The sequence below is a fragment of the Delphinus delphis genome, chromosome 16 (genome assembly GCF_949987515.2).
Source record: "Delphinus delphis chromosome 16, mDelDel1.2, whole genome shotgun sequence".
Taxonomy (NCBI): Eukaryota; Metazoa; Chordata; class Mammalia; order Artiodactyla; family Delphinidae; genus Delphinus; species Delphinus delphis.
This window is the reverse complement of record NC_082698.1, coordinates 27,424,856-27,566,630: the sequence shown is the minus strand read 5'-3', so window position 1 is coordinate 27,566,630 and position 141,775 is coordinate 27,424,856. Positions and strand designations below refer to the sequence as shown.

At 51.9% G+C, this 141,775-nt stretch overlaps 1 protein-coding gene across 5 annotated transcripts; it reads left to right on the top strand.

Annotated features, from left to right (window-relative positions):
* The first annotated feature begins 51,361 nt into the window (after positions 1–51,361).
* PAX2 (paired box 2) lies at positions 51,362–134,253 on the top strand. 5 transcript variants are annotated; one of them, XM_060033612.1, is made up of 11 exons: positions 51,362–51,377; positions 56,458–56,568; positions 60,073–60,241; positions 61,060–61,257; positions 88,228–88,313; positions 89,819–89,938; positions 114,495–114,670; positions 116,859–116,985; positions 131,172–131,273; positions 133,548–133,634; positions 134,113–134,189. In XM_060033612.1, exons 2-11 carry the CDS (start codon positions 56,526–56,528, stop codon positions 134,187–134,189), a joined length of 1,185 nt encoding a protein of 394 aa, XP_059889595.1. In that variant the 5' UTR covers positions 51,362–51,377; positions 56,458–56,525. The 5 variants fall into 5 exon arrangements, with proteins under 5 accessions (XP_059889595.1, XP_059889591.1, XP_059889592.1 ...); XM_060033608.1 differs by lacking the exon at positions 51,362–51,377 and adding an exon at positions 95,652–95,720 and having other exon boundaries at positions 56,452–56,568; positions 134,132–134,253; XM_060033609.1 differs by lacking the exon at positions 51,362–51,377 and adding an exon at positions 95,652–95,720 and having other exon boundaries at positions 56,452–56,568.
* Positions 134,254–141,775: the final 7,522 nt, after the last annotated feature.

The following is a 141,775-nucleotide window of genomic DNA, read 5'->3' as shown; positions in this document are numbered from 1 at the left end:
TGACGTCAAGTTTGGTTTTCATTAATTATACTGTACTTCTTCCTTTGATAACAAAGGTCATTCTTTATTGAATTCTTATTCTGTCCCAGATGCTGTGCTATATATACATAGTTTCTACATATCTTTATAGATAAGGAGACTGGGGCTTGGCAGGTACTCACGATGGTTTTATCATTATGGAGAGAAAGATTCCAGCTTCCAAATCAAATTTAGATCTATTTTGTCACCAGGTAAATTCTTCAGATCATGTACATCTTTAGTGGACCTGATCATTCCCATTGATTAGTTCATTTCAAATCAGCCTTCTTTTCTCACTGATCTGTAATTCCCTGTATCTCCCACCCCAGGGCATCACAGGAAGAGGAGCCCTCCTGTGACTACATACACAATCCCTTACTTCCACCCACTAGATGAAGTCATACTCAGGCACAAGTCTTACATACACTAATAAGGCAACTGTGGTTTAAGCAATTACCGAGAACATTAGGGAGTGGAGTGAAAATACCTGGGTTGCAGTTCCACCCCTTACTAATGGTAAGACCACAGGAAAATTACTTCCTCTACCTCAGTTTCTTGCACCTGCAGTACTGGAATAGCAATTCCTCACTCCCAGGATTGTTCTGAGTTTAAAGTGCTACAAGATATCATTATAGAAAATCTGGCATACAGTTGGCACTCAAAATTTGCCACACAGAGATCTCACACACAGAGATACAATACTAGCACTTATATCAACCCAAGCAGGGACGGTCACACAGACCTGCAGACAGGTCCATATAACACACCAAGCTGTAGACATGCTCAGATCTGCTGGTGGTGAGCTGTCAGAGTGGTTGAGAGAAGGGACTCTTAAGTAACCTTGGGCACGTCACTCAGCAGCTCTTTTTAAGAAAAAGTTTAAAAGTTAGCGAGTTTTTTTTCCTTTCTCCCCTCCCCAGAAGAGTTTTTAAAAAACCCAAAAAACTGCAATGTCATTATCATATCAAAGAAAATTGGCAATAATTCTCTAAATCATCAAATACCCAGTCCATATTCAAATATTTCATCTTTTTTTTACATTTGTTTTGTTTATATAAGGAACCAAACAAGGTCTACCCACAATGTATTTTATTGTTTTTTGTTTTGTTTTGTTGTTTTTTTCTTTATTGGAGTATAATTGCTTTACAATGGTGTGTTAGTTTCTGCTTTATAACAAAGTGAATCAGTTATACATATACATATGTTCCCATATCTCTTCCCTCTTGTGTCTCCCTCCCTCCTCTCTCTCCCTTCTCTTTGAAGAACCTCAGTCATTTGTCCAGAAGAACATCCCATGTTAAGAAAAAATTTTCAAGTTTTTAAAACTTATTTTTAATGCACAAGTATTACATGAACATATTCTTGGTTATGAAAAAAAGAAAATAGAAGAAATCAGACACGGCAGATAAAGCGAAATTCTCCCCTAACCATCCCCAATTCCAGCTCTTTAACCTGTGGAAATCTCGGTTTTCTCCTCGTTGAAATGGGAAAATCTCTCTTTTTAAGGTTGCTGTGAGTATTAAATTATACAGAGTTGGAAGCGCTTAGATCAGTGCCTGGCTCACGGTAATCGTTCAATAAAAGTCGCTCGTAATGATTTTTAGTCATTGTTATCATCCCGGCAAACGCAGAAGACCCACCCAGCCCTGCGCGCGATCAGCACCCTGGACAGAGGTGACGGCGGCCGGCGCCCTTCCAGCCCAGGCTCCGCTACCGCTTGCGAGAGGATCTGTAAATAAAGCCGCCTGGCTTCCGGCCGGCCCCGCGCAGCCGCTGAAGGGGAAAAGAAACCCGGGATTTTCCGAGCCGCCTGCTTCGGCAACGCGTCTGGCAGAGACAATTACCCGGCTACGCTCGGGCTGGCCTCCCCGAGGCCCCGGGTCATTTCAGACCTGGGCCCCTGTCCTTAAGCAGGAAGCAGGGCCGGGTGAGGGCTAGAACCGACGACTCCGTCTCCCGGGTTGCAGAATAGCCACAGGGGGAGGACCACGGAAATCGCCAGGGGAGGCCCCTAGGAGATCTCTGCGCCCCCCACGGCCCCCAGCAGGCGCCCACCCCAACCCCCGTCGTCCTCGGGAGTTCGGGGTGGGGGGGTTGTGCTGGGATGGGGACAGCGACCTCCGGAAGCCGGCCCAGGGCACAATTAGCAGGGAGCGGAGACGCCCGCGAAGGCTGATTTAATTAGGTGACATGGTGCCAGGCAGGAATGCGGAGGGGAGGGGAGAGCAGGGTCAAAACATTTTGTAAAAATCTGTTTCACAAACGCTGCTGCTCCCCTCGGGGCAGAGAGAGATTACAGAGTCTTTGGTGTCGATCAAGGCTGGGAAGAGGAGGCCAGGAGCGTGGGGCATTTCCTCCTCCTCAGACTCTCTCTTTTGTCCAGCCCCCAGAACAGTCCCAGGAGACAACAGCTCCGCCGGGTTGTGGGGTGACGGGGCGGGGGGCGGGGGATGACTTGAGAAGGAGGCCCCTATAAGGAGGAACGAAGTGCTGTCGGTCTAATGCAGCACCCCCCCCCACATTCACATGAGTAATATCAATAGTAGTTGCAGGAAGCAACTATCCTACTACTACCATCCTACCTACTACCCCTACTATCCAAATAAAGCTATCACTTGCTGAGCAGGTACTCTGCCTTTACTAGCTGTCTGATCTGTTACTTATACTCTGTGCCTCAGTTTACTCATCTCTAAAACAGTAAAACCCTTCTAGAATTGATGTGAGGAGTAAAGGATTAAATATGTAACAGTAGCCCTTAATAACTGATTGTTATTACTACAACTACTACTACCATTTTATTACTATTAGGTGCCAGGCTAGTTGCTTGGCACCCTTTGTCCTTAATCCTGGCCACAACTGTATGCCGTAGATATGATTATCCTCATTTTACAGATGTGGAAACTGAGCCTCAGTGTTTAAGTAACTTGCTATGTCACTGACCTGATCAGGGGCAGATCTAGGAACTGAAGAACTCAGGACTGTGGTATTAAAGCCTGTACTTTTTCACCATCTTGCTGCTGAGCTGCCTCAGTCTCCCACCTGTGACCTTTTGTCTCAGTTGATCTCATCGGACCCACCAACATAGCCGTGCATGCCTTGCCACACCCTGCCTGGCCCAACCAAGCCCACATCAGGTGTCCACACATTTGTGTGGTGATGAGTAAAAGGAAGCATACAGCACGCACACACACACTCACACACATGCACATGTCACCAGAGACAGTCATACATGATCACCCTCCCACAGAAAGATGCTCCCACACTCACATCACTCAGAATTAAAGCAACCCTCACACAGGTGCCTACCTGGCTTTGGTCACACACAGAGCACCCCATCGCAAGAGAAAAGGGATTATTGTCCAGAGAAATAGTTACACCCAGCATCACAGGAGAGATAAAGTAATGTACAAATATACCAATAAACAAAGTATGTAACACTTTCACATACAAGTAAACCAAGGTAGCAAGACATGAACAATTACACACATCATCACATACAGAGGAAGATAGTTTTTTGCAAGACACCATTTACACAAATACACACAGAGATACAGAGTTACAACACATCCACTACCACACACAGTCACACCGTCTATGGAGAGGTATAGCTATACACCCACTATAACATACACAGTACACTTGAGAGATGTAGCCAGACATAGTACAACACAGGAAGAAAATCAGTCAAAACCCAGTTCATATACACACACTCCTCAGACACACCTACACAGATCAGTGGTGACAGGGGACCATAATCTCACAGGCACACACACACACATGCTCACAAACACACACACAGAGTCTCTTCCCAAACCCTCTGGGAAGCTGGCTTCAACCCAAGAGTTTCGTGCCTCCTGAAGTCTTCAGGGCATGGGGGTTAACTGACTCCCTTTCTTTCCCTTCTCCCAGCTGAGAGCCCAGGGCAGCAGGGACAAAGTCCTCCAGTACACAAGGGGAGGGGGCCCCTGGACAGACAGTCTTGAAGACACCTTGTCCAGCACCATATCCATTCCAAGCTGGGGACAACCACTGGGACTTGGGGGCAGTTCTTCCATCTCCTAAATTCACTCCCACCCCCATCCCAGCCTCATGCCCCAGCACTAGCTTTTGGGAAAGAGCAAATGGATTCATCAGCGACTCCTTCCCTGGGGAAAAACGGCTCGCTCCTCAAACCTCTTCCCCACCTGTTGTCACCTACCTGTGCAGGTGCTCTGCCTCAGCAGCTCAGAGCTCCAGCCTGGGCAAGGACCTGAAGGCAAGTGGGTGGAGCCAGGTTCCATCCTCTGCAACCCCCAGTTCTAGTTCCCTCTGCAGCTGCCCCCTCCAGCTCCAGGCCCCCTGGGCAGCCCCCTCCTCCCTGCCGCCTGCTCGCCCAGTGCTGTGTCTCTCCTCTGAAAACCAGACTAGGGACTGGGGGGAGGGGGGAAAGATCCCAGGAGAGGAAGTGGCATCTGACGGCCCCAGCACCAAACCTGGGGGGCTGCACGGGGGAGGGAGGAGCAGGGAGGCTTCTCATTGTGTGAGGGAAATTTTATTTTTAACAGATGCTAAGGCAGATGGCGCAGAATTAACAGAAAATGGGAGAGGAAAGAGAGGAAGAACATTACTGACTCCGGAGAGAGTGGACATTAAAAAAATAAAGAATAAGGGAATGAAAACAAGTTTAAGTGCTCTCTCCGGGGGTGGGGGGGCGCGGGGAGCTGAGAGGCAGAGAGGGATGGAGCAGTGTGGTGATAACCAGAGGCGTGAAATTACAAAAGTAAAATTTGTGGGACTCGGGAGGGGTTGAGAAGGCCCCAGTTTCATTGCAAAACTCACTCAGAAATTACTGATGTGATGTTTGAGCTTTTATCATTAATAATAATCGAGAGGGGAGAAGAAGACAAAAGGACTCATGGGCTTGGGGTGGGGGGTGGTTTGAGGCGCCAGGAGAGAAGGTGCTTGAGCCATGGGGGAGGGGCGAGAGAAGAGTCATCTCTGTGACAGAAAAAGGAAGGGAAGAGAGAAAACCCCAGGGGGATACAGCAAAAACAGACAAATGGAGAGACAGAGGCAGAATAAAAGGAACGGAAGGAGAGGAAGCAAGGAGGAAAGGGAGAAAGAAGGGAAGCTGTAGAAGGGATCAAACAGGAGGGGCTGGGGCAGAAAACGGTTGACAGGAGATGCAGAGACACAGCGACTGAGACAAAGAGACAAAAAAGAACAGAGACAGAGATGGGAAGAGAGAGCCAGAGAAACAGCACCATAAACATGAACACACTAGTGGGCAAAGAAAGTAGCTCCAAAGATGAGGGAGTCACGGTCAAAGTGACCAAAAGCAGGGGACCAAAAGAAACAGGAGGGAGAGACAGAGACAAAAGAGCAGAGGTCCAGACAGATAGAGAAATGCAGGAAGAAAGAGAAAGAGGCAGGGAGAGTGAAAGTGAAGGAAGTAGGGAGAGAACAAAAACTAAGACAGACTTTGAAAGAGACACAGAAAGAGTTGGAGAGACAGAAACAGACCCACACAATCAGGATGAGAAAGAGGTGAGACAGAGAAAGGGAGAAAGAAAAACTGAACCAGAGGCAGAGAGAGACAGAGACACAGAGAGGCTGTCAGGGGAGACGACAGAGAGGGCAGGAAGGGAGGAAGGGATGGGAGACAAAGAGGAATGGCCGTTTATCTCTCCTCCCAAATTAATTGAGGCTACATCAGCCTGAGCCACTAAAACGGAGCGATTATGAATGGGTTAGTCACAGGTGGAGTTAAAGGCCTTCAGAGGGATATTAGCCAAAATTGAGTGGCTTTTAATTTCTTTCTAACGAGAGACTGTGGCTGGGGAACCAGGCACCGCGTCCACTCAGCTCCACTGCTAAACACAGCGTGGGGCTGGCCCAGGCCACTCGCCACCTGACCTGTGTGGCACAGGCAGCCAAGTGGAAATGGCCATGCCTGAAACATGCCCGAACATGCTTGCAACATGCCCGCAACATTCCTGTGACATGGGACACAATGGTGGGTAGCCCAGTGGAGGGCTGGTAGCGAGGGGGAGGAGGGGTCACAGTCCTTGCAAGTGGCCAGGCCAGGGAGAATGGGGCAGGGCTGAGCAGTCTAGGTTGCAGGGGAGGGCAGGAGGGGCAAGTAGATACTGCATTGAAAAGTCCTGCTGTTGCCACAGGGTTCTCCAGTGATCCCAGACCCCACTTTGAGGAAGACCGTGGTCCAGGACTGCTTTTCTCCATTGTGGAGAAACCAAGGCTCTGAGATTAAAAGAACTATTGCCATTTTACACCTGAGTGACAGCGATGACCTGAACCCTAGAAGAGGAATGGTGAGGTGGAGAGAACACTGAAACCTGAGTCCTGAGATCTGAATGTGAGTCTCAACTCCCTTCCTAATTCCTGGCAGAACCCTGAGCATCACCCCTCTGGCTGGGCCTTAGTTTCCTTATCAATAAAATGAGAGAGCTGAAGTCTCATATCCCTTCCAGCTCCAGTACGCTATGATGCTATGTAGGCAGACTTCCTGTCTGAGGTTTTACCTAGGGGGTCTCTGCTGCTGTGCTTGGGACACATGGGATAGGGTGTGTGACCCAGCGAGCATTTGTGACCATAAAGTATGTGAACTGAATTTAGGGTCCCTGGCCCAGCAGGGTCCAAATCAGCAAGTACAGTGAGTTTCAAGCAGTGGGCAAGCAGATTGATGCATGCCTGGATGGTGAGGGCTAAAGGAGGCCAGAGAAGAAGGCAGGTTGGTATGGCCTGGGGAGCCCTAGCAAGGGGGTGGCTTGAGGGGGGGTCATGAATGATGGATAGAACTGAAGGGTAAAGGACACTCCTAGTGGGGACACCAGAAACAAAGATGCAGAGGTGCCACCCTCACTCAGGTAGACCCTGCATGAGTATATGGCGGGCAAGAAGGAGGGTGACAGAGGGGAAATGGTGGGGTGCGCCATTGTCACTCAGGGCTCTGAGGCTTGAGTGGGAAGTTGGAACTCAATCCTGTAGGCACAGGGTGGAGGGCACATGGTGGGTTTCTGAGCAAGGGCAGGAGAGTGTTTTGGGATCTGGGGTATTTGGGGAAGGTCACTGTGGGACAGGATTGGGAGGAGAACATGGAGACGAGTGAGTAGGGAGGGGCTGATGTCATAGGGCAGGTGAACCCCAGTGAAGAAGAGAGAAAGAGACAGATAGGAAAGAGATGGCAGGACTTAGTAACTGACATGGTGAGGGAGCTGAGGATAGGACAGGAATAAACGATGGGGGTGTCAAGGCCAGCTCTTTGGAGAACATTGGTGCCAATAACAAGGTGGGCAACGTTGGGTAGAGGCTGAGACAGACACAAAGATGTTGGCTTCCGTCCGACAGAGCAGAAAGAGGTAGAGGCGAGGCAGTGTGGTTCAGTGGAAAGTGTGTTCATCTACGTATCTGTGATATCCAATATTTTGTTCTGTCTCGGGTACTAATTAACCATGAGACCTTGGACAAGACACTCCCCGTGTCTGGGCCTCAGTTCGTCCATCTCTAAGACGTGGGGGTTGGTCTGGGCCTCTTTAAGTTTCCCTCTGTGTCAGTGGTTCTGAGACTCAGACAAAGCCGGAACAAAGTCTGACATGGGAACAGAGACAGGGACTGGACGAGAGACTGGCCATAATCCTCACTGCCCTCGGGTCCCCAGAGCCAACAGCTGCTCCCCCTCCCCCTCGCAACTCCATTAACACTCAATTAGAGGGCCTGATGGGCTCAAGCCAGGGAGCCCCTCCCCGTCTCCTACGCATACAGTCCCGATTCCAGGGTTCCTCTGATGGGCCCGTGGGGAGAAGGCTTCACTCAAATTTATGACTAACTCCAGTGGCTGCCCTGCGGCCTCTCCTGCCTCCTCTCTGTTCCTCCCGGGGTGGAGCCCAGAGGGTTGGGTGAGGCTGGGTGAGGGGGGGGCAGAGCCCCCGACATGAAAGGGAGCAGGCCCTGGAGCAGAGGAAGTGGGAGGGGAGAAGTGAGGAAGAGCCGTGAGAGTGTGTGAGAGAGAAAAATGACAGGCCCTGAATATTGGGCGCCCTCACTTTAAATCAAGATAAAAGACTGAAGTGGAAAATGAGAGTCCAGAGAAACCCCGGACGGCTCGGGGCGCTAATGGAAACACATGGCTGCCGGCTGCGGGCTTGTCAGCTTCCCCCGGCGCTGCCATTCCCGTCTGATAATCCGGCCTGCCATAAAATTAGACTAGCAAATACCTCCTGACAAAGATGCATGTTTCTCTCTATTGTGCCGTCATAAAAAAAACTCCGCTGGTGACTTGGGGAGCCGCAAACTTCAATTTAAATTTACAGTGCTGCGGAAGGAAAGTGATATGCACTCAAAAATTTTAATAACCTATTAAGTTACGACTTCAATTTCATTTTATGAATATTTTCCTTGGGGAGCACGGCTATCACAGAGAAAGATAGAAATTTAAAAAAGATAAATAGTGCCATTAATCTCCAACATTTCTCTTCCATTATCCTTGAAAATTAGGAGTTATTTTTGTTCAGATCTTCATGTAATTAGCTCCCTCCACTTGATTCACTAGCCAGAAAATGACCATGTTCAGAAAATTAAAAATTTGTCATTAAGTGGAATTTAACATAATATCATTTATCTTTATCTATTCCCCAGCTGACAGCAGGAAGCCTTGGCTGCGGTACCGGCTGGTGTGTCAGAGCGGGGAGGGACTGCTCAGGGAGAGACACTGGGAGAGACAGAGATAGCGATGGAGGGCGGGAGAGAAGGCCATCCAGGAGATGGCCAGAGGGAGAGTGGGAGGGAAGGGAAGGCCTCGGGAGCTGAGGTGTCAACCATCGTGGGGAAGCAGAGGTGGCTGAGCAGAAAGCAGAGGCTGCTGGTGTCAGCGGGGACTTGGGCGTGGGCCCGAGAGCAGGGCACATGGGGGAGCTGGGGTCACGAGAGGAAAGCCAGAGGGGCACATCAGGGGCAGATTCTAAAAGAGGAAGGTGGCTGGTCAGTGGAGCTGGGGTAAAGAAGTGACTTGAGAGGACAGAAACCCAGCAGAATTAAAGGAACTTCTGGAAAAGGGGGGCTGGAGGTGGGATGGGAAAGGCTGGGGATCACTGCCCTCCTCACCCCAGAGGGAACTAGACACCATGATCCTAACCATAGTCTGGCTTCAAGAGAAGACAGAGAGACAGAGACAGTCAGAGAGGAAGTGAGAAAGTGATGAGAGCCCAGAGGCGGAGATGGAGTGAGGCCCAAGTCAGAGAGACCAAGATGGAGAAGAGAAGACGTGGCAGACAGACAGCAGGGCCAGGAAGGCTCCAGGTTAGAAGCCCCCAGACTGAGCCCTTGGATTTCTTCCCCTCAAGGGCTGTATGGATTCCTGTCCTCCCCGCTCCTCTAAACAGCCCCCACCCTAGTCCCCCCCAAGTCAGAAATCATCCAATAAACCATTCAGACCTAGTCCTGGGTGGAGAGAGCTGTGGCCAGCCTGAGCCTGAGAGACAGAATTGGATAAAGGGATTAAACAGCGGCACATTAGTGAGAGATTTAGAGTGTAATAAACCCATTTCATAATAATATGTGCGTTGGGGCCAGCGATCCATCATCACAGGAGCCTGTCTGTGGCGGGGGGAGCACTGACCTGTGGGGAGGGGACCTGGATGAATGGCTAAGGATTTTTCTCAGGATCTCAGGATATGGACAAGGGGTGCAGCCTGGCCCCTGGGACCAGGAGGGAGGCCCCAGGATTCTGAAGGCACCTTTGGCTCAAACAGCCATAGAGATCAACCTGGGAGTTTGGCAGGGGAGCACGGGAAGAGGCCTGGGGCCTGAGGGCCTTCCTTGTCCTCCCAGCCTAGACCCTTGGCAGTAGGGTAGAAGGATTGTCCTGTGGGGGTGGGGTGGGGGGACATCTCCAAACTGTAGCGTTCACAGCTCACAGACAGGACTCAACCAGAGGAAGGTTCCCAAATGAGCCACTCCTTCCATTCTGGTTTTGTCACTTATTGGCTATCTGATCTTGTCAAGTGACTTCACCTCTCTGAGCCTCAGTTTCCCATCTGTCAAATGTAGGTAATTAGGCCTATGTCACAGGAGTGTTATGAGAGTCACCTGAGACAATGGGTTTGCAATTGTTCTATAAAGTAGAAAATCCTGGGGAAACATTTTATTATTCCTATGATTCCCCCTCATTTGGCTCTCCACCCACATGCTGCCTTGGGATGTCTTTCAGCTGGCTTACTGTCAGGGAGTTTCATCTCCCAGATGGGACTCTGAGCTTATTCAAGGGCCAGTAAGAAATGATGTGCTGATTATATGACTGACTCTTTAATCTGACCTATTAATAGGACAGAGAAAAACAGTGTCCTGCTGTTTATCTCCATTGAGGAAACCAGCATCAGGGATCAGAAAACAAACTTTTCCCTGAAAAAGGGATTGAGCAATAGGAATGGACCAGTTAGGCCTCAGCTGTCAGCCTTAAATACTGCGGGGTGGGTGGGGAGTGGTAGTAGGAAGACCTGGAGATGCTGAGAGTGAACAAGGATGCCTTCCTAAGAGGAGAGGAGGCCTGGGAGGGTGCCTTCCACCACTTCTTCCTTCCCTGACCCCTCAGCTCCCACTCACCAGGACACTGTTGACCTCCTGATAAAAAAAAGTTCCAATGACTTATAGATTTGCAATCCAGCTCCATTATTTACTAGCTTGATAAATTACTTATTCAGTCTGAGCTTCAGTTTCATCATCTGTCAAATAGAAACGATAACAGTACAGCCCTGAGACAACTCAATGAGATAAAACAGGGAAAGAGTGTAGTACATGGTACACAGTAAGCATTTAATAAATAATGGCTGTGATTGTTTTTCCCTGCTTTTATTCTTCTTGATCACCAATCCTCAAAAATCCAATAAATAGTGGATTATGAGACATTAAATGATACACCATTGCTTACAAAACGACTCAAAGCTCCTTCGCCAGGTTCTTGAGACCCCCATTGCTCAGAATCCAGATGCTCCACCTACCCCTCCCTCATGTGCAAGGATGTCTGTCATCTGATGAAGAGGTTTCCAATCTGAGATCCAAGGAACCCTAAATGCCTTTGAGGTATTTAGAGGGTCCACAGAGTTTTGATTTGAGTTTTGTACAAAGATATACTCTTTGAAACCTCAGTAAAAGTTCACATGTTCACAGAAATGTTATGAACTGAATTTTAACACATTAGAGGTTACCTTCATGATAACGTGTGTGCTAATTGACGTGTTTTCCCCTGATGATTAAAAGGCTAAAATATGGGGCTTCCCTGGTGGCGCAGTGGTTAAGAAGCCGCCTGCCAATGCAGGGTTAAGAAGCCACCTGCCAATGCAGGGGGCATGGGTTCAAGCCCTGGTCTGGGAAGATCCCACGTGCCGCGGAGCAACTAAGCCCGTGAGCCACAACTACTGAGCTTGCGCTCTAGAGCCCGTGCTCCACAACAAGAGAAGCCACCGCAATGAGAAGCCCGCGCACCGCAATGAAGAGTAGCCCACGCTCACCGCAACTAGAGAAAGCCCACGTGCAGCAACAAAGACCCAACGCAGCCAAAAATAAATAAAAATAAAATAAATAAAAATTTTAAAAATAAAATAAAAAGCTAAAATGTGAGCCTTCTTATTATGTGCTAGTAAAATGCTGTCTTTCTCAGTTTTATCTATTGGGTTTGTTTGAAAAAGGGGAGGGGAAGTACTCTACTAAAAAGAAATGTTTCAAATCATTAATAAAGTGGAAAGAGTCACAAAGACCTAGGTCCCAGTCCCAAGTTTCTGAAGTACTTTGGGCCTCTGTTTCCTCATACATAAGTGTATATACATGGACCACACAGGGTTGACAATGGGCTTAAACTTTTTTAAAGATGAGAAAATGCCTGGCACTGTACTTGACAGAACTTTGGTAATATCAAAAATGAATGCTTATTGAGTACTAACTATACACTAGGCCCCGAGCTGAGAGTTTGCACTTACTACTGCATTTCATCCTTGCACCAGCCCTGTAAAGTAAGTTTTACCATTGACCTCATTTACAGATGAGGACCCTGAGGCTTGGGTCCTTTGGCTTAAATAATTTGCCAAAGGTCACAAAACCATAAGCCGTGGAATTGGGTTTTGAATCTAAGCAGCTGAACACTAGATTCTGCCCTTCTTTTTTTTTGACATACTGAGCACTCACTAGGTACCAGCCACTGTTTTAAGTCCTTTCACATGTTTTAATTCATAGAATCCTCACAATTACCATGGCAAATAGTGTATCTCACAAGACTTGTACAATGTGACTTTCACAAGAGGTGGAGTCTATTTCCTCTCCCTTTGAATCTGGGCTGGCCATGTGATTTATCTGACCAATAGACTTTGACAGAAGTGACACCTTGTGACCTCTGGGCTTAGGCCTTAAGAAGTCTTGCAGCTTCCATAATTACCTCTTTGGAAGTCGGCTACCGTGTAAAGAAGTCTGAACTATCCCGCTAGAGAGGCCAGTGAAGGGAGGGAGGCCCTGCAGGATGAGAGGCCGCCTGGAGGAGAACTAAGGCTTTCCAGCCAACCACCAGCATCAACCATCAGACATGTCAGCGAGGCCAACTTAGATGCTGTGATCCCAGCTGAGTTTCCAGATGAATGCAGCTGCAAGAGTGAACACAGCCAGCACCATGGAGAGAAGAAGAACCTCCCATCGTGGAAAAAAATATTTTTTAAAATCATTGTTGTTTATAGCCACTAAGATCTGGGGTGGTTTGTCATATAGCAATAGATAGCTGAAACAAATAAGGTGTGTACTTCTGTTTCCTTATTTTACGAATGAGAAAAATGAGGCAGAGAGGGGTTAAATAAATGACCTGGGATTAAGCCACTAATGAGTGACAAAGCCAAGGCTTGAGATGAGGCACTCTGGCTCCAGACCACACGAATGACCACTAGGATGTGATAAGCTGGAAAAGGGCCCCTCAAAGGAGTCCTCATCCTAATCCCTGGAACCTGTGAACATGTTACCTTACAGGGGAAAAGGGCCTTTACAGATGTGATTATGTTACTGGCTTTGCGATCAGGAGATTATCCTGGATTATCTGGGTGGGCCCAGTGTAATCACAGGACCCTCATAAGAGGCAGGCAACAGGGTCAAAGTCAGAGAGAAAGGGGAGGGGAGGCAAGTGCATGAGCCAAGGAATGAGGACAGCCTTTGGAAGCTGGAAAAGGCACGGAAGGAGACTCTCCCCTAGAGCATCCAGGAGGAACCAGCTCTGTCAACACCTTGACATTAGCCCAGGGAGACCCATTTTGGACTTCTGACCTCCAGAACTGTAAGATAATAAAATGTGTTGTTTTAAGCCACTAAGTAGCATAGGAAACTAGTACAGGGGGCCTCTCCTATTTTAAAGGAGCTGGATCCCTCCCATAGGCTCCAGCCAGACCAGTCTCCTTATGATCTCCTGTCATGTTTCATGCTTCTGTTCTTCTCGTTCTTGAATATCTCTTTTCTCCCCATCTATTTAATTCATTTTTACCCAGTTCTTCCAGGAAGTCTTCTCTGACCATCCTGGATCACACTGCTCTGTCCTAACTCTATAGCACTTGATGTTTTGCACCTTCTCACTCAGCACTAATATCAGTGCTAATGTGTTGGCGAGCAGCCCGGTGACATTTTTACGAGTGTGAGTCATTTAGTCTGAGGACATAAGGCTGGAGAGGCCTTTAGAGAGTCTATCCCTTCATTTTATGGATGATGAAACTGAGACCCGAGGAAGGGAAGAAAGTCACTTATCCGAAGTCACATAGCCAGGGCTTAAAGACAGTCTTCTGACTTCAAATTCATAAGCTCATTCATTCAGCAAGTACTTATCAAGCCCTCATTATGGGCCCAGCACTGAGCTAGGTTCTGGGGATCACTGACAGTCATAAGCAGATAAGGTCTCTGCTCTCACAGGGGCCTCCGATTTGTGAGAGAGATAAACATTTATGCAATAATCACACAGATATATAATCACTCACCACGATAAGTGCTAGGAAAGAAAGTTCCATGAAGTGAGCTGTGGAAGGGCAAAATACAGGGAACTATTTTAAACTGGAAAACCAGGGAAAGCTTCTCTGAAGAGGCAACCATCGAGCAGGGATGTGAATAATGGTGAGTAGAGTTAACTAAGGTCTTTCTAGGGGTAGAAGAAAGGAGAAAAGTGTTTTAGGCTGAAGAAATGGTGTGTGCAAAGGCCCTGGGGCAGGAGGGAGCCGAACAAGGGGGAAAAGAAGGCCAGGATGCCTGGAGAGTAAGAGTGGCAGGGAGAGAGAGCTGAGGCTAGAGGAGTCCATAAGGTCAGACCATAAGGGCCCAAGAGGCCACAGTGAGGTTTTGATCTTAATCCCAATGGCAATGGGAAGACATAGGAAGATTTTAAGCAGAGCAGTGACATGATCAAATTCACATGGTATTTGAATTTTATGCTGTTCTTCCCCTGCCAGGGCCTTCCCTTATCTCTATAGACATGTTAGAGATCATCATTACAGGGAGTTTTATGCCACTCTCTATTCCACTCCGTGCCTAGCCTTGTACGAAGCAGGTGCTCCATAAATATGTGTTGATTAACGTCTCAGCAGCAATGTGACACTGTGGATCATTCCCTCCCCGTTGAAGTGTTTGTTCTCAGGCTTCTGTACTGCTGCATGCTCCGGCTTCTCTCAATCCTCTGACCACTCCACCTTCCCACCATCCCATTTTCAGCATTTCTCACTGTTTCATCTTCATCCTCTTTCTTCTTTGTCCACACTCTCCCCCTTGGTCAGCCTGTGCCTCCCACAGTATCGATCTCTTCCTTCTGAGCAGAATTTAAGTTGCACGAGGGCTGGGACTTTGTCCTGTCACTGTTGCATCCCCAGGGCTTGGCACAGTGCCTGGCACCCAGAAGGCACCCAGAAAATTACTTGATGGGGGAATATACCGTACGATTCTCTTAATATGAAGCTCAAGAGCAGGCAGGATGAATCTATGGTGATTAATGTCAGAACAGTGGTTGCCTGTGGGGAGATAGTGACTGAGAAGGAACACAAGGGAACTCGTAGGGGCTAGAAATCTTGATCTGAGTGGTGGTAGCACATGCATCTGCATACATAAAAGCTCACTGAGCTGTAAGCTTAGGATTAATTTCTTTATTGTATGTGTGGTATAGCTCAATAAAAAGTGAAAACGTGTTAATACCACCACTCTCCTGAGAGGGAATTCCTAATTTCTAACTGCCTTGTGTGTCCACCTAGATGTCCACCTCATGATCTTCCCCAGCCTCCCAAATCAGCCCTCCTCCTCATTTCCATGCCTAGTGTTGTCAGCACTATGCTCCCAATTATTTAGTTTCCAAACCTCAGAGCCATCTCGTCCCCACCCCACCCCCTTCTTCTATTCTGCCTCACCCAGCTTTCCAAGACGCATAAACACAAGTGGTCCCATGGTTATACAGAATTTTAAGATGCCCCCATGACTTTCACCCACTGGTGTTACTCCTGTGTTTACATTATAGGGCAAAAGGGAGATTAAGTGTGTGGGGGATGCTAATCTAATCACAGAGCTCTTTAAACTCAGAGAACTTTCTCTGGCTACTGGCAGAAGAGGAAGTCAGAGCTATTCAAAGCACAAGAACGATGCACTATTGCTGCCTTTGAAGATGGAGGGGATACATGCAAGGACTGGTGAGTGTTTTAGGAGCTAAGAGTGAGTCCCAGCTAACAGCCAGTAAGAAAATAGGAACCTAAATCCTACAACCACAAGGAACTGAATTCTGCCAACATGAATGAGCATGGAAGCAGATTCTTTCCCAGAGCCTCCAGATAAGAACCCAGACTAGCTGACTAGCCTTGTCAGAGCCCAAAAAGGAAACCAATCCAGCCCACTCAGACTTTGACCAATAGAACTATGAGATCTTAAAATGGTTGTCTTTTTAAGCCACTAAGTTTGCCGTAAATTGTTACAGCAGCAATAGAGAACTAATACCTATCTTAAATCCCTTCTATTCACGGCAGCCTTTGTTGTCGTCCCTTCCTTCCCATTACTTTGGTCCCACTATGGCTCAGACTCTCTGACCTCACTGCTGCCCAACTGAAATATTAATCTCTGGGCCTCTCTCCCCAACCCATCCATCCAACTCACTGCCACCGGATTCCAAAGTCACAACCCTGATCACATCCTTCCTTTGCTCAAAAAGCTTCCACGACAGTGTAGCTTGTTGGTTACACTCTGAAAACCAGAATGCAGGGTATAAAGCCCAGCTCTGCCTCTAAGTAGCAGGTAACCCAGATCAAATTGCTTAACTTCATCCATAACTTGGGAGTGAGGGCACCATCCTCACAGGGTGAGGATTAAAGGATTAAATGAGATACGCATGCGAAAAATAGTTATGCATGGCCCAGCAAAGGTAGGCACTCCACTCTATGAATCAAAGACTATCAAAGACTCCAGGTGGCCAACCGATTAAACTTTTCATCTTGGCCTTACATTCACACCCCATAGGTTACACACACACACACAATCTCTCCAGCCTTTTCTCCCACTCCTCTTCTGTTAGTCCCATCCTTTCCCCCCATCTTCATCACCACTCCCCTCCATCACATTACCACCTTCTATTCTGAGTGGTCTCCTCATATTCACAGACCTCCATTCTCTGCAGTCAGCAGGGACTGCTGAAGACACAAGCCTGACCATTTCACTTGTAGGTTTAAATCCTTCCATCGCTCCTCATTGCTCTCAATATAAAGTCTAAAATTCTTCCCACAACTGGGAAGGCCCTGGACAGCCTGGCCCGCCAGCATCTCCAGGCTCCTCCCCTTGCTTTCTGTGCCGGTCCCTCATACTCATCAGGCTCCTGCTAACCCTGGGCCACCCACCTCTTGCTCTTCCCTCTTCCTGGAACACTCTTCCCTTCCCTCTTTGCCTAGTTGACACCTATTTGTCCTTCCAATCCACAATTCAGTGGGAATTTCCTCTACAAAGCCTTCCCTGACCTCTCTGGTGAGTCCAAACCTCTCTAGTAGAAGCTGCAAAGGTCTGCTCTTTTGCAGACCTTCTCATTAGAAAAAAAAAAAAAAAAAGGTAACATAGCTCTTCACTGTACTTATTTCCACGCCAGAAGGACTCGGGCTGTTTCTGTTTCTAATCACCATCATATCCAAAGAGCAGAGCAGAGTGCCCAGTCCAGAATCTGGCCTCGGTAAATGCATGTTAAAGGAATGAATGAAAGAAACGAGTACAATCTGCTCAACTGGATTGCTTTTCCCACAGATGCTTTCTCGTCTCCACGCCTCTGCTCACTCATGTCACTACACTTGACATGCTTTCTTGCCAACTCTGTTTCCTATAAATTCAACCCACCCCTGGCAGACTCTGCCAACTAATCTTGCCCAACATGTGAGCCTGCAGTGGCTTCCACCTCCATTCCTCCTCCTGCCCCACCACAAGCGTCTAAGTTTGTATGACTTCTTTCTGATTGTGAAAATAATGTGTGCACATTGCAGACCTTTTAGATAATGTAGATAATGCAGAAAATATAAAAGAAAAAACTAAAAACATTTCAAATACCACTCCCCATGATAATTGCTGCTTTTATTATAGAGTATGTCCATTCTTTTCCCATACATAATCATGGAAAATGTTTAAACCTCACACAAATCAATCTCATTTTTAAAAAAACGTTCAGACAAGTTCAAAAACCTGCTCAAGATCCCACAGAAATGGTAAAAACAGAACCAAGATGCGGAGACCAGCCTCCAGCCTCCCCGTGCTCTCACCATCCCTCCCAGCCCGTCTCCCTCTCCATCTCCTCTTACTCTTATATCAGAGCTTACTCCCTTGAAACCCAAAGCCAAACTCCCTCTGACACTGTCCCTTTAATCCAGCAATTCCACTTGAAGGATAGTCACTTTGTACAGTGGTAGAAGACCAGTAACAAACTAAATGAACATCAATACTGGTTTAACAAGTAACAGGACATCTTCACAATGGGACACTATGCTGTTGTTCTGAAGAACAGGGGAGATCTTCATGTATTACTCTGGAATAATCTCTAAAATAATTTGTTAAATTAAAAAACTAAGATGTGGGGCTTCCCTGGTGGCGCAGTGGTTGAGAGTCCGCCTGCCGATGCGGGGGACACGGGTTCGTGCCCCGGTCCGGGAAGATCCCGCGTGCCATGGAGCGGCTGGGCCCGTGGGCCGTGGCCTCTGGGCCTGCGCGTCCGGAGACTGTGCTCCGCATGGGAGAGGCCACAACAGTGAGAGGCCCACGTACCGCAAAAAAAAAAAAAAAAAAAAAAAACTAAGATGTGGAACAATGTGTATAGTTTGCTATCATTTGTGAATGTAGAAAATATTTCTACAATGTGTATGTACAATATTTCCACACACAAAAACGACACCAGTAGTTACTTCTGGAAAGGAGAATATAGGAATTGAAAGGTAAGAAGGGACATAATTTTCGCCTTATATCCACGTATAATGTTTATCTTTTTACCATACCCATGCCTTTAGTAAGTAAAAAAACAAAAACAAAATTTTCCAGACTTTTTCTGATCATCCTCCGAGCCCATCTTCACTCTATTATGTGAAGGTGCGTGTGTACCTCCTAGAGACACAGGTGTGCCCTGCTCCCCTCTTCTGATGGGGACCTCCCAAATGAGGCTCACGCATGGACCATTTTCAGAGATGGAAGACCTTGTCTCTTCCACCAGAAGAGCAGGAATCTGCAGTCACTTGAAGGTCAAGGACTTTCATTCTAGCCCTGGCTCCGCCATTCACTAGCTGTGTAACCTTGGACAAGTCACTGGACCTCTGCGAGGGTAAGTTCTGTCTCCTCTATCAGCCAGGTGAAGTGTTCTCCATCAGCCCCCTAACTTCCAGATTTTCAAACAGTCTGTCCCTTCTGCCTATAAAATACTGCTCCCTTCCCTGTCTTGGTAGCTCCTACCCATCCTTCAAGACTCAGCTTTCATATCACCCCTAGAGGAAAACCTCCCTAATCTCTTAGTCAAGGAGATTAAACATTGTCACCAGCCCCATCACACTTGGTCAGCATGACTTGTTCAGTGTTTCCCTTCTCAGTTAGAGTACAAGATCCCTGAGGACAGGAACCATGCTGTGCTTATCACACCTAGCACAGTGCCTGCCACATGGTTCGGGCTCAGTAAATATTTGCTCTGAGAGTAAATGGACATTGCCCTTGTCGAGACCCTCCCCCCCACCCCGCCGTGATCCTATGTCCTGATAAGACTTTAGCAGCCTTCCCGGCCACTCCAGGAAGAGGGGTGTCAATGGGGATCAGGCTACCCCATTGCCATCCTTCCCCTAAAGCCTCTCCACCCACCTAGGGCATCAGAGCCTGAGCTCTTCCCCACCAGCACATCCACAGCCTCTTGTAGGAACAAACTCCTGTAGGATCCAGCCTGTTTAGGCCTATCCTCCAGGGCAGGGCCCCAACTAGGCCAAGGCAAGGGCCCAGACCCATTCCCTGCCCCCAGCCCAGCCTGAGAACGCGGTGGCCCAGCCCAGCCGGGCGGGCCCGGCCCATCAATCGTGCTCCCAGGGGTACAAACCAATTTCTCTTGCTTTTCCGAGCCCGTCTCCCTGGCGGAGCCTGGAGGAGCCTTCAATCGCATTAATCCCAGCCTGGCTGCGGTGACGAAGACGGATTTCTCCACCAAACGATCCATTTGTATCTCTCGTGCACTCACTTGGTTTTTTTTCTGTGCGGATGTTCAAAATATCATGAAAAAGGCGTTAGTCGGCTAGCTGTGGCGTAGCGAAATAATAGAGTGATCCGGCAATGCGCTCCTGACCTTGCAGGACAGCTAATCCATCCGCACATCTATCTTAATTATTCCCGGTTACAAAAGAGAAACTCCACCATCCATTCATTCCAGGCTGGCAACTCCATTTTCCACCCCCACTCACGCCCCATCCTTTCTCCACCATTCCCCTAGCCATATAGGCCCATTCACCAGTGCTACAACAGACTCTCCCCATGGCAGCCTAGTCTAGCCAGGCCTGAGCCCAGCCGGTGGCAGCCCAGCCCCTAGCCGGCTGCTCCGTGAGATCAGAAGAGAGGCACTCTGGCTCCCTTCCCCAGAACTGTGACACCCCTCCGTTGGAGGAAGGCTAGCTACCAACCGGATTAAGGCACAGCCAGGACACACACACACACACACACACACACACACACTGATACCCTCACAAAGGCAGCCATAGACTCAATCTCATCCAGACTCTGACACTCAGGCCACTTCTCACACAGACACCAGCAGACAAGCCCACCCCCTCCCCACCCCACCCCAGGCCATTTTAGCTCTCCTGCTACCCTGGCGCAGACGCTGGGACAGATGCTAGGATGGGCATTTTGACTAAGGGCAAGCTCCATAGAGGATGTCTTGGTCTGTCTGTCTCTCACCCCCAAAGCCAAAGACCCCACCCACTGTATCATCTACTCATTACAATGCAATACAACCTGGGCAGCTGGAGGAGCAAGGTGTCGTATGAGAGAGGAAGAAAGCAAAAGGGGAGGAGTGAGGAGAAAGAGTTTGAGCAGAGATCCTGCAAGTGGGACAGAAAGGAAGAAGGGAAGGGAGCTCGGGGTGGTGTCATGAGAAGGTCATTGAAATGGTATGTGGTTTGTGTAACACAATTTGAGCTAATGGTACCAGATTCACTTTGGGGATGCCTGCGCCAGTCTCTAAAGCCCTTTCTAATTCTACTCCTTAATGTACAATTTTCAGATCCCTCATTCTAATGATTTTAATGCAATCAGCAAAACTAGGCATGTAATTGTCTTGGCTCTGTGTTTGGCTGCGGTAGCTCCTGGGAACCCTGGCTCCCAGTTCCCATGCCCTCCTCCGCCAGTCCTTCCCTCCCTTCCCTTTCACCCCTCCCTTCAGCCTCAGTCAACAAGTCCTACTCAGACTTCTCCAGCTCTCGGGGCTGTGAGAGAAACAGAAGAAGGAGTTTCAGTCCCCGGCCTCATGAAGCCCAGATCCAACTGAGGAAAGGCCACAGGGCATCTAGGCCAGAACTGGGCAATGGGGACTGTCTGCTGGCCCAGCCTGGCTAGATTGGTGGGGTTAGAGAAGGAGGAAGGCTTCCTGGAATAGCTCCGTGGGCTCTCCCTCCCCTTCCCAGAAGCAGCAGGCAGCCTGGGCTGGGCCTGGGGGGCGGTGTGCAGGGGAAGGACCATTTGTCCTGAGACAATGGCAGAGAAGGGGTCTCCAAGCGCTGTTGAGAGCCAATTTGTAGTGGTGACGGCCGAGGTTGCTCCAAAGGCTGGGAACAGCTGGAGCTCTGAGTGACTGATGGCTGGGCCCAGGAGAGGGGCCATTGGTCTGGCAGACACAAAGGGCCCGATGGTGCGCGGGTGGGGCCCGTCAAAATCATTAAGTGCTGAAGATGGGAGCCCCAGACTTCAGATGGGACCAGTGAGTGGGGGGAAAGAGGTCAGGAGCCTGCCCCTCCCTCCCTGCAGCCCCTCCTCCACCCTCCATCCCTGCTTTGGAAACTCAGCCACCCACACCCCCATTATCATCTTATTTGCATAGACACCCCACCCCCAGCCTTCCAGGTCCCTGGTCTTACTCCATTAAGAGTCCAGGTTCCAGTCCTATTTGAGCAGCTCTGGCTCTGGGGCCAACTTGGGCCTGGCTGAGCCTCCCCGATCCTCTTTGGGGGACTCGCCCACCCTCAGGCACTGCATTCACTAGCCAGTGGCCTCATCCACTTATCAGGGAACATGACATCCTTAATTCAACTCCAGGAAAGACCTCCCTCCATTCCAAAGGGAAGAAACCGAGGCCCTGGGTGGTGACTTCTCTCGCTTCTCCCTCCACGTGGGAAATGCTTCCCCCACTCGACCTTCCCCAAGGGGGAGGGAGGGGCAGTGACACTTGAGAAACCCATCCCCTCCCCATCCTCCAGCCCCGTCCCCGCTCTACGGCGCTCCCGGCAGGGGAGGGAAGCAGTGACCCGGCCAGGTGGTGATGATGCGGCCGGCCGCGCTGGTCACTCTTGGCCGCTCCCCGCGCGCAGCCCGACCCCCCTCGCATGGGTCACGGCGCCGGCAAAACTCCCTGACACAGAAACGCCTCGGGGCCTGCGCGTGTCGGGAACAATCCTCCGCCTGATGGGAAGCGACAGCCCGGCCCCGCCTCCCTCCGCTCCCTTCCCTCCCGCGGCTCCTCCCCTGAGCCTCGCTCACCCGCCCGCTGCGGGCCCAGCACTGTCCGGCGGGGAGCCCAGCAGGTGCCCCCGGGCCCATCACCCCAGCCAGACAAGTCGTCACCCAGCCCTCCCGTGCGTCCTGGGGTGGGGAAAAGGGAGGAGGAGCAGCGTCTCCCTCGATGCGGCCTCAGACCCGGCGTGAGGGGAATGGGGACCAGAGGGGACCGGGAGAAGCACATGGCAGGGGCCAAACAGGCAGCCGAACAGTTTGCATTGTACGACCCCACTTCTGCTTTCGCCATGTTCACATAAAGACTGGAAAGAAATATACCAACTTGTAGAGGGGGGTCTCCCTGGGTGTAAATTGACAGGTGGGTTTTCCTTTCATTTTCCTTATCTATATCTCCTGAGTTTCCTTTGTCTTTGTCTGTTTGCAATAAATATATCATGTGTGACACTCTCCCCCCAGGGGTATAACAGCCACACCAGGGCAGAGGGGTTGTTGGAGGGAAGCTCTGTCCCAGACCCCAGGCCCTGGCACTGATTCAGCCACAGGGAGGGAGGCTAGTGCACTCTGGAAGGGCTGTGGGTGAATGACCCCTCACTGGGGGATCCTGCCCCTCCTCCCACTTTCCCTGCAGAGGCTGAGGGTATGTGGGGAGGGGCGCTGGCTGCGGGAGACAGGCCCAGATGTACAAAAGTAGTCTCTCAGCATTTCCTCACACATGGACACTCAGGGACACTCAGGGGTATGCTGACATGCTGGCACACACCCACACACACTCACACATGCATTCACACACGTATAAACATATCCTTGCGGTCATGGCCGCACACCCAAGAATGCACTCACGCACAGGTAGGCGCTCACAGGAGCACCTGTGGCCCTGCTGTACTCACACACTCGGCCTGCCCCTCACAGCCCCCGCCGAACACCACCCAGTCATGGCCTCCTGCTCACATCCTTCCTCCAGCTCAGACCCTTCAGGGAGTGAAGGCCTCCTTCACTTCAAACGCCCTCATTCATCCTTCTCCAGCTGTTTTGCTGCTTACCTCAGCCCAACCTTCTCCCCACCATCAGGCTATCCTCTCCCTCTCCCCTAAGCTCTTACTTCTTGGTGCTGAGCTGCAGGGCCCCTCCTGCCTTCCACCTATGAAATGATGACCTGCCCAGCCCCACCACAGAGCCTTCCTCCTCCTCCACTCCTACTCGCCCCACCTCACTCCTACCCATCCTTTGTGACCTAGCCTGGGGCCCAGATTCCCCGGAAGCCTCCCCTCCTGAAGACTGGCTCCCCCTGGGACTCCTATCCCCCGACTTTACCCCTCACTCAGGTGACAGTCCTTTTGCGCCTTCACCTTTGATTCTCTCTTCATGCTTGTGAATCCTGTGAGCTCCTACAAAACAGGGCAGATCCTGACTGCATCTTGCATTCCCCTTACCCCACACACCTGCCTAGCAGTCCCTCAGCCGTATTCCTTGATGAACGAATGAATGAGTTAAAGGATGTTTGTGAACATGGCTTGTCTTGGTGTTGGATGTGACCGTGTGTGAATGAAGAGGAGGCGGGAGCAGCGGCAGCTACATGGGGTAAGTGCCACTGCCTGATCCCTCTGCTTGAGTACGAACAGCCACTGCACTCCTCCAAACTAACCTACCTGGGAGGTGTCCATTTTATAAAGAAGCAGAGGCTCAGAGAGGTTACATTATTTCTGAAAGGTCACAAGGCTGGGAGTGGCAGACTCTAAGGCCAAGGATACTGGCTGCGTCTCCCTCCTTCCTCGTGGCCCAGGCTAGTGCAGTGGCAGGGGGTGGAGCTGCTTCCTGATATCCATGATGCCCCACCCAACCTCTCCAGAATGAGGGGGCCTCTGGTCCCCTCTCCACCATGGGCCCTAAGTCTACCTCCTTCTTCCCAAGCCCTTTCTTCGGTCCTAATTTCCCTTTCTGTTATATAATCTCTGCCCAAGATAACCATCCCCTCAGTGTCCCTTGAACACATTTCCAGGAGCAAGAAAACAAGGACTACAGTCTTGGTTCCATCACTGACTAGCTCGTGGCCTTGAGCAAATTGCTAGTCACAAATTTACTCTGGCTTGGGCTTCCCCGATTGTGTGCAGTGGGATGGGGCTTGTGTAGGTGCTGTCTCAGGTTCCCTGCAGTATCCGCAATCTGGGCTCCAGACCCTGGGGACAGGAGGGCAAGAACCAGCCAGCATCTTACCCACCCTGGTCCACCCCCAGGCCCCCGGAGGGGTTTGGGCTGAAAGAAGGCTGGAAAATGCTGTGAATTAATTACCATCAGACCTCCGGCCGCTGTTCATCTCTGTAAACAAACATTTTAATATGCAGTAATTAATTACATCTGCCACACCGACACTCCTCTCGTTCATCCTTCTTCAGCTTTTCTTCTGCTCACCCTGAACCAACCTCCTCCTCCCAGCTGGAGCCTGAGAACCCAGGCAGGGCCCCCTCCCACCATCTCCCCAGCCTTCTCCCCCCACCACCAGATGCAGGTGCTCACATCTGCCCTCCTACTCTGCAGCTTTTGTTCCTTTTTCTATTTCTCTAATACCTGTCTGTCTTTCTGACAGCCCTTTGTCTCTAGTTCTCTCTGCCTGGATTTCCCTCCGCAACAAAGTTTAATGCCAGGGACACATGCTGGGAGAGAGAGGAAAATGAGGAAGTCAGTGGATCTGCCCCAGGTGCCTCAGCACATGAGCACACGTTTCAAATCCTTGGTGGTCCAGGACCAGGCTGATTTACAGGGATTATCCAAAAGCCAAAGCAGATCCTGTTCCAGAAGTAGCCCTCCCGGCCCTAAGAGCTGCTAAGAGTCTTCCCGTCCCTGTCTCTTATATCTCACTCCCAGCCTCCATAGCAGCTCAGTGTGAACAACAGAGAGGACACATCCACCCAGCTGAGCAATTACTCTTCATAATTACTTTTCACCGTCTCCAAGGGCCAGGAGTACCACCACTGGATCCACCTCCGACGCCCCAGCCCTCCTCGGCCTGCCTACCTCCCAGGGGTAGGCAGCCAGGTGCGGTGGGAGTGTGGGCGGTGCCCCCAGCCCGTGGTAGGGAGCGTACCCCTTTTCAGGGAGGTTCATTCTGCCCTGCCTAGAATCTGGGTGGGAGCCGGGGAACCAACACTGGATCAGAGGCGAGAATCCCAGATGAGAATGAGACGAGGGGGGCCAGCTGCCCAGGGTTCAGAGCGACAGGAAGGGTGGGAAGACGACCGAAGGTCCGAGAGGTCCGGCCCAGGCGGTCCGCCCCTGGGGACCCGGGAGCGGAGTGGGCCGGGTAGGGCGGGCGCCACCAGGCGTGGCGCAGGGAACCGAGCAGAATGAAATGCAGATGCAAAACGTGCTCGTAAGAGTTTCCTCTCTCTCCCCATCTGCCAAAGCCGAGATTTTAATCTTTAATCCATGAGCAATCAGCGAGCAGCGGCGAATGGCACATTACAGATGTTTTACTGTCGCCGGCGCTCTCAGCTTCCGCGCTCCGCACAGGCGCGCGGGGCGCCCCCGCCCCTCTTCGCCTTGCCAGCTCACACCCCTCCCCCTCCGGTCCCTCTTCCCCTCCCCCTACCCCCCAGGTCGTGGTTAAAAGATATCCCCTCACCTGCATGCTCCTGGTCCGAGGTGGAGCTGGGAACGGGGTGCAAGGCCATTAACCCTTGCTAGCGGAGCTGGGGCTCCGCTGGTGACGCAGGGGCACTGGCGGGGAGGGGGCGGCCTTCAGTATTGCATTGAGGCGAATTCCCCGCCAGGTCCAAATTGGGGGCGCGAGGAGCGGGGCATCGAGTGCCCTGCTGGCTGAGCTGTCCCACCTCCAGTCCCATTCCCCGACCCCACCTCCGGGGCCGCTCGCGGCTCCTGCGATTAGCGCTCCAGATGTTCGGCTGCGCTGGGGCTATTTCCAGAGAGTTGGGCATCTCTGTTTTCACGTGTGGGACCATGCTCCCCTCTGCATGATAAGGAAGGAGAGTACCTCGTGGTTCGATCTGGGAGTCCCTAGGGAAATCTGACGGGGTGGCTTCTTGAAGACCAGCTGAAAACACCTCATATCAGTTAGGGGAGTAGTGCCCTCTGTCAAATGGGAGTAGGAGTCTCTCCCGCTTCTTGGGAGCTTGAGCAGGAGGAGGAAGATGAGAAGCTCTGGAGTTCTTATCAAGCCCTGAGGCCAATTCGCTCCCGCCAGCTTCTAAAGGATCACCGAAAGCCACAGGAAGCAGTGATCCCAGTTTGCAAGTTGTGCGATTATTTGATTAATATCTGTGACTTCCAGTAGCCCGTAAGTTCCATGAGGCCAAGGACTGTGTTTTTACTTATTGTGTTCCCTCGGTCTAGCACTGGGCCTCAGTAGGTGCTCACAGTGGATGCTCAATATTTGCTGACTGAATGAAGGCATTCATGTGGTCTGCTGTAGTCTTGGATAATATTTTCGTGTGCTATTATCACTGAAGACAGGCCCTTCACCCCATGCTCCTAAACATGCACACACAATCCCCCTCTATGGAGACGCTTCCCAAACTGCAGGCCTTGTCTTTCTAGAAAACAGCCCATTTTCCCCCCTACCTCTATGGCGTGTCTTTCCCATTAGATAGAAGAGGACCCCAGGGCAAGATATGTCTGACACTAAGCTAGGGCTTCTTTGGCCAGCTGCCTTCTCTCCCCAGACCCCAGAAGCTAGGACCCTCTGACTTTGCCTTCCCGTGACTCTTGGACATCCTCTCCCTGCCCCCAGCTGACCCCTTCTGTCTGCACGACCACAGACACCGTAACCCTCTCTGATATTCCTGTTCCCTAGTGGTTCCAAACATACCCCCAATCCCAACACAGCCCCAACCTAGTCCAAAGCCCCGTTTCACTAAACAGGGTCCATCCCATCACCGAATCTCCCCACTCTCCAACCCAAATGGTTTCTGGTCTTCTGAGAAGAAAAAAGGGAAGGATGTGGAGACTGGAAATGCAGAGGATAAAGAGGTGGAAAAGAGAAAAGCCTGAGAGGAAACCTAGACCACTGGAAGAAGAGGGTCAGAGAAGGGCACAGAGAACGGAAGAAGAGCGCCTTAGAAATAGAGAACAGAGGCAGACGTAAAGACAGAGGAGGCAGAAACAGTGATTGGCAGAAGCAGCCAAAGAGGCCCAGACGGACAGACAGAAAGAGGGATAGAAAAGAGGGAGGGTGCGCTGAGGCCTGAAGAGTGGAGACTCGTTCTCCGGGAGCCGGAGCAGCAGCGTCGGGGAGGGAGACACCAAAGGGCGAGGGTCTGGGATGGGGCGAACCGCCGCGAGCCCGGTCCTGCCCTAGCCGGGCGCCGCCTGTCGGAGCCGCCCCGGGCCTAGGCCGCAGGGCCCACAGGCGGGCGGCCCTGAGAGGCGGCGGCGAGGGAAGCCGGAGTGAGAGGCAGCCGAGCCGCATGTGTGTTTTTATTATTATTATTTCTGATTAAAGAGGAATTCATCTCGTATCTGCCTCCTGCCAGGGGCCGAGGCGCCGCCATTGGGGTTAACGGTGCGGAAGAATACAAAAAAATTTCATTGAGGAGGATTATAAAAGTTACTAGCTGGAACATTAACAGAAGAGTAACTTGTAAAAAATGCAATATTACAATATTCACAAGGACGGCAGAGCGTGGTAAAGCTATAAAATTCAACATTAAAATCTTCCACAGCCTAGATAACCTAGTTAACAAACATGGTATTGGAACTACTTTTCTGTTGGGGCTGAGGCATACGAGCCGGGGGCTGAGGCATACGAGCCGGGGGCTGATGCATGCGAGCCGGGGGCTGATGACACCTCGGCAGCCGCGGGAGGGGGCGGGGCGGCCTTGGGATAGCCCCGCCCTTTCCCAACCTCAGCCTCCTCCCCAGGAAAATGGGGGTAACAGCCCCCATCAAGTGTTGGGGAGTGCCTAAGGAAGCACCTCAGAACGTCTGATGGGGCTGTACACTTGTGAGGTTATTTTTGTGTGTGAAGTGCTAATTAAAGCAGACAGTTCACTGTGGATTTAGTCATGCTGAATAGGACATACATTTCTGTAACTGCAAGATGTGCATATAAAATATATAAAGAAAGGATTGTACGTGTGAATGTATACATTCCGGGTGGGCTATGTGTGCATGTGCAGGATGTGTGTACCCAGGGCCTCTGTAGACAATATATGCATGGTATGTAAATATGTATGTAGGTAGGGTATGCAGAGCATAGAGCTTTGGGGTTCAGAGTGTGTGTGTTCATAATACGTGTATATGCCTAGTGAGACTCTGTGTAGGGTTTGTATGCATAGAATCTATGTGCAGGTAAGATATGTGTCTAGACAGGATAGGTATTTGCTGAGTATACGTGAGTGCATGGTGTATTCATGTACGGGATATGTATGCTATCACAGGCACATAATGTGTCTTTTTGCAAGATGTGTTTTAAAGAAGATATATGTTTGCTTGTTTCGGTGGGCATGCATGTGCAAGGTATATATATCACAGGGCATTATGTGGTTGTGAACACAGGATGTTTGTGTGTGCAAATAGCATAGAAAGTAGGCTCTGTATGGGATAGTATGCATAAATGTGCATGTATGTGTTTAGGGCATGTGTATATGTGTGCAGTATGAGTGCATGTGAGCAGAGGGGATGTCTGTGAATGTGTGTGTCCAGGTATTTTTTGTATATTCAAGTATTTATAGAGTGTATATATGTGAGCAGAGTACATATATGTGAAGGGCATGTGCATGTGTATGTTACATGTGTGTGAAAATACATAGACATTATGTGAGATGTCTGAGTATGTGAAGTGTCTGTGGATGTCACAGAGCATCTGCTTCTATTCGGCACCCAAATACTTGTAGTGTGGTTGTTAAGAACACAGGCTTTGAAGACAGGCTGCTGGGATTGAATTATGGCTTTGTCATGTACTAAGTACACAACCTTGGGCAAACTTAACTTCCATTTGCCTTAGCTTCCCCATCTGCAAAATGGTAATAGTGATATCACCTACTTCACAGAGTTGTTATTGGGATTAGATGAGTTAATACTTGCTGTGGTAGGCAGAATAATGGCTGCCCCCCCAATTCTAATCCCCCAAACTTATGATTATGTTACCTTACATGGCAAAAGAGATTTTGAAGATGTGATCATGTTGAGGATCTTGACATGAGAAGGTGATCCTGGTTTATAGGAGTATGCCCAGTGTCATCACAAGGTTCCTTATAAGAGGGAAGCAGGAGTATCAGTCAAAGAATATGTGAGGACAGAAGGCGAGATCAGAGTGATGTGGCCATGAGCTAAGGAATGTGGGTGACTTCTAGAAACTGGAAAAGGTAGGGAAACTATTTCTCCCCTAGAGCCTGCAGAAGGAACACAGCCTGCTGATCCATTTTAGACTTTGAACTCAAGAAATGTAAGCTAATAAATGTGTTGTGTTAAGCCACTAAATCTGTGGTAATTTGTTACAGCAGCAATAGGAAACTAACACGCTTGTAAAAGTATGTACAAAAGTGCCAAGTACGTAGCATGTATGTTATAAGTATTTGCTAAATAAATTCCTTGGAGGCAATGCTTGAGGCCCTAGGTAAGGCCTAGTTTCTCAGTCGCCAGATTTGCCACCCACATCTAAGGCTGCCTCTGGCTACCCTGGACCCTCCAAGATTCTGGATCCTGCCAGAGCCTGTGTTTTGCCATCATAACCATGGACACAACTTGAGGGGTGGAGGGAACACTCCTTCAATACCTGCCTGCTTCTTCTTCCTTTATCATGCACTGTGGGTGGAGCTAGCACATGCATTTAGGCCTGTGGCTGAGGGGATTCAGGGGACAGGTTGAGAATCTTCAGACCTTCCCATTCACTTGCTCTTTGGACCAATCTCGGTAGGACAGGGTTATTGTGGGGGAAGGGAAACTTGTGTGGGAAGTCGGTGCCTGAAGAGCCAGTGGAGTATATACACGGTCTTGTGCACAGAGAGCTACACTAGATCGCTGGTCACACTTGGCCACAATTTTAGCCATACAACTCAAGCCACCAATGGGGGGAGTTCTTGCTCAAAGGACATGGCTCTTCCCTTAGCTCTCTGCTTCTTTTGCTGTCTTCCTCCAACTCCAGCTTGGGGCCCCTGGGGAATGATCCTCCCATGGTTCCCAGATGGGCACAGGGACTTTCGAGACATTGCCATGAGATAATGGAATAAGTGGATTAATTTGTACCGCAATATATTTTTCATTCTTACAAGTATGTGCACATGTGTGTGTATGTGTGATGTGTGACCCTCAGTTTCCTCATCCACACAAAGGGAATAGTAACCCTTTCCTGCCTTCCTCACTGGATGTTAAGAGACTTGAAAGAGAACGTGCTCTACAATCACTTGGTATTGTCAGTACCTGGGCCCTGGAGCCAGACACACATTTTCCAGGAGAAAAGAGGCAACTCCAGCCACTCTTGGGCATGGGGCAGTGCCAAGGTATAAGTGGGAAGGGCAAGTCACAAGGAATCTGAAGGACCATTGCTAGCAGTTAATATCCATTTCTTCTCACCACAGAAGATAACAGGAAGTCTGTCCCCCGAGGACACCTGCTTCAGGGCTGTGCAGATGTGTTTAAGCAAACAAATGTGTCCATAGGTCCACACTGTAGGGGTCAGTGTACACTCATGGAAGGCCCCAAGGAGATGTGACAGAGCTTTCTGGGAATGAGCCCATCCGGGGTACAAAAATAGGATGGAGTGTTCTCTTTGTGCACTGAGATGGTTAAGCACAGAACTCTGGAGTTAGCATACCCAGGCAGGGAGCTCAGCTCCACCACTTCTGGCCAGTGTAACTCTGGGAGCTTAGTTAACCTCGCTGCCTCAGCTTCCTCATCTACAAAATGGAATAATAATGATGTCTAATTCATAAGGTTGTTGTGAGGATTAACTGAGACATGAAATATTTATCACAGTGCCTGGCATATAACAGGTTCCCAATAAACACTGTTGTTGACAGCGATGATGTTATTGGCATCATCATTCCTCCCCTCTTCTTGGAGGAGGTGGTGTGGTGTTGTGGCCTGGGAGCCAGAGGGACCTGGTTAGAATCGAAACTCCACTGCTAACCAGTTATATAAACTTCACCAGCTGCGCAACTTTAAGCCTCAGCTTCTTCATCTGTATAATAGGGTCAGTAATATCTACCTCAAAGGGACATCCCATGAGGATCAGAGTTTATATATACGTGGCCCAAAAGCCATAGCTGGCCTTTAGCTAGGTTTGCTCGGCCTATACTGTAAATACATAGCTCATGCAGTTAATGAAAAAGTGAAAACATGCCAAAGGGTATACAGGGAAAAATAAGTCTTCCTTCCACCCCTGCCCTCTTCCTTGAGGCAACTACTATTTCCAGTTTTTGCTATCTCTCCAGAGCTAGTCTCTACAGGAACAATGTGTGCATGTATATATGTGTGCCTCTTTTTCTTTCAGTAAATGGTAACTTATACTTTGTTCCATGCCTTACTTTTTTATTTGGTTCACCTTGGAGATCTCTCCTTATCTATATATGAAGACTCACTTCATTCTTGGTTAAGGCTGCATAGTATTCCATTGAAGATGTACCATATGTCATTTAACCAGGCTCCTAATAGTGGACATTTAGATTACTTCTAATCTGCAAACAAAACTGCAATGACTCTCCTTACACATCCATCATTTGGTCATCTGCCTGGTCACGTGCTTTTTAAAAAAAATTTTAGATAGTTTACAATGAGTTTCCAAGAAAAACAAGATTCCTCATTACTCTTAAAAACTCAAACAACTAGCCATCACTGGCCCCCACTTTTGCATGACAATCCTATCCTTTAGAGAGAACTTTGCCCTCTCCAGTTGCCCCAGAACCCCCCTCCCTGCTGTCTTCCCAGCCATTTCTGCAGCTGTGTTTAGGAACCCCTGGTAAGACTCATGATACGGTGTATGGAAATAGTGTCTGGTAGCCAAGAAATGCTATTGTTACTCTTTCATGGGGAATTACTCCTCTATAGTTTTTTTGAATGGGCCTGTCTTAGGAGCACAGGTTCTTACATTCACACATGTGTGGATGGGTGGCCTTCTTGTTGCTTGTGGGGAACTGGTGGTCCAAACAGGAAGAGGAGGCATGCTCAGAGGCTCCTTGCTCACAGTCACCAGCCTTCCACAGCTCTGGAAGGAGGGAGGAAGTTCCTTCACATAGATCCTGTTCCATTTAACGAAATGAAGACTAACCTGCCTGTGAGACCTGTGCTGGCCAGTACAGTAGCCATTCGCCACATTTAAATTAAATAATTCAATAAAATGAAAGTTAATTTTTTTTTTTTGGCTGCACCTTGTGGCTTGTGGGATCTTAGTTCCCCAACCAGAGATCAAACTGGGGCCCTCTGCCGTGAAAGTGCGGAGTCCTAACTACTGGACAACCAGGGAATTACCTAAATAAATAAATGAAATTTAAAATCAGCTCCTCAGTCACATTTGCCACACTTCAAATGTTCAACTACCACATGTGGCTAGTGGCCACCATCTTGAAGTGCAGATATAGAACATTTGCACTATCACAGAAAGTTCTGTGGGACAGCACTGCTCCAGACTGTAATCTCCATGGAGGCAGGGGCTGAGTATCTCTTGTCCACAATTGTGATCCCATGCCAAGCTCAGAGCTGACACAGAGAAGGCACTCAGTAATGGTTGTTGAATTAATGACTGAGGAATGAATGAATCAACCAACCAATGGCCCACAGGGGATACAGGCTCCTCCACAGCACCCCACTGAGGCAGGTTTTTGAGGGGAAACTGAGAATGCTCTAGGTCACAGGGGACCTCAATGTAATGCTGGAGCCTGGCTGTTCCCAGGTAGGCCAGCAGGGTCACCCCCAGGACTGAGGCCTAGAAAGGAAGCAGTCACCCATGGATGGTTATTTGAGTCAGAAACCTGTGTTCTAAACATTCCTGCTGTCACTTTTGGTGAGGTCTCCGTCCTTAGAATCTAAATAAAAGCCCCTTCTGAAATGCCCCAGTGTCTGTGGGCCTGAACTGGGGAGATCTCATTAACGCCTGGGGGTCAGGGCAGAGCACTTCCAGTAGCTAGATGGGGCAGCTGAGTCCTCCCACACCCAAGCCAGAAGGTGTTCCAGAGGCTCTGGTGCCTGATCTGTTCCTGCCTAGACCTCCAGTGTACATATGTGCTGAGAGAGAGGAGAGAGAACACAGGGGCTGAGAACCTGGGTAAGAGGACAGGAGAGGACAATGTGGACACCTGTGTGTTTAGAATGTGTGTGAATTCCTGCACTTATGTGTGTCTGTATGTATCGGGAGCCATGTGTGTGGTAGGGAGCTGTGTATGTATTGGGGGGCTGTGTGTGATATGAGGGGGGCTTTATGTACAGAGAGATCGGCTACATGAGTATGGTTAGGAGGGTGTGTGTGGAGTGTGTATTGAGGGCTATGTGTTGGGGGCTGTTTGTGGTGTGTGGTAGGGGCCTTGCGTGTATTAGGGGGTGTATGTGTGGTGTGTATGTGGTGGGGGCGTGAGTGTATTGGGGGCCGTGTGTGTGGTGTGAGGGGGCTGTGTGTATTGGGAGGGCTGTGTGTGTGCACGTGTGCGGTGTGTGTAGTGTGTGTGGCTGTGGTTGTGTTGTGTGTTGTGCGGGTATTTGTACTGTGTGATGGGCATGAGCATGTCTCTCCTGTAGCCCTGCTTCGCTTCCTAACGCTCCTGGATGTGGGCCCGAGTTGGCCCCTGGAATCAACCTGGGGAGCCCCACTGTGAAACACCTCCTCCATCCATGAGGGGAGGCTCCAGCTGTTGTCACAAATGGTCTTTCCTGCCTCTTGGTTCTGGCAGGGCAATGGGGATGCTGGGTGGGGAGAAAGCAAAGACCCAGAGAAACAGACAGAAGTGGAAACAGAGAGAAAGATAGGAAGAGAAGGAAGACCTGACCAGGCCCCGGAGACCCGGTGGGAGACACGGTGGTGGATGGGGGGGGCGGGGAGAGCGTAAGTGAGCCGGGGGGAGGGGAAATGCAGAGAGACAGTGGTCAAAGGCCAGAGGGAGAGATGAGAGGGAGAAGAGAGCGAGAGAGGGATGAGAGAAAGAGAGATTGATGCGGAGTGGGGAGAAAAGAGCGGTGGGGGCAAGCAGAGACAGTGGATCAAAGGCCAGAGACCGGGCCCGCTTTGTGGGGGGTGGGGAGGGGGAAGAAGGGGCGAGGGGAGGGGGCCCGGCGGGGGAATTGCCGGGCGGGCGCTCGGGCGCTGTGAGCCGCATGGCTCCCCGGGGAGACGGCAGACACTTGGCGGAGATGTTACTCCGGAGTTGGAGACGATGATAAATATGATAATTTGTATAAAATCTGAATGGGTCTTGTTTTCAGGGAGAATGCCTCGGATGATGAATGGGTCCGGCTCTCAGATAGATGGCTGATAAAAAGTGTATTGGATTGTTGAGAGCGATTTTAATTCTCATTCTCTACCTGCAGATGCCGCGGCCGCCGCGCTCGGCCTCCTCCTCCCTCCTGCTCAGGCGCGGGGCGGCCGGCGGCCCGGCCGGCCTCGGCGGCTCAGGAGGCTTCTGAAATGACTCTAATTACAGAGTTATTAATTTTAAGAGGAGGGTGAGCAGGGGGTTTATGATTATTAATCGAGTGCCGGCTCTCGGCGGGCGGGGCGGGCCGCGGGCGAGCGCGCTCTGAGAGCGGAGGACGGGCCGGTCCCGGGGCAGCTCCAAGCCCGGAGGGCTCCGCGGCGGCGGCGGCCAGGCCCACCTCGCACACTGGCTGGGGCTTCAGGGGACTCTGAGCGCAGTCCGCACCGCTCATCTCCACCCCCAATCCGACCAGCGGTCCAACCTCTAGCTCTGGCCCGTGCGCCTGCGCAGCCGAGCGTCCTGCTCTCTGCCGGGGAGACAAACGGGTCCGCCGCCCCAGGCCCACGAGGCGCGGCTCTGCCGCAGGAGGCGCACCCTCCCGTCTCCCAGCTCCCACAGGTGTCGAGGAGTGTCCGTGAACCCCAAGCCTGTGACTGACGCAGTGAGGGCTCCTTTAAAGACATACGATAACAATAGCATTTATGGGAGACCCTACGTGTGCCAGGAGCTGTGCTGGGTGCTTTAATGCTTTAATTTCCCCGTGCAGAATGGATGAGTCTCCCTACTTCTCAGAGGAGGAAACTAAGACTTAGAGAGTAATTTGTCCTTGCACCCCTCCCCTCCCCAGACAACTTCCCTAGACCAAGGGTGGCGGGGGAGGAAGGGGGCAGCAAGAGAGAAAGTTCCCCTCTCTAATTCACATCCGTCCAGTCACCTTCATCCCTAGTGTCTGCTCTAAGTGATTTGGCATATTGCCTAATACATTGTCCATCTGGGAGGAAGATGTTCAAAAGACTAGGCTGCAAACTGGGAAGGCAGACACCTAAAAGAAGTCTATAAATGGTTTTGCTCCACGGGTGCCGGCGCTTTGGGAATAATATCTGCCTGGCCACCGTGACTATTTTAAAGAACTCACAGGTCATTCAGAAGAGGCCATTTGGTGTATTAGGTGGGGAATTGGTTAAATTCCAGTAAAAAATGAGACCCCTCCAAACAAAAGGCCCAGACCCCTCCTCCCCATACACACAACATTCATTTCGGTCTCACTCTTCCTAGATGGGTTAAAGATAGTTTCCACATACCTGAATCATTCCAGAGCTTCCTCAACTTTTGACTTTTGGCAAAGATAACTCCTGACCTAAGAGGGAAAAGACAGACCTCTGTGGGCCTAGGGAAAGGAGAGACTGTAGGGGGGTTCCAGCATATAGGAGAGGGCGGCTCTCTGGCCACAGTAAGGTCAATTCTGAGGTGCCTGTCACAGGGCCTGTTGTGTGGGCCCAGAGGAGCCAGTAGAGAGGATGGGCTCTGAGTAGGACCCTCCATACTCCTCTGTAGTTCTCAGGGCACCTTGATGGGGAGCCATATGGGACAACCCAAGTCAGGCCTGCGACGGGAGGGCATCAGGTTCAGTCCAGGGAATTCTTGTCTGTGGCTGGCGTTGAGGATCAGGATCCACAGAGGCCCAATCAGAGGCTGAGCCCAGCTGGGGTGAGGCGTGGAGGGGAGCCCCGCACCCCATATTGAGGCTGCAGGCCTGAAAGCTGGAGAAGCCTTAGGGCCCATGGGAAGGGACAAGGCCTGGTTGGAAAACTCTTAAGGTGGGGCTCCCAGCTTTCTGGTTGAGGGCTGGTGAACTTGCAGCCTCACGGAATTGGCTGGTCTGGTCACAGAAGCCAACTGTGAGTTTCCAGATTCAGAGGCCCTGAGCAGAGAAGAAGGAAGAGCGTAGAGATGGTGAAAGGGGACTGGTGTGAGGCTCTGGAAGAGAAAGGGGAGAAAGGCTTCTGGGTTGCACCAGCTGGATGCCCTGAAGGAATCCTCTCAGACCCATTCAACCTCTGAGCCACAACTAGTGTCTCTTTTCCCTCTGACTCCCCTCTGGGCACTAGGAATATTTAGCATAGCATGTGCTTAGGAATGTAGGTTATGGAGGCAGTATCTGGGTACAGATCCTACCTTTACCACCCAGTCGCTGTGTGATTGTGGACACGTGACTAAAACTCTCTGTGCCTCAGTTTCCTCACCTTTAAAATGGGATCAGTAATAAATAGTAGGCAGAATGAATGAAATTAATATATGTGAAGCATGTAAAACAATGCCTGACATGCAGTAAGCCCTCAGACATGTTAGTTGTTTTTATTATTAACCTTGCTCCAATGGGGCACCTGGCCTTCCCTATGGATCCACAACTTCCCCGGAGTATCTTTATATCACTGCTCCTTCTACCCTTGACACCCTGTGACTCTGCAGGAGACAGTGCTCCATCAGTGCATGCGGAGACATCTGGGCCTGGGGTGGGCATCTATGTATCAGTGGTTACTATACCCCATATTTAATACCACCCAATAATTCCATAAGGCAAAATTCTTATCCTTGTTTTATACATGTGAACACTTAGGCACAGGGAGTTCAAGGGATGTGCCCAAGATCACAAAACTGGTATGTTTTGGAACTGAGAAAGGGGGGCGGGTCTACCTCAGGACCACCTGGCTCCATTTTTCACTCTTGGGTGCCGCCTTCTTTGTCTTGGGGTTAGTGAGAAATTTTCCTCTTCTGTAGTGTGCATGAGGCTGCCTGGTAAGGGTGCATGAGATGACGGGAAAAAAGTTGCCTTCAGACATGATACATGGGGTTTCCACTTCTGTAATGGCTAATGGGGAAGAGTTTGCAAGGGGAGGGGAGGGGTCAGAGTTGAGACTGAAGATACCCAGAGATCTAAACAGACCTTAATTTATCATCTCACCCCACAGCGCGCGCGCGCGCGCACACACACACACATACACACACACACACACACACACACACACCCTCCAATCTGTTCCTGAATCCTGACCATCCTGCCTCCATCTCTCACATCTACCCTCTCTTCTCTATCTCTCCTAGACGTTCTTCTTCCGAGTCCTCTTCTCTTCTCTTGCTGAGACTGTTCTCCCAGTTTCTGCTGCTCTCTCTACCTCCAGCTCACTGTCTACACTTGCAGAGTGGTCTTTCCCCTCCAAATCAGATCTTTTCTCTTCCTTGCTTAAAATCCTCCAATGACATCCCATGGCCTAAAGGAGAAAATCAAAACTCCTTAGCAAAAGTGCTCCTTGATCTAGGCCCTGCCTACCTCGCAACATTATTCCCCTTGCCTCAACTCTCACATCCATATTGGTCTCACAGAATCCTTTGCAGTTTCCCAACTAGGTGGGTTGCTGCCCCATCCCCATGTCTTTGCTCCTGATCTCCTTCTGCCTGGGAATGTTTCGCCCAGGTACCCCTGCATCTAGTGTACACTTCATCATCTTTCAAGACCTCATCCTCTTTATGAAGCATTCTCTGACACTCCCTGGGTCTCAATCACCCTTCCAGTCCATATCTTGACACTTTCTGGAGTTTCTTGGCAAAGCTTTCTCTTTGCCACCAGGTAATATCCTCCTTAAAAGCGGGGCCAGTGTCAGATATACCTCTATAACTGTAATAGGGAAGAACAAATCTGACTCCATATTAGATCTGTTTCTTTTACTTCAACCTTTGTATTCTACTGCTTTTGCTTTGAGTTAAGAATGTTGCCTATAGCCTGAAATATACAGGATAGCCCATTCTCAAGGCTCTGCTCTTTAAGAGTGTAACACTTCTCCATTCATATTGAGATTTTAAAAGTTGCAGAACAGAGAATAACGCCTTTCTTGTTGGAGGCTTACAGGGAACTGACCTACATGGAGAGCTGCAAGAACAAAGGATTCCAACACCAAGAAATTTGCAATAACCAGCCACGCCCCTCCCTCACCTGGCCTTTAAAAATGCTTTGCTGAAACACTTTGGGGAGTTTGGGGTTTGGGGGGGGCGGTATGAGTCACCCTTTCTCCTTGCATGGCCCTGCAATAAACCTTTCTCTGCTCCAAACTCCGACGTTTCGGTATTGTTTGGCCTCGCTGTGTGTTGGGCCCATGAACTTTGGTTAGGTAACATAACCCCAGTGTCCGTCACAGAGCAGGCCCAGGCGTACTGACTGACTGACCAGTGCCCTCCCACCTGAGTCAGCTTGGTCACTGCCTCCCTGCTTTCCGCAGCCCAAAGGATTCTGGTCTAGGTATCAGTTTCTCCTGTCTCTGTGCAAAAGTAGGAATTGCCTGAGTTGCCCCTTTTCTTCCTGTAGGTATTTTACCCCCCACTCCTCTAGTCCAGCTCTGTGGCTGACCAGGCCAGACAAACAAGGCAGGAGGGAGGGGTAGAAGCCATGAGGAAGAGCAAAGTGGGTTGGACCACATTGACCCAGAAGTCCCAAAGGTTGGAAATTTTCCAGGCGCCTGTCATCCCAGGGTCTGCGTGGGGGGCAGGAAAGCCTTCCTCTCCTCAACCTTGGTCCCACGGGCACAGAGGCCTTTTGGGGTCTCAGTCTCCAGCTCAGCATCCTGGGTGCACCAGAGCTTGAAATGAGTGAGACCTGGGAGGGAGCGTTCCCACCTTTGTCCACGCAGAGACCTCGTCAGACCCAAGGGGTGATGCTCCTTAACACCCTTGCTCTGCCTTTCCCTCCAGTCCGCATCTCCACTTTTCATTTCTCTCTGCTTCTCTTCTGCACGGCTCCTGTCCCCTCCCCCGCTTCTTTATCTTTTTCCCTTTCCTCCTCCCCACCCTCTGGCCTGCGCAGTCCAGTGCCGAGCCTGGCCCCTAGAGCGAGCCGAACCTGCGCCTCGCCTCTTAGTCGCCGCGGGGAGGCGGTTCAGGAAATGCGCCCTCCGCTGGCGTCAGGTCGCGGTTCTCGCTGAGTTACTTTTTTTCTCGCAGCTGTGCCCCAGAGCGCCCGCCTGGGCGCTAGGAATCTGTAAGCGAGGGATGGTCTCCGAGACCCTGCTGAAGGGGGGGCGGGGGTGGTGGTGGTGCTTCTAGCTACCGGAAAGCTGAGGGCTCTGCGCTAATCAGCCAAAGCCTGTCCTCCCCGGGTTCTTGCCTCCCTTCGCGCTGGGGCAGGAAGTTCCAGCGGCCCAGTGCGCGCCCAATAAAGAGCCGTGCGCCTTTTATTTACCCATCCCCTCCCCGCCATGGATCCAGGATGACATCCCACACAAAAAGTCCATTGCTTCCAGGGGCAGATACTCCTGTGCGCTTCGCGCCCTGGAACTTCAACTTGGAGTCTGGCTCTGCGCCGACACGGCCTAGAGCGCGGAGTGCGCAGACTGCGCTCCTCGCCCGGGCCTCCCGGGTCTTCCGCCCTTGAGCGTGAGCCCCGGCCGCCGCGGGGCGCGCTTCCACTGCTGAGCCTCGCAGGGGAGTTTTTGTAGATCAACAAAAGAGTTTGCTCTTTTGAGTTTCTTTTATTTTCTTTATTCTTTTGTCCCCTCCTTCTTAGTCTCCCTCCTTGCTCTTCTTTCTTCCCTAACGTCCCTTTTCCCTTTCTTTTCGTTCGCTTTTCTTTCTCACTGTCTCTGACCCGCTTCTCTCCGTCTTTTTCTGTATCTCCTGCTTCTATTCTGGCCCCCTCTCTGCCTCTGAGTCCCTGTCTTTCTTTGGGTCTCCCTTCCCGGACCCTTCGCTGCCCCTGCGCTAGGGTTGCGCCATCTTCCTGCATCATTTTTCCTGACTCGGCCGCCTCTTTCTCACTTTTTCTTTCTCCCGGCGGCCCCAGTCTGGCGGGCTCGGGTCCGGCTCCCCCGCCGCCGCCGCAGTGATTTATTCGCCTCACCCGGCGGAATCAGGTGCTGAACTGCGCCCCGGAACGAGGGAACAGATTTCTCCCAGGAAGGGTTTTGTGAACTAAACGATGCTAATTACGGGGTGGGGGACGCGCCGCCCGAGGAGGGGAGGCGCTCAGGGCTCAGCGCGCCGGGCGAGGGGAGAGGCCGGGGCCCGGCCGCAGCCCTCCCAGGCCGCCTCCCCTGCGCCTCTTGTCCCAGCATTCGCCTTTCCCTGGGAACTTTCCCGTCTGAGTTAACTATTAACCGCCGGCGAGAGGCAATTTTCTTCGGAATTTCAGCGATTTCCTTTTCGCGGTGGAGGCAGATTAACATGCAAATGGTGAGATGCTCGGCTTGAGTCTGCGCGCGGGTGAGGATGCCTTTGCCCCTCCAAGCAGTGTCCTTCGCGACGGCGGAAAACTACAGCGGAGCTACCCCACTCCCCCGCCCGTGCCTGGGCACGAAGCCGTGACCGAGCCACTGCCCGGCCGGTGCCCGGGGTGAAGGTGGAAAAAGCCGAGCGGCTCGTGCTTGGGGGCGGGGTTGAGGGGGGAGCTTAACCGGGCACGGCCACCCGAGGATCCCGCGACCAACACAGCCTGGTCCCTACTCGGAGCCCAGCACGCGGGGACGCCCTTGTTGGCAAACTCGGGGGAAAGCCCTTTCCCGACTGCAGAACTTCCAGACTGTCCCTCAGTTCCTCCCCCTTTGCCACTGCCGAGACCCCCCCAACACACACACACCCTGCTCTGGCTTGTGATCGCTGCAAACTTTGTCAAACTTGAGCCGCTGTGCACAGACTCCTCGCCTTTTCCTCCTTTCCTCTTGCCCGTCCGGCTCTTCTTGAAGCAGGACAGGAGGGATTTCTGGGCCTCCGGACTTGGGCGAGGACAGTTTGGGAAAGTCCAGGCCTTGCCTGGATGGGACGTTAGCCCCTGACCGCCCGCCAGGCCGCCGGACACCCAACGCGCTCCACGGCGGAAGGCTGGTGATTGCCGCGGCCAGGCTTCGCGAGGCTTGGCAGGGCCCTGGCGGATATAGCCCCGCCGCTGCCCGGGCCGGGCCTTCCGGGGCGCCGGGCCCAGCCCCTCACTACTGCAGGCCGCGCTGGGCTTGGAGACCACAGTTCAGGGCTGCCTGCCGCTCGCCGAGCCGTCCTCTGCACTCTCAGCCTTTCTAGCTTACTTCCCTCCAGCCCTCGCCCCGGGTTAGCTCTCTCCCCCGCCCGCCTCGCCGGCTCCATCTCTGGCCAGGCTGCCTCTGTCTCTCCCTATCTCTGTGTCTCTGTCTCTCTTGTTTGTTTCATCGCGGGGACACTGATTGCGCCTTATGAAGTTCTAACTGGTTTTGTGTCAGGAAGATCTTTCTCGCTGCTACCCAGCCTGGCGTGACGGATTAAACATCAACTAGTTAAATAAAAATTAATATCAACTGCCTCCTAACTTCTAATGTCATGTTGTTTATAACTAATGAACTGATTAGGGGATAAACACATCACGGAGACATTCAGCTCTCCTGCCTGGGCTCCGCAGCTGCCCTGTGCCCACTCCCCAGCACTGCCCGCCAGCTGCCAGGCCAGGAGGAGGGCGGGGGCTGGAGGGGCTGCCAGCTCCCGGGGGCTTGCTCCTCTGCCTACCTTGTGCTCTTTCTCTCTTTCTTTCTCTTTCCCTTCCTCTGTACATTTCTTTTTCTCAGTCCCTCTTCTTTTTCCCCTTCTTTCTTTCTTCTTCCTTCTTTCTTTCTCCCTTGCATTCTTCTCTGTCCTCTGCTTCTCTGCAAAGAACAGCCCATCAGACTGACTCCGCGTTGTGTGTGTGTGTGTCTGTCTGTCTGTCTCTCTCTCTCTCCCTGATAGTCTGACCCCCCAACCCCCCTTTCTCTATGGGAGTCCCTACCTCTCTCTTCCCACTTCTCCACCCTCATTTGCATTCATTCCTCCCGTAGCACAAAGTGTAGTGACTAAAAGCATCCTTGTGACTGGGCTTCTGACCTGCTACAAAGCAGGAGGCTGCAACCTCTCCCTCAGCACTTTGTGAAAGACTGACACCCCCTCCCCAGTTATTTAGGGGAAAGGGGAGGGAGCTAGAATAAGTGAGGCTGCGTTTTCTATTTCTCTATTCAATCTGGAAGGGGATGGAGAAAATAAAAGTGATTTTTAAAACTTTCACCTCTCCTCAAGTCCCAGAATCAATTAATACAGGTTCGAGTGCTAAATTTAATTTTCAAGGAAAGAAAAACTACTCTGGTGTCCTTCCTCCAGGGGCTTCAGAGCCCTCTTCACACACGTCCACCTTGCCAGCCAGCCCCAGCCTGACCTGAGTGGCCTCCTGCAGGGCCCTTTTCCTAAAGATACTTAAACCAAATCACAATTGTCATCATGACCACAATAAGGCAGGAGAGCGAGTAATCACAGACCTGGCCCCGGTGATTTTTTTTTTTCCCTAGGAAGCCACAACGTTTTAACTTGGTTTGCCCTGGACCGCAGGGTCTGACAAGACAATAACAACAGAAAAACCTTTTAAAACCAATTTAGCACACGTGAAAATGTAATTCTAATGAAGAATCAATAGGCTGGCGGATCATTTTTCCTGGGACTCCTTGGAGAAGCTGAGAGAGACTTTCAATCAATGGGGCGGGCAATGAGCAGAAGGGCCCTGAGAGGCAGTGTGGGACAAGGGTGAGGGCTGGGAGACAAAGAGGAGCACAGACTAAGGGAGGAGGCTGGAGGGAGGCTGAGGTGCAGGGCCTGCCCTTTGACTGGCATCACTTTGCAGGTTTCCAGGGTCCCCAAGGCTCCAAAAGTATCAGAGCCAAGAGCTAAGAAAGCTTCTTCCTCCTCTTGGTCCCACTGGTATTCGACAGGCTGCTTAGCACAATGGCCTCAGCTGCCTTCCCCTGGGCCTAGGCCCCAGCCCTGGCACTGCCCCAACCCTGGGCCCTGTGTTCAGGTAACTGTGACAAGCCGGCTCAGGAGCAGCAGGGACACTGAGCTGAGTCTGTGAGTGTCCCCAGTTCAAACCACCTGGTTCCCCAGTGGGTGCCTCCCTGCTATGTGTGTGTGTGGAATGCTGGGTCTCAACTCCTGTTTCTGAAAACACAGGAATAAGAGCAACGAATATGTCTGTGGTAGCACTTCACATTTTATCCATCACTTCCACCCAAGTTTCTCAAGAGAAACCTGTGGGAAGGGCAAGGATTAAAACCACTATCTTAAAGCAGTGGTAACAAAGGCACAAAGAGCCCTGCAGTGGAGGTGTGACTCAGCAGGTCATGGCCCATGTGTGTGGTTCTGAGTAGGTGACAGAGAGGCTAACTATGTGTGGGAACATCTCACGTGGTGTGTATAATGGAATAACCACATGAGAATGTGGTGTGTGTATGTGTGTGTGTGTGACTAGAGTTTCATTTATGCACATTGCTCTCCCATCCTTGTCCTCGGGAATGGTGTTCTGTGTATTACAAAAAGCAAAAACTTTTTTTTTTTTCCTTTTAAGTTTCCGTACTCTTACATTGGAAAATCATTGTTTGATTTTTAAAAAGAAGTAAGAAAGCAAAGAAACACGAGCAAAGTCTGAGGCTTTAAATCACATATTGTGATCACATAAGACAGTAATTTGGCCATGATTTCCCTGAAAGAGTAGAGATTCATGCTCCTGTGGGAAGATTTTAAAAATTTAAGTTGGGGAAGGGAATTTCCTGGCTGTCCAGTGGTTAGGACTCCAAGCTTTCACTGCCGAGGGCCCTGGTTCAACCCCTGGTCGGGGAACTAAGATCCTGCAAGATGCACATGGCCAAAAAGAAATAATTTAAGTTGGGGACCACGATAAGGCTTTTGCCTCTGGGAGCCTGTGCCTCTCCAGTCCTGAGTTGCACAATTTATCTGAAGGAACTTCAGCTGAAGTGTCTGAGACGCCCAGTGAAGAGCTTCCATTCCTAACCTAAGCTGGCTCAGTAGGCCCTGTGGACCTGGCCATTGACCCTTGCTGTGGTGCCTGAGGCCTGGAGGTGTATGTGCAGGAGATGGGGCCAGCCACAGACCCCTGTCTGCACACTGGGGCTTACCCAGTACTTTCCTTGATGGCCTCTCAGTGTTACTCAGCACGTGGGATCGAGGCTGCACGAGAGTGGGAGGCCCAAAGCAAGTGAGTGGGAGTGTAAAGTGAGAAAGGGGTACGTGGGGGGTAGAAGTGGGAGCAGTTGTGCTTGAGAGGTGAGTGTGTAAGAAGGAGGAGTACAAGAAGGTGGGTATGAGCAAAGTGGTGTATAAGAGGTTTGAGGGAGAACTTGTGACAAAGGTGTGAGAGGTGTAAATTCCAGATCAGGAGAGCACGATGTGGGACAAAGCTCAAGTGAGCCTTTGATCAGGGATGAAAGCGTGAGTGTGTTTGGAGGAGGTGTCAATCTAAGGGTCCAAGAGACTTGCAGTGAGAGGACCAGAATATTGTGGAATGGTGTGGTTCAAATGGGCGGCCTCTCAGCATGGCCAGAGCTGGGGAGGGGTCTGGTAATTCTCCCTTTCCTCAGGGCCTGTGTCATCTCCTTAAGGCAAGGAAGCCAGGACTTTTTCCTTTTGTTCTGAATTTTTAAAAAAGGAAGGAAGGAAGGAAGGAAGGAAAGAAGGGAGGGAGGGAGGGAGGAAGGGAGGGAAAGAAGAGAAAAGAAAAGGAAGAATTTGGAGCAGGAAAGGCTTGTGAGGGATTTAGTGAGCAGTTCCACAATGTATTGGCGACAGGGAATGACTATGTTACCCAAGAAAGTTGGGGTGCGTCTGTAGGAATCTTGAAAACATGGGCTGAGATCCGGGCGTGTGTGTCAGGCTGTGGAGCAAGTGCTGGTGGAGAAAGTAGCAGGGGGCGAGCGCTGAGAGTCGTGGGGAAGGGGAACGCACAAAGTTGGGGAGAGCATGAGAGTGAAGACGCCCCTGCTTGTGAAGCTGTCGACTGACGGGAGCGAGTGACAGCGAGGAAGAGGGGGTGGGGTGAGCGGGTGCGCCGGCGTCTAGGCTGGGGATTCGGTCTCTGGGTGCCTGCGGCAGCGCGGCGGCTGCTTGCCTGCGGCGGGCTCGGGGCCGGGGTGCGTGTGCGCGCGTGTGCGCGGGGCGGAGAGCCCGGGGCTCCTGTACGCGTGGCTGTGCCTCAGCGCTGCCGGCTGGGTGAGCGCGGGCGCGAGCGGAACGCACAGCCGAGGCGGCGGGCAGCCCGGGTTATCTGAGCCGCTCGGTCTTGGGTGACTGCGCCCAGATCTCGAGGCGGCGGCGGCAAAGGCGAGACGCGCTGTCGGGCCGCGGAGGAGCCGAGAAGCGAAACCCAGGCCCAGACGGCAGCGGCGGGGAGTAAAGCATGGAACAGCTCTCGGGCCGGGCAGGTAAGAGGGAGGAGGACCCGTCGGCGCCACAGGCAAGGGGGGTGCGGGTGACCGAGAGGCATGGGAGCGGCCAAGTCGAGGGACCCCACTCCTCTTTCTTTCTGTGCTTGCCTGGCGGCGGGGCTGGGGACTGGGGCTCTATGGCCTCTTCCCACCTCTGAGGCCTCCGGGCCTTCCGTCCCAGTGTCCTCTGAATCAACTAAAAACTTTCCACCCAGAAAACGTGAGTTTTACAACTTCTCTTGGTCACTTTGCAGAACCTGGGCTTTGCTCTCTGTTGTGCGTTTAGGACTTTATCTTTCCACCTTCCTTCAGTGTAAAAATATTTTGCCTGACTGCCTCCAAGCTGGGAGCACTGGGAAGGCCTTAGTTTCTAGTGGGGTTGGAGTATGGATGCGTGTGCATGTGTGCTAGTGGGTGGGGACAGGCTGTGTGCACAAGTCTGTGTGCATATGTGTGAGGGCCTTGTGTATTTGAGTATGAACCAAAGTGTAAGCACTGGTGTAGATAATGCAAGTGGAGAGAAGGCTGCTCCCCAAATAAACGACTCAAGAGAGGCCTGGGGCAAGAGGAGGGATGGCAGGCCCCAGGGGACCCGAGTGGGGAGGAGAATCTGAAGCTGCTAAGGGAGTAGAGGGCTCCTCTCTCTCTTTTTTTCCCCTCCACCCCTCCCTCAGGCCTGCCAACTCCACTCCATCTGCCCACTAGGTGTCCTGGTATAGCACAGGGGTGGGAAGCCAGGGACCCAAGTTTAGTTTTGGATTGCTGGGAAGGGAGAGGGTCGGATCAGGTTTCCAAGAGTTTTTCAAATAATACCACAGAGGTCAAGGACTAACTCCAGGCCCCTTTTGCCTCACTTCTCTCCTTCTCCAAATAGCCTTCCTCCTCTCCCTCCTCCCCCCATCCCCTACCAGCTCAGGCTCTAGTTCTTTCAACTGATAATCCAGTTTCCACCCTCAGCACTGCCCTTCCTGTAGCTTCTTGGCCTAGTCCCTCGGCTGCCTCCATTCCCCCTTGGGGGCCTTGTCCTCACTGGGGAATCTGGGCCTCCAGGAGTGTCAACTGTCACCTCCTCGGCTTTTAGGGATCTGGGCCACCCCTCCACATCAGAGGTTTAAGTAGGGAGATCAATAGCAAACAGTTGTAATGATCTAATTAATTATGGCAAAATTAAAAGCGAGTACAAAATCAATCTCTGATGGTGTTGAAGATGGAATTCAATTGAGAGCCCATCTGTGCACCCCCTCGACCGTATAAATACGCAGCCCAAGGACAGACCTAATGGCTGGGCCTTCCTGGGAACCTCTTTCCCCCTTTCTTCCTCTCCTGCACAGGGCTCCTCTCTCCCTCACTCTGCCTGAATCTATTCATTTTGACTCCTGCCGCCTCCTGACCTCACCCCTCCTTCCTTCCCCGTCCTGTCTGCTCAGGCTCCCGACACTCCCACTTTGCCATTTTCCCTCTTGGAAGGCGGCTCTCACTGCTTCGCAGGCCTGAGGTGTGTGAACCTTGTTCCCAGTCTCTGCAAATCTCCCGGAAGACGTAGCCAGGCCCTCTCCCCAGCGCCTCGGGAAAGAGAAGGAAGAGCGGTGGGGGCATCCTTGAGCACCTGTCCGGGCTCTCATCCCAAGTTTCCTGGCGCTCGGGATACTCCACAAGGGACGAGGGCGCTTACCCAGGGGCGCCTGCGCCTACCTGCGTCTGCCCGGGGAGCTGCTCTCCCGGCACGCTTGGCCGGGCGGCCGGGAAGAGCAGCTGCGCACCGCAATCCGTTTCCTTTCCCTCCTTTCCCCGCTTTTGCGGGGATCAAACGCCCGCCAGCCCAGCTGGAGCTTGGGGAAGTGTGGGGAGGAGCTGTGGAACTGGGCAGGGCTGGGTCTGAGAGAAGGAAACCTCCGTTCCCTTCCAAGCCGCCTTCTATCTTATTTTCACGGCTCCCCCCGCCCCGGCCCCTCGGCCCTCACCTCTTTCTTATACACTTCTGGCCGGGGCACAGCTCCCCCAGGGACCCTGCGTGCCCCAGAGGGCCCCCGCGCCCCTTTTATACCCATCCAGCTGGTTCAAAATGACAATGACACGCACGCGCGAACGAGCGTGCGTGCCTTGCGGACGCCCTGGTGCAGCCTCCGCAGCCGGGTTTGCGAAGGATGCGGGTTTTATTTAGTCTCGCTGAGCCCGTTCGGGAACAGCGAAGACCAGGAAAAAGCGAGGGAAAGGGTAAGAGAAGAGAATCGGCTACCAGGTCAGTTGTGGTCTTTGGCCATCGACGCCTCTACTCCCAGCACCGTAAAAATAAGCCCTTTATTTGATGACCTTCCTTTTACTCCACTGGCCTGTCCCAGCTGGCTCTCTGCTTCCCTGTCGCTGGTCCCCTGCCTCTCCCTCCTGGGGTCCTGGGCCCACACTGGGTTCCCAGGGATTTTTATGCCCTCGGAGACCCCTCCCTATTCCCTTGTCCTGCCGCCGGGTCCTCAGGGCCTGGGGGAGACACAGCCCTATGCCTCCCCGCCCTCTTTTGCCAGGCCTCCTCACCCCGTTATTAATTGCTGTGTTGACCGGCAGGATTGATTGGCGGCCCCGCTGGAAGAGGCTGGGGAGGCCTTGGCCTCGGTGCAGCCTCGGCTGAGGGCGGAGAGAGGAGGAGGAGGTGTGGATATGGGTCCTGAACTCCTATCTCAGCCCCGCCTGGGACACAGCCTAGACACTCACTGCACCCCGCTCACACACACCTTTACACACCCTCACAACACTCACACACTCACATGATCCCTTCACCAAGAGGCGTTCAGCCCCCAAAGAGACACATCAGAAATTCTCCTTAATCGATTTAGAAATTGAAAGAGGCTTCCTCCCTCCATCATTCATTCTCTTCACTATATTCGTTATCCGCGGGTCTAGACCTCACGACCGGCCTGCTCAGAGAGAGCAGAGCGAACTACTGGGACCTGAGCCTTTTCTCTGTGTGAGATTTACTTTGCATCTCCCCCCACCCACCCCCAGGAACAGTTGCAGAAAGTTAAGAAATAATCCTGGATGCGGGTAACCCTTAAAGTCTTAAACCAAAGCATTTTTTCCAGAAAGAGCCCGTGCCCTGACTCCTGAGAGATTCGGTTAAGCCCTTTTGTTTCAAGTTCGGGGGATGGACGGCTCTCGACCGCGGAAAGTGGAGGGCGGAGGCTTGCAGCAGCGTGGGGCAGGGGTCTAACCCCAAAGCGAAGGCCCTCCCCTCCCCTCCCCTCCCCCTCTTCCCTAAACCTTGTCGCGCGCGCGCGCGCACACACACAGACACACACGGCCCCAGAGCCACAGCAACACCCCTCTGCCCGGATCTCAGGCCACAGGCCCTCCGGCCAGCAACCCAAGCGATAGTGAACCCCCGGGACGTCCCGGCTCCAGGCCGAGGTGGGCGGAGGCGGCAGGAGTAGACGAACCTCGGCCGCTCCCCAGAGAGACCCCTCTTCCTTGGTTCTCTCCCTGTCTCATCAGCCTCTCTCGACACCCCCTCGTGATCTCCTCTCCCCTCCCCCCCGTGATCCCCTCTCCCCTCCCCCCCATGATCCCCTCTCCCCTCCACCCCTGTGATCCCCTCTCTCCTTCCCCCCGTGATCCCCTCTCTCCTCCCCCCCGTGATCCCCCTCTCCCCTCCCCGCCCCGTGATCCCCTCTCCCCTCCGCTCCGGTTCTTTGTCTCCGGCCAATTCGCGGCGCCGAACAGCCTGGCCCCCGCCTGGGCGGCCCTGCCCCTCGCTTCCCTGTTTGGCTGGCGGGGCTCCCCCTGCCTTCCTTACCCGCTCCCGGCTCTGGCGCGTTCTCCGCCTGCTCCTCACGTCCGCACAGCAGCTGGGAGAGGAGGCAGGGAGGGCGGGCGCGCCGCGGACGGATCCGAGAGAGTAGATTTGGTGCTTGCTCGCAACTCCGGGAAAACTCAGCCCGCCCCCTACAACTATTCCTCAGCGACGCAGAGCCGCGCGCCCTCTCCCGCGTTTGGCCCTTTCCTTTCCTTGTACATTGGCGGTGGCTATTTCGCTTCCCCTGGTCTGCCCAGCATCTGAAGTTGCGCTCCCCCTGCCCTGCACTCCGTTCCGTTTCGGGCTGCCCCATGCTACCGTCTGCCCCCTTCCTCCGCAGCCCCTTTCTTCGAGGTGACGGTGGAGGGTAGCGCTGGGGACGTTGGAGGCCCGCCGGCACTGTCTCCCTTCACCGGCCAGGTCAAGCTCAGGGCTCAGGGCCTGGCTGAGAAGGTTAATCATTACTCGCATGGACCCTCAGCCTCACTGGGACTCTCTCACCCTTGGGGAGGAAGGGAGGGGGCAGTTAGCCAGGTGGGGACCTCGGCTTGGCCTAAACCAGCCTCTTCGGTCCTTCCAGAGACAAGTGCCTTCTCTGGTCCCGCAGCGCCTTTCGCATCCCTTTCTTTTCCTCCTCTCTCCCCTCTTCCACAGCTCCCCTTGGTCAGGCCTCTCCCCGCCGTCTCATCTGCGCTCTGGCTTTGGCAGGTTGACTGCAGGTCCTGGGAGGACCAACTTTCTTTGTTTGGAACCGAACTGGACGGGATTTCCTTCCCCAAGTCTCCACCAGCGGGCCAGCTCCTCCCAACGGTTTTGGCCTACTGGCCCAAAGGCGACTGCGCCTGAGGCCACAATTAACCCGGGTGTCGCAGGGGGCGGGGTGATATTTAACTGATTCTCTAGCAGTTGCGGTGGTGCAGTGGGACAAGGGGTGCAAGAAGTGGGAGTGGAAGAGTGGCAGGAAAGAGACAGAGAGCAGAGTGATGAACATGGACAGGGTGTGGTATCGACAACGGAAAGAAAAGAAGTCTGAAAGGGAGGAACACAGAAAGGAAAGCAGTGAGGAATCCTCTAGTTACCTTTATAGGGTAGAAGTGGGATGGGAAAAACCACCCCCTGCCCCGCCTAAGTGCCCAAATCCCTCCCTTCCCTCTTTGTGGATGGTTAGGGGTTCAGAAAATTAGGCACTTATTCCTTTATCTACTATAGAAATGTTTGGTTTTTTAAACGCTTTCCTATTGGCTAGCTCCATGGAGAGGCAAGACAGGTGTAATTATCACTATTTTACAGGTAAGAAAATTGAAGCTCAAAGAGGCAAAGGGACTGTGCATGTGGAGGCTATTACTCCTTCCCTGGGCTTTGGAGTGAGTGGCCCCTTTAGCCGTGCAGAGGTCCATAAGTGTGCGTGGGGGAGGCTGTGTCCAGGAGTACCAGAGCCTCACCGGGCCTCTTGCGCCTCCCTCACCTCCTTCTAGCTTTTTCTCTGTTGGACAGAGCCCTCCACTCCTACTCTATAGATTGCTGGCCCAGTTTCTCCTGGCTTGACCATTTTTTTCTGCTCCCCAGTCGGGTGGCCCACCGGTGGCAGCCACCTGGCAGGCCCGTGCGGCTAAGAGGCCGCTTTGGTGGCCAAGTGGCTTGCATTGTCCTTTCCCCTCAAAGGAGCTGTGAAGGGCCGGCAGGTCGCTAGGACCGCATGTGAGGAGAAGCCGGGTTAAAGGAGGAGGGGCCGGGGAAGATGAAGGCGCAGCACGTGCGCCCAGCCTCCTCAGGACCAACAGACAGAGCGGGCGGGGCCAGCCGGGAGCTAGGCCCCCCGGGCTTCACGCAGGGAGCCCAAATATTGGGAACAAAAGCGGGAAAAGAGTGAGAGCGGGAGGGAGCGAGGGAGGGAGCGAGGAAGCAGAAATTAGGGGGTCTTAGATGAAAAAAAGAAAGTAGCTTTAGGGGGAATGTGCCGTGGAGTGTGAAATTGCAGCCCATGGTGCTCCATATTGTACCAGAAGCTCTTCCAAAAAAAAAAAAAAAAAAACCATCCTCCAACGTGACCAGAGGGCTAGGAAGGGGGAGGGGCGGGGAGAGAATGGGGAGGAGGAGGGGAAAGGGCCGGCCGGGCTGGAGCCGGTCAGGGCGAGCGGGAGAGGGGCCAGCGTGCGTGCGCCGGCTGCTTGGGACCTGGTCGCCGAGAGAATGCGCCCTGGGGTGCACGCCGGGACCCTGGGGCGAGTGGGCCGCAGCTGTCCCGGACTTGGATTGTCAGACAAACTTTTTTTCTTTTTCTTTTTTTCTGGTGGTGGTGACTTCCAAAACTGGGAATAATTCTGAAAAAAAAGCTTGGCTGTGGAGCTGCTGCTCTGCTCTACCCCTCCGCTCCTCCTTCCTCCGTTTCTGCTTTTCTTCCCTTTGGACTTGTTTTTCCCCCCTTGGTTCTAAACAGCTTTCCCCGCCCTGAACTTTAATGCGTTTAATTTGGTCCGCGCTGTGGGGAGCATTTCCTAGGGAGATACATTTAATTTCGGAATTTCTAATCCCCTCCCTCAGAGCCCCGGCCCTGGCTCCCCTTGCCGCTCCCCGGGAGGTGGAAGGAGTGGAAGGAGGAAGGTTGGCCCAGGCCACCAGGGAGGGGCTTGGCTGGGATGCTCTCCGGGCCCCCACCAGGCGCCCCCCCTCCCCCACCCCCTCGCGGCCCAGCCGCCTTCCTCAACTGCTCCAGGTCAGGCGCCTGGGGCCCCAGGTCAGGGCCCTGCCTGCAGAGGGTAGGCAGCCAAGACTCAGCTTTTCCTCGCCAGGGTAGAAAGCACTGGGCCAGGGAATGGGAAAACGGAAAAGGAGCAGAAGGGTCGGGCAGGGAGAGGGTGCAATCGGGGGCACCGGAAAGGGTTTACCGAGCACTTCATGCACAGCCTGCACAGAAATGCATTTGGGAGCTCAGGGTGCTAGTCGCTCTTGGCTTGCTTGGGGTGACTTTGCGTGTGTATACTGTGGAGGAGGAGAGAGCAGCTCAATGGCGACCAAGGCCTCCCGGACACCTACACCCGACAAAGCAGACGGGAGACAACTGGAGAGCCTGGTGGCCGGAGATCGTTAGAGAGGAAGGAGGCAAGGGCGGGGGTGCCCGGCGCCAGGCAAGCCTGGCAGGGAAGGGAGCGGAGAAGGTGAAGGAGCGGAGATCCACAAGGAAGATTTATTGGGCAGATCAGATGCACAGAGGCGGCTAATGAAGCAAATCCCGAGATGGGTATCAGAGCAACTCCCCAAAAGTTTATTTGCCTTTAAATTTCCGCAGCGAGGCGGGCGCCTTGTTTGAAGTGTAAATGCCCCTAGGTTGGGGGGTGGAAGGGCTGCTTTGAAAACACCAGAGAGAAAAGGTTCATTTAGAGGCAGACGGGAAAAGCAACCAACCCTGACAGGTCGGAGCCCGGGTTGTGTTTGGGGTTGGGTTGTTTTCTTTCTTTCTCTTTCTTTTCCTCTTTCCTCTTCTTTCTTCTTTCCTTTTTTCCTTTCTGGCTTTTTTCTCCTCTACTAAGACTATAGGAGAAAAAAGGGAAGAACAGGAAAGGGAGCATCAGAGGGAGAGGGCAGCACCTCTGGAGAGAAATCTGTAGGCCAGCCCTTCAGGCTGGAGCCCTGGGAGAAGGCTGAGTCTTGGCTAAAAGGGTTTCTAATCATCGGGGAGTATTGCTCTTTGATTTTCTAGACACTTGAACAGGCTGGAGCCAAGGAGGAAGCTGCCAGGGGCTGGCTTTTTGGGAGGGTGGATGTCCAGCTAATGCAGTGCTGAGGAAAGTGTCCCAGGAGCAGGGGGAGTGGGGTTCTGGAATCTCAGGGGCTACCTGGGAATTGGACTGTCACAGAAGTGTCTTCATGGGGTACATGTGTCGTATAGGTGTGTGAGTGCAACTTCCAGCACACGTTGTGCACTAAGTCCTCTTCTTTACAAAACATGAAAATCCCTCTTGCTTAGTATGTAAAAAATGCCTGTTGTCTGCACCCACACTTCTTCGTAGTATGTGTAACCTAGGGACATGTCTAGCTGATTCTAGAAAAATCTGAGTCTGTGTGTGGAGAGGGGTCCTGCCCACAGTCCAGTTTTTCCAAGAATTCAGACTCCCTAAGACAACATCCTAGACCAACATAGGGAGACCTGGAGCAAAGGGCTCCTTCGGTTCTGAGCTCCTCTCAGTAAGGACCCTTCCTCGATGTGGCCCCCTCATCCCAATTCTGGGTTAATTACCTCCCTGAAAGAAGCCCAAGGCTGTACCAGCTAATAACACCTGAGAGCCCTTTGCTCCCAGGCCCGGGAGCCTTTTCCTTTAGGCTGCCCGGAACTGTTTTCGTTTTTCGCTCCCCACACCAAGTTAGTGCGTGTTCGTGGGGTTGTGAGGCCAAAGCAAACCCGGGAGCGCCATCTGCAGGTCTCGAGAGGAAGAGACTGACCTTTGGGGCTGGACCCTGCGCCTTCCACCTACAGCCCGAGAGAACCAGCTTGGCCGCCCAAAGGAAGTGGGGGTGAGGGCTGGGAGGGAGGGGGCAGGGGGGGATTTTTCCTCCCAGAAGTTACTTCGCAGGTGGATTAAGCGGATTGGGCTCCGGAGGATCCAGGAAGGAGAGCAAATGACAGGATCCCAGCGGATCCGGCTTCCTAAAGAGTGGGAAGCTCGGAACCCTGTCGGGCTGAACCTGGCCCGAACCCCACCCGAGGATGAAGGGCGCTCTGAAAACCCAGGTGCAAGAGGCCCTGTAGGAGTTTCCTCCTGCCTGAGTTGAGCGGGTTCGGCCCCCAACCTAGCTGCCGCCTGGGCGCTGGCCAGAGGGACAGCGGCGCGAGTTCGCGGCGCTTCTGCGGGCGCCAGGGTCGGCAGGCAGGGGCTAGAGTCTCCTCGAGTACCGGCTGCAAGAGCGCAGCGCCGGCTTCCCTCAGCCGCCCTGTCGCAGACCCAGAAAGGGAGGAGGAGGGAGCGAAGGAGGGAGAGTTAAAACATCAGCTGAAGTGCCAAGATGATTTATGAGACGAGGGAAAATATTTCATAAAGATCTCCCGGATATTCTGTACTTAACCAGTTAGGAGACAAAGGGCTTCTCCTGCCTGGTGCGTGCGAGCGGACCTGAGCGAGCGAGGGAGCGAGTGCGGAGGAGGGCTGCGGAGGCTGGACCAGCTGCTCCGGCAGGAGCGGGTCCGGGCAGACCGCGCTGCGCCTCCTGCGCTTGCTCTGGATCCGCCGAGCTGGCAGCGGGCGGCGCTCAGCCTCGTTCGCAGCCTCTTCTCCCCAGCCGGGGAGAGCGAGCCGAGCCTCGGTCTCCCGCGTCCTCAGCCGTCAGCGACCAGTCGTTCTGCACTGTCTCCCCAAGCCCCCTCCCCGGACACCCGAGGGTCCAGGAGCCAAGTCCCCGGGCTCTCGCACCGTCCATTGGGTCCCACTGAGGCAGGTGGGTCCCCGCCGGAGGTCTCGATTCTAAACCGAGCGTTCTGGGCTGTCCAGACCCCGTTAGGCAAGGGGACGAGTGAAGCCCTGCGCGCAGCCGTGCGTGGGACGAGAGAGGAAAAACCGCCGGACACTTTGCCCCGGAATGAGAATTGGGGGTATGTGGGTGGGGAGTTACCTCAGGAGGGACAGACGAAAGAGAAGGACCAGAGAGAGGAAGGAAGAACGAGGGGGAACGGAAGGGAACTGAGAGCTGAGAGTAGGGGAGATAGGAGTAGGGTTGCGGACCGAGCTCGGGGCCCCGTGGCTCATGCGGGCACTGGCCAGTGGATGGCAGGGCTGGGTGAGTTGGGACTTCGAGCCGGCTTCCGAGCGTGGCGCGTTCTGCGACCCTCTGTCGTTGCCTGAATATTCATTAGACTGGCCGCTCTTTATCCTTATCTAACGTTTATCTTATCGGCGAGTTTCGTTTCTCAATGTAGTTTTAATCCCAGGCTCCCCTGCCCCCTCCCCCTGGCCCGCTCCCCTCCCCTGCCCTCCCCCTCCCTCCCCCTCCCCTCCCCCTCCCTCCCCCTCCCCCTTCACCCGTTCCTCCCTCCCTCCCTCCCTCTCTCCCTCCCTCCCTCCCTCCCGTTTCCCCCTCCCCTGCCCTCCCCTCGCCGGCACCGGAGTGACAGGCGCGGGGCCCTCCTCGCCGAAGCTCGGGGCTCCGGCGCTGGCGAATCACAGAGTGGTGGAATCTATTGCCTTTGTCTGACAAGTCATCCATCTCCCAGCGCGGGGAGAGGGAGGGGGTCTGGAGGGGGCTTTGCAGCTTTTAGAGAGACACACACCGGGAGCCGAGGCTCCAGTCTCTGGCCGAGTCTTCTCGCAAACGCAACCCACCTGGGGCCAGTCCAGTGCTGCCGGCGTCCCTCGGCTCCCTCCCTTCTTCCCTCCCTCCCGGCCCTTCGGCCGCGGCGGAGCGCGCCAGCCTTTTCCGGGGGCGGGGGCCCGGCTCGAGCTCTCCCCTCCCGAAGGCGCCCGCTCGGACATCCCGAGGATTGCTACTTCTTTGCCAACTTCGCCAACTCACCGGCACTTGGAGCGGCCCGGCTCCCCGCCCGGCGCCCTCGGGCCGCCCCTGCTCCTCGGCTACTTCGACTGCCGCCACTGGATGAAAGGGTTCCAGGGGAGCTGAGCGAGCCGTCTCCCCCGCCCAGCCTCAGCCCTGGCCGCAGCTGCCGCGCGCGCCATGCGACCCCAGGTCCCCCCGGCCCGGCCTGCCACCCCGGGGCCGTTCTGCTGACCGCCCAGCCCCGCGCCCCGACGGTGGGAAGTTCCGGGCGCTGCGGTTGCAAGCTCCGGCAGGCCCGGGAGGAGTCCCTGCGGGGAGCGCAGCGCGGCGCCCCCCCGCCCCCGAGCGCTCCGCCGCAGCCGGGAGCCCGCTCACCCCCCCACCGTCCCTCCCTTTTTTCCTCAAGTCCTGAAGTTGAGTTTGAGAGGCGACACGGCGGCGGCGGCCGCGCTGCTCCCGCTCCTCTGTCTCCCCATGGATATGCACTGCAAAGCAGACCCCTTCTCCGCGATGCACCGTGAGTACCGGCGCCCGGCTCCTGCCCCAGCTCGGGGCTCCCCGTCCCGTCCTGGTGCGGCCCTGGCTCCCCACGCCTCCAGGTCCCATCTTGGAGGCCACCCTGGCTTCTCCTGGTCACCCCTTTCGTTCTTCCTCATTTCCCGGTGTTTCTAAAGCCCCCAGTTTCTCTCCCTTCTGCCTTGTCGCTCATACTTCTTCTACCTGCCTTCATACCTCCCTGGTGCCCATCACCCTCCTTCCTTCCACCTGCTTTTTCTTAGGTAGTGGATCCACAGCCCCTGACCCTGGCTCCAACCACTCTACTCCCTGGCCACCCTCTTGACTGGAGCTGGGGGACTAATGGACAGGCAGTTTTCAGGGTTTTGTGTTGTGTTGTGTTTTCTTTATCTTCTCTCTTTCTCTCTCTCTGCCTCCCCCTCCTCCCTCCCCTCATCTCTACCTTTCTGGAACTTAGAGTGTGGTGGTCCAGGAGGAGACTCCCAGCAAGGGCAGCCTCAGTGTCAGGACAATCAGGCTGAAGAGTGTGGGGGTGGGGTGCCCCCTTCTGACCCTCAGCTCCCAGCACCTCCTGGCCCTGCCAGCCCAGCCAAGGCTTCTTGTGGGCTGGTTTGAAATACTTCCTTCCTCTTCTTTTTTTTTCCTACCTTCCATCCTACTCCTTCCCCTCTTGTCCTGGAGTTGGGAGTCTGAGATTGGCAGGACGTGGTGGTCATCTTTCTCTGCCTCTCCCTGGGAGATGCTCTAAAAACAAAGAGGGATTCCAAGAAATCGAAGTCTGTGAAAGAGCACGTAGAAGAGCCTTCCAGGCGATCCCTGGGTAGAGCAAAGCTCAGCTTCTAGTTCTGGAGGCTCCTTGCTGAGCTCCCACTCCCTGGTAAGGATGGGCCAGCCAGTAACCTGGCCAGGGGATAGGAAAAGAGGGAGAAAAGGAGTGGGGAGAACAAAAGGAAGGCAAATGCCAAAGCTGGGGAGAAAGGAGAGAGAAATCAAAACAAGGGGGAGGAAAGAAGAGCCAGAAAACAGAAAAAAAATGTTACAGGAAAAAGGAGAAGAGGAGAAAAGAAATTTAAAACTAGGAAAAGAATTATTTTAATGAAATTTGAATTTATCTAATTCTTGTCATATGTCTTTAGCTTGGAAAACAATTCAGAGGTATTTTTTGTTTGTTTTGTTTTGCCGCCTTCTTTTTTTTAAAGATAAATAGATTCTAAATAGAAAACGTCCCCTCCTCTGTAGGTTAATAATCAAGGATGATTTGTAACTTTTCACAGGGAAACTTTTTAGACCTGGCTTGGATCTGTGCTTCGGACAAGAGAGCCTAGGAGGGAGAGCTGTATTTTTCTCTAAGCATATATTTAGCGCATATATATATATATATATATGTGTGTGTGTGTGTGCTTTAAAAAATACTCCTGTGACAAAATATATTTCCCTAAATAATTTCCAAGCACAGGAAATCCGAGCCAGGGGCCTCCGGCTGCCGCGGGTTTCTGGGAGCCGAGGCTGAAATCCTGACTCCTTTTCGGAGGGAGGGGAACGGGGTACCACGCCGTCTTCGCCCAGCCCGCCGGCCTCCTGGCCCCGCTGCCTCTCTTCTCTTGCCGATTCCGCGGGGGATCTGCCGAGTCCTGGCCGCCCACTGGGTGCCACTTTGAAACCGAAAGGGTAGCAAGGCGAGCCGAAGGTGGTCGGAGGAAGGGAGAGACCGCGGCGCGGGCGGGCTGGCCGGCCAGCAGCGGCAGCCCGAGTCGGCGCCGGCGGCAGTGGTGCATTCCAGGCCCGACTCAGCGCAGGTTCTCGGCCCCAGCCCTGGACTCCCGCCGTGCCCCCTTCCCTTACCCACCCCTTAGATTGGGGTCGAGGGGCCGGGCCCGGAGCCCGAGGAGGCTGAATTATTCATCTTTAATCTGCCCGCAGCTGCCGCCTTTTTATACCGGTAACGCGAGTTCTCCCGGGGCCTAAATTATTGATGGTCGGGTTTGGAGGGAGGGGAGGGGTGAGGAGCGGGGCTAGAGGTAGGGAGCCTAGCAAGGATGAGGGGTAGAATAAGAGGCTCCGGCCTCCCCCAACCTCTAGATCAGGGGCCTCTCCCCAGGGGTTTCGCCGGCCCCTATTCTCGGTCCCCCAGAAGGGAACGGGAGAGAAGCAAGTCGGGTGCAGATGTCCCCGCTTTCTCCGAAAGTCGCCTGAGGCTAGCAGGACAGGGACTGCAGGTTGCTGGCCCGGTCGGGTCGGACTCTGCCGCTAGAACTCTCTGCGGTTAGATTGCTCAGTAACTGCGGCTGCAGGTTGATGGCTTTGGGTGCAGGATTTCTAGACTCCTGTCAGCCAGGGAGAATGGGGCGCCAGGCAGCGTCCTCAGGCCTGGCATCCGGCGACCACCTCGGCTCCGAGGTTGGGAGCCTGCGCTGGAGTCTGGTTGGAGACCCAGCACCCTCCTCTTGCCCAGGAGAGCAAACGCCGTTACTGCCCGGTTTCCCGAGTGGCTGCGGAGGTCTAAAAGGTCAGATGGACACGAGCTGGCTCGGGCTGGCTGCACAGGGTGCCCCGTGCGCCTTCAGCCCGCCTGAGCTACCTGTACCGTGCGTCCTGAGCGAGGCCGTGGGCCCCAAGCCTAGCGCAGCGCGGCAGGCGGACGAACCCAAGCAGTCTGCGTTCTGTGGCTGCTACCCCGGCACCTTGCCGCTTTCCACTGCCTCCCCGTCTCCGAGCGCAGCAGATTCTGGGCCCCTGCCTCTTCAGCCTTCCCTCCTCCACTTGGCTTTCTTTGAACTTTAAACACTACAGAGGCGAAGGGGAAATATGGCTCCCCAAATATCTAAAGATAGAAAACATAAAGGAAAGAAAAGCTCCCCATCAGAAAACAAAACAAAACAAAAACACAGGGAAAGAGGCAGGAAAACTCTAACTCCAATTAAAAATAAATACAAAGAAAGAGGTAGGGAGCAAAAGGGGGGATGTCAGGGACTTAGGCCCCCTCTGTGCTTGGAGTCCTTATGTACAGAGTCAACCGGACCCAAACACCCCAGAATCATCCGCCTCCAAGCAGGCTCCTACAACTCCCTCTTGCCTGCGGCTCAGGCGGGATTCCGCACCGCTCCGGTTCCGTCCTCCGCCCGGCCCTTCCTGTCCTCTCTTCCCTACATTTTTTCCTGCTGGCATTAATTCCCACTGTGCTGTTTTTCTCCCCCTCTTCCCTTTTTTTCCCTCTCTCCCTGCTTCCCCATTCCTTCCCTCACTTTCTCCCTGGCATAGCACCGGTCTTAGAGCCGTTCTTTCCCAGCCCTCCGCCCAGCATCTGCGCTTCCGCGTTTCTGCAGCTCCGCAGATTCCAGCCCCTAATCCTCTGCATTGTGGTCGGCAGCCTTCGTTCTCCCGCGAGTCCGGGAACATGCCCTTCCGCCCTGCCTGCTCCCTTTGCACGTCCTGGGTCGCGGACCCTGACTAATGGCCGGTCCCTGCTGTGTGTGGGGTGTTGTTTTTTTTTCTTGTCTTTCCCCAGCAGGGCACGGGGGTGTGAACCAGCTTGGGGGGGTGTTTGTGAATGGCAGGCCCCTGCCCGACGTGGTGAGGCAGCGCATCGTGGAGCTGGCCCACCAGGGTGTGCGACCCTGCGACATCTCCCGGCAGCTGCGGGTCAGCCACGGCTGTGTCAGCAAAATCCTGGGCAGGTGAGGGCCTCGGAGCTGCCCCTGGTAGCTGCCCTGTCTCCTTTCCTGTTTGGATAGCCCTGGGTCTCCAGCTGAGGGCTTGGCTAAGTCGAGGTCGCCAGTGGGAGAGGGAGGTTCCTGACTGGGGCTATCTGGAGAGCTGCTCCTTTTGGAGAGGGCACTCAGGTGGTGACTGTGGCCCCAGAAGCGAGGTTGGAGCAGGGCCATCCAGCACCTGCCCCGCTCCAGGGTCCTCACTGGGAGATAGCCTGATTCCAGTCTTCAGAAACGGAAGGACAGCCCTTCCCTTTGGAAGGGAGGGTTGAAGGATAGCCTGATTCCAGTCTTCAGAAGCGGAAGGACAGCTCTTCCCTTTGGAAGGGAGGGTTGGAGGAATAGGGTGGAAGGTAAAAATGGGTCCCTGAGAAGAGAAAAATCAGCTTGGGGAGGTAGAAGGTTGGTCCTGGTTCCCATAGGGTCCCTATGCTCTGTGGGAAAGGTCTGGAGGCCTCCAAGTACTGTCCCCCCCACCCCACCCCGCTCTTCCCAAATGAGGGGCCGGGCTTCCACTCCCAGGGGCATTGATTCCAGCTGCTGTGCGTGCAGCCTTTGGTATGGCCACCTCCAGGGAGGGAGCGCCCCTGGTGTCCCTCCCCTCATCCTCCAGTGCGTCCCTGCCCTAGCCAAGTGGACTCTGGAAGCCGGTTCAGACACTCTGGGCCTTTTCCCTCCGTGCCACTGCCTCAGGCAGGAGAGTGGCTCAGCGGCTCCGGCGCCTGCAGCGCCCTGTCCCTGCCACCACCCGCTTCTCGCTGACCCCGCCGGTCTTCCCGGCGCAGGTACTACGAGACCGGCAGCATCAAGCCCGGAGTGATCGGCGGCTCCAAGCCCAAAGTGGCAACACCCAAAGTTGTGGACAAGATTGCTGAATACAAGCGACAGAACCCGACTATGTTCGCTTGGGAGATCCGGGACCGGCTCCTGGCGGAGGGCATCTGTGACAATGACACAGTGCCCAGCGTCTCTTCCATCAACAGGTGAGCAAGCCACGCCGGGCTGCAGGGTGGGGCTCCAGCTCCTAGCTCCTGCCCACCAGGGCTTCCCCTAGCACCGGTCTCCGTTCTTTCTTCGGCCTCTGCCTGCCCTTGCTCCTGCTCCCAGCTCCCAGGTCCTTTGGGCAGGGAGAGGGGACCTGGGAGGCAGAGAGATAGACAGACAGACAAGGCTGTCTCCAGCTCAGGGCTGGGTATTCCCTGCCAGGCTTCTCCCGCTGGCGTCCTGGAAATGAATCCAAGTGTTTGTGGTAATTAAGACTCCAAGATTACGCGCCTCGGTATCTAGAGACAATCACAGCCCACAGCCGAAGCCTTTAAAATGACCAGTGTCTATTCATCGCCTCCAAACAGACTTCCCTTTCTAAAGGCATGCTCCCTTCCGCAGGGGCAGCCGCCTGTCCTGGCTCCCCCGCCATCCCTGCTGACTCCCACAAAGCTGGCCTCCCGGGAGCCCAGGACTTGCTAGCCAGCTCCTCACAAATTTCCGGCCTGTTACCACCAGTATCCAGGCCTGCAGAGCAAACGCCAACCACCGGTCAGCCATTGGCAGGGAGTAGAGGAACTAGACCTGGAGTGGGATGCCAGGTCAGCAGGGAGAGCTCTGGACCCTGAGACTGAACCTTACGAGATGCCTCCAACCACCTAGAGTACCTACGTCCAGACCTAAGTCTGCACTGATGACAGGCTCAGGCACAGGGGGACAACTCAGGCTGGATTCAGCTCGACATATAGTAGCACAAGATAGTCAGTCTCCCAATCTCTGAGCCACTCCAGTGTGCTCTCTGGGACCCATGCACACTCCATGTATGTACCCCCCGCCCCCGGCCAGTGTACACATGTGGCAGGTACAGCACATAACAAGAGCACTTGGACATGGGAACCCAAGATGGCTTTCCCATCACAGAGCTGTACAACCTGATGTCAGCAGAGACCCTGTGCAAATTCCAGACAGCCTTGGCCAGCTTTTCTACCCCCGCCCCGCGCATTGTAGGGCAACGCCCCAAATGAGAAGAAGGCTGAGGGTTTCATACCCTTGTTTTTCTTTACACTCTTCATAGGCTCATTATCAGGACAAGTAATAATTCAGCTGGTGCCTTTTTCTGAAACTGGCATCGCGTATCAAGGGTTTTTTTTTTTAATATTTTGCAAATGAAATGGAATTATCCCAAGTCATGCTGAAAACAGCAGGTAAAATTAGCTGGTAGAATGTACCTTGGCTAAAGAAGATTCCCTCTGCCACACTCGTGCTGTAACGTACTGCGAGGCGACCCCAGAAATTATCCCAGTGTGTGCCATCTGTATAAAATGGTTATTCAGTTATGAACAGGGTACCATAATACTGATCAGCTAATTATACACCGTCCGAAAATTCTCCAGCTCCCTGGGCCTGGCTCAGCTAAGTATTGAGAGCATAGTGGTTTGACATTCAGATACCTTCCAAAGGAGCTGGAGAAATTCTCCTGGTGGTTTGGGAGAGGAATGAGTCTTTTGCATTTAAAAGCCAGAGGAGGAAGCTGGGGAAGCTTTGGGGCTGGGGCAGGAGTGGCGGTGAGGGATGGGAAGGGGCCAAAGCATTGTCTCCTCTCAGCCTCTAGGCTGGCTACTGGTCTTGGGAGTGAGTTGGAGCCGAGGTCTTGGGAGGAGAGCAGCCCTGCTGAGGAGCAATGTTGCTGGGACTGGGTGCTGGTGTTCTGGAGAACATTTGGTAGAAATCTTGTTGTTGTGATAGAATTTGCAAGCCGGTGGAGGAACCCAAGATATGTTCGGTCAAAGGCAATGTGCTTCTCTTGATGTGTGGAGGATTGGAGCAATCAAGGCAGGTGTGGTGGCAGCGCCCCTTGCCTAGCACTCTGTCTAGCACCCCTTCCCCCCCTCCCCAACATATACCCCTCACTGGCCGAGATGTTTTGGGAAGCTGGCTTATACAAAAGTTGGGGAATACTCTCATCCTGACAAGCCACGGAGAGCAGGGGACGTGTGACCCCAGGATCAAGCTCCAGAGGCCTTGAGGTGCGCTCACCAGAACTGAGAGAAAGTAGAAGAGTGAGCTACTAGTGGGATGAGAGTGGGAGAAAGAACGGCTTCAGCTTGACAGCTCTGACAGCAGAATTTGCTCAGCACGGAGCCCTATCACCTGAGGGGCACGGAGGCTACCTTTGGGTGTGGGAAAATAGCCATCTGTGGACAGGTGTTGCTGGAGATGACAAGGGAGTGGGAGGAGAACGGGGAAGCCACCGGCAGCATGGGCAGCCAGCCCTGGGTCTGCAGCTAGGCTTCCTGGCTTGCTTTGTCAACAAGGCACAGTCAGGGTATTCTTGATTTTGCTTTGGGACAGAATACTACCGTGACTCATACTTTGGAAAGAATTCTGGGGGCTTCCCAGTGTGCTGCCGATTCAGGACTGGAGGGATGCATCTGGGCCCGTGCCCTTAGTGTCATCCCTCGAGGTGCTTTGCTCTGAAAGGGAGGGTTTATCTGAGATGCGTTGCTTCAACCCTAAAACCTGCTGAAAGCGGGATTTCTGCTGGCGCTGCTGATGCCAGGAACTTTGTGAAATCTCACTTGCTGTAAGGAAGAGCCTACAGATTTTCCTCTGTGTAGAAAGTGTGACGCATTGGGGACCGGGGGGTTCTTGAGTTTAGCGCTTTACTGTTGGTGAGGTGCCCACTTGCGTTGGGTACTTTATAACCCTCATGGTAAGAATGTGCCCGTGCCGGCCGTCGGCAAGAAAGGAAATCCACACATGCTTATCCACCTGAGCCAAATCATGAGGGTTTTCACCTTCTCCTCCCCAAACAGATGCTGTTGCCACACTTGAAATATACTGTTATGGTTATAAACTAAATTGCTTTTCATGCTTTAAAAATGGTTTGGGCTTTTTCTGATCCTGTCGCGATAAAGGCTTGGACCTCCAGCCCGCATTCTCCATTGGCAAATCCTCATAGAAATACCTCTCTGAGCCAATGGAGTAGGTCAGAGAGGCCTCCCAACCTCACCCTCACCCCAGAGACCACCGTCAAAAATCCGGAGGGTTGACTAGATTGCTTAGCGTGCGGAATTTATTTGAATGACTCTCAATATTGGGTTACTGATCGCTGAGCCTGGAGTTGCCAGCTCTCCAGCTTGTACACCACTGCTGTAGAGGGCGGGTGTTTATAAACAGGTGACTTGAGATTGAAACCTGGTGTGGGAAGTGGCCCGGAGGGGGGAGGAGATGGAGGGAGATCCAAGCTGCTGAAAGGGAAACAGCCACCTAGTTACGTTGCTGAGCAATTGGCTGGGCAGGAAGGATTTTCCTGATTATATGCCAGAGTCTTCAGGTTTGTCTGTTGCTCTGGGCAGGGAATATAGCTCCTTTGAAGGCACAGGCGCAAACTCCAGATACAGTCTAGGGTTACTGAAGATCCCCTGAGGGCACTGTCTTGGACTGAGCTGGCAAGGAGGCCCTGGCTCGCTTAACTTTTTCAGCCTGCCCTATACTCTTTGGGATCAAGGCACTCTCAGCTCCTAGATCCTTGGAGTGGACCCTCCCAGAGTCAATTTCCCCCCATCACCTGCTACCCACACACTCTCTTAGCCTGTTGGGCTCTAAGTGAGCATATTTACTCTCCTAGCAGTGGCAGCACTGGCTTCAAGAAGGCGCCAGCCCCAGGGCTGTTGAACAGCTCCGTCTCGTGTCATCTGCAGCTCTTCGTTGGAAATCTGGCACTGGGGTGACAGTGGCCTAGCTGTTCATTCAAAGGCCTTTCCAAGTAAGCTGGGAGCCACTCATCCCAGCCAAGGGAATGCTGAAGACATGTTCACGGTGGGGGTCTGTGTCCCTTTCTCAGACACAGGTTCTAGAACATTGCACATTTGACTCTTGGACCGGGCTTGGCACAAAGCTGGCCCAGAGAGGCAGCGCTGCCTGCCCATCTCCGTACCCTTGCAGTTGTTTGGTGGTCAGGGCTGTTGGTCTAGTGGCAAAGAGCCAAGGCAAGTTGGTAGGTTAAGAAGAAGACTTCTCCCCACAGAGGAAAGGGAAAAGTAAGGATAGAGAACTTGCTTTCTGTGGCCCTGGGCCTACTGGATCAGGCCGCCTGTAGTGGACAGACATGCCAGTTTCTGTCTGAAAAGCCTTTCTCACCTGTCCTTCCCCAGAGAGCATCTCCTGCTGCTGAGGCTGCCCGTCGTTAGAATAATGTGTGAAATAGTCATGACTGCTGGCCTTCTTATTTCTTAAAATGAGCTGAGTTGTCCCCCTGAAAAGCCATTTTTGCTCCCTTCGTTATTTTAGACTTCTTGGCCAGCAATTGTATCGGCCTGTTTCCCTGCGGCCAGGCTCCGAGTGGGCGGGCAGGCCACAAAATGGCTTTCAGGTGAGAGCAATGGCTGGTTGCCCTGAGTTCTTACCTCCACTGGCAACTCTAGGAAAGAGGAAGGCAGGAGGGGTTGTCCCTAACGAAAGCTCCAGGTGGGTTTTGGAGGGTGATGCAAAGAGGAAACAAGAGGGGAAAACCCTAAATAAATAAATAAAGTGTGACCAACGATTCTGAGAACTCAATAAAACAATCACATCAAATATGAAGAGGCATAAATCTTGTATCTGCACAGGTAACCTACTCAATTGCTTTTATTATAGCTCAGGCTGCCTCCATTTATTACCGTCCACAGTCTGGGCAAAGGAGGTTGCGTGGAGGGTGGTCTCCAGTGCAATCCTACACCCCAAGAGGCAACAATCAGCCCATACAGCCAGGGATTTCGATGGGAGCTCGGGAAGGGCCCATTTGTCTGCATGAAAACCAATCAATAACTCTGTAACCAGAGCCCTTGTCACAGGGAAATGGACAACACAACAGTTCAATACAGGGGCCACGGGGGGAATTAACCAAGTGGAGATGGGGCCAGGCAGGAGCAGCCCCTAGAGAAGGGAAACGGGGTGCCTGGAGAAGAGAATATTGGGGAGGGGGGGAGATGGGGCAATGGCTTTGTGTGCATATTGGCACAAGGTGGGAATTATTGTGCAAAGTAGATCCAGGGCACCAGAGGCACCGTTGGAAGTTGGGGTGGTAGGGAGCAGTTGGGAAGTGGGCTTGTTCCAGTACCCATGGGATAGTGTGGTTGTATGTGTGATGGCGTGTGTTGTGGACAAGAATATTATGCTTCCATAGAAAGAATCGCGGTAGTAGTAACTGGTGCAGAAGATGAATCAAACCCCACTACACCAGAGCCTGCACGCTGAAAAGGGGGCTCCCTCTGAGCCCACAAAGGAGCGCCTTAAACCAGGGGCTCCATTGTCTGCCCCCAGCTCCCTAGACCTTCAGCTCCAGCTACTCTGCAACTTTGCCTCTTAAAGTTCAGGTCCATCCTTGGCCCTTCCTCGTTGCTGCCTGGAGTTGGAATTCTTATATTAAGAGGAAACTGTATGCTGGAAAGAATTCCTTTCTCACTTCCTGTTCTTTAAAAGAATTCAGTAAAGGGTGTGAACGTGGCCTGCCACTTCTCTGAATCCCTGCTGTTTCATCTCAGCAACCCCACCCCCAGGTCAGATTCTCGGAGGGCAAGTTTCTTGCATTCAAGTTCAGATTCATGCAGGGGAAGCTATGCCCAGTGCTGCTCACCCAGCCACGTGGGTGAGCCTAGAGAAGAGAGAAGGGGCCCTGATAAGTCTGAGGAGTGGGCAGCGGTCTCACAACCAATGCCCTAGTAACAAGTGAAATATTAAACGGGTGGAGAATTAAATCGCTGCGGGTTTATCTGTCTACCACTAAACTACTGGGTTGAAATGTTTTTCTCCTGTTGAGCAAGTTGTTTGTTTTGGTCCTCTAAAGGCGCAGCTTGACTCGATTCATGATGGTTTGTGGGCACAGAGATTGATGTCTTCAGGGCGTGTGGATTTGTGTGTGTTTGTGCCTACCTGCGTCTGCTCTTAGGTAAATGGGCTCTGAGGCCAAGAGGAGGAAAAAGAGGAAGACCTGCAGTCACAGACAAAGGCTGGACACCTTGTCCTTGGGACCATCAGGTCAATCAGTGAGGCAGTCATTGGGCCCTTGGGCAGCAATAATAGGGCTGGGTTGGAGGGTTCTCATTTCACAATTTGGGAAAATTGGGGCCAAATTTTTCTTCAATTTTTATTTGCACTGTAACACTCCATAGTCTAGTTAGGCCCCAGTTAGAGGGGCTTTGCTGCAGCGATGCTGCCTTTGTGATAGAGAGCTGTGTGATCCACTGTCCATCTTCAGTTCAACACTTGAGTCCCAGCCCCGTTGGCAGAACTAGTTAGAGACCAACTGCATAAGCAGCCAGGAAGATGGCCTTCCTGGTGTGCCCCCTTCCTGCAGGGTTCCGGTGCAGTGGCCCACCAAGGGACCTGCGGGTCCCCCAGCAGGAGGCATGTCAGCAGCACTGGGACACGGTCATTGTCAGAGCTCTCCCAACGGCCAGGCCCCAGGCTCAGCCTCCAAATCCTTCCCCAGTAATCCAGGTGCCAGGGAAATAAGGAAGAAGCTGGGTGCAAGGAACACGTAACTGGGAACTAGAGAAGGCTTGGACACCAGACCAAGTAGAGCATGATGGCAGAGGCAGAGGCCTGCGGTCTCCTGGGGAGGGCTGGGCATAGGGGAGCTGTCGAGGGTGTAGGAAACCAGAAGAGGATGACCTGGGACTGGAAAAGAAGAAGCAAGGGTCTGTGTAGACCTGGGAACTCTCAGGTAGGAGGGGAAGTCATGTAGGAGGGAGACGCGAGAGACCATGGAGCCAGGCTCGTCTTGTAGTTCATCCTCACCAACCACAAAAATAACTGGACTCTTTATTTCAGTTTTTGAGAGATAATATAAGAAGAAGATATTTTGTGTTTTTCATGCGAGAGAGAGACAGGCAGAGTCGTTGGCATCCTAGAGAGGTTCGGGTTTGTTGTAGGCTGTAGGGGGAGGAAAGTAGTGCCCCAAAGTCCAGACTGGTGAGAATGTGTTAGTGGAGCTGCCGTGTGGCTGCCGGGGGTCGTGAGCACAGAGGCCTCCAGGACCCCGGCGGGGAAGGTTAGCAGGAGAACCTACGATGCTGAGACAGAGGTGGTGAGAACTGAACAAACAGGAGCTGGAGTGCACAGGCCCAGCCTAGAGGCACTGAGATTTCGTTTTTTAAAACTCTGTGCTGGGGCTTCCCTGGTGGCTCAGTGGTTGAGAGTCCGCCTGCCGATGCAGGGGACACAGTTTCGTGCCCCGGTCTGGGAAGATCCCACATGCCGCGGAGCCCGTGAGCTCCCACATGGGCCTGTGAGCCATGGCCGCTGAGCCTGCGCGTCCGGAGCCTGTGCTCCGAGGCGGGAGAGGCCACAGCAGTGAGAGGCCTGCATACTGCAAAAACAAAACAAAACAAAAAAACTCTGTGCTGGTTAAATAAAACACATCTCCAGGCCTGATTCAGTTCATGGGCCAGCGGTCTGCAGCCCCTGGTCTGTGTAACTGCCCATAACTTATCTCTCTGCTTCAGACCAGAGCAGTAATCTCAGTGCAGGTACAGGGGAATGTGACATTTCCGAAGCCCCCGAGGAAGGGAAGTGGGGGTGAGGTGTAACTCCCCACAGCTAGAGGAGGGGAGGGGGAGATGCACATGGAAAGGGAAGGACAAAAGTAAGGATGAGGAGGAAGCGTGAGGAAGGAGGTGATGAGGGGGAGAGGTGAAAAGCAGAGTCCTGGGAGCTGGGACGGGCTTGCCTGGGAACGGAGCATGTGAAAAGGTTGCAGGGAACCAGAGCTCTGGGCGGCTGGTACAGCAGGCTGGTGGGGCTGCCTCTCAGAAGGTTATTAAGGAGAAAAGGGGAGGCCAGCCAGGGAGGAGAAAGGTGGCAGAGCAAAGGAAGTGGCATGGGAGGTCAAGTCGCAAGACCTGGAGCCCACGGTCACCCGTACCACGCAGAGCACCGCAAAGCAGGCCGGCAGTGGATGTGGCGCTGCTGCAGTGCAGTCGCTCAAGCCTGGTGCCTGGCAGAAGGGAGAGTGGGAGAGAGGCCAAGAGGAAGGGAGGGAGGGCCCCGCTTCCTGGGTGTTCCAGGTTAGAGCCCCCTCCACCCAGGAGCCTCTGGCCACTTTGCTCCGGACTCCCTCCTCTGCCTGCCTTCAGCCTGCCATGCACTCCTCTGCAGTGAGCTCCCTCTGCAGCCATCCAGAAACAGAGGAAGCCAGAGGACGTGCCGGGTGGCTCCTGGCAGCTCCTGGCAGGAGGAGGAGAAAGGGCTGTGAGACAGGGCAGCAGGCTGCAAGAGGAATTGTACCCACGTTGTAGGCACAGTCGGGTCAGGAAATAGAAGGACTCAGACGACTTGGAGAGGGCAGGAGGGCGAGAAGGGAGAGCAGCAGGGGCCCTGGAGCTTGAACAAATGGGCGTGAGCACTGGGGCGGCTGCCCCTGGTCCACATGCTCCCTTGTGGCCCGAGGGTATTTGCTGGGCTGGTGAAGGAAGCCAAAGGCAACCAGGAGCCTCGTGGACAGCATCTGGCCTGACAGGCCACAGAGATGGTCAGGGAGGAGGCCCTCATTCTGCCCTTTATCCTGTGACCTTTGGTTCTAATTCTAGAGGACAAGATGGTGCCCGCCCCTTATGTGTGGTACCGAGAGGGGTTGGTGCCTCTGTGTTGGGAGCCTCCGTGTGGCTCTGTTTGGGGAAGAGTGTGTGGGTTCATGGTATCTGGCTGAGCCTGGCATTCAGGCCCTAGGAAGCTGTCTAAATGGCCCTGGCATTACAGGGAGCTCTTAAAAGTCGTCCGTCTTGTCCAGCGAACAACGGCAAACTGGTAGCTGGCCATTCAGAGGGCTGAAGGCATCTTTTGGTCCCAGGATGAAAGCATCTGCCGTCACTGGGATGGCCCGCCTGTTCGAGGTGCTGGCACATGTTATCTGGAAAGCCTGGGGTTGAATGGATGGTCAGCGTCCCAGTGGTGGATGAGTGGGGGTCCTGTCAGGTGCACAGAGGGTCCCAACTCGTTTAGTCTGGTGCAGGCACATGTGCACTTGCTCTGCTAGAGGCGAGGGTGCAGAGCTGTGTGCAATGCCGGGGTGGCACATGTGTGTGGCATGCTGCTAGGAAAACTGGCAGCAGCTGTTTGGCTTGTGTCTGCTGAGGTCCTCATAGGGAGTGTGCACTTAGGTAGGGACAAATGTCAAGCTATTTTCTCTCTTATCATCTGCAGAGTGCATACCTCCCCTCCCTCTCCACATCCCTTATCCTTTCTTTTCTCTCTCTCCTCCTCATCATTACCCAGGTTAGATGGTTTGGGTTAGGAGGCCAATTAAGGAAGAGTGAAGAGAATTTAAGATAAGGAAGGCCATCCTTCCTCTAGGGACCAGAAGAGGTATTGTGTTCCCCCCACTCCGCTCTGCTTCCCGGAGGAGCTGACACCAGGACAGGCGGCCTTCCCACGGGCTGGGACGGGGAGAGCCAGAGAAACGGGGGTGTCTCCAGACTTGAGACTTGGGCTTCTTTCCCTGGTCACCCCGGGCCTGGGAAGGAAAGTCTAAGAGAGCCCAGGATGGGGGAGAAAAAAGGGTAGAAAAGAGATGGCCAAAGACAGAAGGTGAGAAGCAAGAGCCAGCTGTGTTGACACCAACCAGCCCCAGATAAAGCCTGGTTTTGGCCACAGAAATGGATCGGCTGTGTGTTGGGAAGGTGGGGGGAGGGGTGTCTTTTTTTTTTTTTTTCTTTAGGGAAGAGGCTCTGAAGTCTTTTAGCCAGTCCTCTGGGCTGACCACTCAGCTCTTTGCAGAGGGTACAGCCCTCCTAGAAATCGTGTTCGCCCTCACTCTCACACCCTCTGACCTCCCATCCCAGCACACATTTGTCTCTTCAAAGCCAAGTTAAAGGGAAGTGAGGGTGGGGGAAGAGGCCCCAGGAAGACAGCTTGGAGGGCAGTGCAGACTCCTCAGGAGATGACCTCCCAGGTTAGGTACAAAAAAAGTTGAGAGAAATTCATTTCATGGCCAGTGGCTACTTTAAAAAGGCGATTCCAGCATACGAATGTGATAAATGTTAACTGAGCATTAATCGCATTAAAGAGGGCCCTATAAACTTTTCATTTCTAATTAAATTCGTCCAGTGATGCTGCCCAAGCGAGTACTCTGGGCCTTTGTTTATGTGGAAAATTAAAATGCAAATACAATGGGATTTATTTCCTGGAGTGGAGTGATGGGCTGGCCCCCTGGCTACTGGTCTCCAGGCCTGTCAGGCCAGGTAACTGCTTCTTTGGAGGTTCTGTCCCCCTTGGGACACATTCTGGTGTGAAAGGAGAGGCCAGAGTTCAAGGTCAAACAGAGTTAGAAATAGAGGAGAAGGTGTGGAAAGAATTGAAAAAAAGTAGAAAAAGACAACAGATGGCCCAGAAATAGAGAGAGAGGCATTGTCCTGGCTTCCTACCCTCCTCCTCAAACTCCCACCTCTAGGAGAAGGGACCCCAGACCTTGCTTGTGAGTAATGCCACCACAAGCCTCCCCTGCAGTTCAGGGAAGAAGGGTGGATGTGGGAGGGAGAGTTTGGAGAAGCAGCCCTGCCAGGCATATGTGGGCTTGCTCCGCAAAGAACCGAGTGGTCATCAGCACAGAGGACCCAGGGCCTGGATTTATCTCCAGCAGTTTGAGGGTCGGCTGCTGTCCGCATAATGGCTTCACTGGGCTTTTCCTGCCAGTGCCAAGCAGCATTGACACAGGGCAGTGGAGCATAGATGCTCAAACTGAGGACGCTGTGCATGCACGCCCGCACGCACGCAGCCTTCTCGAACGTAGAGAGAGCCGATCGCTCATGAGAATAAACAAATGTCCCTTGCAGGGAGTCCTTTAGTGCCGTGATCCCTCTGATAAAAGTGGTAACTCTAAATGCTATTGAATGGAACGATCTAAAGTTCCTATTTACCAAAATGTAAATTAAGCTGAGTGGAGAGAAAACCTGGGCAAGAAAAATCATTTGGGTTTATCAGTAGAGGAACTGAAAGATCGCTGTGCTGCACTATGGCTAGGGAAGTTGTAAATAGCATTAAAAAGTAGAGAGGGAAAGAAAATGGAGGTAGGAGAGATGATAAAAGGCAGAGCACTAAATCACAAACAGGGGTACATGGACAAAGGCGCAAACCAGACTTATGCCAAGCCTTGCAAAATCTACGGCTTGGACTGACAGTGCGTAGACATACTACGCACACAGGCATGAGGCATCCGGAGAGTGGATAAGGCCATGTGGGTATGAAGGTGGATTGACCACAGTGTAAGCTGTCTGTGCCTGGTGCCGGGACTGATCCGTCAACTCCTCCACACTGCGATCTGATGGGGTAGGGTTCTGTAGACAGTCAAGGATACAGCCTTATGCGGTTTTTAAAGGTCTTTGAGCACATGAGTCTCTCGTGAGCTGGATCCACGTTCTAATGAATCTCCAAGGCAGCAACCCATTCCCAGAACGGAGTCTGCTTGACTGGTTTTGTCGAATAGCTGCTACCCCTGTCCTCTTTAGTCTGTTTTATTCTGGGTTATTCTTTTCCTCTTTAGTGTTCACTTAGGTCTCTTGGAAATGCATGAGCACTTGCTGACAAACAGGTTAATGACTGTGGCAGCTCCCAAACATCTGGATGAAAACCCAAACCTTCAGTCAGTCATCTCTAGAGATTATCAGTATGATGCCAAATATCTGGGGATTTAGAGATGTCCACATTATTGATTGAATTTCTTAGTTTTTATCCAGGCACAAAACCAACTCCTGTTTTCATTTCATTGGTGTTTCATTTCATTGGGAGACACCCGTTTTCAGAGGGAAATATTCTAGGAAACAAAATGTTGTGGTTAGAAAGCACCTTTGATGTATTTGGGTCTCATTTCTGGTTTAAAGGGAGGCTGGGCTTGGCCTGAAAGTCAAGTGGAGAGCTGGTGGTTGGGAGCACTTAGTATCTGAGCAAGCATGGCTGATAGACTCTTTCCCCGGAAAGTTGGTTGGGAGGGCAAATCACTTTGTCCAAAGAAAGCTTAAGCTATCCGATAGGCCTGGCTTCATAAGGGAACCCACTTTGCTATCTTAAGGAAGTATCAGTGTTCTTAATAGATATGGTCTGTCCTTCATTTATTCTTTCATTCATCCATTCAGAAAACCTTTGCTGAGCACCTACTATGTGCTAGATATAAACCTGTGTGGCATAGAAAACATAAGAAAGTGGGCTCTGGGAAGTGATTGCCAGAGTTTGAATCTAGCTTCCCCCCTCACTGGCTACGTGGTTGTGGGTAAATCTCATATCTTCTCTGGACCTCAGTTTCCTTATTCTGATCTAATATGGGGATAATCATGTAGCTAGAGCTCTGTCATATGTTCTCATGAAGGTTGAATGAGTTATTCCGCATAAACCTGGTAGATATCAAGTGCTCAATAAATGTTAGTTATTATTATGGCAGTAGTAATAATCAAGTTATGTGTCTGCCAGCGTAGGTGAGTTCTGGCTTGTGCGTGCATAAACACTGAAATCTTTTAAATAAGAAAGCTCGAGGAGCCAAAAAGATACTCTGTGAACAGAACTGTGTATCATGAATGCCAGTGAGAATTATGGTCCACGGTGAGCCCAGCTGGATTTAGGAAGGGGGCCTGCTCTTTGTACTTCCAGAAAAAAAAAAAAAGGAACCTTTATGACTCAGTTACATGACCATTGAACAGAATTAGATAATTGCCCCCTTTGTCCACTTTTTTTGAGAGCCCAGCCTGTGTGTGTGTGCGTGTGCATGTGTGTGTGTGCGTGTGTGCATGTATACTTCTTATGACCGCACACTCCTTCTCTGGGATAAGGCTGTGATTGCTCGAGGAGCTGAAGGTTGGCATTTTCTGGGCTTCATGGCATCTTCATGCGTTGTGGTGCTTTGCATTTTGTAGTTTTTTTAAAAGATAAAATGAAATGGTATTGGGAAAAAAATCCTTATTTGATGGGTTTGAAGTGTTCCTCTGATGCTTAAATATCATAGAGGGGAGAGGACAGGGAGGTAAACAGAAAGAGGAGGGGAAAAGAGGAGAGAAAATGGAGATAGGGTAAAGGATGGAGAAAGAGGAGAGGAGGAAGTGAGCAAATATTTGGCAGATTCAAACCCAATCTGTCCACTGTGGCCCCGCATATCTGGATATTCCAGGGAAGCATGGGAGATTGATCGTCATTGCAGTTATTCCATTGCTAAAGGATAAAATATTTTTTAAAAAAGTCAGGAGAAAAATTCACTTTTTCAGTGTAATGGCTCAAAGTAACTGGGCTTTGTGAATTCTCCTATTTATTTAATCTGTGCCCATGAGCAAAGATGAAAATGGACGTTTCCTAAACTGACAGTATATTCTGGTTCACCATCTTTATGGGAAAGCTTGTGGAATAAGGCTGAGGCCCCAACTTCTCCCTGCCCCTTGGGCCTAGTTATGTAACCAAGTCCAGCCCAATGGACTTCTGTAAGGTCCACACCAAATGCCTTAACATTCACTCCTATTCCTTTCTTATCTCTTCCGTAGTTCTCAATTTAATGCCTATATTCTGTTACTCCTCATTGACACCTATTAGCTGGTAAAGGTCCTGATTTTTAAAATTAGAAAGTAAATGTTTTTAATGAGTTAAATTTGAATCCTGACAACTCAATCATCCTTAAATTTTTTTTTTTTTTTTTTGCGGTACGTGGGCCCTCACTGTTGTGGCCTCTCCCGTTGTGGAGCACAGGCTCTGGACGCGCAGGCTCAGCGGCCATGGCTCACGGGCCCAGCCGCTCCGCGGCATGTGGGATCTTCCCGGACCGGGGCACGAACCCGTGTCCACCGCATCGGCAGGCGGACTCTCAACCACTGCGCCACCAGGGAAGCCCAATATATATTTTTTATAATTGCCAATGTATAAGGGCCACCATCTTTCTTTCTGCCTCTTCATTACCACAGTGCTGGGTATAGCCCTCTGTATGGAGATGGGTAGTGGTGGATTCTTATCAACCCCCAACCCCCCCTCACTGTCCACATGGACAGAAGCCCAAGGAGAAAACTACCCCCTGCCTTCATGCTACCTGACTGCAATTTTTGCACTTCTCTGCTGAAGTCACACACATACACACACACAACTTGATTTATCTTAGATTTTATTCACATTAACACATGTGGTTATACACACACATAGGCCAATCTTATGGCCACTTTACTTAGTAAGTCCTTATGTTCATAACAATAATAGCTAACAAGTGCTTACTGCAGTAGGAACTGTTATAATCATGTTAAGTATATTAATTGATTTAAGCCTCATAAACAACCCCATAGGACTTTATAGGATTGTTTATAGATAAGGTAACTGGAGTACAGAGAAGTTGAATAACTCATTCAGGTCACAGGCTAAGTAGCACAACTAAGATTTGAACTCCTGCAGTACTGGCTCTAAAACCCATGTGCTTTTCCACTGCTCCATACTTCATATCAACTTTGGATCAAAGGAAGTGCAGGAATGTGTGATCTCTTGAGCAACTTTATATATTTTGAAGTCTCATGCCAGGGAGTACATGTATGTATACGTGTACTTACAAGCTCAGAACAGAGACACTGCACCTGGTAGAAAGTCATGCCTAGTACGAGCTTCTGTACTCTTCCTGGTGCGTGTTTGTGGCCCTGTGAGTACAAGCCACAGCTGAGCCACATCATCTGGGGATGCTGGGAAGGAAGAAGATGCTGATGGCCAGAGCCACAGGGTAGCGTGAACTGGGGATTCTCAGAACTAGAGTTCATGTTATTCCCATTGGGATTGGGGAGCTTAGTCCCATCCATCCTCCCGTAGTCCCACCAGGGAGCTAGACTTTTGACAGGCATTGGGTTTGGCCCTGGGTCTTAACTCTCCAGATTAGGCAGATATGGGGAGGGTGGCACCAGAACCTGTGTCGCTGTGGTAAGGTCAGGTCTGTTCCATAGGGCAGGGGCAGTTTGCTTGCAAGAACAATAGAACTGTGCGAATGGTCGTCAAGAAGAGATTTGTCCTCCATCTCTAGAATCCTCCTTCTGGAAAGAAACAGTGCAAACGACCAAGCCAGAGCAAGCTAAAAAAGCTAAAGGATGGGTCTTCTCACACACAGCCACATCAAGAAAGCAATTACCGAATCATACACCACCACCCAGATCCAACATCATTACTCAACCCACATCACCAAGGAGACACCCATTAACCTAATCTCTGAGACATACATTACGAAAAAGAAAGATGCTGATATGATCAACGAACACAATAATTCAAAGCAGAAACACAGACATTGCCACCAAACAATACTCAAATTCCTCCAACTCAGTGTTACACAAAGTGCAGTCACCTTGATACAATACCACAAAACATCAGGTAACAGACCTTAAGCCAGCTGCCGGAATGTGTCAGCAATACATGGTACCACACAACACAATTCAAGTGCTCCGTCCCACAGGCACACCCGTGCCCAAAGGCTGAAATCATGTGGCCACCTGAGCGATAGTAAACACTGGTCAGGCATCCACAGAGATGGAGCCAACAGTGCAACACCCAGCAGAAAAGGATCACTGCCACAGCCTCCCCAAACCCAGCGCTCTCCTGGTCCCCAGCACAGTGCAGCCTGCCAGAAAGCAGCAGCGCCATCCCATCTCTCCAGCAGGCGGATGTGTCCAGACCATCACCTCCAATAAAGCCTCTGGGCTCTCGTTGCTAGTAAGAGAGTAAACTGTCCCCTGAGCCTGCTTCCTGAGACAGGACAAATCAGCCCTTTCCTGCTGGGGGTTTAGTAAGACTTTGCCATTACTGAAAATGACAACGCTCCAGGGATGGAGGGCAAGCGGGGGCGGGGGGGGGTGGCCTGGGAGGGGGCTCACCAAGCTGGGTGCAGGAATTCCCCTTCCTCCACCAAGCACTGCCTTCTGTGGCCATTCCAGAGCTGAAGCCCTCTTGCTGGGTGTTCACCGAGTATCGATTCAGTCTGCAAGCAATTTTAATATTTCTTCAGGGACTTTCCAGCAACAGCACAAGTCATTAATTCACCCTCCCAAATTGCTTATTCAATAGCAGGAACATGGCTCCTGAATAAAGTCCCAGAATTTATGTGACTCGCACGAGTCAGGAGGTCAAACAACTGTTATGGAGCGAAGTTAAAAATCCAAATAAAATATTGACACTTTTTGGCGGGGGGGAGTAAAGGTATTTAAAATAGGTTTTTGTTGCAATGCCCCCAGGATAAAGAATGGAAGGAGACTGAAGACAAGTTGGAGTTTATAAAATCAATGGAATTTATCGCACATCTACTTGGCATTTAATAATTCTCTCATTTCCACAGTCCCCCACCCCCACCCCATCCTGGCCATAGACAGAGAGATACACAGGTATACAAATGCACATTTATGTACATCAATATTGGTGCACGGACCAATATAGAAATGCAGTTGTGATGTGAGCGTCTGAAACACCTTGGGAAGGGAACAGTGATGAGTGTGGAGTCATGTATGACTGTGGTTTACAGATTTGAAAGGCATAACTGGGCAGAAATTCATGAGGGGACTTTTGACAAATATATCCAGTATTATAAATCTTGAATCAATGCATTAGAGCAGACATGAATATAAAGATACACTAGTCATAGAAATAGTTTCTAGAAACTGAGAAACACGTCTGTATTCAGTATTGCCGCACAATCATGTACACGATTTGGAAAGTAGATAGATAGATAGATAGATATAGAGAATTTAGAAAATCTATCCCTCAAACCTACCAATGTATATAAAATACAGTGAAACCATAGTCACTTAACCTAAAATTGAGGTTAACACAGACATGATGCTTATCAAATGCAGCTATGGCACGTGCACAGGAGAGGGCAGGCATGTTTAGAATCACAGCTACATGCAATCTCTGTTCATTGTCTACATGTACATTTGCACAGTTGTCCAGATCATGGATGTGAAAAGACTGAAAGAAAAAAATTGTTTATGCCCAAATAGTTAATAAACACAAAGAAATATTAATATAGAAATTTCCAGAAGAGGTAACATGGTTCAGCCTACAGACATTGGAGTCACAGACCCAAAGTCTGGCTCCAGTGCTATTAAGCACATGACCTTGGACAAGTTGCTTAGCCTCTCTGTTGTCTCCTTAGTAAAATAGAGAACACTCCTGTCTGATAGAGTTGTAGTTAGGATTTGGATGAGAAAATGCATTTGTTATAACACCTGTCATAGAATGAATATGAAATAAATGATAGTTATTACTTTTACTATTTTTACATGCAACTCTTCTATTCAGACCCAGTTTCTCATAGATTCTACCATCTGTTCTTGTTACGACTGACTTATTCTACCCAGTGGTTAGCAACATGGGTTCTGGAGTCAGCCTCCTAGGTTTAAATCCTAGTTCTGATACTTAACAGCTGTGTGACCTTAGGCAAGTTACTCAACTTCTCTGAGCCTCAGCTTCCACTTCTGTAGAACAGGGATAATAGTCTTCATAAGAAGTTGTGAAAAATAAATAATCCATGTAAAGTACTTTGCAGAGTGCCTTGGCACATAGTGAACATATATTAGTTCACTATGTCCCTTAAGATTGTTATTGTTATTATTAATAGTAATAACATTGATTTGCTATTCAACAAATACTTTTTAAGTACTTATATTATGCCAGGCCCTGTTGCTAGGTGCAGGAAATACAATGGTGAGAAAAATAACCATGACATGTGCACTTGCAGAGCTCAGAGTCCAGGGGAGGACTCGCTGTGAATTGAGTAAGCAAGAAAACAGGTTTCACCTCTGTGCTGGACTGTAAGTGGAAGAGGGGAACAGAGAGAAATAGATTGGAAAACCAGGGCGGAGCCAGATTGGGAAAGATTCTGAAGGCCAGGCTGAGGAATTTTGAATTTATCCTGTAGGTAATAGGAAGCAATTGTAGGCTTTAGCCACATTGCATTCTTTCAGGAACAGACACAGAGAGACGGATGGATTGTTTTTGAATACTGGAGCAAGAAGGTGGGAGGTGGGAGGGGCCAGAGGCAGGGAGGCCAGGCAGCCTCTAGCAGGCCCCAGCCGGGCTGCTGCTGAGGACCCCTTCCCTCCCGGCTCCCTTCTGCTTGCAGAGGGAGATGTACCTGTGGAGGGAAGGGGAGAATGGACAGGGAGGACTTGTCCCAGCAATGAGTCTATAGCAGTACCACTTTCCCCATCATATTAGGCAGTCTTCTAGCCTCTGGACCATGGGGTGGACAGCTGGTAGACCCCAGCTCTAGCCCAGAAGCCCTGACAGATGAGGGCAGGGCTGGTGGCGAGAGGAGCTAGTCCGGTCACGCTCTGGGCTTGGCATGCACCGCAGACTGGTTTCCAAATGGTTAGTTAAACACATTGCCCCTTAATTTTTAAACCTATGCATATCTTGAATTTAAATCAATCCATATGCTTACCATTCATCATATAAACCATCGCTATTGCCCCCTTGGGCCAGCCCCATGGCCCATCTAGCCTGGTAAATTGTATCTGGCCTGGGCTCCCAGGGACACGTGGTAGAAGGATTATCATCCTCAGTGCCAGTCTTAGAAGGCTAAACTGATGCAGAAAGTATTCCTGGTATCTAAGGAACCCACTGGAAATCTGTCAGCCTGGAAGGTACCAAAAACTATCTTGAAATTATTTTTATTTGTGGCTTATAGTTTAGTTTCCACAGAGGAACTGAGAGCCTCTTGAATTTTGGTAACCGTGTCAGATAGAGTCAGGGTTAGCAGACGGGTCCTGTGGGTTGATAGAATATGAGGAAGGAACCTTCTGTAACTCACTAAGACATTCTCCCAACTCTCTCAAGGATGGTTTTCTTACCCCCTGGCTTAAGCTAGTTTTCTCAAATATTAGAGAGTTTAAGAGTAATCTGTAGAGTTTGCTTAACTACAGATTCCTGGGCCCCCCACTAAAAATTCTAATGCAGAAGGTCTGAAGGGGGCTCCAGGGCTTTGCACGTTAGCATGCACCCCAGGGGATTCTAATGCAAGTGGCTCAAGGACAGTAGTTTGAGGACACCTTTCTGTAAATTTTAGGTAGGACTGTCATCTCTTAGAGCTCAGTTATGACCTCTGAGAAGCAACAAAAGAGACAGAAACTCTTGACATATTTGGGGGGAACCCTGGTAACCTCAGAACCTGTGTATTCCAGTTATATCCTGCTACAGCGAGAATGGAAGGTCCTGCCCATAGCCTCCCCTCCTCGGCAGCCATCCTCACGCACAGAACCCTGCCTGCCATATGGTCAGCTGTCCAAACTGAAACCCATGAGTGGGCGTGGGCAAACAGCTCTAAACTCTGCACAAAACGTAGAGCGGGGCCTAGGAAAACAGAGTGCATGTGAATCACTTCCGGGCTGCCAGGGGGGCAGGCTGGGTGGCTGCTGCTTCCTTGCGGTTCCTGTGAGGAGGAGGTGGTAACTTACCGTTCTTTAGTCCTTGGGATGTACAGAGGGGAGATTTCAGTTCCTTAGAGTTCTCAGGAGTAGGGAGAGGTAGGAACCATTTTGGGAAGAAGGAAAATTTTCCTGAATAATCTATGAGATCTCACTTGAGGTTCTGCCAAGAAAAGTCTCCAGCTGTTTTTGTAGCTCTGATTTGCCTCAGGGCAGAGCCAGGGACACGTGCCTGACTAGGCAGCTCTCAAAGGCCTGAGTTAAAGCAATTACCTGCATTCTTGTGTAAAATATCCTTTGCTGAGGCAAATATCATTTTGTCCTCTTGCATGATCCAGCCTACAATACCCAGGCAGCCGGAAGTCACTGGCAGAGGCCCCTCCCACCATCATCTTGTTTAATGGGCAGTGGGGCCAGCTAGTCTGAAACATTCTCCACCTTGGAGTTCCTTTGATTTACTCAATCAAGAAAGACTTTCCTGGACTTCCCCGGTGGCGCAGTGGTTAAGAATCCGCCTGCCAATGCAGGGGACAAGGGTTTGAGCCCTGGCCGCGGAAGATCCCACATGCCTCGGAGCAACTAAGCCTGTGCACCGCGACTACTGAAGGCCGTGTCCCTAGAACCCGTGCCAACGCAATGCGAAGCCCAAGCACCACAATGAAGAGTAGCCCCCCCCCCGCTCGCCTCAACTAGAGAAAGCCCTTGTGCAGCAATGAAGACCCAGTGCAGCCAAAAGTAAATAAATTAAAAAAAAAACTTTCCCCATACCAGAGATTAAGTATTTTCTGCAAAGACTCTAGAAGTAGGCAATTTAAACTGATTCATACATGTATACAACACATGTATGTTAATACTTGACTTCTTGCCCCAAAGACTCTTTGAGCAAACCAGTGATATGACTGGGCCTGAGGCCAGCCTGCTAGGAAGTAATTCCAAAGTGGAGAAGGCAGTCAGTCCTAGGCAGCTGGACAGGATTTCATGGGGACATGCTTGGAGATCCCATGTGGATATCACGCTGTCAGCAGCTGGTTCCAGCAGGTGGTATACTCCCATTTTATAGAAGGGAATGCTGAAGCTCAGGGAGCCCCTTATCCTTTGTTTCTCAGAACACAATAGAGCAAGAGAATAGAACCATAGAATACTGGAGTTTGGATTCTGGGCTTTTGGGTATCTCTCTCCTGGAGGCAGTGTGGTTTCCTGGTTAAGGGTATGGGCCCTAGGATTAGTCTGCCTGAATGCAAACCCCAGATTGTCCGTTTCTTAAATGGGTGACTTTAGGCAATTTATTATATGTTTTATCTGCAAAATGTGTCGTTGGGAGGATTAAATGAACTATTTGTTTGAAGCGCTTAGGACATTGCCTAGCTCATAGTAAGTACTCAGTAGACAATAGTTTTTTATTACTGGAGCCTCTGCTAAGGAAGCACTGCTTCTAGAAATCCTGACCAGCCTAGGCCTGGAAATGCTGCCACCTGACTTCCTCCAAGGTGAGCTGTCTGAGGTCACCTCAATGCTCATAGGACCTCTTCTTGTCTCCACCTCAGGGGGAGTTTTTGCCACCATTTATTATCATATAATATAGTACAATATAATATCATACATAACAGAACATAATATGATGGTAGGTTAACCTGGAAACCCTGAGGCGGACAGTGGATGGATGGATAGATGAATAGATACATTTGTACTAAGTATACATACATTATATCATTCTATTGATTTGTAAAAAGTTCCCGGTCTGCCTGGCTGTAATGAGATTTTTGAACTTTGCGTGGCGATCAATGAGAGGAATATTATTGGCCTGGAGAATTGATATACCTGCTCTCAGTGGCTTGTTCTGCTCCCAGGCTGCCCCGGCCCCCCAGGTGTACGATTCCAGCAGACACTTAACCTTTTTTACAGTGTCATCAGGCTAAAAGGAATCTAATAGTGACACAGGACTTGTGCTCAGCACTCTGCCACTATTGCTTTCCTGTCACAAATAATTTATAGCCTTCTATTTCCATCCCCGAGCCTGCACCCCAGCCCTGCCTCCCACTTTCCCCCAGCTCCCAGGAATCAATAAGCTCACACAGCCACAGTGGGACTTCAGGGTGCAAAGAGACAGACAGACAGACAAAGGGAAGGGAGACAGAGAGAGGGGCAGAGACAGACAGGAAGGGGAGAGAATGAAACACAGAGGAAGGATGGGGAGGGGGGAGGGACGGGGGGAAAACCAGAAGAGGAGTGAAGACTCACCCCAGTGCTTTCTTAGAATTGAGAGTGCCTCAGTTTCTTCATGAGTTTAACAAATTGTTAATAGGAGACTCATTACATGCTTTCATGCTAACTCACAGAGCTGATGAGACTGTTTTGATCTCCAGCATGGTGGGGAGTGGAGACCTCTGGGGAATTTAACCAAAGAGGGCGTGACTTCACCTGCCTTGTCATCCTTTACTCTAAAGCTCTGCCACAGGCCCCTGGCAGCTCTTAGGTCCTGAGGGAGCTGCTGCTCATACTGTCTATGGATCCCTCCCAGTGCCCCAGGCAGAGGTCCCCAGTCTGTCTTCCCGAGAGTCTCTGATGCATCTCTTTTGGGGTCAGGTTATGACACCTGCTGCTGCTGTTTCCTGTCTTCTCAGTGCTCTTCCCAGGGTCCCTGAAGCAGCTGCATTGACCAGGCTGGGGCATATTGGCCTGAGAGGCCTCCTTGTCTGCACCTGGCCCAGCCCCTCCAAAGAATGCAGCCAGTCCTGGGGATCACCCATAGGAATAACAATACTAGTAGCTGCTATTATAGCTGGCATTTATTGAGCCAAGCATCATACTAATCATTTTACATGAATTATCCTATTTAATCCTCACAACAGTCCTACAAAAAAAAAAATTGGTCACGAAGAACCTAGGGGCAAGATGGGAATAAAGACGCAGACCTACTAGAGAATGGACTCGAGGATGGGGGGGGGTAAACTGGGACAAAGTGAGAGAGTGGCATGGACATATATACACTACCAAACGTAAAATAGATAGCTAGTGGGAAGCAGCCGCATAGCACAGGGAGATCAGCTCTGTGCTTTGTGACCACCTAGAGGGGTGGGATGGGGGGAGTGGGAGGGAGGGAGCCGCAAGAGGGAAGAGATATGGGGATATATGTATATGTATAACTGATTCACTTTGTTATAAAGCAGAAACTAACACACCATTGTAAAGCAATTACTCCAATAAAGATGTTAAAAAAAAAAAGTATCAGAGCTGGGACTCAGACTCAGGCAGACTGAGCCCAGAGCCCATCCCCTTCTTGCCTTTGCTCTTCTCATACTCCTGTGAGTGTGAGGTTCTAAGTGCCTGCAAGGCAAAGCCTAGGAGGTTCTCTGGAAAGGTGGTGGGGGAGAAAGAGCGTCCCTGTCAAGGAAAGCACGCTGGAAGGAGAAGTGGGGAGCAGGCACCCTCGCAGGGCAGCCTTTCTGTGGAAATGGGAAATGGCACCTCCAACCCCCGGTAAATGGGCCCAGGGCTCCTGACTGTGGCCCCGCAAGGATGCATGTGCAGGAACTTGACTCTCCAGGCCAAACCTGTGGGGGGCCGTGGTGGCCACAGATGTGTCTGGCTGTCTTTTGCGGCCAAGAATGAAAAAGAATTAGAGAAAGAGGAGGAGGAACAGGGGGCAATAGGACCAGGCAGTCACACAAAGCAATCTCTTTATCCTTTTAACCCTTAGTGATATTCCTATTAGTCAGTGGGTTTGTGTATGGGACGCAGGGGGGCAATGGGTGACCATAACGTTTCCACAATCCCGGTTCTTAAACTCCCTGAGATCACCGTTGGGGACTGGTGAGTGTCCACCTCCTGGGGGGCATGGACGGACACCAAGAGCATTAGTAACTCACAGCAGGCACCCTGCCCAGCTCGTCTCCCATGCACCACCAAGCCGCTGTCAGGGAGTAGTGATTTTCCATCACTTGCTGCCTCAGCTAAAACTGCACCAGCGCCCCAGGGGTCAGAGGCTGTGGGTAACAAAGACAGCAGCTCCACAAGGCCGTCCAGTTGTCTGTCTCACCCAGCCTCAGTCCTGGGGTTCCCTCAGTCCAGAGCCCAGAGTCCACCAGCTCTCAAGTCAGAGCCACCCACAGGCCCACTGAGATCCCAGAAGCCTTTTGCTGCAATGAATCAGGAGCAGCTGCTCTGAGCTGCTCAGCCTCCTTCTAGACTTTTCGTGTAGACCAGTCTACACTGCCCTTAGCGACTGTCAGGTCTTTCCCATTGTGATCATGCTCCAGACCCAGAAGCTTTGGGCCACCTCACCACGTGCCATCTCTTGCTGCCTCGTCCCCGTGGCCGCCATTCCGTTCTCCCCTTGTTCTGCCTTGTCTGGCAATCATCCACTTTCTCTCAGGCAACTCCAGCCTCTCCCTCTTCACCAGTTCTTTCTCCTTAGCCTACAGACTTATCCAGGTCCTTCCTCCCCTAAACAGCCTTCCCTCCACTTAGCTGCCACTTCCATCCTCAGCTTCCACACTTTTCTCTCCTTTTCTACACACTTCTGAAGCAATAGTCTACGTTCACTGCCTCCCTCTCCTGCTGTCCACTCCCTAGCCTCTTTTTATCTGGCTCCTGCCTCAGTTGCTTTGTTGAGGCCGCTCTCCCAAGGTCACTAGTGGTCACCAAAATTCCCAGATCTGTGCCTCTTCTTATTCCCAATACCCTTCAATCTTTATGTCACCACGGATGCTGTGGATTACGTTCTCCTTCTGGAAATGTTCTTCTCTGTTGACTTAGCTAAAACTGCCTGATCCTGGTTCTGCCATTTCCTGTGTGACCAACTCTGACCCTTGTGTAAGGTCAGGTTCTTTTCCTCAGCCTCTGATAGTAGATGTTCTCCAGGGTCTTCTCTTTAGTCCTCTCATCCCAACCAACACTTCCTTCCTTGATAATCTCCTAAATCCATATCTACTCTGCCGGCTGGTGCACGGCCATCCACCTGGACACTCACCTACCTCCTCAAATGCTCACGTCAAGGACCAACCAGTCACCTCCCTGCATCCCTCTTCCTGACAGTGGGACAAACCACCAGACTTCCAGTTACACAGAACTGGGGTTTTAGAGCCATGGTTGACTCCATTTAGTTGCCAAATCCACCTTACAAATTCTTCCTTCTCTTTTTTTTTTTTTCTTTTGGCCACGACACGAGGCTTGTTGGACGTTAGTTCCCCGAGCAGGGATCGATCGAACCTGGGCCCTTGGCAGTGAAAGCATGGAGTCCTACCCACTGGACTGTTAGGGAATTCCCTTTTTTTTTTTCTTCCTTCTCTTTTCTGAGGCCAGCTACCTATGGCCTTGTGCCTGTCTATTGCTTTACCTGCATCGGTTTGCACATGTCTCCTTTAGTTTAAAAATCACTCATGGCTTGAGATTCTGTAAACCTGGTTCCTATATACTGGGGGAAGTCTGACAAAGTAACAAAAAGCACACATTTTAAATACTGAATTCCAACTCTGCCCTAGCTGGCAATGTGATCTTGAGTAAGCTCTTTTTTCTTTTTTTTTTTTAGTTGTGGCCAGTGGGGGCTACTCCTTGTTGTGGTGCCCGGGCCTCTCATTGCGGTGGCTTCTTTTGTTGTGGAGCACAGGCTCTAGGTGCACAGGCTTCAGTAGTTGTGGCACGCAGGCTCAGTAGTTGTGGCACATGGGCTTAGTTGCTCCACGGCATGTGGGATCTTCCCGGACCAGGGCTTAGAACCCGTGTCCCCTGCATTGGCAGGCAGACTCTCAACCACTGCGCCACCAGGGAAGCCCTTGAGTAAGCTCTTTAACCTCTGTCAGCTTTGGTTTTCAGTCTGCAAAACAAGGATAATAGTAATGCTTTGGAGGTTGTTGAGAATTAACAGTAGTATGTGTATATATATATATATATAACTGTGAGAATTAACAGTAGTGTATATATACAGTAATATAAATTGCATATAACGTTGGCATATAATAGATGCTTGATAAGTGGAAAATCGCTAGTATCATCATTACTTCCAAGTTTTCAGCCTTATTTCCTCTTACTCCCTTACATCCCTCCACCGTTCCTGGCCTAGGCATTAGCCCCTAACCCAGCATGACCACTCGGCTCCTGTGCTTTGCTTCTACCCTCCTCCAGCATCTGCTTCTAATGCCCTCTTCTCCACTTCTTTGTTCATCTTAGAATCATACTGGGTTTTTTTTTACTGGGGAAAGAGACCTTAGAGATTCTGTAGTCTAACCTCTTTACTTTATAGCTGAAGAAACTGAGGCCCAGAAAAGGAGAACGATGAGGCCAAGGCTATGTGGCCACTTAGTGGAAGACTCGGGGCCTCAGCCATGAAGCCCAGTGACTTTTCCACTATCCTCTTGCCTCTGGCTCCTGTACATGTGTGTGTATATATATTCAGCCTTACTCTGCTTTGAGGATCTACATCAAGTTCCACCTCCTCAGTGACTTCTTTCCCATTTCCCCCACCTGCAAGGGGGGTGACTTCTCCCCCACATCCTCCTGGCCCTTACTGCCTGGCCCCCTCTGGGTTACTTAGCTTTCTCGGGGTGTGTCCCCTCCCTGCCCGACTTCATTCCCGGCCCTGGGAGGCAGGGGCCTTGTCTCGGTTGCCTGCAGGTGAGTGTTCCAGTCCACGCACGGCTTGTGTCTCACCTGGCTGGTTGTCTCACACGCCTCTCTGCAGGGAGAGCAGCGCCTCCAGAAAAGTGGCTTCCAAGGGCACCTGACTGACCAGTGGGTGGAGGAGGGTGTTCCTTGGTCCTGGCCCTGGGCTTGGTCTTTCGTGTCGCTGAGCCCTGCGTCCTTGGATCACTACCAATCCCCAGCCCTGGGGCGTTTGGTCTGGATTCCCCCCACTCCACCCCAGCGGAGTGCGTAGGGAAGGTACTAGGCTTTTCACCTAGTCTGGTAAAGAAGGTGTGATCCAAGTAAGGCCTCTGAGAAGGAGGCCAGCGGGCCAGCGAGCGCGGCAGGGACAGGGCTTTGACAGGTTTGAGAGCCCTAAGCGGGCTCAAGGAGCTGCTCAGGGCCTGGCAGAGGGACCAGTACTGTGTTGGAATCCTGGAGATGAAAGGATTACCTGCGACCCAGCCCTTTCACTGGCTACTTCTCTTTAGCTCAGGAAATGGGGAAATCTCACCCCTTCCCTCGGCTCTGGAGGACTGTGATACAGTCCCAATAGGAAAGCCAGCTCCAAAATGATCTCCGGACTCCTCTCGGGAGGAGATGTGTGTGGTTGAGGAGGGAAGGATGGACAGCAAGTCACCAGGGCAGCCCCCACTCCCAGAAACAGGAAGGATGCTGTGCTCCACTCGCTCTGCTGCCCGATCCTTGCTACCAAACATCAAGGTGCAATTCACGAATCACACAGCAGGACAGAATGCAGACTGTCTCTGCCCAGGGCTGTACTAGGCTGGATCACAGAGCCAACAGGAGGGCAAGCTCCTGCCTTGCAGTAGTCAGAGAGGGCAGGGGTGCAGGGAGCAGATGGGTGAGGAGGGAGCTGAGCTCAGGGGAGCGCCTCTGCAGGACTGGGCTGCAGGTGACCAGGGCAGGAGAGGGCATGTGATGTGTGATGCTGTTGTCACGCTGTTGCAGGATCATCCGGACCAAAGTTCAGCAGCCTTTCCACCCAACGCCGGATGGAGCCGGGACCGGAGTGACTGCCCCTGGCCACACCATCGGTAAGAGGGCTCAGGGAAGGGGGGGAAGCTGATCCCCCTGAGAGCTGGGAAAAGCGGCTCTGCCCGTGGGAAATGCCCACCTGTCTGAGGTCCAAGGGCCGTGCTCTCCCTGGGCTCCTAGAGGCTCGGGATCTTCCTGGGAGACTAGCTCACGAGGACTGCTCTCTGCCTCCTGTGAGCATCTCCTCAGAGCTGCGTTGCCTTTATCCGTCTGTGTGTCTGTCTCTCTCCCTCTATTCCCTCTAACTTTCCTTCTCTTTCCCGTCCTCCTTCTCCATCTTTTGTTCCCTGTCCCTCTGTCATATCTACTTGCTTACTCCATTTTTTGTTTTTTTTATTTTTAAGATTCTCCTCCTCTCTTCTCCCCTCCTCTGCCTTCTTCTCTCCTCTTCCTTCCTCTCCTCTCTGTCCATATGGCCCTGGACCTGTTCCTCTGTCTCTCTCCCTCCCTTCTCACGGCTTCTCTCCTCTTTACCAGTGTCTCTTGATCTGTTTGTCTCTCTCATCCGCTCAGTAACTGTCTGCCCCTCTCGAACCTCCTCGCTCACAGCCTCACGGAGACATGACCCAGGTCCACCAGAACACCTGCTAACAGCCCCCATCCCCCCCCCCACACTATCTTCCCTTTGGCCCAAGGGCGCTTGGTGCTGCTGAAGCCATAGGTAAGGTCTGGGGCTTTAGGAGCTGGGATGTGGTTAAACTTCTCCTGCTGCCCCTCTTGGCAGCTGTCCCCACTCTCTTGACCAGCAGGAAGTAGAAAGCGCTGGTCCCAGCCCTCCTGGAGTTGGCAGGAGTGCTGTTTACTAGGCCTGTGTTACAGCATGTGCTGGGAGGGAGGGTTGGGCCAGGCTGTACCTGAGCTGATCACCGCAGAGTGAATGTGTTCACTACTCTGTGCCCTGAAGGAGAAATTAGGAACTTCTCAAGTGATTTCAAGACCAGGAGCAACTGGGGGAGAGGAGCTCCACACTCCCGGGGAATATCAGGACCATTCTTGTGTCTCTAAGAGACTCAGATAGACCTTAGAAAGCCACACTCTAAATCAGGACTGGGAAAGACTCCGCTCAGGAGACTAGAAACAATGGCCTGGGGTTTGTTTAGAAGGATTTGTCCGGCGGGGATCAGATAGGATGAGCTGTGCAAGGAGGCATCCTAGGAGCTGTGCTCTCTGCACGACCGCTGAGTCGCTTTCTAGGTTGAGTCAGCTTTTGCTGTTTGCTGAACCCACATACTCAGGGAGTGGGTTCAATCTATAGTGAGTGAAATCTCTAGGTCTGCAGAGAAGGCCTGGGGTTGACTGGTCCCCACTCAATCCAGGGTGGACAGCAGTGAATAGCCTAAATTGTATGTAGCAATGCGTTCCCCCTTAAACCTCAGAGGAAGGAGGGGACTATGGCTCCCCATCCCTCCTCATTTCCTCTGCTTCTCTCTGCCCCCAGCCTTGGGGCTTTGGCCTGCGATCACAACTGCCATCCTGATGGCATTTCCTCCTTACTCTCGTCCAGTTCCCAGTACGGCCTCCCCTCCTGTTTCCAGCACCTCCAATGATCCGGTGGGATCCTACTCCATCAATGGGATCCTGGGGATCCCCCGCTCCAATGGCGAGAAGAGGAAACGTGATGAAGGTAGGGAGGAGGGAAGAGGCTTGGCTTCCCCTGTGCATGCTTTTGTCCTTGGACTCGGAGCTCCGGTTTCGGCCTAGCCTCGCAGCTGCTCTGCTGTGAGATCAGTTTTAGTAGCAAAGCCTGGGTCCCCCCACTACCCTGCTGGCTCCTGGAGAGAGGGAGGCAGGCTGCTGGTGGGGCCATCAGTTTCACCATCTGCTCAGCAGCCCCGACTGCCTCACCTTCCGCTGGGATTCATCCCGAACATCCCGGTGAGATGCCAGGAGGGAAAGCATGAGCCGTGGACTATGGGAAGGTTTTGGAGGTTGGGGGACAGCTGGTCTCTGACCTGGGGATGAAAAGCCAACCTGACTTGTCCTCCTCTGATCTCAACCCGTCAGGAGATGGGGGAGTGTTGTCATGTGCAGCTGACCCTTGTGTCCTTTCTCTGTAACACGTGGACCCTGTGCCCATTCAGACCACTTGGGGAGCTGGGCATGGGCCCTCTCTGCTCTCCTCTATGGGAGGAGACACCCCCCAGGCTCCTCTCTGGCCCTTCCCCTCATTCCCTGTAATTCCTCGGGTGCAGCTAGCTGTTAGGCAGGGAGTTAAAGGGTGAGGAGATGAAGAGGAGGAGCAGGGAAAGGAATTCAGAGGAGAGAGTGGTGGAGATGAACTTGGAAGAAGGTGTTCTTCAAATATTATGACATTAAGGTCCCTTGGTGACCATCTGGTTCTCTTTTATTTGCGGTACACGGGCCTCTCACTGTTGTGGCTTCTCCCATTGCGGAGCACAGGCTCCGGACGCGCAGGCTCAGCGGCCATGGCTCACGGGCCCAGCCGCTCAGCGGCATGTGGGATCTTCCGGAACCGGGACACGAACCCGCGTCCCCTGCATCGGCAGGCAGACTCTCAACCACTGCGCCACCAGGGAAGCCCCATCTGGTTCTCTTTTGATGCATGAGGCCAGGGCGCAGGGCTGGAGGCCCAGACAAAGGGAGACGCCAGTGTCTGGAGCCTGCTTCCTGCCCTGATCTTATGGTCCCTGCTGGGGAGACAGTAACTTCCTGGTCTAGGAAGGGCATATGATTTTAAGGGTCTCTCCCATGACATAGACAGAACCCTCTAAATATGAACATAGGGGGGTGACCAAATATCCCATTAGTCCAGACAGTTCCAATTTATGCCTTTGTCTCTGCGTCTTGGCCAGTCAGCGTCTCCTTTTTCTCTCAAAAATGTCCTGTTTGGACAGTAAATCATGTGGTCATCCTAAGTGCAGACAAGCCCTTGATTGGGGCAGCTCTAGAGGGTAAGGAACAGAGAAAAGAGACAAAGCTGAGATTCCCTAGACCCAGGCTGAGGGAAAAGAGAGTGTGAGAGCCCCGACCTCCAGCAGAAAGGACAGCATGTAGGAGAGGCCTGGGCCTGGCAAGACAGGGATGACCTGGGGCTGGCCTCCTTCCAGAAGCCCTAATGGCCTCGTTTCACAGGAAAACAGCTTGTCTGGCTCTATTTCTCCTTCTTCCAAAACATCCAAACCCATTTGGCTGCCACGGCCTTTGCCACTCACTAAATTTCATTGTGGTTGTTTTGGCGGCAGCCACTGACGGGCAGCGGGGGTGGCTGCATGAAAGGGCCTAAGTCTCAGTTCTCTCTGGGGGTTTCCCACACTCAGGCCTTCGCCAAGCTCCCTGGCACTCTGAGTGATCTGGAAGATTCTGCCTCAGAACCTGAGGCTTTCTCCTTTAACCACCAGCACCTGTGAGATGACCAGGACCCCTCTTTGTCCTCTCCCCATTGGTCTGCGGTTGGGGCCAAGCGTGTCCTCTGCTTCCTGGGCTCCTATGGGCCGTGAAAGGAGCTGGGGTTAGAGAGTCGCTGGCCTGAGGCTGCGGCCACTGCAGGTCGGGCCCGGCTGGCCCAGAACAGAGTGCTCTCCTCTCTGAGCAATTGATCACATTCATTGTTTCAAGTCAATTCAATTCAGTCACCCTTTCCTGGGCATCAGTCGCAAGAAAGGCTTGGTGCTGTAGGATCCCAGAGCAGAACAAGATATGATTCTTGTCCTTAAGGAGCTTACAGTCTAGTGGGGCATGTAAAACACGTGAGTCCAGAGAGCAGAAAGGCCCATCAGAGATCTAGATATCTGTGTTGTGATGGAGGTCTGGGCTGCAGGCCATGGGAACTCAAAGTGGGGAGGCAGTGAACCTCCAGGAAAGGCTGCTCTTCGAGGAGGGGCCTGAGGGATAGACAAGGGGCACGGTTCAAAGACAACGGTAGTTGAAATTCTATCGGACACTGTGCTGAAAACACAGGGGTGCTTTGGCTGGGATGAAAGGGCCTGAGGGGAAGTCGTGGCAGTAAGGCTGAGCGGAGGGGTTAGGGTCACAGGAGAGCAGGCCAAGACGGGGCCCTATAAGGAGTTTGGACTTTCTCCTGCAGACATGAGAAGCCACTGCAAGTGTCTGGGCAGGAAAGGACAAGAGCAGGGCTGGGCTGGGGAAGACCCTCCTCCAGGAGGCAGTGGGGAGACATCTCAGGAAGCAGTTGAATTCTGGGTGAGGGATAATGGCAGCCTCTAAGTTTACTCTTGCTGCTTAAATACTTACCACAGGCCTAGCCAGTTGGCAAGAAGGATCAGAGACCCTGCTTCTTTTTGGGGGAAGAGGGTTCTTTTGCCTTGACACACCCCTTCTGACCAACCCCAGGCCAGATGGAGCTGTCCTTCCCCTGGTGGAGGCCAGAGCCTATTAGGGAGGCCAGTATTCCCTGACCACACCCCTACCCCAAACGCACACCACCACACACACACTTGATCCATCGGACCCAGGTGGAAAGGGAGGGGAAAGGAGAGGCTAGAGCAAAGGCAGGCCTTTCACAGCCCATTCCTCCCTTCCCCCATTCTGGGTGCCTCCAAGCAGCCAGGCCCAGTTTGCATTAGGGAGCAGCTCAGATGATTAAGAATAGGGGAGATAATTATGTGTCAAGATGATGTAGCCCAACTCTGCAGTCAGGCCAAGGTAGCACAGCAGCTGGCACGGTCGCAGGAGGCAGCCTCGGGCATGGGCTGCACAGACACCCAGGTGTATCCTTCAGCCACTGGGCCAGCACCACAGGCAAAAGAGAGAGCTGACTCAGGCGGTGAGGGACGCTGGGATGGGAATGGGGATACATGTCAAGGGACTAGACCTCGAGGGAGTGGAGGGGCAGGTCTGTTTCCAGGTGGACCCTGTACCCCTGCCAGGCTGGCTCGATTTTGGCCCCACCCACTGGGGCATCTCCCTAGAAGTGTCATAGCCCAGGGGTGAGCTGTGAGCCTCTCTGTCCTCAAGGAAGCCACTCCCACTCCTGCCTGTGGGTACGGTTCGGCCTATTCTTCAGCACTAACAATGTAACGGTGGTGGGCATTAGCGAGGACAGTCACTGCAGCGGGCGCTGGCATTATTGGAGACAATCTCAGCAGTAGTTATTGGTGTTCGCAGTGATAATACCCAGAGCGTTACTGGCATTGGTACTCAGAACATGGACAGCGTTATTAGTATCTGCAGCAATCAGATCTGTGGGGACATTAGTGAAGGGCCAATCAGCTGTGACTCTGGGGAAAAAGGAAACTGACAGTGCCTGTGAGCCTGCTTGAGACGCCTCTCATGCTTTGGCCTTTGGAAGCATGGAAGAATCCCCAGGCTTGCCTTTAAGAAATATGCGAGTCAAGAAGCTTTGACCTCCCCTCCCCACAAGAGTCCAGGAGGTCCCAGAATGAGACAGGTAGACAGACCAGGGATAGATGAGGAAGTTATGTCACAAAGCACCCGGCAGACAGGCTGTCCATCCGTCTGAGAAGGTAGATCCCCGTTCAGTACCCTGCTAAATTCTTTCCCTCTTCTTGGCTACAATTATGGGTGGGTATATTAGGGTCCTTTGAAGGAACACTGCTTCCCCGAATGTTGCATGCCCTGGCGTATGTGGCTGCAGGATAGGGACTCTTGTATTCTTTTTAGGCTGAAAGACCTAAGTCCTTTACCTTCACCCAGTTGCTTTTGGCTGTGGCCTAAAGCATTGCCGTCCATCAGTGTTGTTGAAGGCCAGAGCAATTACATAACTTGTCCAAAAATCTGAATGAAGTCCTATGTGTGAGTCTTTCGATCTGTGTGAGGGGAGGTGTGTTGGTATCATCCTTTGATGTGTGGGGTTGCAGGGGGCCGCGCTTCTGTCTTCCATTAATTAGGTGCACAATGAATTGTGCAGTCGAGTGCTGCCAGGCCGGTGCAGTTGTACGTTTGCAGGCAGGGCAGGCTGCATGGCTGCAAACAGCCGAGACCTGTCACTGCCTTTAATAGCTCCCTTCTGCTTTGGATGAAGCTGTAACTTCAAGAAGTGGTTTATTTCCTTAGTTAGTTTCTCCCCAAAAGTCCCCCAGTGTGTTGCTCAGATTTGACTTGGAGCAAGTGAGGGGATTAGGCTGTGGGAAGGAGCAGCACCTGCTCTGTCTAGGAGCCTGGGCTTCAGGCAAGAGAAGGCTGCAAAGACCCCCACGCAGAAGAAGGATTCGGGTGGAGGCCAACAGGCAGTCCCGGGAGCGCAGCAGGGATGGGCAGTGTGGCTCAGTGGGGAAGGGGTCTGGAGGGAGGGAGGTGCGGCCAGGTTTGAGTCCTAGTGCCTTGGGCAAGTCACTTAACCTTCATCAGCTCAGTCTTCTCCTCTGTGAAATGGAGACGGTGACGGTACTTAGCTCACAGGGATGTGGGGAGCACTACACGCGATCATGGAGATGGAGTTGAGCCGACTCCGTCTCGGAAGATGGCTTGCTGTGTGTCTGGGGAGGAAGGCATAATTGGCAGGTTTATGTTTCAAGGGGAAATGAAGTTGTGTCAGAAAGAAACTTTTTTAGGTACAGCCTCTCTCATCTTGGTGCAGCTCCTCTTACATACGGCAGCCTAGGGAAGCTGATGCTGGGATAAACCGACCTAGATGGGACCAGGGCAGTGGGGGAAAGCTATGAGCCTCCCCTGTGTGACTGGGAGGACCTCTGTCCATCTCTGCTTGCTCATCTGCTCTGCGGTTATCCACTTGGGCTGCATGTCATCTCTTATTAGCCTCCACAGGCATTTTAGATGTGGGTAAATAAATACGGGACCCCTTCTTCTCTAACATGGAGGCATCCCTCCCTCTATCCATTGCTGTGTATTTCTGTTCCCACATACAAGTTTATGTATTTACCTTGGGAAATGTTTGTTTTGTGGCTGCATGTGCTTTTTTACACGGGTTATGCAAATGTCGGTATTGTGTGTTCTCTACCTTTCTGAGATCGTTGGGTGAAAGGGGATGCAGAACTGCATTGGGCAGGCATGCAGTTTTCTGGGTAGTGTATGCACGCGAAGAGATGTTCAAATGTGAGCAGGTGCATGTCCATGTCCCTGTCAGCAGCTCCAGGGAGCTGGGAGAGCTCTAAGCCAGGCCTGGGTGTGCTAAGGCTGCATGGTCTTGAGGCATAGGTTCGCGTATGGAATTTTGCCCAAAGGGCCCTGTAGGCATCACCCTGCATTCTGTTGGCAAAAGGATGGGCTGTCCTGATCCTGCCTCCATGGGTGGACTGGCTCCCAAGGCAAGGGAGACTGAGACTGGGAACCCTTACAGAGGAACCTGGTCTCCCAACCTCAGGGTTTCTCCCCCCTCCCCGGTCTTCAACCTGCCTGTCTTTCGCGATCTCTCAGTGTCTGTCTCTTATTTGCTCTAGTCGAGGTATACACTGATCCTGCCCACATTAGAGGAGGTGGAGGTTTGCATCTGGTCTGGACTTTAAGAGGTATGGGGGCCAGAGGGAACATGGTGCGGGGACCAGGGGAAAGAGCCGGGGGTGGCCATTAGAGAGTCTTCAGAGAGTGGGTTCCTAAGGGCCAGAGAGCAGAATAGGAGGAGGTGGCCCAGGATTCCACTGGGAAACCAAGAGGCTAACAGAATCTCAGGGCCTGGCTCACTTCCGCCTTGGGCTACTGCTGGCTTTGGGGGCTGAGGCCCTGTGGCCTGGAGGGTCAGGCCCTCAGTGGATGGGAGACACTTTTTCCAGCCCTTGGAAAAACAAAGAGCAGATCGGGTAGTAAAACAAAAGCAAAGGAGACCTGGAAACACCTGACAGCCCTAATTCATCACGGCCCAAGTTTTTTCCTGTGTTCCCATTATATTTGTTTGTAAAAGTGGAAATCAATTTTGAAGGTAATTTTCTGGAAAGAATGGAAGGGAGGTGGGAGGGCCGGATAAGGCAGAGATGGTAAAAGGAAAAATTTAGGCCAGGCACAGCCCAGGGGCAGCTCTTGGCAAGGTGAAAGAAAATTGCATATTCAATCTCCGTCCATGAATCTCCCTCGCTGCTGCCCGCCTCCTGCTTGAAAACAATGAAGGCTTTTTCCCAACGCTGGGCAGGGCCTCGGTATCAGCCTCACTTTAACTTCAGGGTCATTAATTCCCTGATTATTGAAGGAGAAGAGAGGGTTGCAGCATCAATTCCAAAGGCACCCCCCCATGTGATCAGGCCCTGGTTGGGGTGGGGTGGGGGGCAGCCAGGGTGAGGTGAGGTGTTGCTTCAGAAGAGCAGAGGGGTGGGAGGGAGGAAGTGGGGAGCCAACTGGACTGGGGGGAAGGAAGCCAGGAGGAGGGGAGAAGAAGGCAGTCATTACTGCATACCTCTGTTGTGTTGTTATTGCAAATTAAAAGTAGCATGTTCCACTCCGCAGCTATCTTTGGGGAGGGAGGGGCACCGAGGGAGGTGGGGGATCTTATCATTGCTTCTTCAGCAGACCAGCCGTGGTGTCACCGTGTGAGGTGACATTTGAATTTACAATTCCGCTGAGAAAAGCCATTAATTCACAAATTAACATTTCTCCCTCTCCCTCTCTCTTTAACACTCTCTCCCTCTCTCACATGGATGTGCAAGCAATTGAAAAGACAAAGGAAATAGCCTTAAGGAAGAGACTTTACTGCTAGTCTGTCTGTGCTGAGATTGCTCCCCCTGCTTCCAGATAGATAAACCAATTACCTGAGCAGCTCTGCTCCTGGCCGCCTGAGATCACCTCCCTTTGTAGGCTGCCTCCATGGCTGGATTACACTCGGTGTATCTCATTAGTGTAAACCAGGCATGCCCTGGTCACCGGGCTCTCTTCCCTGCTCTCTTTCTGGAGGGGCAGCAGGAGGAGTGCTGGTGTCAGAAAAGGCAGGCAAGGAGGACCCTGGGAAAGAGGAGAGGCCGCCACTGGCCAGCTGCCAGGTGCTGGGACTCTGGTGCTCAAGGCCCGGACCTTCGGTCCTGGAGGAGGCTGCTGGGGGGATCTGCAGGTGAGCGCTCCTTCGCAGGTTTGCATGGGTGGACATTTAGAGGCAGAGGCAGGAGCCAGAGCCTGACTCTCTGGGGCCCACAGCGCCTGTTCTCTGTGGCCTTTTGGTCCAGGGGCTGGGGGCTGGCAGAAGCAGAGAGGGATCTGAGCGCTCCCTGCATGGGAAATGCTTAGGGAAGTTTCGCTGAGTCCACATCATCTTAGTGGGACAGGATGCAGCCTGAAGGAGCTGGGAGGGGTGCAGAGGAGGGCCCAGAGGCAAGGTGAGGTTGCACTATGTTGGGTAAACAAAAGGAGGTTGCACTGATTCCTTAACCTAAACCCAGCACTTGGGAGCAGTTATGTCTGTTTGCCACTCAGTCCCTACACACACACTCCCAGCCATCCAACTCCTTTCTTAGAGAAGACCCATCCAGGAGCGTGGACCCGGGGTGCTGTGCTCTCAGACCTCTGGAGTGCGCTTGCATCGTGGGCAGGATGTCGCAGAGCCATTTTTGCTTTTACTCTCCTCCAGGCCCCGGCCAGGCACTGCATGAGGACAGTATATTGGCAGAGGGAAGCCAAGTGGAGTTTGAGTTTCTGTAAGGAAAGTACCTCTGCGGGTTATTGCTAGAATTATATTATTTCACAAACATTACATACTACCAAGCACAGGTCACAGACTCTGAACCTAAGGAGGCAGGTTCTATGAAAGTTCAGAAACAAAATCGGCATGGAGGTAGTCATCTGTCTAGACAAGCACCCAACTTTAACTGTATTAACAAAGCTCAACCTATGTTCATTTTCCAACAAATATTCAAACCCTGGCTACTGTCCACTCCAGCCCAAGAGCAAACTAAGTTTTAAAGGTCAGTATTTGCTAAGACACACAAACCCCCAAACCCACTGCTGAACACACATTCATTGTTATGAGTATATCTTCCTAGTAACGTGGGAAATTAGACCGTTCATACCTGAGGGGGGAATTTTTCTATCTTAGTTGGATCACATATTTTAGCCTAACTCTCAGGGTAATGTTGGCTACGAGCCTGTTGAACACCAACCATGTCATTATACAGAGTTAGGTTTAAAGGTTTTATTGAGACCTTTGCCTTGCGCCCTGTGCACACTCGGACTTACTTTTTTCTGTAGAGAGATAGCAGGGTTTAGCCATGGCTGTGTGTAGCTGACATAGGTGTGTGAATTGTACCTGAATCCCTGCGTTTATATCAGAGACTGTAGCCACGTCATTAACCCCCTTAGTTTCCCAGCCAGTTCATGCTGTTGTGGGTAAAGAGTTATATTTGGTTGTCTGAGGAAGGATGTTGAGATTTAGCACAAAAGAGTATATTTTTTTCGTAAAGTGCCAAAAAGTCAGAATGGATGGGTTGACCCCGCTCCCCAGGAGAGGAGGTACAGACTTGCAGTGGAGGGGCTGTGTGTGACCCTCCACCACTGGAAATTGGGGTGGGAATAGCAATAACTTTCTCAGCAGAGGCCTCGGGTCCTCCCCACTCCCGCATCTGTGCGCTCCTGTGCACGTGTATGCACACCCACCGTGTCAGAACACATCTTCAACCCCTTGTCTTCCACTTGGCAACTACCTTCCAGCCCTGCAGGTAGGTGTCGTCCTCCTTCCCCCACAGGCAAGGGCTACAAGAGAGAAATCCGGCCAGGGGCCTGGAGGACCCCTCAGAAAAAGGGTCGGGGAGAAGGTAAGCTGGGGAGACCCAGGAGTGCCGCCTGCCAGAGGAATGGGTCCCAGCAGCCTCCCGACCATTGCTGGCTGCACAAGAGGGGCCCCAGAGCCCAGGGAGGGCCCCTCCCTTGCTTGCCTTCCTCAGGGCCCCGGTGGCCGGCAGGGGGGACCCTCCCCATTCTCCCCCGTGGGGGTGGAAGGGCCAGGAGGGTTGGGGGAGGGCTGGGAGACGGATCACGAGCCTCAGAGCCGAGTAGTTGCAGCACAGCCAGTAATTCAAACCATCCTGACCCTTCGGTGAACTCAAACCTGCTGACCTTGACAGCACCAGACAAGGGAGGCCTCACAGACCTCAACCTGCATGGAGGCCTCGCCTTCTCTCCCTCCCTTCCTTGGAGCCCGTATCCCAGCCTCCAGGTGGCTCCTCATTTGGCCATCCGAGCGAAATGTCAGCATCCCTCCCTCCCTGAGGTGCCCGCCGGCCTGCCTCAAAGCACCCTTTGTGCTCATCTCCTCTGGAGGCAAGCGTGTGGACATCTCACGGGGGTCTTTCCAGGGCTGGGCTGAGGCTTCCTCCTTCGGACAAACCTTTTACACCTTGCCCACCCGTCCTCCTGCCCAGGCTTCATCTTTTTCAAGAGCTATAGTGTGTGTGTGTGTTTGTGTGTGTGTGTGTGTGTGTGTGTGTGTGTGTGTGTGTGTGGTGTCCGGGTGCACACAAGGGCAGGGATAAAATGTGATCGAGACAGAGCAGACAAGGGGAGGGAAGAAAAGCAGGAGGAAGGCAGCCCCAGGAACCTGCATTAAAGTAAATGCAGTTTATGAAGTTTATGCTCTCCTCCTGGGGAGAGCTGGAGTCCATCCAACAGCCTCTTGGAGCCTGCCAGACAGCTCCCGAAACAGAAAGTGCAGGCAGGAGTGCAAGCAAGCCGGTGGCAGAGGGAGAGATGCACGGACACACACACACACACACACACGCACACGGACACACACACACACACACAGAATCTCTCTGTCTCTCTGTCTCTCTCTCTCTGTCACTGGCTCACACAGATCTCCCTAGGCCCCAACAGACTGCAAAGCCTGGGATGGAGGGATGCAGAAGAGTGTTTGGTAGAAGGGACCCTGGGAGCTTCCCTTCCCTCTTACCTCCCCACCCGCATCTCCATCTCCTTTGCAGTGTGGACCACTGGGGCAACCAGCTTGTGGAAGCTGCTCTGGGAAAAGGGCAGTGCAGGTGGTCTTGAGGTCTAGGAAGGAAAAGGGACCAGAATGTGGTCTCCCAAGAACCTGCCTTCTCTCTGATGCTGGGCATCCATTTTTGTCTGGCACCTTGGTCTAGACCAATCAGGTACCCCACAGCTACTGAAGACAGTCCTTCAGGAGAAATTTAAGGAGTCTCTTAAGGAAAAGCAATCAGAGACAGTATTTTTTCTGGGAATTCAGAGGAACTAAATAGTTGACCAGGTTAGGATATGGGAGCTCTCAGACGGACTTATAAGCAAGGCGGAGTAACTGCCTTTCTAGACTCTTCCGCATGTGCACCAGCACTTGGGTTCATGTGTGTGTTCACTAATAATATGTAAGTGGGCCAGAATCCTTGACTTCAGACAAAAGGAGAGTGTGAAGAAAGATGACTGGAAAGGGAAATATATAGCAAAGCCTTCTCTCTGCCCAGGGCAAGGTGGCAACATCCATCTCCTGCCCCATGAAATGCCTGAGCTGGGGACGGGCAGTGGGGAGAAGCCTACCTCCCACCTTTTCCTGAGAACTCCGTGTCCCTATTCAGGTTCTTCCAGGAGCTGGGATAGAGCAGGAAAACAGAGGTAGAGTCATCTGAAGGCAGAGAGTCAAGCAGGAGAGGGTACAAGGGAAGGGGAAGGATGGCTGGAAATTGATTGTGGAGGATGCTCTGGGAAGCCAGGAGACACAAGGCATGGAGGGAGGCAGAAACTGCCCAGGGATGGCTTTTGCCCTTTCTCTCCTCTTTTCTCTCTTCCTCCCTCCTTCCTTCCCTCACTCCCCCTCCTCATCCCTCCCCTCTTCCCTCCACACATCTTTATTGGTTCCAGTAATAGCGTTGATTTGCATGTCAGGCAAAGCTTTGCTACACACACAAAAAGAAAACCCCAGCCGTGGCGGTGTGGCAGTGTCAGCTCTCGCTGTTGTTCGACAGTGTAAAATTAAATTAATAAAGCCCCCAACACAGGAAAACATAACAGGAAATTAATGGCCTTTACTGTCGCTCTGATGCAGTCATTTGCAACCCTGCTTTCCGCACCAAAGACTTCATAAATGCAAGCAGTTTCTCTAAACAAGCATACTTAGAGCGGCCTGGTATGTAATTTTTCGCCTTGCTTGTGTCCTTTGAGCTAACAAAGGCCCCTTCCCTTCTGGCTCCAGAGAGGTTTCTAACTCGTTCTGGCCCCAGCTGGAGCCCAGCCCCAGGCAGAAGGCCGCAGCCCCTCCTGAGAGCCCAGACAGGAGTGAAGGAGGACTCAGGTCCCCCTCAGACAGACCCTCAGCCAGCCCTCCTTCCCCGCCAGTGGCCAGTGCGCCCAGAGCCCCAGCCTCTGCCTGCAGGCCAGCAGGAAGGCTCAGCGTATGCTCTCAGCCAGGAAGGTTGATCACCCTGGGGAATTCACCCAAACCCACCCAATGCTCACCCCTCCCCTTCCTCTGTGCAGCGGTCCTCTCTCCCCACTACCTGTTTGTTCCCCTTCCGCCATCTGTCCCTGCTCGCCGTCCTTCTACTTCTTCACGTAGGGGTCACAGCCACCACGCTGGCAGCATGTTGGCAGTAGGCGCCCATGACCCACTTTTCTACAGGTAACTGGGGGCTAACTTATTCAAAACGGGTATAGTGACAGTGTGGATGTAATTCTCTGGGGTTCTAGGTCTCCCCCATATATCCCTCTTCTCCCCTGGTTGGTTAGAAAATATGAGGGCCCTAAATGATCATTCAGACCATCTCTCTGTCCTTGGGCTGATTTCCCATAAAGCATTTCAGAGAGCTGAGGGTCTGTGGTTTTGCTTCAGTGTGTAAACAGGTGGGATATTGAGAAAACTTACACTGACCTCTCTGGGGATCTTTGTGGGCCCAAGTTCCCACTGTGTTAGGATGTGTAAGAGGAGCAAATAACCAGGTTGTGGATCTCACGGAACTTACAGTCTATGGAGAGGTAAGGCTATCCCAAACCAGACAATAAGCTGTTAATTGAAAGCTGAACCATGTGGCTGAGTGTTCAGTAGGAATCCAGGGAAGTGGCTAGAAGAGCCCGCAGGAGATGGGACTTGAAGCTGGAATTGGCTGAGATTTGGAGAGGCTGTCTCCAGGGCTATCTCGCCTATGGAGGGAGGCCAGTGGCTGGGCTAAGGCTGGTGACAAGACAGTCAGATTCTTAAAGGTCATCTGGTTTTATCTGCCACTCACATGGAACTCTCCCCTCTAGCAGTTCTGTTTGACAGGTCACAGCCCCTGCCTGGGCATAGGACATAGATGGACAGTTGTCATTGTTAGCAGCACTGCCTTTATACTGAGTCAACGTGGTGTTGAGGGAAGAGGATGGGACTTGGAATCCCGATGTCTGGATTGGGCTCCATCTCCTCTCCTTGCTTGCCTTGGGACCTTTGGCTGATTACATAATCTCTCCGAATCTGTTTCCTCATCTTTAAAATAAGATAACAACATTTGCCACATAGGGTGGTGGTAAAGATCTCCACGCAACAGCCCCTCTTTTCTCCCTCCCTCCCTCCCTTCCATTCATTCCACCTGATTTACTGAGCACCTAACACCGGGCTGAGCCCTGAGTGGATTTCAGTTTCTCACATGGTGTGGTCCCTGTGCTTGTGGAAGGCCCTTCACCATCCTGGTTACCCATCTCTGAATTCATTCTTGACAGTTAAAGTCCTTCTTAAATGAACACTAAACTCTAGAGACAGTCTAGCCAAAGCCAAGTACAGTAGAACGCTTGCCATTCTCCACCTGGAGATTCTGCATCCATAATGTAGCTTAAGATTACATTCGATTTTTTAGCAGCCGTGTCAGACTCAAACTCATATTGAGTTCGTGGTCAACTAAAACCTTGAGATCTTTCTCACATCAATTGCTATCAAGCCAGGTCTACCCCATTCTACACTTGTGTAATTGATTTTTTTTAAACCTAAACATAGGGCATTCCATTTATCCCTGTTGAATTTCATCTTGTTGGTTTGGGCTCTTAATTCCACCCAATTAAGATCATAAGGATGTCTTCTATGTCATCATCCAAGTAGTTTTTTTTTCTTGTTTGTCTGACATCTCCTACTCATTTTTTAAATTTATTTTTATTTATTTTACTTTATTTTTTATTTTTAATATTTGGCTGCATCGGGTCTTAGTTGCAGCACGCAGGATCTTCTTAGTTGCACGGGGGATCTTTCATTTCCAAGCGCGGGATCTCCGTTGCGGTGTGTGGGCTTCTCTCTAGTTGTGGCACACAGACTCCAGAGCACGTGGGCTCTGTAGTTGAGGCACACGGGCTCAGTAGTTGGGACCCGCGGGCCTAGTTGCCCTGCGGCATGAGGGATCTTAGTTCCCCGACTAGGGATCGAACCCATGTCCCCTGCATTGGAAGGTGGATTCTTTACCACCAGACCACCAGGGAAGTCCCCCAAGTAGTTTTTTTAAAGAGTGATTTTCCTTTAAAATAAAGGAAAGCCACATGGCCCACCAGTGGAGATGTCCCTCCTGGGTGCTTTAGGGACCATTGAGCCCAACAGCCATCAGCCATTTCACTGTCCTTCATCTTGTCCATAAAGTTAGGAAGACTCTCTGTGAAATTCTCTGTTACCATTCACTATACCCACAGTGTTTCCTTAATCAATCAATTTTAAAAATCCAATATAAGTTGATGAGAAAATTGAATGTCTGCTATGGATAAAGCATAGCAGGACTGATCTACAAAGGTAAATAGGAAGGACACAGTCCCTGACCTCAAGAAGCTTCTAATCTAGTAGGGAGATAGATGTGCACACCATTACACAAGCAGAATGTGATAGATCTATGATCAAGGTATAAAGTGCTATGATAAATGTAAAGAAGCGGGGGGCAGTTGCTTCCCATCAGGGCGATTGAGGAAGTCTTTGTAGGGATGGCATTTGATCTAAGCACTGATAACTAGTTAATGTGCTACCACGTATTCTTGGGGAGTGCATGCAGACTCCACAGTATTACCATTTTCTTTTCTAATGCCCACACATTAACGGCATGATAATTTCTTCTAAAAGATTTCCAGACCCTAATATTAAATGTACTAGACTGTTGTTTGCATAAGCTTACCTTTCTCCCCTTTTCACGATGGCATTGGTTTTGTCACTGTGTTGCCCTTTTATTGTGACCACTCAAGGATTATCAACAAAAACTTTAGGATGCTATCTACCTCCCCCCAGCCACCACCCTGCCTCACCTGAGTTCTGATATATGAATTATCTGGGCCTGGGAGAGGTAACTCAATTGAAATGGTTAAGAGGTACCTGCCTGGCCTCCTCCTGACCTGGGCAACTCCTCCTGGTCCCATTTTGAAGATCCTTTTCTTTGATGGAGAAGACCACGTCAAGCCAGGGGTTGAGAAGTTCCGCCTTCTCTCTCAGCATTGCATCCTTTCCTGAGCACTGAGCTTAAGCTAGCCTTCCTTTTTGTTCTTTCTCCAGACGTAGCTACCAAGGCCCTTTTTTGTTGTTTCAGCTTGTTCTGAGCTTTTGTCTTCCTGACAGGCTCCTGCTACTCTCATATCCATCCCTGGTTATGGTCCCCTCCTTCCATCTGTTGTGTGTGTCCTTTATAAGAGGGAAAAAAATAACTTTTGTCTGATAATAAGTGTAATGTATACTCATTGTAAAAATATTTGGAGGATACAGTAAATTAAAAAAAAAATCACCCATAATCTCATCACCAAGAGAATTTTGGTGATGAGATTTAGAATTTTGGCATAGTCTTTACAGTCTTTTTTTCCCCTGTGTATCCATAATTAAATATATATATAATTTTTATCAGAATTGGAATTATACTGTATATACAGCTTGTGTCTCGCTTTTTTCACTTAACATTATATAGGACCATTTTCACATATCATTAAATATTCTTTGAAAACATGATTTTTTAATGGCTGCATAATCTTCCACTGTTCCATGTACATGTTCTTTTAAAATCTAGGCTCATCATATTTTAAAGCTTATTCATGTGCAACAACGATTTCCCTTCAAGACCCTCTCTTTCCACCCTTCCCCCACTCCCACTCCCACTCCCTTTACTTTGTCAGGTTGATTATTTGAGCTTGTAGCAGCAGAATTTCATTTTTAGAGCATCCTGTCCTCATGGAATTATATTCCCTTCTAGAATCTCTTGCCACGGGGTCACACAACCATTCTTTCCCTCAACACATAGCAGTTTGCTTTTCTCAAGTCAGATCCTGTGCAATGCCCCCTCCTTTTGCTACTGTCACCTCTAGACATGGGTGCTTTCTGCCCAGATCCCCAACAGTTCCCTTTTATCAGTTTTTTCTTTCTTGGTCAGAATTAAGCAGCCTGGGGTAGCGGAAAAGGGCACGAGTCTGAGAAACCTCTGTATCCTAACGATGACTAGCTGTGTGACATGGGGAAATTACTCAACCTTTCTGAGCCTCTTTTTTCTTTTTAAATCTCTAAGAGGGAACGGATTAAATTATCTCCATGACACTTTCTAGCTATAAAATGTGATAACACTGAATCCAGAGTGGCAATGTCCTACACTGCTTCTTTTTCCTTCTAAAAGGTAAACTGCAAGGCAAGTAAAGAATGGATCAATCTTTGCTTTGGGAATTCTATGCAACAAATCAGCCAACATTTTTTGCCACCTACTATGTGTCAGGCCCTGGGCTAAGTTTACATACATGAAAAAGATGGGTCCCTGCCTTTAAGATAGTCACAGTTTAGTGAAGAAAACAAACATTAAAAAGTAACAACGTAGGAATTCCCTGGCGGTCCAGTGGTTAGGACCCTGTGCTCTCACAAGCCGCGCCATGTGGCCAAAAAAATAATGATAGTAATAACTACGATACATATTGATTCTAAACTTGGCTTTGCCACTTACTGGCTGGAATAAGTACTTCGGGGCGAGTTGCATAGCCTGTGTAGCCCTTGGTTTCTCCAGATTATGAGCTGAACTGCCCGAGGCATATTGTCTGGATTTGCTTCTGACTGGTCCATCACGTGTTAGCTCTGTAACCTCAGCAAAGTTCCTAAACCTCTTCACTTCTATTTCTTCGCCTACAAAATAAATGGGGATAATAATAGGAGCTTCCTGCTTAAGTTCTGGTGAAAATTAAACAAGTCAATATATGTAAAATTCTTAGATGAGTGCCCTGTATATAGTAAGCGCTTAACGTGAGCTGTTGTTACTGTAAGGATTGAATCAGTGGATTACGTTAGGCATAGTGTCTGGTACCATTATAGGAGCTGGATCGATTTTAGTTATTATTATTATTTCTACAACAGTGGTTTGGATAGATGTCTACTGGAACACAGAGAAAAGAGAAGCGAACACTGCTGAGGTGGGAGCTAGCAACCCTCTGGTGTTCATCTGAGGAAACTCAATCCAGAAAAGCTCGAGGGACTTGGCCAAGGTCACATAGCATGTGAGGGACAAAACTAGGATTTCAACCCAGGAGATGATACTCCTAGTTCAGTGTCACGTTAGGGCCACTAGTGTAGTTAGTGTCCCCAGAGGCACATGGGTGTAGATGGGCCCAGTAAGACTGAGGTCAGGCAGGCAGGTAGCCATGCCCCTGCCTTCCACCCTATCGTGAACTCATGGAGTGTTTAGAAGCAGGGCTTGGTCAGGGTTAGCAGGTTCTCCGGGGCTGGAAGCCTGGGCAGAAGCTGGTCTTGCTCAGAGCCAAAGCTTCGGGCCAGGTTTCCAAGGATTTCTTCATGCCCTCCTCTTGAGCGTGGCTTGGGGTGACTGGCCAGGGCAGTCCCACTGATCGTCTGGTATAAGGACAGGAGACCATGGGGAATGTCATCCCACCTCCTTGGACAGACAGTGTTTGCATCAGCTTCTTCCCAGCTCATGGCTCCCCCATTTCCTCCTCCCTCCTCCTTCTCCTGTCTCCTGCCCTTCTCTCCTCACCCCTCGTGCTCCTTCCTTTTCCTTTCTCCTTCCCGCTCCCCTCTGCCCCCTCTCCTCCCCGTTTTGTTAATCCTCGCTCTTCTCCCAGTCCGGAAAGCAGCCCCATTCCTCAGCATCCCCGACCTCTCTCCCCGTTCTCAATCAGATAGGAGGCCAGGGTGGCAGCCCAGACCTCGCGGTCCTGCGCCGCCGTGGGGGTGGGGCCGGAGCGGCACAGGCAGGCTGCCCTGAATGACAAGCGGGGATATTGATCGCATTCTGAACTCAGCCCAGCCGATAGAAGGTAATTAATGACTCCATTTGCCTCAGCACTGAGGAGAACAATTGAGTTTGAAACTGCAACAACTGGCAGCTGGGGAGACTGGGGGCGGCCTGGGAGTGAACCCCTCAGAGGAGGAAGGTGGCGTTAGAGGAGCTAAGACAGGGAGAGGGGGCAGAGGCCACTGGTCAGACTGGGATGCAGCAAAGAGCTCCCACCCGGATCAGCGCCCCGACCCCTCCTCCTCCCCGAAGCCCCCTAGAGGCTGAGGTCCATCACCTACTGTCCCCACTTCCTCCACACATTTCTCTTTTCTTCCTATATCACTTTTTCAGGTCATTTTTGGTCTACAGGTGAAGTGAGACTGACTTTCCCTGGGATTGCTCCTTGTTAGCTGTGTGAAGCACTCACATGTTTTTCACTCTCCCTCGGCTTGTTTCTTCTTTTGTAACATTGGATTAATGGTAGCTCTTCTGCAAGTGTTATGTGGGAATTAGAGATAATGTGTAATAAAGAACCTGGAGCCTGCCTAGTACATAGTTAGTGCTCAGTACATGACAGTGATGATGATCTTTGACAGGGAAGGCAAATTTGATAGAGTGGAGAGAGCTTTGGAGTCAGACATTCCTGAGTTCAAATCCAGCCTTTGCCTACTTTCTAGTTGGATGATATTGAACAAATAATTTTGCCTCTCATCTGAAAGATAAGAATGATAGTAAATACCTCGTAAAAGTGAATGGATTTAATGAGTGTTAGGTGGAAGCCCTAATATTGTCAGTTTCCCCATAGATGGGTAGATGTGTGTATTTGGGCTTGGAAAACTGAAGTTAATATAGTTCTTTGCTATACTTTAAAGGAATTTCTCTCAAATGCCTAATTCCTACTTCTTGGGGTTTGGTGGGCAGCCCCTATTCATTCCACTTTGATTTTGATGAGCCTTGGTGCTTTCTGACCAAGGAAATGGCATTATTTCATTCTCTCTATTACCATCACCCCCACCTACCTTTTGGTCAGCACACGAGAATTTCTCTTGTCCGTTGTAGGGACTGCTTTGGAGATTCAGGTACAGTGTCAACACACAAGGAAGACAGAACACTTCTGTTTTGTCCCTTGTCTCTAGCCCTCATCCCTAATACGTGGTGTTCAGTGCCTGTCCCCCTCCCCAAGCTGCTGAGACCTCACCGGCCAGCCCTATTCATGATTGGCCAGCAAGAGGGCTCTGGCCTGGGGTCAGAGGCGTGGGAGGTAGGGCTCTGCTCCAGGGTGGCCCAGGAATGGATGGGGAGTGACAAGGTTAAGTGAATGAGGAAATCACATCTTTTTGTTGAGGAGTAAAAGCCATTTTTATTAATGATTCTAGAAGTGGTATGTGCTTCCTGTACAAGGCCTGGATCATATAGAAAAACTTAGATGAGAAGAAAAGAATTTGCTCACGATCAGGGAGTAATCACTGTTACCCTGTGGGTGGCTCTCCTTCCAGTCAAGGTGATCTTTGGTTTTACAATTCTCTTCTTTTGCACGGAGATCAGGGCCCCACTGCTGGATCCCAGGCTCTGCACATGGGCTGGGCAGGCAGCTGCTGCTCCTCATTGGGGCTCAGGCCGCAACTGTCCACAGGCATCTTCCCTGTGCCAGGCTCCCTGGTAGATATGCCCTTGACCTAGCCACTTACCCTCATTTATGCTGCACTTCATTTACTCTGAGCCTCAGTTTCCTCACCAGTAAAAAGGGGATTATAATCCCTAGCTACCTTGGAGAGTAGTTAAGAAGCCCAAATAACATAAGGTCTGTGAAAGCTTTTGTTAACTGCAAGCAAATATGAAGTGGTCAGAGGAGAAGACAATATGAACCTTTGTTCCCTTTGAAAGAGTAATCTACGTCAAAGTTTTAACTCAGCAGTTTGTTTAATTTAATTAATGTATTTATATCTTGCTTCATTCCGAAAAGGACTTATGGTAGCTCACTCTCCTTCAGAGATGCTACGGCTCATGCCATAGTGGACAAAGCACCTGGAATGGGCTCCAGTTCTGAGGGTCCTACTACTCAGTTGTGTGACCTTGGACTGGTCACCTCCCCTCCCCCACCTCACCACCCACCCTGCTAGTTTTCATTACCTTAAAATGAGGAGTTTGGACCAGGTGTCCCCTCATCATTCTCGGCAGTCTGGGCTCGGCCAGCTCAGGGGCCATAGGCGGTAGCCTCAGTATAGGGAGGGTACAAAGTAGAAAAGGGGGGATGCTGGGAGGGATGCAGTGTCCTGGGTGGGGCCAAGTGGCCCTCAACTGGGTCCCCTGGGATTGGCACCCGGGCAGCAGAGTGAAATGATGTGGAGAGCAGGCTCTGGAGTCAAACAGACCTGAATTCAAATCCCAACTGTCATTTACCAGCTGCATGGCCTTGGATAAGCTACTTAACCTCTCTTTGCCTCAGTTTCCTTATCTTTAAAATAGGTATCACAGCACCTACCTCACAGGGTTGTTGGGAGGATTAAATGGCATGTAACAAGCTCACAGTACTGTGAGCTGCTAATGGATGGTGGCTGGGCAGGGGACAACAGAACAGGACCGAATCCTCCACATATGGGACCAACGAGCACAGGGTATCTTCCTTGCTCTGGGAAGTCTTACTAAACCTTCGCAGCCACATTTTCCAACCTCAATCTGAAAATGGGGCCTGAGAGTGGGAAAGAATGTTGGAAATCAGAACTGCTCCAGAAAGTCCAGGACATGCAGCATCATACTCCAGCCCTCCTCTTGGAGCCCTGACAAGGTAGGGGCTGGTTTTCCCATCAAGGTGAAGGCTGAGGGCCTGCTCTGTCATTTAGGAAAGGCCTTCCCTGGAACCAAGAATGAGCAGATAGACCCACTTTATCCTACTCTTTGCGACCGGGGCCGTGGTGTGGTGAGTCCAACATAGGGGCCATCTCTGGGCCCACTTCTCAAGCAGCCTCTGCCAGCTGCCTTGGATGGCAGTTCTGCAGCTCCAAGGTTAAATTTCACTCTTAACTGGCAACACGGTGTGCTCTGTCCTTGGGTAGAAGTACCATAGGTGGGCAGGAAGGTGTTGGTGAGAGTGGGAAGGGCCTCTGTGGACCAGAGTCAGTGCTGTTGGAAGTTAACAAGCAGTGGGGCAGGTGAAGAAGGGGCATGAGTCTACCCAGGGGCCTGTCGTGGGTCTTCCCATATCCTCTGACAGCTAAGGATGTGTGGGACTTGCCTGACAGGTAACTGGGTGTCCTGGGATGCTAAGCCAGCCAGGTGGCTGGTCCAGAGGCCTTCTGCCAGTAGTCTGGCTTTGAATGCCACCCAGGAGAGCCTCGTTCATTCATTCATTCATTCACTCATCCATTGAGTATCAAGTCTGTGCCCAGCTCCATGCCTGGCACTGGATCTACAGAGATGCACTGGTCATGGTTCCTGCCCACAGGGAATTCCCAGCCTGGCTCCTTGGCACAAGGGGGTGGGTGCTATCTAATTACTTTCCTTGCTACTCACTCTGCAGCCCAGATCAGGAGTTGTTTCTGCCTCTTCCTCCATGTTAGCCCAGCTCTGCCAGAGAGCCCTTCAGTGCCTGGGCCTGGCAGTGTCTCATAGCCCAGCTCCATCCCCCTCCCTTGCTGCCACCGCTGAGACTCTACCTTGGGAAGCACCCGCCCCCGAAGCCCTCTCTCTCCATCTCCTGAGTAGGTCCCTGCAAGTGGGTGGTACTGACAACAGCTTCGTTTTCTCTTCCTTTTCAATTCTCTTCTTCCATGTTCTTTTTTCTTTTTTGCTCTTCCTCTACTCTCTTCTTCTTTCCTCCTCCAACCTCTACCCTCCAACCCCACCCCCGTCCAGGCCCCGGGCTACCGTCCTCACTGGATACACAGGCTTCCGGGAAAGCAGAACCAGCTGGGTTATTCCTGTAGCAAGGGCCCTCAGCCCAGCCTGTGCTTCCTGAGGTGTCTGGTGTAGGAAGCTTCTTCCCTTTCTTCCTCTCTCCCTTTCTGCCCTGCCTCTGCCTCTGGGCTTCCTTCTTCCCTGAGCTTCTCCTCCTTTGACCTCTGAGCCCAGGCTTCTCCCGGCCTACTTCCCTCACTCCCTTCCCGCCCTTCCTCCTTGCCTTCACTCCTCCCTTCCTTCTCTAGCTGAGGGAAGGGCACCACCCTGGCCTCTGGGGAGAGCCTGGGAGAGCCTGTGGGCCCTCTGGCTGATTTGGGGGACACTGCCTCCCTGTCCCCCACCAGTAATGCCACTGCCGTCTCCCTGCCCCTGTGGCTGTCCTCCCTGTTCCCCAGAACTTTCTTTGTGCTCCTTCGCCGTTCATCATGACTGCTGCCTTTCCCACCTCCCTGTCACCTTCCTTCTCCTTTGAGGAGTTTCCTCAAGCCTCCTGCAGCCTCCCTTGGCGATTCTCTCCTGCTTGCATCAGACTAGTTTGCTTTTCTGCTCCTCTAGCACCTTCTGTCTCTTCCTTGCCCCACCCCCCTTCCCTCTCCTCTTCCTCCCTTTCCCCGGACCCTCGGCCACCTCTTCCAGTAGCAGCCATCCTTTTGCCTTTCCTTCCTCCCTCCCCCTTTCCACTGCTGCCTCTGTAACCTGTTTTATCACCAGGGCTGAGTATACCAAAAATAAATAAATAAATAAAAAGGTCAGTGAGTGGAGGGAGCAGCAATAACCCCTAAAACAGTACTATCAGTGGAACATGATTGATCAATTGAATTCCATAGCGGCTGAAAAATGTGGGATTAAGTAGTGTATTATACGCACAATGAGTTGAGGCATGATGTTCATTTCAAGTTCATTTCGCCGGCCTCTGCCACCAGATCAGGCAATCAATAGGGGCAGCAGATATCATATATCACCTCTCTGCGGGCTGGGGAGAGAGCACCATAATCTCTCGCAAATTTAGAGTGACAGATTTGTCAAGAGCTGAAGAGGCCCTGAATAAATGAAGGAAAAGAGACTCCTCCAGCCAGTGACCTGAGGACAAAGCTTCAGTTCAGCCCCTACACACACACACACACACACACACACACACGCGGGCTGGGCCAAGCCACACACAGGCATATACACAAATTTACACAGAGGCATAGTATGAGTCTCACCACACATATGCACACACTCATGCACATAACATGTGAGCCCATGTTCGCAGACAAATGCACTTTACTTGCCAGGACTCATTGGTGACACTGCAGTAACCACACACAAAGACACTTGCTGTCTCCCTCTGCTCTGACAGAAGTGCTTCCCAAAAAGGTAGGAGGACTCCAGCAAGAGAGAATTAGACACAATGAAACATGCAAGTAGCCCCAAGGGGTAGCATTAAGATGATGGCAGATCCTTGAGAGAGAAGCAGGCACAGAAGAAACACGGGGGCACGGGGGCTCACACTCCCCATGCAGTCACACACGTACACACGCACCTTTTCAGAAAGGTTCCTGGACTGTCACTTACACATTCCCAGATGCTTATCTATCTGGATGCTTATTCGTGTAGAAATGCATATATACAGAAAATACACAAAAGGGAAAAATAAATATGTCCCACCCTAACTCATATAGAGAGATGCATACACTGCCTCTAAGACAGAAAATCACTCCAGAAGCTTACACAGAAAAAAACACCACAACCAAGTTTTGTGGCCTTAGGAACATAGGGAACATAGAAATATCATCAAGGCTGTCCCTGTGTCTGTCTGTCCACCTCAGGCACGATCCTGGTCTCCATTCTCTCTCTCTCTGTCTGTCACACACACACACACACACACACACACACACACACACACACATACACACACACACACACACGCACACACACACACACACCCTTTCTTTGCTCTCCCACCCCCTCCAGGATCGAGTGAAGACAGGAAGTCCCATTAGGAAAGCAGACCCCCTTGCTCCATCTGGGAGGCCAGCAAGAGAGGATGGCTGCAGGTTGAGGTTAATCAATACGTAATATTTTCTATGCTCTCCTGAATGATACTGTACGCTGTTACTGTATATAATGCAATATTGATTATATCATATCGTATAATCGCCTATAAACTGATATATATAACAGTCCCAGAGGAACACCCTGGGGCCTACAGCATGGGCTGGCCCCAGGCCCAAGGCTCCCCAGCTGGTCCTGGGCTAGGGAAGCCAAGGAGTGGCCAAGCTGTGGCTGGGAGGACCCAGCTTTGAGCCCGGGAAGTTGCAGGGTGTGGGGTCAAGGAGTGTAGGCACAGCAGGTACTTGGCCCACTGTGAACTCTGAAAACCCCAGTGGACCGGGATAGAGGGCAGGTCCAGGGAGGGAAGGGTAGCAGAGTGGTGGGAGGCCTGGGGAGAGCAGTACACAGACAGGACTGGCCTACAGCCCCAGGGAGCGGGCACTTCGTGGCTCCACCGTGGCTTTTCATACATGGGGCGAGTCTCAGCTTCCTGTAGAGACTGCAGGAGGAGCCAGGCGGCCAAGGAGCTGGCCTCTGGCGGAGCCTCGCCAGAGTCCAGGTCAGGGACAAGCTGAGGAGGGTGGCCCGGGCACAGCAGCATCTACAGGGACCCAGTCTTCAGTCTCTGCCCAGGTTGCATTTCATGACTCACGTGCCACTTGCTGTCTGCTCCAGTCTCAGGCCTGGCACAACGCAAGCTGGGCCTCAGCTGGGCCCTGAGTCCCTCCTCCCTCAGTGGTGAAGTTAATTACTTCACCCAGTCTCCATGTTACACTCAGCCTCAGAGATTTGATGATTTTCCACCCTTGGAGTCAGTGGAACTGAAATTCATCTCAGAGCCGAGTTCAATTCTCCACAGGCTGGGTAATGCTGGCCCAAGACACCCAGCTCCTTTCCCAGGCCAATCCAGGCCAAGGGGGGGACAGAAGGGGCTCAGGGGAGATGTGCCCTGGGGAGATGGCCCCTGGGAATCCCTCTGGCTCCACCGCCTCTGCCTAGTCCTTCCCACGCCCCCGAGTTGTGACAGCTTCCCTTTCTCTTCCCAGGACATTCAGGGGCTCTGGCTCTCTCAGCCAGGTCTCTGAGGCATGGCCAGCCCCTGGGCCAGCCCCTCCCAGCCTGAAAACTGGGGAAAAGGGGTTCCAGCAGGGGTGCAAAGCCCTGGGGGCCGAGCCAGGTGCCCGTCACCTTTGCCCACTGTGTGCCTCTGCTGACCTGCACTCATGCCCCGAGTGTCCCTGTGTCCTCCAGATGTGTCTGAGGGCTCAGTCCCCAATGGAGATTCCCAGAGTGGCGTGGACAGTTTGCGGAAGCACTTGCGAGCTGACACCTTCACCCAGCAGCAGCTAGAAGCTTTGGATCGGGTCTTTGAGCGTCCTTCCTACCCTGACGTCTTCCAGGCATCAGAGCACATCAAATCAGAGCAGGTGAGGAAGAAGCTTTCTGCTTGCAGAAGTGGAAAGGGACTGGGCAGAGCAAGGCCTCCGGAGGACGTGCACACGTGGGTCAGCCACACGCACACCCAGCATCGTGTGTGCTGCCTTTGGGTGCGCTGTGTGAACACGCTCACACAGGGACATCATAGCAGAGCTAAGAAAATCGTCATAGTATATGGTAGTTAGAAAGGGTGAGTTCTGGGCGCGAGTATGGCTGTAGGTAAATCTTAATCCCATTTCAGTTTCAGTTCTATCCTGTTTCCCCGTCTGTAGAATGAAGGGCTTGGACAGATGAACTGACAGGTCGTTTCCAGCCCTGCCATTCTGTGCTTCTGGCATAGAGTACTCAGGAACGTCCCTTGCCTAAATGCCCCTAGGGTCCTACAGAAAGTCTGAGTAAGCCTGGGGCGTCAGGAGGTGAGCCCGCTGTGCCTGCCTCCTGACAGCCTACCCCTCAGACCCAATACTTCCCACAGATGAAGAGCAACCCAGAACACACAGCATGGGATGCAGCCCACAACACACCAGCACATCACACAGCGTAGAAACACATGTCCTAACTGCTCCCATTCACCTGTGTGCACGTGTTCACAGACCACCGCCACCCACCTGCTTGCTGCCCACCCGCCGCCCAGCCCACAGGACTCACAGCACAGCCCATCAGCCAGTAGGTGTGCACGCCCCACAGACCACCAGCTCAGCGCACTTCCACGCCTGCCTCCACGCACACACCAGGACAACCCCCTGTGTACACACTCCGACGCGTGAGCACACACCCATCCCCCCCCCACTAAAGCCCAGGCCAGGCCCACGGCCTCAGCACAGCACAGCCACTCGGGCACACACCCACACGCACCAGCGCAACCGCACAGGCTGCACAGCGCAGTTCCACTCTCGGACTCCAACAGCTCCCAGCCATTCGCCTTTCTCCCCGCCCGTCCTTTTATCCCGTAAGCTGTTTGTCTTCATAAAACAAAAATCAAAAGTCTTTTTAAGGTGCCCTGAGCCATAAACCAACAAAGGAGGAGCCGGCGGAGGCGGGCGGCTTGGTGCACCCTCCCCGAGTCCCCGGCTGTATTACAATGAATAACCTTTATTTACTTTCATTAGACTATTAAACACCAGCACAGTCATTTTTCCCCCTGAAACTCGGAGCAGGGCCCATAAAGCAAATCCGAAGCCTAATTGAGTTCATTTTAATTTCTCTCCGATCACAGCGAATTACTCTGGTGATAAATCAGGGGGCAGCTTCACCCCCAGTAGAAGGCCTAATTTGCAGCTAATTACAAAACTGATTTCTACAGGAAGATCAATATGAGAAGGAATTGGAAATGACGAGGCAATCCTGTCCAGCCAGGGAGGGGAGGGGGCCCTCTGGGGGGGCCAGGAAGCGGAAGGGGAAAAAAACGGACCCGAAAGAGCAGAAAATCAGTTTTAATTTAACGTAATATTAATCAGAGCAACTTTTCCTGCTTCGTGCGGGCTCCTGGTCAGCCCAGCTCTGGGGTCTGGCTTGGCGGTGGCTGCAATAAAAAGGCAATTACCCGAGTGTTTCAGGCAGGACACCCTTTCAGAGTCAATGACTGGCCCCCTCCCACCCTTCTGTTAGCCATGTGGACTCTCCCCCTCCCCAATTTCATACCCCAGTGCACAGGCAGAGAGCGAGGGGCCCGTGAGGCAGTCTTTGTTTGTTTTTTAAAAAGGGGCTCCAGCACCCGGTCAGCCAGCCCAGCAGTGCCAGGCTCGAGGCCCCACTAGGCCCTTCCCCCAGCTACTGCCTCTGCCATCATGTCAGGGTTCGCCCCTCCTCCCCAAGATTCCCTACACCTGGGGGACCTTAAAACACCGCTTGCCTCTCAGCAGGGGGATTCCCACTGCTAAACCCCGCCTTTGGGGCTTCTTAGACAAGAGATGCTACAGAGATGTAAAGGGTGCTGGGGTGCCCACCGAGAATGTACAGGCTGTACCTCAGCTTCCCAGAGTCAGGTCTGCCCCCACCCACACACAACTCTCCATCATCCATCGAGCCCGCCCCTCCCACACTCCCCGCCCTCTGCCTGGCCATCTCCTTCCACCCCATCTGGGAGGGCTCCCCGTTCCTCCTCCCCATCTGCACACCAAGCCCTCTCTCCGCATGTGTACGTAAATAGTGAGCTGTCTCTTTTCTCTCTCCTCCCAGGGGAACGAGTACTCCCTCCCAGCACTGACCCCTGGGCTTGATGAAGTCAAGTCGAGTCTATCTGCATCCACCAACCCTGAGCTGGGCAGCAACGTGTCGGGCACGCAGACATACCCCGTTGTGACCGGTAAGGGGGCTTCCAGGAGGGTGGGAAACTGCTTTCAGTGGGGGGGCACCTCAGCCCATGCCATCTGGGGCCCAGCGTGACAAGCGGGCTCCCTGCCATGATCTCTGTAGAGAGAGTGAGTCTCCAGAAACCAGGGTGCTTCCTGAACAGATGTGTGCAGATGTGGGAGAAAAAACCGTGGTCAGGGTCTCTGTACGCTCCAGCCTGGAAATGTCAAAGCCAGGAAGGGCTAGGGCTGGTTCTTTCTGCCCATCCTGTTGCCTCTTCCTTTGCCTTTTTTCTTGCCTCCACCAAGGTGGCCGGAATTATGAGCCTCTTGTTAGGATGTGTGCAGGAGAATGAGGGCAAATAGGCCGGGCTGGCAAGAGTGGAGCATGAGTGCCCAGTGTCGAGTCTCCACACTCCTGTGTCCCCGAGGTCCCTGGGGGACCTGCTTTCCTCTCCTCTGGGCAGCCTGGTGTGCCAAAGCTGTGGCTTTGGGCTTCAGAGCGTGGCATCTGGCCATGTGGTTATAGGTAAGCTCAATTATTTCAGCCTTTCTCCAGCTTCCCAGAGAAATCACTAAGACCAAGGCTTGATTTCAAGGCCAGGCAGGGTCCGGCCTGTCCCTCAGTCAAAAGGCAGGGGGAGGGGGCACCCAATCCAGGTGCTGGCATGGATGAGGGAGGAGCAGCGGACGCAGCTAGAGGGGAAGAAGGCTGAGGTGCAGTGCAGTGTAGAGCCCAGCTGATGAGGCTCCAGGCCCCAGAGCTGAGGGCTGTGGAAGGCGGCTGGCACTGCAGAAGGGTTTCCGGGCCAGGAAAGTGCCCAAGTGGGAGAGACACACATTGAGGTGTTATTAAAATTCACCTAATTATTCTGGAGACACTAAAGCCAATGTGCCGTTTGTTCCTTGGGAGAAAGAATGATTGAGAAGGGTCTTGGTGGTGATTGGGAGACACTGAGGCGTTACCTGCCGACAAGGCGAGCGGAGGCGGCCTGGGGACCTGGCAGCAGCCAGCGTCACCAAAGACAGGGAGCGGGCATGGCCCCACTGGAGTACAGCGTACTGGTTCTGACTTGGAGCTGTTCTGAGCACGGCTCAGGTCTGAGATGGGCTGCGAGTGGCCACCTGGCCTCCACCTGGGGGGCTTGGGAGAGCCCTGTTGTTAGCTTTCCCAGATTCTCCCTAAGGGGTGTCCTGGTACAGCTGTTTCTGGCCTGGACAGAGTCGAGCTCTTTGGCTAGGCAATCAGAGGTTGAGTTCTGGAAGTGTCGGAGGCCTAGATGGGCTTTTGGGAGTGACAACATAAGCTGGGTCAGGATACAGCCTATGATCAACTGGCCCTCGGCAAGAACCCTCCATAGCCCGGTTCGGAAGCTCTCTGAGCTGTGGGTGTTCTGACCCAAGAAAGAGTGATGGTCCAGGCCAGGCCATGTTTCTCCTGATCTGCTGGGAGTCACACTGGTCACCTCCCAAAAGTGGCCCACCCCCAGCAGCAGCAAAACAGAGCCCAGGAGACTTTTCTCTAACCCCAGCTGTGCTTCCCTGGGCCCAGGGCCACAGTCTAGAAGGCAGAGGCTTCCTGGGGTGGAGAGAAGGATCTTTGTGGTAGGGTTCCTGCAGCAGGAGAACTCAGGCTGGTGCAGAAAAGTGCCTCCACCTTGAGCATCCCCCGCCCGCCTCCCCCCCATGGCCCTGGAACGGTCCCAGCTCAGCCTGGGAACATCTCCGGCTGATCCATCTGGATCCAAGTGTGAGAAAAGTTCATTTCAGACCCAGCTTGACATTCCCAGGTGGCAAGTTAGCACTAACATCTCAATCTGTATGCGACATTTCAATCAAGCCAGGAGTAACAAAAGCAGAACCATTAACATTCGGAGCTGTTCACCAGTGGTAATGACAGGGAAACTTGCTCAGAAACTGGAAATTACCAAAAAGAGAGAAGTGTGTGGAGAAGTGGGGGAGGGGTGGGGGGAGGAGGGAGGGGGGAGGGAATGATTTTTCTACGCTTAGGCCAAGATCCAATGTTTGGATTAATGGTGCCATTACCCGAGAAAGGGCTACAGATTATGCTCATTCTTAAAATGTTTTTGCTGGCAATTAAATGGCTGCAGTTATTGATCTTTGTTGATTTTACGTCCTCCTAATTTGCATAATCTATTAAAGATGAATGATTCATGATGTGTTTATTATGGGGATGAACAGAATTTGCTGGAGGTACTGTCAGGGTGAGAAACAGGGCAGTGCCCAGAGGCTTCATGGATCATCTCAGGAATGGGTCCAGCACATTAGCCTTCGGGCCAGGAGTTTGCGGGTAGTGGTGAGCAGTGATGTAGAGAGCAGACCAGAGAGGTGGATTTCAGGTGAGATTTTCTAGAAAGATGTTGGCACCTAGAACTGGGCTCCAAGAATAGCTGGGATATGGGAGGGGCTTTTGGTGTATTTGTAAAAATTGCCCTCCAAGATTCTTTAAGAGCTTATTTGGTTGGAGAGTATGAAGAGCTTTGGTGGAGGAGGAAAAGGGGAGGCACCTTCCGGCAGGTGATTCTGGCCAGGTATGTGCTACAGGTGAGAGAGCAGGAGGGCATCCTGTGGCCACAGCCTGGCTTGAGTGTGCCAAGATGTTCAAGGAGCCCTCTTCATCTCCCACATCCTAAACCCCCAGCTCATCTTCTTCCCCAGGGACAGGCAGCTGAGGCTGCAAACCTTTGGGAATGAGTCCTGAGGAAACCAGCCCAGGAAGCCCTAGCCCAACCTGAAGAGCCGACCTTATTGATATTCCTGCCACCTCCTGGCACTGGAGGCTGATTTCAAACTTCACCAGCCACTTGATACAGCTGTTCCACAAGGTCAGGACTGAGAGGAGAGAGGAGCCTGGACTATTGTGTAGAGGGGAGAGTGGGGCCCAGTGGGCCAGGACACAGCTAATCACTTTGCAGGCAAGGGTGGCTGCCAGAGGCCGGGGCTCGGCCCAAAAGCCTCCCCTCCCCACCTTCTCTCACGGAACCAAGGAGAGAGACTGATTTTTCTGAGTAGTGTTTGCAAGTTCTGCCGAGATTTTAATTTCACTGCATCACAACTCAGCAAGCTGCCAAGTCAAGCTGGTTATTTAAATTTATCACCCACTTTCCCTTCCGCCGCTGGGCTGCTCTAGCTCAGCAGCATCTCTTCTCTCCAGCCCACTGCTCTAGGCTGCTGGTCTGGAACGGAGCCGAGTCTCTCCTAAGTGATAAGGAAAAAGGGACCAACTAGATGAGAGAGTGGGTGGGGGGCACTCTGGCCCCAGGCTTCCTCAGGTTGTCTGGCTGTGGCTGGTACCTTCTACCTCCTTCTTACCCTTCCAAAGGACCCCACAGTGGGCTGCCATCAACCCCTCAGCGGTCCCGCAGGCCTCTGGGTCAGGGCCTCTTCAGTGAGGACTCTGACTCCAACTGTGTGCTGGTGCCTTCAAGTCGCCTGTCACTGGTAGAAAAGAGCCCCCCTTCCTCATAGCCTCCTCACCTTGACTCCTCCCTTCCTGTGCCTGGCCAGCTCTGCAGCCATAGAGGGGACCTTGGCAGGGATGTTGATCTGGGAGAATAAGATGAATACTAGTTTCAGGAGTCCCAAAGTCACTTGGAGATGCTTCTGAGAATTCTGAGAGTCCCTTCACCTGGCGAAAATCCACCCTGATACTGAGAGCGGGTTCCCTGCCCTGGAGCCCAAATGGAACGAGACAGTGCTGGAGGAAGTCGGGGATGGTACAGTGGTTCTCCATGCTCACTCTAGAAGCCGAGGGATGCACCAGGCCCCAGAGCTGCTGCACCAAGTGAGCAGGCTTCACTGGCCTCTGGTGAGGCTCACTGCCGAGCACTGGGAGAGCTTTGTGCAAGTGTAGTCCTCGCCATCCTCATTTTAGTCCCGGAGGGGTTATAGAGGAATGAGATTGATATCTAGAAACAAGGCAGGCTAAACTCACCAAAACACAGCTGGATAAATAGAACAATGAGAATTCTACCACACAACCAAACCTCACCATCTTGTGCAAGAAATAGAGGGAGACCCAAAGCCAGAGCAGGTTGAGAGGCTGCTGGCATCACACTGGAGGCAGACCCTAATTGGGGGAGGCTGGGGTTGTAACACACCAGACAGAAAAGATGACCTTGGACCCCAAAGAAGCAGGAAACTAGAAGTCAGCATTCCCCTAGTAAAGCCAGGGATGGAGCAGGACAACGCTATCTATGCATGGGAAACACACAAACTCATCCCAGGTGCTCAGGAAAGCAAGGGAGGGAAAATAACGTCTCCATGAGAAATGGAGACCCCCAAGCCTGACCCTGAGTCCAAATTTATACCATGAGGATGTGGCAGGAACCGCCAGCTAAGAACTTACATAAAAATGTGTCTAGGATAGTAACCCACTCAGAAACCCCAGCAGGAACAAGGGCAAACCTTCCTTGCAGAGACATTCTACAATCCAGGGCACATGGGACTCCCACAGAAAAAAAAACAAAAACCCATCACTAAAGATGAGCTCACTAAAAAAAATTACACACCTCATATGAATACAAACTATCATGAGGGAGAGTTAGCAGAAGCAATATACAGGACAGTTAATACCCCTAAGAACTAGAGATAATAGAACAATCCAAAAACAACTATAGTGTAAGCATGTTTAACATTCTAAAAAAGATAAAAAAGAAGTATGTTTTGTGTTAATCACAGATCTTGATCCCACATCCCCTTCCCCACCACTGCTCAGCAAATTGTCGGATAATGGAGATCTTAAAGGGCAAAGAAGGCACCTATAGCGCATTGTTTTGGGACTCGGAGGCATGGAAAGAGAGGAGCCCTAGGCAGCCCTGAAAGTAGAGCCTCTCCCCTGCTTATCCAAGTTCCCAGACTGCTAAGTCTCAGCAGAGAGTCTTCCCTTTTCTTTGGAAAAATGTCTGAACATTGGAGCACTGTAACAGGGACAGTCCATTCCTCCCTCACGGGGGAAAAAAAAAAGCCTTGTCAGCTTCCCCATCCTGGTGGGGAGAAGGTGGTTTTATTCAAGAGCTTGGGAGAAACTTCTCTTGATGCCCGGAGACTGCAGCTCTGCCGGAATCTGTAGCTAAGATCCGGGAGGAGATGTGGATGCGTCCTAAGAGGGGAGTGCCCACGGTGGGGAGAGAGAGCAGAAGATGGGGGTCTCCTGGAAGTTGGCAAATTTGAGCAGAGGTGGAGGAGGCCAGTAAGGCAAAGTTCAAAGAAAAGCAGGGGCTGGCCCCCGGGGCCTAGAGAGAGTAGTATGGGCTCGGCTTCTGAGAAAGGGCTGCAGACTCTTAGAAGTTCAGACTCCTTACCCACATCTAGGATGGTTAGTGAAGTGGCCTTTTAGCAGACAGAGGTGTGGACCCTGGGAAACCCTCCTCCTCCTGCTCTAGGAGTCCTGAGGACCTCTAGGAAGTGCCTCTTTCCTGTAGTTAACAACCCCCTTCCAATGCACTGCATTTCCCTCCATAAAACAAACAGCTTAGCCCTTGGCCAGCCTCTTGGGGGAGGAGAGGGCAATAAAGGCTGAGAAATGTTTCTGAAGGAGGCTGGGAGTCTCCTAGCCTTGTCTGTCAGCTCAAAGCCCCTGATTAGCTGAGGAATTTAGGGCACAGACATCAGAGTTCCTCGCCAACCTTGAAAGGAGAGGGCTAGGGCAACTTCAGACACACCAAGCCAGAGGGCTTCTCCTCTGCCGAGAAGGCCCACTGGGAAGAGGCTAGCCTCCTCCAAACATCCCTGAGGCCTCCAGCCACATCCCCCAGGGCCTCCAGCCCCCAGACCTCAGCTCTGATTTAATTACAGGGGCATTTCCATAGCAATGAGACATTGACAGATAATGTGGGTGCCCTGGGTCTGCAGCCTAGGGAGTCACTGGATCAGGGCTCTTTCCCTTCCTTCTTTATCCAGTCCACCCCTAGAGGGAAAAGATATGGCAAAGAAAAGACATGAATTTACTCTAGGACTGGGGGAGTCAGGTCAAATTTGAATAGAACAAAAGCTGGGCCACCACAATCTCCAGCTCCAGTTCCACACCCATGTCTGTGCCCACCAGCCATCCCAGCAGTGACAGCTTCCCTCCCCAGCAGGGTGCCTTGGGCAGAAGCACGTGAGGCTGCTAATGGAGCTACAGAGGGAAGGAGAGGCATGAGGAGCAGGAGGAAGGTATGAAGGGTACCCGGGCATCTTAGCAAAGACGTAGTTCTGTGGTCTTCTAAGCTGAGCTCAGCTTTGGCCCATTACCTTGGGCCTTACCTCTTGACTCCTTCCTTCATTTCCTCCCTCTGTCCATGAGACCCAAAGACTGAGCACGCCAAATGGACTGTGCTTGGCCCCCCTAATGAATCACTAATTCATTTAGAGATCAAGGAGAGAGGACAGTTTGAATTTGAATCAAAATATTTTTGAGAAATCAACGAGCTTTATTTCAAATGCATGTAGTAGCCAACTACAAAAAAGTGTTGCCTAGTAGAAAGCACTGGGCACTGTTTTCATGGATAGCTGGGTTATAGGGAAACTTTCTGCTGCTGTAGATATTTAGAGATGCTTGGGGTGTCCCAAAGGAGAGTTCTCCAAAGTGGGGGATCCCCCAGTACTAAGCCTGTTTACTCCATTACTTGGCACTTTCTAAGAAGAAAAGGTTGGCTAAGTAAAAGTGAAGTCAGCCAACCCAACCTTTTCTGGATGACCAGAAACCCTAAAGAGGGGTGTCCCAGTGAATGTTACAGGTATGTATTGGGACCAAGGGCTCAGAAATGTCCTGGTGGCCTCAGAGTCACCTAGGTAAGACCTAAAAGCCTGTTTCCCCCGGAGAGCCAGCCATCCGCAAGGTGACAGGAAGACCTCCCACCCTCCTCCGGGTGATGAGACTCCTTCCTTCCCCTGCTCAGGACAAACAAGCCAGCACTTTTTCAACCCTGAGCTTTGGGAGGCAAAAGCCCTGCCACTATTGTTACTTCAGAGAGGGCTTTGCGTGCCTTCAGCCTGGAATGCTCCCCTCTCCTTCTCGGGGGCCGCTGCGCTGGCGGGCAGGGCGGAGGAAATCCTGTGGCAGGCTCGGAGAGTCGCCTGATGCTCCCGCAGCTTAAGTGGCCGTTTTCCTTGGGATTAGGGTTTCACTTACACAGAGCGCCTGAAAAACGCTGCGCTTTCGGAAGGATTAGAGCTGACAATTCAGTGCTCTCAGAGAACAAAATAAAGCCGGAGAGGAACTGGGAGACCTGGAGTATCGGGAGACTGTGCAAACAGGCTTAACCTCTGCCCACCCAGCACGAGGGGCTCTGAGCCCATCAGTGAGCCTGGGCCCAGCCTCCAGAGTGCCAGCACCTGCCCAACTCCAGTCTTCCTCTGCCACTTTCTAGTGGAGCCAGAGAGGGTAGCCTGGGGAAGTGAACCACGGAGAGGGCTGGCATGTCTTCCTCTCTCTCCGAGCCTGTTTCCTCTTCTGTAAAATAAGAGGGAGTAGACTAGAGGATAGTCAAATTCCCTTTCGGCCCTGAGAATGTGATTCTCCCCAACACTCCCTATCCTTATCCCACTATCCCGAGGCTGCAGCTCCACCCATGGTCCAGCTGAGTTAGAAGGAGCGCCTCTTGTGGGGCCCTAGGCCAGCAGGCTACCGTGGCCCATGAAGGGCTGCGTGCTGGGAGAAGGGGTAGGAACAGCATGACTGGTTGTGTCCAGCTGGTTGGCTGTCGAGGTGTAGACCTTACTGAGCCCACATAGATCTGGGCAGCATCCCTGCCTAGGACACACCGGGGACTAAAGGTCCAGCTGTGGGTGGGAAGTGAGATCGGCTGGGAGTACAGCCGCCCTGAGCGGCAAGCACAGCCCCGTCTGCCGGAGCCCAGGGCAGGCCAGCCTCGGGATGCAGAGCTATGGGGCCAAGACAGAGCCTGGGGCTGGGGACCCTCATACAGGCGCCTCTGCCCCCCAGGAGAAAACTTCCGGAGAATTTGGAAACCCGGGAAATAAGGAATAAAATGAAATATGTAGAAAGCTCTTCCCCTCTCCTTTTAAAGCATCTTTTACAGATTTAAAGTTTGTTACTTTGGTGTATTCTGTATAACTTGGATTGGTCATAAAGGGATCATAATTGGTGTAGTACAGGTAAATGTACGGTATATTTAGGCAGTAATTACAAATTTAATAACTGTATTCTTGGAAGTATTATAAATGCTTGTGTCAAATTCAGGCACAGGCTGCCAACCTTGAAGCAATCTAATGTCTTCATTTTCACGACCTTATGAGAAGCAGACACAACTTGAGGTTAGGATTGTAAAACAAGAGTTATGTTTTTCGGCCTTAGGGTCCTCCATAGTGTCAAGTGGATAGCAAAAGTGCTCATTTTCAGAGAAAGATACTGAGGGAAAGCATCTCTAAACTGATTGAATATAACTTTTACTGTATAAATCTGTGTCTAATAAGTCTGTTGTCCTGCCATCACTGAACTAAAGCATCTCTGCTGCTTTGGCAGCTTCCTTTGTATTATTCCCTTGGTCTCCTGGATGCTGACATTTGCCTTACTTGAGATAAGCTTCCCTACCCTTCACATGTTATTTGACTGTTCTTTGTATGATCTGGTTTATTGGTCCACTTCAAATAGTTTCAAACAAATCAGTGTCTTTCTTACACCAAAAAACAAAGGTTCTTTGGTCTTTTATAAACACTGCTTATTAATCTTTTTTTTTTTAAGATGTTGGGGGTAGGAGTTTATTAATTAATTTATTTATTTTTGCTGTGTTGGGTCTTCGTTTCTGTGCGAGGTCTTCCTCTAGGTGTGGCAAGCGGGGGCCGCTCTTCATCGCAGTGCGCGGGCCTCTCACTATCGCGGCCTCTCCTGTTGCGGAGCACAGGCTCCAGACGTGCACGCCCAGCAGCTGGGGCTCACGGGCCCAGTTGCTCCGCGGCATGTGGGACCCTCCCAGACCAGGGCTCGAACCCGTGTCCCCTGCATTAGCAGGCAGATTCTCAACTGCTGCGCCACCAGGGAAGCCCTGCTTATTAATCTTTGAGTCATGAATACTTTTGAGAACATGATAAAAGCCATCTAGATAGTACATATATGTATCTGTAACATCACATGTATAGTTTTATATGGACTCCCTGAAGCACGTCCATGACATCCTACAAGATCGGTGAATCCCAGTTTAAAAGGCTTGCTGTAGAAAATGGAAGAACCTGAAACATGCAAGAAACAAGAAGCGACAAGATGTTCTGTTATAGGAAGGATTCGCTTAGCATAATCCCAGGTTACTTCCCTGGACCAAATACCTATTTTCTGGGTCTACATTATTTGAGAATGTCATTCTAGAATCCATCCCCAAGTATACGGCTTGTTCTGTAGTCCAGGTCCTGTCATCTACTGGCTGTGAAATCTTGGATATAATACTTAACCCCTCCGAGTTTCAGTTTCTCATCCATAAAATGGGGATTTAAAACAGATCAACATCATAGGTTGATATGGGGATTAAGTGAGATAATATATAGAAAATATTTAGGACAGTGCCTAGCATGATGGTAGGTGCTCAGTGAATGCTAGCTAGTCTAGGTGCAAGTAGAAACACAACTCTGCCCTTGGATCCTAAGACCTGAAAAAACAGCATAAATTATCCAGTGACTGAAATTTTCTTAATAAAGTCTTTCACTTTGCTTTTCTCTGTACTTGTAAGAGGAACTGCACTTAGATTCTCCGAAACAGTTGATTTGATCTGGCCCATTTGGTAAGGAATGTGTGACAAAAGTGCACTGTCTGATTCAGATGTAGTGATTGCTGTAGAAATTGGCTTTAGAATCTTCAGGGACTTCTGCAGTTGAACTGAGAAGACATCCTCATCAAATACAGTGCTTCTAACACTTCTGGGTGCTTTAGATTCTCAGCTACTCCTGTTTCTTGAAGAGCCTCTTTGTTTTTCAGAAAACTCTCCAAAGAGATTGATACTCCACCCCATGGGGTTTTACTACAGACTTTCAGTGTCAATATTTTATGCTTTGTGTCCTGTTTTTCTTGCCTCATCCTAATGACAGCAGTGACAATATGAGATTTTGCTTGTCAGATGACTTCTTTTTCCTTTTCTTTGGCTCTTTTGGGGAGTATCTAACTTCATGTTATCAGTAAAAGGCAGTGTGGTACAGACCTAGCTTCACACGTTGGCTCCGTCAGTTACTAGCTCTGTAGCCATAGGAAAGTCACGATGCCTCTCTGTGCCCCCATTTTCTCAACTTGAAAACAAGTGAGACTGATCATCTCGAAGGCTCTTCCATCTTTAAAACTTCGTAATCTTAGGAAGCAATTATCCAACAGGAAATGCCCATCCTCTTGTAGTACGTGGGTTTTTATCCATGTGTAATTCTTCGTGCTGCTTTCATGTTCCTGGCATTGTCAGTGAGCAAAGCAAATGCTTTACTGCTTCCTATCGTCTGTCAGATGACATATTTTATAACTGATGTATTCTGCTCTGAAGCTATTTTTCTCCTCTTTCTGCACTTTTGCCTGTTTGCTTGAAGGAGGTGGCTGTGATGTCATACAGTTTTAGAGTCTGTCTCCGCTCCCCTTTGTCCACCCATCGGTAGTAATGCAACGCCCAGCACTCTGTCGATTGTTCCTTGCACAGATTCCATTACCCATTCATATTCACTCACTAAAAGAAGTTTGCTCGCAGAATGCTGCTGGGCAAATGGTATGACAGTCTTAGTAATTTGAAAACTTCCTGCAGTGTGTGCTTTCTATTATTGACAATGGTGTTCCAGAAGAATATATGGCTCTGGCAAGAGTTTGGTCAATTTGTTCCTGTTCTTCAGGTGTCACCTGTGGCTAATGAAGCCATTGAGGGCGCTTTGTATGCAGTGGCTTATACCTTTGTTGGCTCAGGGGTCCTGAACGGGCACCTCTTGGTAGTGATGCTGTACTGATGTTACAGAATCCAGTGATACTGTAATGATGTTACAGAAGCCACAACAGCAGAATCACAGCCGCGTGCTTGCATGCTTTTTCCTCATCATGGGTCTCGTCTCTCACACTTAAAAAAATGCTTGAATAGCACTTCCCAGATTCAGTTTTTAAAATAGAATTTGGAAATGTGTCTCTCAATCAACAGTTCTGTGGCTGACTTTCAGCAGGTCAAAGTTTCTATATGCTGGCAGTTGGACCATTTGCAAGAGAAAGATCCAGTGGAAGTAAACACTGCAATAGGGGTGCCTCCAGGTAGCTGGAAACACCTTTCTAGTCATCCCACATTTCCTCTTCTCTCCTGAAGCTAAGTAAGGGAGTGTGTGACACAACCTTAGAGTACAAGGAATTTGTGTGTGAAAAGCTGAGGGAGCTATGCAGCTGCAAATCAGAATTCAGATGCATTTAAATTCCTGTTTATTGAGAAAGAAGCAGCCTTCTCTTCCTGACTGCTTTGTGGACATTAGGATCACAAGACCAAGAATTGGATTTCTGTATTTTTCTATTCAAAACCTCTACATCCTAACTCTCCTCTCTTAGGCCTTTTTTGACAATGAAATGCCATATTATTAATCTCTCTAGGAATTGATAGATGTTGCTTACTTGTCCACTTGAAGTCCTCTCCACTGAGAGATGGTCAGGAAGATTGTACATTTAGTTGACAGTAGAAGTCAATGAAAGAAAACCCACACAGAGCAAACACAGATTCTCTCTGCTATCTCTCTGGGAGTTCAAAATGATCTCTTGTTTGACAGTTCTACTCTGTTGTTTGTCCTTGAGTTTTAAAATGTAAGATATTAGCTATATTAATAAGTAGAGAGAAAATCATTCTGTTGCATGATAAAGCTGAGTCACATCGTATGAGTCCCTCTTTCATCATCCTGTATAAATCTTTCATCATCTTATAAAAATTCACAATCCATTGTTCAAATTATTTGTAGGAAAAAAGCAGATTCAAACGTTTACATTTTGCCCAGCTTTTACCTCTTCAAAGGACACCAACATATATGAAACAGAAAACAATATAATCCACCAGGAATTGGCTATTAAGTCCAATAGAGTGATAGAGAATTAGTCAATAAGTTTTTATTGAGCATCTACCGTATTCTCAACTGTATTACAGAGCAGAAGACAGGGCCTGCCCTCCGTTTGATTATGATCTGTTTGAGGAGGAAAACAACAGGGCTGATGTTTCATGAACTGTAGTGACGTGGTAAACCATGGAGCACAGACACTATAGAAGTTTAGAAGAGAGAAACTTCTCCGATGGGTAGAATAGTAGGGGTTTTAAGCCTTGAGCTTATAAGGGAAGGAAAGGGAAACTATAGCAAGAAGAAGAAAAGAGGTAGCAAAAGCAGAGATTTCACAGCATCCAAGCCAGTGAAAACAGTCACACTAAACCAGAAGGGGTGAGAATCAGAGCTGAGAAAACTGGGTGGGGAAGAGTACCTGGGAGGCTTTGAACGCCTGGCAGAGTGTAGACTGCCTGAGAGACACCCAAACTGTAGACTACAGAGAATCCATGATGGCTCTTACAAGGGAAGTGATGTGATGAAAGCAGCGTTTCATGAGGGCTAGCCAAGCAGCCACGTGAGGCATAGACTGAAGGAGAAGAATGTGGAGGCAGGGAATACAAGCAAAAAAACTGTTGTGGCAGACCCAGGGCAGGTGCTTAGGCGCTGAGCTGTGGAGGTGGTGGAGGAAATGAAGGTGGGACAGATGTAACAGATATTGCTAAGGAGAATTGACAACACCCAGCGACTGACTTCAAAGCTGGGCGTGCTATGTCAAGAACGACTCCAGAGGTTTTGGTCTGATGGTCTTCAAGTAGGTCAGTAGAACTGACTGGGGGGAAGGTGATCTCTTTTATTCCTGTCAGGGTTGAGGTGACAGTGGGACAGCTAATGAAAAGGTTCACAGGCAGCTGGGAATGCAAAAGCCTGAGCTGCATCCCTGTCTACTTAGGGAAGGATGAATCATTCAGATGTGTTAAGGTAGCAGTGAGGAAACTCACACATTTCAGGAAAGTTGGAGGTGAGGTCGACTTTAAGGAGAGAGTGGCAAGGAGAGAGAGAAATGCTTTGGAATAGCCATCGGGAGGATGAGGTCTAGGGCAACTGATGAAAAGAAAGTGGGCCAGAGATGCCTAGTTCTTGCCTTCCTCCAGCCACACCTCTTCCCAGGGTTGGACAGAGGCACTGAAGTGGGAGAGTGGCACTGGCTGACGAGGAGTGTAAGGGAAATATGGAGAGGAGAAAGGGGACCCAGGACCCAGAAAAGGATGAAGTAGTCTCTAGGGCATGGAAGTATGGGAGAGGACAAATTTATTGTCATTAGAGATTGGAGCATGCTAAATTGCAAAGAAGGCGGTGACCGCTTCATGGCGATGGAGGGGGCAGGCAAGGAAGGGGGGCCGTTCAGATACAGCTGTGTTCCAGAGATATCTGTGGACCATGGGTATCTCCCTAAGATTGGCTCACTTTGCCTTCACTCCAGGATACTAGGAAAGCCCTTCCTCCCACTCTCCACACTCTAGCTAATAGACACCTCCAGGGACAGAAGTCTAGCAGCTAGTGGGGAGAGCAGGCTTTGCTCATTGGAACTTGATCTGATCCATTTGCACTGTTAGCTCAAAGCTCCTGATTTGCTTCAGGGATGGTTTTCTATCATTTAAATGCCATGAACACTGACAGCAAAATAGCCCATTGGCTGGCCCCCCACTCTTCACACCTGCCAGGCCCAGCACCTGCAGCTTCACTTGGAGAGGACAAGGAATACCCATCAGCTCCTGTACAAGTGCTGGTGGGGTGTCCTCCAAGCCTGAAGGAAAGATGGGGTGTTAAAGAGGGGAGAGGTGAGCAAGATGATAGAGGTCCATTTGGCTGCTGGATAGACCACAGCTGAATATCTCACTGGGAAGGAGGAGTAAAACCAGGTCATCTCCCTCCCTTCTCCATCTGGGTTTGGGCTACAAACAGACACAAGCAAAGGCAAACACACATACACACATGCACAGAGAGACACACAGAGAGCTACACAGAGCAGAGGTGCACACACACAGCTGCTCATAGGACATTGAGGTAAGCTTAGATACATGTAAGGGCACACCTGGACCTTCTCATTCAGGTGTGCCCCTACATGTCTGCACTCAGCGCTTTCTTTTCCATGGAGTACCCTTGTGTGAGCAGAGGCAGGCCCCTCTCTTCCAGGCCTCACCCCTTCCCCTTTGTGTTTTTCCAGGTCGTGACATGGCGAGCACCACTCTGCCTGGTTACCCCCCTCACGTGCCCCCCACTGGCCAGGGAAGCTACCCCACCTCCACCCTGGCAGGAATGGTGCCTGGTAGGTGACAATGCTGCAGCTGCCTATTTTAGGTGGGAGTAGCTAAACTGTGGGTGAGCCGCTGAGTGGTCTGTAGTCTGAGGCTGGGGCTGGGGGAGACCCAACATCTCCTCCCCTGCAAACCACTGCTGTTCTATCCCTCTCTCTCCCTAGAGGCTGCAGCCGGGGTCCCTCATCCTCCTTCATGAGTAATCCAGTGAGGGAACTTGCAGAAGTGCTTGCAGTAGTGTGTGCACCCTTCTGTACGTCCTGGCCCCTCCTCAGTGCCCACCCACCCCAGTCTGTGCCCAGGAGCACGCAGCCTCAGCTCCACACTCAGTGCCCCAGCCCACCCCCAGCCAGCTGACACTGCTTGGAAGAGTCTGTCCTGGTTTCCATGGAAACTTGGAGCCAAGAACCATTTCCAGGGGCATGTCTGTCACTCAGACAAAGCCACCCTGGTCCACACCAACCCACAGGGAAGACCAGTGTGGAGAGCCGACCCCACCCCAGGGAGAGAAGGGAGTTATTCCCTAAGGAAAGAGGAACAGAAGACAGACTGTGGCAGGAACCAGAGAGACTGGCTTCAGAGAGAGACAAGCTGGAGCACCTCCACATCTCCTGAGAGGAGCCCTGGGCCCTCATTGCTCCTGGGGGCTCTGACCCGTCCCCATCTGAGAGGAGCTGGGTTTGGGCTGTGTGGATCAGAGAGACAGAGGCCATATTTGGGGTCTGGTGACTGCAGCTGGAGGTTGTGCTCTCCCCAGCCCCTCACCCCAGATTGGGAGCTGGGCTTGAAGCCAAAGAGAGTTGAAGTTCCTATTCACAGAAGCACCAAAAAACTCTTGTCTTAAAGAGGATGAGACTCACTGGGCCTGCTTCCTGTCCTGCTGGCTGCCCTCTGTGTGCCCCTTCCCTGAAGCTCAGCTCTCATGCGGGGGAAGATAGAGTAGGGTGACTGGCCCCGTTCCTGGACCGTTCATTCAGGGACAGCCCTGGGTAAGCAGAGGTGGATGTAAGGGGCTGGCCAAGAGGGAGACTGCTGCTGGGTGTTGTAGAATAGGGGCTGAAGGGAGTTGGAGGAACTGGGTAAGGAGAGCTGCTGGTGTGGGTGAGGGTATCCCTGCCCAGATTTGGGGTAGGGCGAATGGAAGTGTTGGGTGCCAGGAGATTCTTCAGGGAAGGTTCCAGCAGTGAGGAGGTGGAGGCTGGAGGAGGTCTTAGAGAGGCGGGGGTGAGGGAGGGGGGAGTCTGCAAGGGGATGGGGATGAGGGGAGCCTCAGAGAGCTCATGGTGGCAAGGGGGGAGTCGTTAAACAGAATCTAGTGCTGATGAGGAAATTACACTTGTTTCATTAGCGATGGGGAAGGAGATAGCTCAGTTCCTCTTGGTCACAGTTGAGCTCAGAAGCTCATTATCCTGCTGCACGCATGCTTTCCCTCCTCGTCAATAAACAGGCTTTCCAGTGGCTGCATCCCCCACCCCCACCCCAGCTCCCTCTCCGAGAGGGGCCCCTTCTCCTCTACTTAACCCGCGGTTAGGGATCACTGTAAACAGTCTGGGGTCATCACACAGGAGAAAGGGCGAGGGGGAAACCCGGAGGCCTGGCCTTTCTCCCGCGAAGGGAGGGAAGCAGCTTCCGACGGCTCCCAGCCCACAGGGGCCCTCCGCTCACCGCTTGAGAACCGGCGGGCAGTCCACCTGCCTCCCGCCGCCTCCTTCCCCTGCTGCGTGGCCCACCTATCAAATCTCTAGAGGGAAAGGAGGGAGGGGGGTGTTTCCCAGCAGAGCCCCCACCCCTTGTACTGGCACCATGCTGAGATGCCATTCTCAGGACTTTCTGGGACAAAGTGTCCCGAGGGCCTGTCTTCGCCACCCTCCCCCGCTTCCACCCTATGGGGCTGTGGCTCCTAGAACCAGAGTTGCCACTAAAGAGACGCTGGCCCCCAACGCAGCGGCGTAGGCGCTCCTGGACCCGGAACAAACCCTTCCTGGGTGGCCCGGAGCGCCTCCGCGGGGGGAGCCCCAGGCGGGCACCGCCCCGCAGTTACCTCCACGCCGGTGTGCGAGGCGGGTCGGTGCTTTTGCGCGCACACGCATACACACACCCCATGGGCTCCCCCCATTTGGACCAGGTGGATTGTTCCGCCTCCACCCTGCCGTCCGCCCGCAGTGGGCATTACCCTGCCCGCTGCACCTGAACCTCGGAGAGACGGGGGAGGCCGCTGGCCGGGCACGTCGGGTCCGCTCTGGCGTTGCGCCGAGTCTGATCCCCACTCCCTCGCCCTCCCGCAGGGAGCGAGTTCTCCGGCAACCCGTACAGCCATCCCCAGTACACGGCCTACAACGAGGCTTGGAGATTCAGCAACCCCGCCTTACTAAGTGAGTACGCCACCTGGCTGGCCGGCGGCTCAGCGCTTCCGTCCGCCCCCCGGCCAGCTCGGCAGTGCTTCCGGACGCGGGTCCGACTCCCCGCGACCCGCCCTTTGGGTGCCCAGCCGGGCAGGCTTGTTAGTGCAGCACTGAGGCCCCGGGATGTCTAGAGGACGCCCGCGCCTCCCGCTCCTCCTAACTCTCCCCTCCGCTCCCTTCCCCGTCGCTGGAAGGCTCTGCGCCGCCCCCACCCTCGGGCCCCCTGAAGGTCCGCAGTCAGGCGGCGGCCGACACCGATCGGGTCCCTCTCCCACCCGGTGAATGCAGCTCTCCTGGGGGCAACCAGCCCCGCAGCCCAGCCAATGCCTCCCTGCCCGGACCCTGCTAGACCCCAGCCCGGGGAGGTCTTTGCTTTGCTTTTCTTTCCTTTTTTGTTCTCCTGTTTGTCCTCTCACCCAGCCCATTCTTCTCCTGTGTTAACTTCCAGGTTCCCCTTATTATTATAGTGCCGCCCCCCGGGGCTCCGCCCCTGCCGCTGCTGCCGCTGCCTATGACCGCCACTAGTTACCGCGGGGACCACATCAAGCTTCAGGCCGACAGCTTTGGCCTCCACATCGTCCCTGTCTGACCGCCCACCCCGGAGGGAGGGAGGATCGACGCGACAAGAAGCCTCCCGGCCACCGCCCCAGACCCACCCCATCCCAGGACCCCTACAGCCCTTCACTTCACCCCGTCGAAGGCCGGACAGGACGGGTGGAGCCGCGGGCGGGACCCTCAGGCCCGGGCCCGCCGCCCCCAATCCCGCCCGCCGCCCCTCCCCGCCTGCCTGGACAGCGCGGCGTCGCGAGGAGGGTCCGACACAGCTCATCCCCGCCTCGCCCGAGCCGACCCGGGAGTCGACCAGCCACCCCGCCGGACTCTGGCCGGGCCCGCCGCTGCGCGGGGGACACGTTTCTGTGACACACAATCAGCGCGGACTGCAGCACGGCCCAGCCCCGGAGCAGCCCGCCTCGGACGCTCCGGCGCCGGGAGGCTTCGCTGGGCAAAGGAAATTAAGAACAAAACGATGTTCTGCAGAAGGGGGAAGAGCCTCCCGCCAAGTCCCCGGGAAAAAGTCCGCACCCCGGCGCCAACCGGACTGCTCCCACCTGTGCCCTGCCCAGAAGGTGGAATGGAATGGGGGCGTGAGGGCCGGGCTCTAGGGACGGGGACGGGGACGGGGGCGGGGGGGGGGGCTTGGTTGTCAGGTGTTTCCAAGGTTGTGACCCAAGGCACGCAGGCCTCAGCAGCCCGCACCCACGGAGCCCGACTCTTGGCTCTTCCCTACTCCACCTGAATTGCCCAGTTCCCCAGGGCCCAGGCATCTCCTACTAGTGACCAGACTCTCAGCCCCGCCTTGCCCCTACCTCAGCGTCTCTTCCATCTGCCGACCTCGCACTTCCCCCTCCTGCCCGTCTTTTTCCCAGCCCACGACGCTCTGCATCTCTCCTCCCTAACTCGCTGCCCCGCCGGAGGCTCTTCCGTGCCTGCCTCAGGACCAGTTTCCGCAGGCCGCGGCACTGGTCTTCCCCGAGCGGTTGCTTGATGCCCCCCCGACTCCCCCGACACAGACTCTCAATCTGCAGGTGGTGGGAGCAGGGTCTGAGCTGGCGTATGAGCTGCGCGGGGTGGGAGGTGGGGGGCTGCCCACTCCACCCCCTCCCACCCACCTCCAGCCTCCTCCTCTGGCAGGAAATGAACAGGGCCGCAAAAAGTCTACATTTATTTAATATGATGGTCTTTGCAAAAGAGGAAAACAAAAACAAAAACCCAACAGGCTGCTGCTTCGTAGAAAGACGGTGTGTGTCGTGTGAAGGCGAACCCCTGTGTATATAACCCCACCCCGTCCACCCCGCCCCGCCCCGCCCCGCCGGGTAGAGTCCCAGTTGCCCGCCCGTCCTGCCTGTAGATACGCCCTGCTGTCTGTGCTGTGAGAGTCGCCGCTCGCTGGGGGGGAGGGGGGGACACAGCTACACGCCCACTAAAGCACAGCACGTCCTGGGGGAGGGGGGCTTTTTTTGTTTTTCTGTTACAAAAAAGTACGAAAGAAAAGAAATCTCTATGCAAAATGACGAACATGGTCCTGTGGACTCCTCTCGCCTCTGTTTTGTTGGCTATTTCAATGTAATTCCCTGTTTTCGCTCTCTCCTCATCTCTCTCCTCTGCATCTCTCCCCTCTCCATCTCTCTTCTCTGCTTCTCTCCCCCGACTCTGTCTCTCTCAGTCTTCGTCTCTCTTGTCTCTCTCCCTCCCTCGGCCTCTCTCCCCAGCCCTGCCCTGGCTGCCTTGCCCCCTGAGACTAGATCAGAGGTGGCAGCTCCAGCCCCCAGGCTCGCCCCTCGAGGCCGTGCCCCGCGCGCCCTGGGGCGCCGGCGGCCAGGCCGCCCTGCCCCGTAGTTGCTCTCTCGGTAGCGGCGATGCGCCCTGCATGTCTCCTCACCCGTGGATCGTGACGACTCGAAATAACAGAAACAAAGTCAATAAAAGTGAAAAAATAAATAAATAAATAAAAATCCTTGAACAAATCCGAAAAGGCTTGGAGTCCTCGCCCAGATCTCTCTTCCCTTGGAGCCTTTTTTTTTGAAAAGGAAAACGAGAGAGAATAGTTAAGGGAACTGCCGGTGCCCAGCCAGGCTCCAGTGGCCCGAGCCGGGCAGCGAGGGAGCCGAGGTTCAAACTCCGAGGCCCGTCCCATTCCAGTCCCTGTGGGGCTGGCGCGACAGGGGACCCAGACCCAGGACCCAGCCGAACCCTCGGAAGATCCCCCGATGGCTCTGGTCTCCTTGGCCACTTTCAGCGCGTCGGTTCGTTTTGATTCTTTTCCTTTTTTTTTTTTTTTTTTTTTTTGCACATGACAAATAATAATAATAAATAATAATAAAAATAAAATTTTGTATGTCACTCCCCATGGCTCCAGGTTTGTCTCTACCTGTCTCTGAGACAGGCCTTCCCTCACACTGTTCGATCTCAAATAAACCCTCAATAATCCTCCCAAGGGCACTTCCATTGCGACCACCCTGCCACCCCTTTGCTGAGACCCTCCTCCCACCCCTTTTCGGACCCTCTCATCGGCAGCCGAAAGCCGGCAATGGCCCAGACGAGTCTGCCTGCCCCCCACCTCCCCCTTCGGGGCGAGGAGTTTTCGCTTTGCAAAACTTGGGACTACCTTCGAGTGAGTGATTTGGTCTCCCTACCTCTCCAACCACACCCAAACTTAGGGTGCAGGCTCTCAGAATGCGACGTCGGAGGTCCTCTCCACATGGGTGGGGGGTTGTCTGCTGTCCTGTCTCCCTCCTCCGTGCCTCAATTTTTATCCCCCAGGCCGCACAGATACCACAGACGCTTGCCACCAGTTTCCTCGCTGCTCATTTATTTCCGGGCCGGGACAGCATCCAGCCCTGCAGAGACGGGAAGAACCAGAGGGCTCAAGCGACCTCGCGCACCCCCTGATTCTGGTGGAGTCCCGGCCTGGGCGAGCAGCTGCTAGGATTGGTGCAGTCCGGGTGTATCTTGAGGGCATACAGGCGCCTATATTGTGGGTCGGTTGGTTGGTCGCTGGCTCCCATTTCTGTTGGTCTGCGTGGGTCTACATGTCCCTGTGTGAGTCTGAGGGTGGGGAAGTGGGAGAACTGTTGGGTTTTCTCAGACACCCTTACTGTTCTTGTGCCCGGTGTCCAGTGAAGGATGAGTGTCTGTCCCTGGGTCTCTCTGTTCCTGTTTGGGGGAGAAATGGAGTGATTGTCCAGGCTGCTTCTACGATACTTGGAAGGGGTTTGCTCTCCATCCCTTCAGCAGCCTCCCAGTTCCAGCCCTCCCACAAAGGCCAGGGCCTCCACCTGTTCTCCGCCCTTGGATACTTTCCTTCTCTGCCCCTGGGAAACCTTCCCAGCTCAGCTTCCATCTCTGTCTCCTCCCACTTGAAAGCCTCTTGAAGCTCTGAGCTGCCAGGGGTGGCTGGGCAGCTGCAAGCAGAGCCTAGAGGCAGACCTAGGAATGACCTTTCCCATTGGCTGCAGTCAGTGTCTCCCAGGCACCTCCTTTCCATCATGATTCCAACAGGCCTGTCTTTCCCCAAGCCTATTTGCCCAGCCTACTCACATCATGACACTGTGGGACCCCCAACAAATCAGCAAGCCCTTAATCAAGTCCATCCCCTTCCTTCTCCCTCCCCACTTGTGTCTCCTCCCTATTCCCATCTTAGCAAATGACAGTCCCACCTTCCATCCTGCCCAGTGCTGCTCCTTTTAATCACCAGTCTCTTAGAAGAGTGGTCTTCAAACTTCTTTGATCATACACCCTATCAGTAAAAAGAAGTAAATATGTACTTGCAATATAAGTATAGTTACTTGTTTACAAATTCCATAAATGTACTACTAGACTAACATATTATGAATCTTACAAGACATAAAATAGAAAAAGGATGAGATTGGAATACATAGAAATTCCAGTGTTCTCTTCTCATGCATAAATTGCTCCCCCTGGAAGATGCACCCCACTTCAGAGAGCCTGCTCAGAACCCATGGAAATCCAGCAGGGCAGAACTCCTGATTGTTGCCTGGTGCACAGTGAGTGAATTCCTGGAGGTCGTCAGGGCACTGGGTTGGCCCAGTCAATGCTGCGTTCATCCCGTAGAGTAGGCTATCTGGCCCCAACTGCCCGGCTTTGCCTCCAGGTGCCCCCAGAATGGGAGCCCTGGCCTGCTCAATTCATCAGATTGGGAGCCAGGGCCTCTTACCTGGGTCCCACCAGAACTTCTTACCTTCTATTCTATTTCTGGTCTCCTTCATACCAAATTGGACAGCGAGGATCCGCTGTCAACAGTAACCACCACTGCCCAGCTTTCATGCTGTGTCGCTCCTGGGGTGCTGATTTCTGCTTGGAATCAGCCTAAGGGCCCCCAAAACATGTTCTACAATCTTTGACCAGTTGCCTGTTCTAACTGCAGTCTCATTTACCCACCCCAAACACAAACAGGGCCTATTCTCCAGCCTCGTTGTTCCTCAGAACTCACCTAATTCTGACCCTGCTAGCCCTGTCCCCCAACCCTACTCCCACAGAGTTCCCAGCTGAGGTTCACCAAGTATGACAGAAACTGTCCTGGGTTGAGGGAACGGCAGGAGCAAAGACATGGAGGCATGGAAATATACCAGACAAAATGTGGCTGGAGGGCTTCCTTGGTGGCGCAGTGGTTGAGAGTCTGCCTGCCGATGCAGGGGACACGGGTTCATGCCCCAGTCCGGGAAGATCCCGCATTCTGCGGAGCGGCTGGGCCCGTGAGCCATGGCCGCTGAGGCTGTGCGTCCGGAGCCTGTGCTCCGCAACGGGAGAGGCCACAACAGTAAGAGGCCCGTATACCGCAAAAGAAAAAAAAAATGTGGCTGAAGTATAAGCTGCCTGGTGAAAGACAGAGGGGGTTGGGAGAGGTGACAGGAGATGAAGCTTAAAGGTAGTTGAGAGCCAGGACACTAGAAATGTCCAAATGGTATCCATCACTTGACAGCTACTTTAAGGAAGCTGCCCCACTCACATCCCTTCCTGCCCGTGTATCCACCAATAACTCTGTTACTAGAATTGGACTCATGCACAAATCCAAGCTGAGCCAATTAGTCCCCCTCTCTCAGGACACAGAACTAGGAAGTACAGAGAGAAAGAGGCCATTTACCATGAAAGTCAAAGCCCAACGGAGGCCCTGAGGGGATTCCCCAGTCTTCTTCTTCTCAGTCAAGGACAACTCCATTCTACCAGTCACTCAAGCCAAAACCCCAAATCTTCCCCTGACTCCTCCTGTCTCTCCCATCACATATCTGATCCACCAGCAAAACCAGACAGTTCTACCTTTAAAAGATCCAGAATTTGACCACTTCTGGTGATCTGCACTCTACCATCCCAGTTCAAGCCAGTAAAATCCTTCACCTCGATTTGCAAAAAAAGTTCTAATTGGCCTTCCTGTTTCCATCTTTGCCCCACCTACCCCAGTCGACTCTCTTCCCATCAGCAGAGTGATTCTCCAAAATGTAAAGTAGAGCATGCTCCTCCTCTGCTCAAAGCCCCCCAGAGGCTCCCTTTCTCCATCGTAGTCAGAATGCTAAAACTGATCTATAAGGTCCTGCGTGTTCTGAGTGTCCCCTGTCGCCCCACCTCCACCCCTACAACCCCCCCCAGCTCACTGTGCTCTGAGCCTGTTGCCCTCTGTGCCGCGCTTCGCCTACACCAAGCATGAGCCTTCTCAAGACATTTGCTTTTTTTTTTTTTGGCCACGCCACGTGGCATGTGGGATCTTAGTTCCCTGACCAGGGAACAAACCCGTGCCCCCTGCAGAGGAAGCGCGGAGTTCCAACCACTGGACCGCCAGGGAATTCTCAAGACATTTGCTCTTTTTTTTTTTGAGGTTTTTGGTTTTTTTAAATTTATTTGGTTGCTCCGGCTCCTTAGTTGTGGCATGCGAACTCTTAGTTGCAGCATGCATACGGGATCTAGTTCCCTGACCAGGGACTGAACCCGGACCCCCTGCATTGGGAGCGTGGAGTCTTAACCACTGCACCACCAGGGAAGTCCCAAGACATTTGCTCTTTTTTTTTTTTTTTAAGAAAGAGCATCCAGTATTTTTATTTATTTAATAAATTATTTTATTTATTTATTTTTGGCTGCATTGGGTCTTCATTGCTGTGCGCGGGCTTTCTCTACTTGTGGCGAGCAGGGGCTACTCTTCATCATGGTGCGCGGGCTTATCGTTGCAGTGGCTTCTCTTGTTGCACAGCATGGGCTCTAGGCGCATGGGCTTCAGTAGCTGTGGTGTGCGGGCTCAGTAGCTGTGGTGCACGGGCTTGGTTGCTCTGCGGCATGTGAGATCTTCCTGGACCAGGGCTCGAACACGTGTCCCCTGCATTGGCAGGCGGATTCTTAACAACTACACCACCAGGAATGCCCAAGACATTTGCTCTTGATGTGCCTTTTCCCCCTAGCAGCCCCATGACTGGCTCCCCCACTTCCTTAAGATCTCCGCACCCCCCCTCCATTTGAAACTGTCCCTCCCCCATCCTGTGTAGTTCTTATGGGACTGTCAATCAGAATGCCCCATCAGCTCCTGACCATAGATGTGGGCCTGAGACCTATGTCTGGCCAATGGGGACCCCATATCCCGGTTCAAAGCACGTAGATTTCAAGTTATGAAGAGTCCTCTTAGAAGGCTTTTTACTGGGGACTGGAAGAGAGAGGGCCTCTTCTTCCTTTGGTCTGTGAGCTGCAACGATAGGGCTTTGGACCCCTAGGGACAGCTTCCCACCATGTGGAGAGTCCCTGCCTGAGAGCTCAGTGCAGTCACATTCAGAGTCAAGCAGGGACACGCAGAGCTGAGAGGGAGACAGAAGGAGAGCTCTGGCGATATCATTCAAGCCTCTGGAGCCAGCTCGGCCTAAAGCAAGGCCACTTTGGGACTTCCAGGGTCGTAAGCCAGTACCTTCTCCTTTTTTTTTTTTCACTTAAGCAAATGTGTTGAGTGTCTACCAATTGTAACCCCAAAGTTCTGACTTAAACAGTTCTGGGGGGCATGGATGCCCTCTTAAGAATTTTAATTTTTTTCTATAGGCAAAGAGGGTCATGGAAAGTTTTTGAGCAAGAGAGAGCGGAGTAATAGACCCTCATTTCTCGAGGAGTTCTCTGTCTTCAATGTGAGGAGTGGGATGCAAGGAGAGACAGTGGGTATGGGGAGACCTGTACGAGCCCACTGCAATGGTCCAGGCAAGAGATGATGGGGTCCATGCTAAGGGTTAGCTCAGCAAGGACACTGACTTGGAGACACAACAAGGTTAGAATTTTAAGTAAAAGAAGAAAAGTACAGAACAGTGGACACACTGTGTGAGAAAGAGGGAAAATAAGGATTTTACCACATTTGCTTATATATATATAACAAACATTGAAAAAATTAATAATCTAATAAAAATGGTTATCTCTGAACAGGTGGATGGGGACTAGGTAAGGGTGAGATTTCTGTGAGTACACTTTCTTAATGTAGTTTTGAGCTTAAAAATTTTAAATTAAAAAAAAAGTAAAGAGACAACCAGCTCCTTGACACAGATAAGCATAATTGTTTGATGAATAAGCTAGATTTTGCT

Excerpts from the sequence above, each read along its gene's own strand:
- PAX2 (XM_060033608.1), top strand. The coding sequence starts at position 56,526 with ATGGATATGCACTGCAAAGCAGACCCCTTCTCCGCGATGCACC. Across the intron at positions 61,258-88,227 it reads AGCGTCTCTTCCATCAACAG|GATCATCCGGACCAAAGTTC; the intron begins GTGAGCAAGCCA and ends ACGCTGTTGCAG. Across the intron at positions 95,721-114,494 it reads TCTGGTCTGGACTTTAAGAG|ATGTGTCTGAGGGCTCAGTC; the intron begins GTATGGGGGCCA and ends TGTGTCCTCCAG.